This window comes from Nicotiana sylvestris, chromosome 8 (assembly GCF_000393655.2).
Source record: "Nicotiana sylvestris chromosome 8, ASM39365v2, whole genome shotgun sequence".
Lineage (NCBI taxonomy): Eukaryota > Viridiplantae > Streptophyta > Magnoliopsida > Solanales > Solanaceae > Nicotiana > Nicotiana sylvestris.
Window position 1 is genome coordinate 215,077,537 of NC_091064.1, and position 144,179 is coordinate 215,221,715.

At 38.8% G+C, this 144,179-nt stretch overlaps 5 protein-coding genes, 1 long non-coding RNA gene and 2 other non-coding genes across 17 annotated transcripts; 4 read left to right on the forward strand and 4 right to left on the reverse strand.

Moving 5' to 3' along the window:
* Positions 1–48,211: 48,211 nt before the first annotated feature.
* Positions 48,212–51,868, forward strand: LOC104249905 (protein neprosin-like). The gene is made up of 7 exons (XM_009806429.2): positions 48,212–48,373; positions 48,805–48,897; positions 48,990–49,184; positions 50,277–50,432; positions 51,077–51,130; positions 51,253–51,393; positions 51,482–51,868. The coding sequence occupies exons 1-7, from the start codon at positions 48,212–48,214 to the stop codon at positions 51,851–51,853; spliced, it is 1,173 nt and encodes a 390-aa protein (XP_009804731.2). The 3' UTR covers positions 51,854–51,868.
* A 3,312-nt stretch (positions 51,869–55,180) lies between these two features.
* Positions 55,181–57,870, reverse strand: LOC104249902 (uncharacterized). Its single transcript, XM_009806417.2, has 4 exons — positions 57,808–57,870; positions 56,314–56,489; positions 56,110–56,228; positions 55,181–56,039 (listed from the first exon to the last, which is right to left on the reverse strand). Exons 3-4 carry the CDS (start codon positions 56,206–56,208, stop codon positions 55,749–55,751), a joined length of 390 nt encoding a protein of 129 aa, XP_009804719.1. The 5' UTR covers positions 56,209–56,228; positions 56,314–56,489; positions 57,808–57,870; the 3' UTR covers positions 55,181–55,748.
* Positions 57,871–60,687: 2,817 nt separating this feature from the next.
* On the reverse strand, positions 60,688–61,497 carry LOC138876335 (uncharacterized). The gene is made up of 2 exons (XM_070155247.1): positions 60,928–61,497; positions 60,688–60,840 (listed from the first exon to the last, which is right to left on the reverse strand). The coding sequence occupies exons 1-2, from the start codon at positions 61,495–61,497 to the stop codon at positions 60,688–60,690; spliced, it is 723 nt and encodes a 240-aa protein (XP_070011348.1).
* An 8,669-nt stretch (positions 61,498–70,166) lies between these two features.
* LOC138876700 (small nucleolar RNA snoR114) lies at positions 70,167–70,253 on the reverse strand. Its single transcript, XR_011402039.1, has one exon. It is a non-coding gene; the product is annotated as a small nucleolar RNA snoR114 (small nucleolar RNA).
* A 5-nt stretch (positions 70,254–70,258) lies between these two features.
* Positions 70,259–70,329, reverse strand: TRNAG-GCC (transfer RNA glycine (anticodon GCC)). The gene has a single exon. It is a non-coding gene; the product is annotated as a tRNA-Gly (tRNA).
* Positions 70,330–74,879: 4,550 nt separating this feature from the next.
* LOC104249906 (probable xyloglucan galactosyltransferase GT20) lies at positions 74,880–76,967 on the forward strand. Its single transcript, XM_009806430.1, has one exon. It carries the CDS (start codon positions 74,880–74,882, stop codon positions 76,965–76,967), a length of 2,088 nt encoding a protein of 695 aa, XP_009804732.1.
* A 2,016-nt stretch (positions 76,968–78,983) lies between these two features.
* On the forward strand, positions 78,984–94,017 carry LOC104249903 (importin subunit alpha-1-like). 10 transcript variants are annotated; one of them, XM_009806421.2, is made up of 12 exons: positions 78,984–79,087; positions 79,461–79,564; positions 79,660–79,752; positions 80,006–80,100; positions 80,212–80,306; positions 80,406–80,537; positions 80,625–80,735; positions 80,820–81,049; positions 81,142–81,223; positions 82,030–82,167; positions 93,182–93,367; positions 93,462–94,017. In XM_009806421.2, exons 4-11 carry the CDS (start codon positions 80,028–80,030, stop codon positions 93,242–93,244), a joined length of 924 nt encoding a protein of 307 aa, XP_009804723.1. In that variant the 5' UTR covers positions 78,984–79,087; positions 79,461–79,564; positions 79,660–79,752; positions 80,006–80,027; the 3' UTR covers positions 93,245–93,367; positions 93,462–94,017. The 10 variants fall into 10 exon arrangements, with proteins under 10 accessions (XP_009804723.1, XP_009804726.1, XP_009804725.1 ...); XM_009806424.2 differs by lacking the exon at positions 79,660–79,752 and having other exon boundaries at positions 93,462–93,738; positions 93,812–94,017; XM_009806423.2 differs by having other exon boundaries at positions 79,461–79,549.
* Positions 94,018–99,178: 5,161 nt separating this feature from the next.
* On the forward strand, positions 99,179–101,709 carry LOC138874554 (uncharacterized). Its single transcript, XR_011401555.1, has 2 exons — positions 99,179–99,767; positions 101,424–101,709. It is a non-coding gene; the product is annotated as an uncharacterized lncRNA (long non-coding RNA).
* Positions 101,710–144,179: the final 42,470 nt, after the last annotated feature.

Here is a 144,179-nt window from a genome sequence, read left to right on the forward strand (position 1 = left end):
CTGCTCCTATTCCAACCCCTTTTGCGTTTGCAGCTCCATCGAAGAAAAGCTTCCAACCCGGTTCCTCGGGTAATTCCAACTCATTCGTATGCATCACCTCTTCGTCAGGAAAATACGTTCTTAAGGGCTCGTATTTTTCATCAACGGGATTCTCTGCCAAATGGTCTGCCAGTGCCTGGGCTTTCATGGCCGTCCTCGTTACGTAGATGATATCAAACTCTGTGAGCAGAATTTGCCACTTTGCCAACCTTCCCGTGGGCATAGGTTTCTGAAAGATATACTTCAATGGGTCCAAGCGGGATATGAGATAAGTAGTATATGAAGACAGGTAGTGCTTCAACTTCTGAGCTACCCAAGTTAGGGCGCAGCATGTTTTCTCGAGTTGAGTGTACTTGACCTCATGCACTGTGAATTTCTTGCTAAGATAGTAGATGGCCTGCTCCTTCCTTCCTGTGTCATCATGTTGCCCCAGTACACAACCAAATGAATTTTCCAAGACCGTCAGGTAAAGGATTAGGGGTTTCCCGGGCTTAGGCGGGACCAATACGGGTGGATTAGACAGATACCCTTTGATTTGGTCGAAAGCCTCCTGACACTCTGCCGTCCAACCTACTGCCGCATCCTTTTTCAGCAGCCGAAATATGGGTTCACAAGTCGCTGTGAGTTGAGCGATGAACCTGCTGATGTAATTGAGTCTACCCAGCAAACTCATTACCTCTGTTTTGTTCCTTGGCGGTGGCAAATCTCGGATGGATTCAATTTTGGATGGGTCTAACTCAATCCCCCGTCGACTGACGATGAATCCTAGCAACTTTCCTGATGGAACCCCGAATGCGCATTTGGCCGGGTTAAGCTTGATATCATACCTCCGGAGTCTTTGGAAAAATCTCCTTAGGTCTGCTACATGGTCCTCCTGACGCCAAGATTTGATGATCACATCATCGACGTACACCTCGATTTCCTTGTGTATCATGTCATGAAACACAGCAGTCATTGCTCGCATGTACGTCGCCCCGGCGTTCTTTAACCCGAATGGCATTACCCGATAGCAGTAGGTTCCCCATGGCGTAATAAACGCTGTCTTCTCAGCATCCTCCTCGTCCATTAGGATCTGATGATAACCCGCATAGCAATCCACAAAGGATCCGATCTCGCGCCCAGCGCAATTATCGATCAGGATATGAATGTTGGGTAGCGGAAAATTGTCCTTGGGACTTGCTTTGTTGAGGTTGCGGTAGTCAACGCACACCCTGATTTTTCCATCCTTCTTTGGGACTGGTACCACATTGGCCAACCACTCGGGATATCGAGTGACCCGAATGACCTTCGATTGCAACTGCTTAATCACTTCTTCTTTGATCTTTACACTCATTTCTGTTTTAAATTTCCTTAGTTTTTGCTTGACCGGAGGGTATGCCGGGTCAGTGGGCAATTTGTGAACCACTAAATTGGTGCTTAATCCAGGCATATCATCATATGACCAGGCAAAAACATCTTTGAATTCCCTGAGAGTTTTGATCAATTCTGTTCTGACATTCGGCTCAATGTGGATGCTAATTTTGGTCTCTTGGACGTTATCAGCGTCTCCTAGATTCACAGCCTCGGTGTCATTTAAGTTAGGCTTGGGTTTCTCTTCAAATTGGCACAGTTCTCTGTTTATTTCTTCGAAGGCTTCACCTTCGTCACATTCAGATTCATCGTCATAAACGACCTTTTGCATCATTGAGTCGGTTTCAGATTGATTTATTAGACTAGGTCGAAGATCCGCTGTGCATGCCATGTCATTAGAACCAGTAAAAAGAGAACTGTTCAGAAAGAAAAAGAACAAAACAAAAAATTAAAATGGGACAAAAGAAAAGAACTTTATTAAATTTGCGGGATAAAAGGGTTCACACTTTTACAAAACGAAAGTAAAATTTGGATTACACCCTTGAATAATCCGATCAAACAAACAAACAAAACATTAATCAAAGCCTACTACCAAGACTCCCCTCGGACAGGAAGAGGAGTAACCGTCCAATTGTTGGTCTTGGCCTCAGGCCCCACAAATTGTATCTCTGCTCTGCTGGAACCTTCTCCAGCTTCCACCATACTGACATCCGCGAATAGCCTCTCAAAACTCTGATTCAGGTCTTCATTTATACCGATCAAAGGTCCTCGAATCTTTGGGATCGCTGACCCCTTGGCACTTGCTTTAACAAAAGACCTTGAGAGGCGTGGCACTGGTTTAGGCAGAAACCAGACCCTCTTCTTCATTTTTCGCGCTTGCTTCCTGTCTGCTGCGGTTGGTTTGAACCCCAACCCGAAAGTTTCCAGATTCTTAGGAAGGGAGACAGGTTGGACTATCCCTTGAAGTTCAACTCCCAGGCCTTTTCCCGGCACAAACCCATTACCCAGCATTTCTGATACCATCATGACTGTTGCGGCAGCCACCCTAGGGTGCGGGATGATTTCTCCTTCAGAAATTTTGTTGGCCGACCCTGTATCGAGAATCTGGTAGACCCAGGGACCCTTGTCATCAGTGGTCTCTATGAAAGGCACAATGGTTCCGCCCATGGTGCATGTTGTATCCTCGCCGTGCAACACGACCTCTTGTCTTTCCCACTCGAACTTCACTGTCTGATGTAGGGTGGAAGGCACCGCTTTAGCTGCATGAATCCAGGGTCGTCCTAACAGCAGGTTATAAGAAACTGTGGCATCTAACACCTGGAATTCCATGGTAAATAGGACTGGCCCAATGGTCAGTTCAAGTACAACATCCCCCACAGTGGCTGTTCCGTTTCCGTCAAACCCCCGGACACAGATGCTATTCTCCCGGATTCTTCCACGGTCAATCTTTAACTGGTCCAGGGTGGATAATGGACAAATATTGGCGCTTGAGCCGTTATCCACCAATACTCGGGTTACCACCGAGTCTTCACATTTGACAGCTAGGTATAGAGCTTTATTGTGCTCCGTTCCTTCCACCGGCAGGTCATCATCTGAGAATGTCACTCTGTTCACCTCGAAAATCTTGCTGGCAATGGTTTCCAGGTGGTTTACAGAAATCTCACTGGGTACATGGGCCTCGTTCAATATCTTTAACAGGGCCCGACGATGTTCCTCGGAATGGAGGAGTAATGACAATAGTGAGATCTGGGCAGGTGTTTTTCTCAGCTGCTCAACCACAGAATAGTCTTGTACTTTCATCTTCCTCAGGAATTCTTCAGCCTCTTCTTCTGACACTGGCTTCTTGGTTGCCACTGGGTTGGTTTTTCTTAACTCCACCGGAGCAAAACATCGACCTGATCGAGTCAGCCCTTGCGCTTCACAACTGACTTCTTCCACCTGTTTTCCTTGGTACGTCACCACTGCCTTTTCATATTTCCAGGGCACAGCCCTGCTGTCAATCATCGGCAGTTGGACCACCGGCTTTATGGTCACCCGTTCTCTACATACCCCTTTCAACATGACTGCCGGTGTGGGCAGGATCCCTGGTATTACCAACTTGCTTGGCTCGAGTTTGCTTGCTATGATGGACGGGCTCTTCCCCAATATCACTACCGGCTTGACGCCTTCTCCCTGCGACTGTACACTCGTTCCTCCACTGGTTAAGACTTCTTTCGGGGCGGCTTGGATCATCATCACTGTTTGTGAGGGTTTTCTTAATTCTCCTCCCTCACACACCAACTCAATCATGTGAGTTTCGTGGTGCGCTGGCAGTGGGTTTTGGTTGATGTTAGGAGCCTCCGGTGTCTGGACCTCGATCTTATTGGTGTCAATAAGATCCTGTATGGCATGCCTTAACTTCCAGCACTTCTCGGTATCGTGCCCGAGCATCCCTGAACAGTATTCACAACTGATTGATCGATCTACATTCTGAGGTGGGGGATTTGGTTCTCGAGTCTGGACAGGACTAACCAAACCCAATTGCCGCAGCTTGTGGAACAAAGCGGTGTAGGTTTCTCCCAGCTCCGTGAAGGTTCTTTGCTTCTGCAACCTGTCATTCCTAGCATCTGGATTTCCCCGGAAACCTGCCCCTGAAGGGTTTCTATATGCCCTTGGTGGAGGGTAGGTGTTTTGTGGTGGTGCATATATGTTCTGGGGAGCCGGTGCGCGCCATTGTGGGCGAACCGGAGGCTGAGTGTATACCTGGGCTTGGTGTACGGAACAATGTGGTTCTCGAGGTGGATAGAAATTTTGTGGTGGGTTGTATGGGTAATTTGACCTGTGAGGCCTGGGTTGGTTGTAGTGCGGCCTGCCAGCCCTGGACCAACTGCCTGCCTCGATCGTGGCAACCTCTTCTTTCTTTCTTCTCAGCGCACCTCCCGTGCCGTTTTGAATAGCCTGGGTTGTGGCCTTGAGTGCCGAATAGTTCAAGATCTTGTCCGACCTCAAACCCTCTTCTATCATGACCCCTATTTTGACCACCTCGTTGAAAGATTTTCCAACCGTTGTCACCAAGTGACCAAAGTAGGTTGGATCCAATGTCTGCAAAAAATAGTCCACCATCTCTCCCTCTCTCATGGGAGGATCGACTCTAGCTGCTTGTTCTCTCCAGCGGAACCCGAACTCGCGAAAACTTTCCCCGGGTTTCTTCCCAGTTCTCAATAACGTGAGACGGTCAGGGACTATCTCTAGATTGTACTGGAAATGACCTGCAAAAGCCTGCGCCAGATCATCCCACGTGTACCACCTGCTGAAATCCTGCCTGGTATACCATTCCAGTGCAGATCCGCTCAGACTTTGGCCGAAATAAGCTATCAAAAGCTCATCCTTGCCTCCTGCCCCTCTCATTTTGCTACAGAATCCCCGCAAATGTGCCATGGGATCACCGTGCCCTTCATATAAATCAAACTTGGGCATCTTGAACCCAGCCGGGAGTTGGACGTCTGGGAAAGGGCACAGATCTTTGTATGCCACGCTGACTTGATTGCCCAGCCCGTGCAAGTTCCTGAAGGATTGCTCCAGGCTTTTGAACTTTCTCAACACTTCATCCTGTTCAGGGGCCTTAACCGGCTTCTCAATCTCTGCCGGTACTTCCAAACGGGGATTGTAAGCTTGTGGTTCGGGTGCATGGAATGTAGGCTCAGGGGGATAGTATTGGGTATCGTGAGCCTGAAACAATGGCTCACTGGTCGTTCTCTGCAAAGGGGCTGATGTAGGTCCCACAAAAATGGGAATGTTGGGTGTTGGGAGAGGTTGATGGGGTGGTGGAGCTTGTGAATCATGAGGGCTTCTTTCTTGATGATAGAGGGGATTTGGGCGGCTTGTGGAAGGGCCAGAGTGAGGGTACTCCGGCATGTGTCCCAGTGTTTCAGGACTCTTTTGTGTTTTGGCTAGGGCTAGTTGCATTGCATTCATTTCTAGTCCCATCCTTTCAATCTTTTCCATCGCTTCTTTTAACAACTGGCTCATCGGCCTTTCTTCTTCATTGCTATTCTCCGAAGTAGTCATGCTTGATGCTATCGGTCCTTTGGATCTGGTTTGGTATGAATGTGTTGCCAGAATTCTTTAACAACTAACTGTCTGGTATCAGACAACAACAAACTTTGTTAGCGTTAGAGCTTAACAGATTTGATCATAACACATAGAGGATGCAATGCACCTAGGCAGTTAACCGTTTCTACATGCTTTGCTTCAAACAACATGCGTCATCCCGGTTTGCTCATTCGTCTCTTTAAAGTATTTTGCGAAACCCTGCGTTTTATTTTATTTACATTTTCTTTTCTTTATTTATTAAAAGCGGTCGAATCTTATGGGGATTGCCTACGTATCACGTCCCCGCGTGAATCAGACCAGGCGTAGTTCTGCCTTAAAGTAAAGAAACACACAATTCTTGTGAAATCATTAAATTCATTCTCAAAATTTTGCTATTACAAATTACTTCAAGCAAGGAATAGCAACAGTACAGACTCCAGGGTTTTAAACTTGGTTTGAGGAAAAGAAAACAACATTGGGGAAACAACAAACAAAACAACCAGGACTCGATCAACAACTAATTTTCCAACTTAGGGACCCACGAGGCATCTTTCGGCCCTTTCGCGGCCCTAGGTGTAAGGTCTCTTTGCAAGCTCTTCAACTCGTTCATAATCCGATGGACGCAGCCCATGATGGAAGCAATGAGGGTTTCCCGAGGTGTCTGCTCGCATGCCAAACATTTTAGGTAGATGTAATGCCCGACTTCGTCAATTCTTGCTCGAATGTTGTCCCTTTCTGCGAACAATTGCCTTATCTGTCGGCTCTTTAATCCTAGCGTTTGTGCATTGGCGGCGAGCTGATCCTGGAATATATCCATTTGCCTTTCCATCCTTGTCATTGCATTGTAATAGCGTCTCCGGTCGGCCTGGGCATCTTGTGTTTGCTTGAAGATCCGCTCTTGCAAAGCGGAATTTGTTTCCTTTGCTGCTTTGACGCTCAGTTCACAATTCCTCATGACTTGCTGTAGGCGCTTTCTCCGGGCCATTGTACCTTCTGCCCATTTGACCCTCAAACTTGCTATGCAAGCCTCTGATTGGTCTAATTCTACTTGGCTCTGGATGACCTGATTTCTCAAACTGGCTATCAATCTTTCGTCGGAGCAGCGCCTCTGTCGGTCGATGTTATTCTTACTGGCTTGGCGAAGGCGGGCCCTCAGGGTTTGGTTCTCTTGGGCTAACTTGTCTTTTTCAGCCTGCTCTTGGGCGACTTGTACGTTGTTTTCGAATACCATCCTTTCAATTTGTCGCTTCAGCTTCCTAATTTCAACCAGGTAACCTTCCTCTTTTGCGAGCCAGTCCCATTGTTCTTGCGATGACTCAACAAAATTTCGGAGGTGAGGCCGTTTGGTTGGCCGTTTTACGATGTTCTTCTTGTTCTGCCAAGTGAGATAGGCCGGCGAGACTTCACCCCTAGACACATCATTTACCCGGGTATTTGCCGTTAAGTACTGGCATTCACTCCATATGCAACGAACTGTCTTTTCAGGAAATTGGCCGTCACTGCTGACCTCGACTGCATAAGTGCTGAGATCTTCGTCCGGGTGTAGTACTTGACATCTTCCCAACTGTCTCATTACCCTGTAAGGGGCATAAGGTTGAATACCCCTGAGTCCCATCAAGAGGAAGTGAGGACCAGTGGCGGGCATGTATATGATTTCTTCCACAGAAAGCCAACCCAAAGTCCAGTTTATTTGGTCTGCGGTGATGATCCGGAGATAGGATATCCATTCTTCAAACCCTCCCGGTGATCGGAAACCTGAAACCCTTAGGCTATAACCCTCGATGCAGCCCCCATTTGTAGACATGTAGCGCATATACTGAGGGTGGTGACACAAGTGTTCGATCATCCACATCTGTAACAACAAGTTGCACCCTTCGAAGAAGTCTGCTCCAGCCTTACAAGCCGTGAGGGCTCGGTATATTTCTGACATTATCATGGGAGCAAGGATGCTTTTATCGTTGGTAATCAGGATTTTGACGATTCCAGCCACCTTTAGGTCGATATTTCTATCTTTTCGGGGAAACACCACAAGGCCCAAAAACGCCACCATAAAAGCGAACCGCCTATGCTCATTCCATTTTACCAGATTTCCCCTGCTGCAAATACCACTTTCTGGGTCATTAAATCCTCCTTTGCTCCCGTACCTCTGGTATATGAATTGTGGGGTAGAAAAACCTCTATCCAGTTCAGCGTATGGGACTCCTTTGCTTATCTTCAACAGATCCATGAATTTGTGTGAATTCACAGCCCTTGGAGCGATCATGTATTTGTGTCTCAAACCTTCAGTGACGTCCATGTAACCCGCCATTTCTTCTAAGGTTGGGGTGAGTTCAAAATCTGAGAAACGGAACACGTTGTGGGCTGGATCCCAAAATGTAACCAAAGCCTTTATGATGTCGCACCGAGGCCTGACTTTCAACAAATCAACCAAACCTCCCAGGTGCAGTTTGACCTTGTCTTGCTCTGACTTTTCCAAATCCTCCCACCATAATCGCACTTCCAGGGAGATTTTGCTTCTAACTGTTACCGGCAAACCTGGACTCATGCTCATTCTGCATGTTTATTGGGGTGATTAAGCAAAGATCCAGACTCATTAGACTCAAATACACAAATTGACACACTATTTTTCTAGAAAAACAAAATTTTGGTTGTTTCTGAAAAGTACGATGTTACCTTAAAACTTTCGTTATTTGGTTTGTACCTATATTTTGAAAAACAAGTTGAGCCCGATGGGGGTTTCCTACGTATCTTGCACCCTGCGAGAATCGAACTGACGTAGTTCGGGCATAAGCCGAAATTTGAAGACACACTATTTTTCTCTTAGAGATGAATCAAAGACCCTTACTAAAACAAATTAATAAGACACACATTTTCTCTTCTTTTTTTTTTCTTCTTCTTTTTTTTTTCAAAATTCTGGCAGAGTTTTAACCATTTTCTGGGTATTGATCTTTCAAAAATAATTATCTCCTTATCCGTTATTCCGAAACCGGTCAGCATGCAAGCCTTGAAACAAGTAAATGCATAAAGCAAGCAGGATGCAGCAGGATGGTCTTTTCATATCAGGTTGCTAGTCCTAGACGGACCCAACCCCTGTGTTGAGTCCCCTAAGTCAAATGCACATGATGCAAATAAACGTTCCACTAGGGATCCGGCATGTGGCTTCGTTATACTAAGTTCAGAACCTGGGTGTTTGTTCTAGACCTGGCTTACCCGAGCGGACAACTCGAGCCAAGGATGGGAGCTGTGTACCGGTAACCAAAAGGCCATCCGATTTTGCAACTCCTCCGAATCCTCGTTCTATTTTGGCATATGACACTAACAGAAAGAAGTCACGACCAGCGTGCACTCCTCAAGAGAGAAGAGAGAGGGGTTTCGGCACAGTTTATATATACAGTCCAAACAATATCAAAGCAGTAAAAGCAGCACTTAGCATATTAGGCTCAAAACATGTAATAGAATCAGATGATAAATAAAGCCAAATAATAACAATTACACTAAGCTCGAATTCTTAACCCTGAACCAATGGTTCTGGGTTTACTGATCCCCAGCAGAGTCGCCAGAGCTGTCACACCTCCTTTTTCCGCGCCCGGGGGGCGCAGGGGAGTTTTTCCAATTAAAGGACAATTGAAACGGGATTTATTTTTTTATTTCAGAGTCGCCACTTGGGAGATTTAGGGTGTCCCAAGTCACCAGTTTTAATCCCGAATCGAGGAAAATAATGACTCTATATTACAGTCTGCGTACCAGAAATCTAGATAAGGAATTCTGTTAACCCGGGAGAAGGTGTTAGGCACTCCCGAGTTCTGTGGTTCTAGCACGGTCGCTCAACTGTTATATTTGGCTTATTTATCTGATTTTAAATACAATATGAACTTAATACCCTACTTGTCAGCCCATTTAAACTAATCCTTTCTGTCTTTTTCAACACCCCAGAATACCCCTGCTTAACCTTGATTATTACTGCCCTGCCTATTGCATCATCAGGGTATTTTGAACTGATGAAAGTTCAAATTCAGGACTGCCCTGGACTGACCTTTTCAGTCATCTTTACAATGCAGACAAACTCATTTCAAACAATGCTGGGGCAATTCAGTCAGTGGCAAGGTTCAATTAGTCATGCGACATTATTAGCTCATTCGATTCATTAGTTATAGAAAACTAATCGACGACATTTATCGAGTCGACTATACTAATTATAACAGGTAATAACCAGTCGCTCATATAAACAATACGTTCAGGGACCTAAAGGGTATCAGACAACTTTTGTTAAATTACTGGGCCTATATGAATTAATTCATTTGACGACTAATCTAACTGACGATCATGTTTATCACAGAGTGTATTCAGAACACAAACAGAAGACAATCGACCAAATAAAAGGCCTTTAACAGAGATGGAAGAGATCTGAGTAAAAAAATAACAAAATAACAAACAAACACAACGAAACATGCTGACAACTTAATTAGGACTAAAACAAAAGAAAGGAAAACTTACCAAAAGAGTTTGAAGTCAAAATGACCCAAATCTGACTCAACTTCGAACTCTTGAGGCCGAACAAACTTTAATCAGGGTGTTCTCACATGAGAACACCTTGATTAAGGTCTATTAGACCTCAAACCCTTGTCAAGACCGGCCGGATTCCCCAGGTGCATGTGTTTCAAGTTCTGGATTTTCAGATCTGGATTTTTAGGAGTTGTGGGTAGATTCGGACCAAACCAAGCTTGGTTTGGTCACGAGGAAGGTCAGGGGAGTGTCTGGTATGAAGATGGGGTGGTTTGGCATAGTTCCGGGTTCGACTCAAATCTTCAAATGAAGATTGGAGACGAACGAGAGTGATTCGAGGCAAATGGATAGTAGATCCATGTTCAGGAGAGTGCGGTGGTCCTAGGGTGTTCAGGAGGTGGCCACCGGCGTTCGTGCTGCCGGCTTTAATGGCGAGGGAGACTAGGGCGGCTTGCTAGGGTTTGGGGTTTCAGGCTTGATCTTGGGGACAAAGGGATGGGGTGCTGGTATAGGGGGCGTGGGGTGTAAGGGAAGGTTTATATATGGTCTATGGGATTGGATCTGAGCCGTTAGATCAGATGATCTCAACGGCTTGGATCTGAGGGTGAGAGATGAGACGGGGTCGTTTGATAGTTAAACGGGGTCGTTTGGTTTAAATGAGGGGTTGGGTCATGGGTGCCTGTGTGGACCGTTGGATCAAGAGGCTCAGACGTCTCAGATCATTTCGCCTGAAACGGCGTTGTTGAGGTGAGTTGAACAGCCTGATCTGGACCGTTCCTTTGAATCAGATCAACGGCTTCAAATGGGGACGCCGATAAGACGTCGTTTGAGTCCGTGCTTGGGCAGGTTGGATTTGGACTGGGTCTGAGTGCCATTTTTGGGCCCTTTTTTGTTTCAATTTCTGGGCCCAAATCGATTTTAATCCCTCACTCTTTTGCTTTCTCTTTTTTTTTCTTTTAAACAAAATAAAATAATGAAATTAACATCAACAATAATGTAACATTCCCACACAATTACCATGAAAATATTTAAGTAAGTTAAATCACAACCTAGAACGAACGACGCACATATATTTATATTTTTGAATTTTCTTTTAACGACACATATATTTTTTGTATTTTTGTTTGATAATGACTAGATGCAAAATGGACAGACTCACAAACGACTAACAACACATGTCACGGAAAGATCGAAAAATTGTACAGCGAAGCCATTTGCCACTATTTTTATTTTCTTTTGGAGCGATTGTCCGTGAAGCAAAAATCACGTGCTTACAATCGCATCTCGTGTTTTTTCATCCGTGTGAATGCTTATTTTGGTCTCTCAGATTTCTTCAGGAGTTCCCAAATTAACCGGTTCGGTGTCATTCAGATTCGGCTTAGGTTTATTCTCAAAGTGTTCCAATTCTCGATTTATTTCCCTAAAAGCCTCTTCTTCGTCATATTCCGGTTCTTGGTTCATTATTTCACAATTAAACAGCTTGTTGTGATCTGGGCGTGAAGTCCGCAAGCATGTCATATTATTTAAAGCCGCATTATTATAATCGGACTTCTGCCTAGTTGGGAATGGCGTGGCCTCCCAGTTTCGAAGCTTGGCATTTGGCCCCACATATAGAATCTCAGCGGTGCTTGTGCCTTCTCCTGGTTGAACCATGTGAGCTTCGTAGAGCATTCCTCTTATTGCCTCACATATCTCCTCGATTTCTTCGGCTGTGAAAACCTCATCGTCTTCTTCTTCGATGTATTTCGGCCCGACGAAAGTCTCGTATAAATCTGGCAATGGCCGAGGCAGTTTCCAACCCTCATTTTTCCTCTTCCTTGTCCACTCTTCATCTTTTGGGGTGGGTTGAAAACCTATCCCAAAAAGTTTCTTGGTGGAAGGCAAGGTGATGGGTTCCGTTATTCCTTGCAGTGCTCGTCCAAGCCCTTTCCCTGGCCTGAATCCATGTTGGATCATTTCCTTAGCCACCATGATTGAGGTGTTGGACAAGAAAGGTTGGGGGCAAGGTCTTCCTTCTTCATACCGCTCCGCTAGCACAACTTCGAAAGCCTGATAAACCGCGTGCTCGCTCCCTTCCCTTGCTTCAAGATACGGGATGGATGGGTCCCGATAAATAGATTGTTCGTCTTCTCCGTGGACCACAATTTCTTGATCTTCGTATTCAAACTTTACCATCTGGTGAAGAGTGGAAGGCACAGCCCCTGCCGCATGAATCCAAGGTCTGCCGAGGAGAAAATTGTAAGACGTATCCATGTCAAGCACCTGGAAAGTTATTTCAAACTCCACTGGTCCTATAGTCAACACCAAGTCTATTTCCACGAGGGTGTCCCTCTTGACGCCATCAAAAGCCCTTACACAGACATTATTGGGACGGATTCTTCCGGCCCCAATTTCCATTCACTGCAGCGTGGAGAGCGGACAAATATCAACACCTGAACCTCCATCCAACATAACCCGCTTGACGTAGTAGTCTTCGCATTTGACCGTCAGGTGTAAGGCTTTGTTGTGAGCTGCTCCCTCTAAAGGTAAGTCGTTCTTGCTGAAAGAAACCTGGTTAACGGCGAAGAACCTCTCCGTCATTCGTTCCAGTTGTTCGACTGAGGTTTCAACTGGTATGTACGCCTCGTTCAGGGACTTGAGCAAGATCTTTTGGTGTTCGGCTGACCTCATCAGCAGAGATAGCATGGACACTTGCTCGGGGCACTTGCGTAGTTGATCCACCACTTTATAGTCTGGCATTTTCATCTTTTGGAAGAAAGCTTTCGCTTCCTCAATGCTTACAGGTTCCTTGGGTGGGAAGCTTTTCCGTGTGGCATTGTTTAACTCTTGAGTGTTCGAATACCTTCCAGCGAAAGTACTCTCCGGAAGTTCTCCCGTGACTTCTCTGCCTTTGTACGTAACCAACGTTCTTTGATAGTTCCACGGTACTGTGGACGGGTCTGTCATTGACTTTTGTGGTATGCGTCCGATAACCATTGGCTCGTTCAGCCGAGATGGTTGAATCGTCCCCTGGACCACATAGGCCCCTTTTGGTACGTACATCGGTTTTGCCCTTTTCACTTCGAACCTCTGTGGCTTCTCTACTTGACCTCGTGGAACGTAAAGAACTTCATTCCTCACAGGCACCATCGTTACTGTCTTTTTATCAACCTTCTCTTCGGGCTCAACCTTGACAGTACTGGCCTTCTTTTCCCCTTTCTCTAGCTTCGGGGTGGTTTTAGGCTTTTTACCTACATCGACGATGGCGATTATAGCTTTTAAAGCAGGATCAAATTCTTTGTCCTCACAAATCATTCCAATCAACGGCCTGTTATTGTGAGCGGGCAACGGATTGTTGGTCACATTTGGGACCTCCTCGTCCCTTAGTACTATCTTCCCCTGCTCTATTAAGTTCTCAACTACCCTTCTCAAAGCCCAACAATCATTTGTATCATGCCCTTCTGCTCCTGAATGATAAGCGCACCTAAAACCGGCTTTGTAAGCAGGTGATGCCGGATTGTGCCTTGTCTGAGGGACTGGATGCAGGAAACCCATCTGGACTAGCTTTGGGAACAAGGTAGAATATGGTTCACCGATGGGTGTGAAAGTCCGTCTTCTAGGTGGTTCCTGAGGGCGGAAGTTATTTTGAGGGGGCTATGGATTATAGTGGTTCCGGTATGGAGGCTGATTTCTGGGAGGTGGAGCTTGGCCTCGATTGGCTTGCTGTGGCGGATGGACATAGGGCTGGGTATTCATGACCATGTAGGGTTGAGGAGAATATGTCACATTTTGGTGGGGGTAGTAATGTTGTAGGGTTCTTTCTGGAAAACGGGGCATGGGATTACGATATTCCCTCACTTCTGTGGCTTCCATGGATGTTTCTTCCTTTTTCTTTCCTCTTTCCATCCCTCCTGATCCGCTTTGGACGGCTTGGGAGGTCGCCCTTATGGCTTCTTGACTTAAGATTCTACCCGTTTTCAAACCATTCTCTACCATCTCCCCGATCTTGATTGCTTCTGCGAAAGGCTTTCCCATGGCTGACATCATATTCTGGAAATAGTCTGTTTCTTGAGCTTGGAGAAATCTAGTGACCATTTTTATCTCGTCCATGGGAGGTTTTACCCTCGATGCCTGCTCGCGCCATTTAATAGCATATTCTCTGAAGCTTTCTGAAGGTTTCTTCTTCAAGTTTGACAGAGAATTTCTGTCTGGTGCAATGTCGATGTTATACTGGAATTGTCTCACAAAATCTCTGGCGAGATCATCCCATACATGCCATCGAGATATGTCTTGGTCCATATACCACTCTGAAGCCATTCCTATCAGACTTTCTCCGAAGTATGTCATCAACAATTCTTCTTTGCCGCCAGCTCCCCGCAACTGGTTGCAATACTTCTTGAGATGAGCAATAGGGTCGCCGTGCCCGTCATACTTCTCAAACTTTGGGGTTTTAAAACCCACGGGTAGGTGCACGTGAGGGAACATGCATAGATCGGTATATGAGACACTCTTCTGTCCGCTTAAACCTTGCATGTTTTTCAAACTTTGCTCGAGGCTCCTCATCCTTTTCGCCATCTCATCTTGTTCAGTAGCTTTGGGGTTTTGATCCTGCCCAGGTGCAAACTCGTATTGAGGTTGTTGAGGATGAGTGCTGGTGGTGAACCGAGTTGGTTCCAGTGAGAAGGATAGTGCTTGGAATGTGAATGAGGATGAGTCAAAATTTGGCTTGTGTGTAGCAGGTTGTGCCACGATTGGACAAGGAGGTGCAGTGAATATGTTCGTAGCTACGTCCATTGTTGACATCCGGGGATAAGAATCAGAGGGCAATCCAGTAGAGAGGGCTGAAATGGGTGGGTACCCGAATGGGGTAGCTGGATAGCTTATGGGGACGTTGGAAGTCCCACTTGTCCTGGAGAACAATTCAGGGAACCCAGGGATTACACTCGGTGGCTCTTTTCCGTTATTCCAGTCATCCAACATTTCCAACATACGGAGCCGCAGGATTCTGTTTTCCTCAGCAGTTGCTGACTCGGGTGTCAGGACGGCCGAGATTTAACTCTCCTCGGAAACAGGAACTGTCGGCAAAGGAATTTCTGAAGACATTTCTATGCTTCCCTTTGATCTTGTGAAGTAAGTGTGAATACTCCCTCTCAACTTAACAACGGGTAGCTGAACACTTCCTTTCGACCTCGTGAAGTATGAATGTGAGGCCAGACCTCCACCGAACCAAACCACCTTTTCTAAAAACCTGAATTAACTCAGCAACAAGCAAACGATTAGTTTGAAACAAATAACAGATAGGTAATCGCACGTTGGGGCGTGATGCACCTATACAGTTAAGTGAATTTCTACATGTTTGCAACGAAGACATGCGTCATTTCGGCTTTCCTTTATCTATTATTATTTTTTTTATTTTATTATTTCCTATTATCGTTTTCATTATTTGCAGTTAAAAATGTGACCGGATCCGATGAGGATTGCCTACGTATCACGATGCCACGTGAATCAGATCATTACGTAGTTCAAAACAGATGAGTGTAAAAGAAGCACACACTTTATTACTGAAACAATCTATTACAACTAACATTTTGAAAAAAAAAGGGAAATAACAAACCTTGAAAATAAGTACAGACTCAAACGGACTAATGCACCCTGATGCGAAAAGACGGACAGAAGATGCTAAGATACAGACTCGGCCTATGAACACATTAAGGTTTCGAGAATTGGTGCCCGCGGGGCATCGTTCGGCCTCGCCGCGGTCCTAGGTGTGAGATCTGTTTCAAGTTGTTCCAGCTCATGCATGGTCTGTTTAACATAAACCATCACTGCCGAGAGAACGGTAATGCTAGTCATGTTTTCACACCGTAGACACCTTCTGATGATGGCATGGGCAATGGTCCTAATCTTGTCCCTGGTTTGCCTCTTTTCTTTGAGTAGGTGCTCTATCTGATCGTTACGGGCTGTCATAATCCGAGAATCCCGGAGGCATTGATTTTGCCACTGCTGAATTTCTACTTCCATTTGGGCTAAGAGCTTGTGGCAATGTCTATTTTGAGCTCCAAGGGTTCGGGTTAGCTCAACCGCTCTGTCCACCCTTTCCTTCAGATTGGCAATGGTTTGCTCGTGATCCCTTTCCAACTGTCGCAGGTGCCGGTTACGTTTTTCTATCCTTCTTGCCCAGTGTGCTTCGAGCCCTGTTATGGTATTTTCTGACTCACTCCGGCACTCCCCAATTTCTATCCTTAAATCTTTTATCAATCGTTCATCTGACCGGCTCTTTTGCTGGTTATCAGCATCTATCCTCATCTGTTTGATCTGGGCCCTGAGCATCTCGTTTTCCTAGGTCAACCTATTCTTTTCTCCCAGATCGGTAGCAACTTGCACGTTGTGCTCATATTTTAGACCTTCAGCTTGTTGCTTCAACTTGCTGATTTCGGCTCGAAAGCCTCTTTCTTTTGCTAACCAATCCCACTACTTTTGCGACGACTCGGCGAAATTCAGGATGTGAGGTCTTTTAGCCGGCCTTTCGTGTTCAAGTTCGCTTCTGTACCATGCAAGGTAACCTGGTGCCATTTCACTTTTGGCCCGATCCTGCGCACAAGTATCCGCTTTCAAATATTGACATTCATTCCAGATCTGGCGGATTTTTGCTTCAGAAAATTGTCCATCAGGGCTAATCTCAATTGTTTGAGCACTAAGATCTTCCTCGTGTGGCACCATCTGGCATCTCCCGAGTTGTCTCAAGACTTGGCAGGGCGCGTAAGGTTGAATGCTCTTAAGTACCATCAGTAGAAAGTGAGTTCTAGATGCTGGCATATACATGACCTCATCGACAGGCAACCATCCCAGTGTCCATTGTATTTATCTGGCAGTGAGAGCCTGAAATAATGAAGTCCATGCCATAACTCCTTTGGGCAGACTGATCTTTTTGGTTCTTGTGTAAAACTCTTCTATGCAAGTTTTCTTCAAGGAACCATGGCTCAAAAACTAGGAACAATGGCAGAGATGTTCAGTCATCCATATTTGCAGCAGCAAGTTACACCCATCGAAGAAATTCCCCCCGGTTTTGCAGGCTGTGAGAGCTCGAAAGATATCAGATACCACCATAGGCACGAGAGTACTATCACTCTATGTGAGCAAAGTACTGACGACCCCGAATATTTTTAGATCAATATTTCCGTATTTCCTTGGAAATACCAGAAGGCCCAAAAATGTTATCATGAAAGCCACCCGTCTGTGCTTATCCCACTTCTGACGACTACCTTTGCTGCATAGCTTGTTAATCGGATTGTTGAATCCTCCTACATGACCATACCTGTCGTATATAAAGCATGGATTACAAAAACCGGCGGTCAAATCTGGGTTATGGGCCGTCCTGGGTATTTTTAGTGAGTCTAGAAATCGATGCACCGTGACAGCTCTTGGGGCAACCAGGTATTTTTGCCTTAATGGAAGTTCAGCATTTCCGATGTACCCAGCCATTTCCTCCAGAGTCGGGGTGAGTTCAAAATTGGAGAAGTGGAAAACATTGTGCGCTGGGTCCCAGTATGTGACCAAAGCTCTTATGATATCTCCCCGAGGCTGGATTTCCAATAAACCCGTGAGACCTTTTAGATATTTCCTGACCTCATCTTTCCCTTCAGCACCTAGATCATTCCACCATAGCCGTAACTTGACAGGGATTTTAGTCATTATCGAAAAGTGTTCATTTTGCATTGTGCTCATCCTGCACATTTATTAAGGTGACTTTAAGCAAAATGTTTTGACTCAAAAATATTTTGACTATAAAAAGAAGATCCGATTTTCGAACACGGCCTTTCAATACTTCGGGGATGAAGATTTTAAGGCTGTGAGGGTCAACCGATCAAAAACTCTAAAAGATGATCGAAAGTGGCCGTTTATGCAAAATCAGCCTTCCGCCGTCCCTTTAGGGAACATTTAGCTATTTTGACAAAAAAAATCACTCGATTTATTTATGACTCTTTTTTTTAGTAATGAACCAACATGGGGAACACGGCCTCACAGAGCCTTGGGGACGAGTATCTTGAGGCTGTTGGGCAATTTGGTCAGAAAAAATAAAAATGACCAATAATGTCGTTTGTGCAAAGTCAGCCTTCCGGCATCCCTTTCGGAAACATTCAGCTATCCTTGACAAAACGGCATTACCCGACTCATAAATTGCTATTTCTGAAAAAGTGGAGGTTGGACCCGATGAGGGTTGCCTACGTATCTCACACCCTATGAGAATCAAACCGGCGTAGTTCGGCCTGATCAGAAGTAGGGGAAACAAACTAAATCCCCCTTCTTCTTTTTTCTTTTTTTTTTTTGAATAAAATCTTTTAAAGAAAAGGAAGAAAACTATTTTTCTGGAATTTTATATATATATTTTTTATTTTTTTATTTTTTGAAAAGAAACTACGGAAATATTTATGAATTTTAAACTTCTTTTCACTTCTTTTTTTTTTGAAATTTCGAAAATATTTTAAAGAGATACTACAAATGAAACAACATTTTTGAATTTTGAATTTTCCCCTTTTTCCTTTTTTAAACTTTTTAAATAAATACATATATATTTTTTGGATTTTGGAAAGTGATTAAAGGGAATTTTTATTATATATATATTTTTCTTTTATAAATCAAACTTAAAAGACAAACTTTGTTTTCATTTTTTCTTTTTCTTTTTTCTTTTCTCTTTTTTTTTAAAAAAATTTTTTGAAATTGGTCAGCATGCAGATCCGAAGCAAATAAATGCGCAAAATAAACGGGATGCAGCAGGATGGTCTTTTCATTTCAGGTTGCCTGTCCTAGACGGACCCAACCCCTATGTTGAGTCCCCTATGTCAAATGCAACATGATGCAAATAAGCGTTCCTACTAGGGATCTGGCATGAGGTCTCGTTATACTAGGTTTATAACCTGGGTATATGTTCTAGACTGTGTACCCGAGCGGACAACTCGAGTCGAGGAGGGGGCTACGTACCGGGGACCCGCGAGATCGTCCGGCTTTGTAACTTGTCCGACCTCTTTCTTATTTCAGGTATTGACACTAACAGAATAGGGAGTCTCGACCAGCGAGCTTCTCCCCGGAGGTAAGAAGAGAAGGGTTTCGGCACAGTTTATATACAGTTCAGATAATATCAAAGCGGTAAAAGACAGCATTTAGCACATTATGCAAAAACATGTAATAAAGATCAGATAATAAAGCCAAATATAACAATTATTCTAAGCTCGAATTCTTGAACCCTGAACCAGTGGTTCTGGGTCCATTAGTCCCCAGCAGAGTCGCCAGAGCTGTCACACCTCCTTTTTGCGCGCCTACCCCGAAGGATAAATGCGCGAGGGAGTTTTACCAATTTAAGTGACAATATTCAAAATGGGATTATTTATTTAATTCAGAGTCGCCACTTGGGAAAGGTTTGGCTTTTGGTGTCCCAAGTCACCGGTTTATCTTGAATCCCAAATCGAGGAAATTTTCGACTTTCCAAATGAAGTCTGCGAACCAGAAATTCTAAGTAAGGAATTCTGTTGACCCGAGGGAAGGTGTTAGGCACCCTCGAATCCCGTGGTTCTAGCACGGTCGCTTAAATTGTTATAATGGCTAAATATCTGATTTAAATACATGTTATGACTTATGTGCTTTTATTAAGTTTAAACCGCTTTTATTATTATCATTTATTTTTTATAGAATTGCAACGTCGTGAAAATGCATCTCGAACCACGTCACAATCAATGCACCCGTAGTTGTTAACACATTTCGACTCCGTTGAGATTTGAATTTGGGTCACATAAATGCGCACCCGAATTTAAGAATGTAATTTAATTAAGTCGCGCCTAAAAAGTCTAACGCGTTATTATCTTTGGGGAAGGCAGTGGAATTCACTAAACAGTCCATCCCAAATTCTAAGTATTTATTATGACCAATTATTGAGGGCCCCGCAATTTGCCTTTTTATTCGGCGAGGCTCGTCTCATTATTTTAGAAGGGTACCCTACAATGACTACGTCTTTACTACATTTATCTTTAAAGAAAAGGATGATGCCGAATTTTGCTGGTTTGGACAAATACGGACTGAATCCTTATTATGTTTGCCGAACCTAAACTTGTTTGATTACCTGATTGATTGTTCATGAGGTGAGGGTTACCGCATGCTTTGTCTTCAACAAGTGAATATGCTTATTAATTCGCTAAGTGAGATTGCAAACAAACTAACAACATATATTGAGTTATGTTTAACGACCTCCAAGTTCTATTCTTAACACTCTAACCTATTTAAACTAGGTTAATGGAATTAACTACTAGAGGACGCTACTAATGAGATTCGAACATTATTCTACAAACTACCTAATGGAATCCAATTTTTTGACAGAGTTAAATCAAATGATTAAAAGATGTATTGCGTTTGGCAGTGTTAGTAGCAATCTACCTTATACGCACAGAATATAACTAAAATGAAGTCCAGTTATCGACATACTAACTACTCGTGCGTTCCACGAATTACATAATTACATCATACGTACAACTAAACAAGCTAAACAATTGTAAATCACAATACTTAAACAAACTAAGTTTTCAATTAAATATGAAACTACCTGCTGTATTTTCCTATTGAATTACAACCTAAAGAATTGCACAAATCTGCTAACACTTTATAAGACTATAGATACAGCACCAAATGACTGAAAAATTCTTCGCGTCTTTCATTTCATACTCATTGTTACTGTTACATCAGTGTGAGATTCAAAATGTGTACCTAAATTGGAGAATGAGAAGAAGAGGAAGATCAGTAGAAGCAGCAGTAGTATAGTGACAGACAGGTTCAGCAACACAGTGAAATCTCTAAATCAATCGAGATTAATGACAGAAATTCCAAGCAACAGAGGCAAACCAAACCAAATTTCAGAATGGTTTTGAGAACCAAATAGAGTTACAGAGACGACTCCAATTGACCAAATATGTTCACACAATGAATCCAACACCTCCCAAGCCAAACCCCAAATGAATCAGAACAAACGGAATGACTTGCTACTGGGGTTCGAATGAGTCGAAAGACTCCAAAATTCTAGTACTGGACAAGGTTTCTTCCTTGAAAACCAAAGAAGACTATGTTTTGGTTTTTTTATTTAAAAAAAGGGTATGGGAGCTAAACTTCCAATGGGGAATGGAAGACCAATTCAAAGAAAAGAAGCAGTCCAGCAGTATATTTTTTCTCCAGAAGCTCTCCTGTTTTTTTTCTTTCTTTTTTTTCCTCTTCTTTCTGATTTCCTATCTCTTTATACAAGTCTGCCCCTTTTCAAACTTAGTGCATGCCCGACCCCTCTTTTTTGAAAAAATCAGAAATTTCCATTAAATCTGCCACTAAGATTGCCTTTTCCAATTAATCAGCCCCCATTTACTTTTGTTCCCCAGTAATGTATTAATTAACACCTCCATTATCAAAGCACTAACACTAAAATACTATCCTAACTATTTCATTCCCAAGTTGCCCCTAAAAACCCTTAATATTACTGCCCTAAACCAAAACCCTTAAGTGCTGGATACAGACTTTGATCAATGACCTATTCAAACCTACTCATTCACTAAACTGAAACCAACTAGTTACAACAGCTACAATCAATTCAAATCAACTAGTAATTCAAAAATACTAAATCAGATGGCATTTAGAATGAAACCTAAGAGTTCAGGGCAACATATATTGAACTAGCTATAAATGGGAAAACAAACATATTTAAACTTAGCAAGACAAGATGGACTGAGAGCATCTTGACCAGCACATGCCCTAAACAGATTTGGAGTACAAAAGTAGGGAACAAACAGCAGAGTTCCACAAAGGGGGGGTTCACTAAATTAGGCTGAACAAAACAAATCATAAGTTAAGCTCAATGAACTGAAAATGACCACAGGCTCAAATCTGGACTCAAATATTACCCAGGAAAACATGTTAACACATCATTCAGAACACAAACGAAGCATGAGGGGTCACAGCCAAGAATGAATTAAACATCAGACTAATTCTCATGCTACTCTAGCATTCAAACACATCAGACTAATCGATAACACATTACAGCGTACAACAAATGACAATAAACAGAAAAATGATAATAAAATTGTATCCAATAAAAAGGTCTGACGGGGCACAATGGGATCAATCAAACGAGGCTAAATTATAACCATCTAAACAACAATTAGACATAACACTAAGAACAAGAGAGGAGGAAAGGAGTACCTTAAACAAATACAAGACTAGACGAAACCAGGTTGAATACTTGACTCGACTCTTTTGAGGTCGAAGGGACCTTAATCGAGTGTTCTCGACTGAGAACACATCGACTAAGGTCCATTAGACACCCAAATTTCTCCCCTTCGAACTGGTTCCAGCTTTGGTTTTCCAAGGTTCTTGGTTTGATTTGAGGGTTCGAATGGTTCCAACCAAGTTCGAAAGGAAACTAGTGTGTCTTAGGTATAAGAGAGGTCAGGGGATGCCAGGGTGTGAGTTTAGGGTGGATTGGGGTATGTCCGGGCTTTGCTCGAACCTTCAAACGAAGATTCGAGAAGCTCGAAGATGATTCGATGCAAGCGGGTACTGGCGTTGGATTGGGGGTGGTTAGATGATCTAAGGGTGTTAATTTGGGGGGCGTCAGGTGAACTAAGGTCTTTGACTGGTTTTCGATCTGATATTCGAGACATACTACTGCGATTCGAGGACAATAGAAGGTAGATTCAGAAAGAGGAGGGTGATAGGGTTCTATGGTGTGAAGATGGGGTTATTTGGACCACCGGAACCGCCGTGAGGCGATTTCCGGTGGGTGGTGCATGGTGGTTGAAGGCGGAGGGTTTGTTTGGTCTCCGAGGTTTGGAGACGAAGGTAAAAGGGGGTTCGGTTTAGGGGGCGTGGGGTGCGTTGGAAAGTATATATATGTTAGGGGTGAATGAATCCTAGCCGTTTGATCTAATGAGATCAACGGTTTGGATCACTTTACTTATATAATATGGGGTCGTTTTGTGGGGACTGGGTCGAGGATGATGTTGGGTCGGGTTGGCTGAGATGGGTTAGGGTTGTGGGACTAGAGCCGTTGGATTGATCCAGATTGAGTGGTCGTGATTTTTGACGGTGAAACGACGCAGTTTCAATATTATACTACGTTGTTTTGCCTGTCTTCGAGACCGGCTTGACTAGACCGGGTGGGGTGAGATTTGGGCCTGATTTTTGGGCCTGGTCAGATTCTGATTTCATCTAATTTTACTCATTTCTTTTTCTTCTTTTAATTTTTAATTTAAATCAAATTCCTAACTAAATTGTAAAATCAAAAAATAAAACCATACAAATATTGATTAATACTTAAACAACAATTATCACTCACATTAAAATAAAATCACTCAATGACAACTAATAGAATAAAAGATGCATATTTTTTGTGATTTTTCCTTTTAAAACCAAATTATGGTTTGATTAATTCCTAATAGTAGAACGATATCTTAAACTCACATGCGACATATATATATATTTTTTATTTTTGTTCGACAAAACTAAACAATCCCAAACAAAACTACAAATAACTGCCACGTAAACTCCAAAAATTGTACAACAAAACCATTTATTTTATTTTTTGATTTCTTTTGGAGTAATTATCGTGTAAACAAAAATTACGTGCTCACAAACTCAGTCATGGACCAGGTCCATCTTGTGAAGCACAGTCATGATCAATCTATGCATGTGAGATGCACATGAAGGAGATAAGTCTTACTGATCAAGCAGCAATATCTCTTGATCTGATCGAAAAGGTTGCATATTAGATATGGGGAGAAAGTCTCCTTATATGAAAAGAACACGATCCAGGATAAAGATACTGTTAGAGTTTCAGATCATCATGAACTCTTCTACGATAGAAGTTCAGCAATTGAATCGTGATCAAACTCTGATTACTAACCTATTAAATGACAGTGATTGTTCTCTTTTACAGGTATTGAACATACGCAGAAGTGAAACTAAATTGAGAGTAAAAAGCAAGGCGATTTTGCAAGCAATTTATGTGTGATTTGAGTGTGTACTCCTGAAGCTACTTGAACGAGATAGAAGAACCAGTTCCATTGTATTTATCTTTTACTCTAGTTCAATTGTAGTAGGTAGTTTAAAGTTGTACCTTCTAGCTTTCATAGAAGCAATTGTATTAGGTACCTAGAGTGTTCAAGTTATAACTAACTTGAAGGTGTCGCAACAGTTGAGGTTGTGTGCCACAACGGTATTAGAGTTAATCCTTAGGTTTACAAAGAATTTGTAAATGCTGTTTTGGCTCAGTGATTTTAGTGGAAGTTTGAGAAAATCCTACTGAATAGTAGGTCGTGGTTTTTTCACCTTTTGAGCCAGGTATTTTTCACGTAAAAATCTTTGTGTTCTTTATTTTATGTACTTATTATTCCGCAAACAGTAGTAGTTAGAACGCCTAGAAGAACCAGGTTCTTCTATAGCAAAAATTGGGTACCACACAAATCACCCCCCCCCTCTTGTGTGGTATTGACGCTTAAAACATCAATTCACATAAGGAGATACACACCGAGCTAGATTGCTCATTATATAAAAATGCCAAATATCGGTCACAAGCACGCTGGGTGCATAATACCATTCCCTGTGTAGACATATAGCGCTATAAGCTAAGACCTCAAGCACAACTGGGGCGCAATATACGATCAGAATCTCAAGAGCCATTCTGCTCATATAACATCATCTCTACGCGGGACCTCAACATATAAGAAATTCACCAAGCTGTCTCATAACCCATACGGAGCGATATATCATTACATGAAATAGCTGACGACAAAATATTACCCCGACTACTCTCAATAAGGAGCACATTGCTGAAATGAACACATGTGGACGGATATAGAGCCCATATTCACATTTAGATCCATCCACAGACCTCAAGCTGATTTCGATCACACTGAACTAGGCGAATAATGTCACGACCCAAACTGGAGGGCCATGACTAGCACCCGACCATACTTGCTGAGCACCAACGTACATTTTATCTAACCTTCTTTATTATCTTTTACGGCTGACGAGATCAATATAAATGGTAGACATGGATCATGGACAACCAACAATAAAAACTGATGGCATGAACATATATAATATGGGATGACCAGACAATCAAGAAACTATATATAAGGTATGAGCTACCACGCTACCATGAAAGACTATACAACAAAAACTAGCCGACAAGGCATACCAAACTATACATGAGTCGACACCTGTCTATGAGCCTCTAAAGGAACATAAGTGCTGCAACATAGCCGGAACAGGGCCCCGACATACCCATAATGTCTATAACAAAAATGCATACCAAGACCAAGGCAAGTCCGGAGAAGGGATCTCACTAATCACCGCTGAACTAGACAGCCTACTGTGGTGGGGATTTGCACCTGCCTGTCTATCAAGACCTGCAGCACGACATGCAGCGTCCACAAATAAAAGGACGTCAGTACGAATAAAGTACTGAGTATGTAAGGCAGGGAACCATAAATACGATCAGTAATGTAAGCAAGGATAGAGAATATACAACCTGTAACATCTTAGTACCTCTGAGGGCTACTGACATGAAATGCATGATACATATGTATAAATACATAAACCTTTAAAACATTCGCCTCTGTGGGCATCATCATCATCATATCGTACTCGACCATAGTAGGCTCGATAAAAAATGTACCCGGCCATCATAAGGCTCGGTAGAATCGTACCCGGCCACGTGGAGCTCGGTAAAACCCAACTGATCAGTGGTTGCACAATAGGTGCCGTACCCGGCCAACTATAGCGTGGCTCGGTAGAGTAAAATAGATACATATATATAATGCATGCTCGACTCATGGAATCACATTCTAAACCTTTCGGAGTGACGTAAGGTCGGTATCCTCTATACACGTTATTAGGACTAACTCTTCACTATGAACCTTATAAGAATCAGGAAGTACCAACAACATTGATAACATAAGAATAAGAGAAGCAACATTAACATCAATCGTTCCATAAGAGGGAAAACAATGTAAGTACTGCTAGCTTCTAAGAGTAGAGTATCTTTGGAAGCTCGTTCATTACATTATGTACAATCGGAGTCGTGCAAAAGAAGGAAAGGGATAGCCTCACATACCTTGTATATACTGCCCCAATCTCAAGCTATGCAATTGTCAAAACTCCTTAGTCTACAATAAGAGAAACGATACTATCGTTATCATTTAAGCGTCATAACTATTATGTATCGACCACAACCTATTTTACGATGAAACGGACAGCACCTCCCCTATATATATGACTTCACACCATTCAAAACAATCACCAAACAGCCCAAACAACATCAATAATAAACATATTGAGCCTCCCAAAATAGTCCACGCACAGCCTAATCACTTCATACATACGACGACCACCGTAGTCGTGTCAAACGACCCGAAGATGTTACTAATAACTATCAGCCCACAACCCTACATATATATGGTGTTTCTCCACACCCTTACTCCTCCAAAACTCCATAAAACAGTAGTAAAATACGCATCCCAACAACAACGCAAAACAGTCCACAAAACAATAACATTACTACCAAGCCTTTCGATATATATTTCACAAGTTCTAGCTTCAATGGCTTAGCCGCAACTTGGATAATCTTAAATATATATATAGAGTAAGAGCTTACTTACCTTTATACATAAAGAAAAACTCCAATTTGACCTTAAATTTCCATGAAATATCCCTCCAATGCTGCCACAACAACAAGAAAGCGAAACTAGCAATCAATTAGTGTTTTTCGGCACTAGAATCACTTTAGAAGGCTTGAAATCACCTAGGATTGATATTAAGAACATGAGGGAGTATTTAAAGAACATAAACCCTTTAAAACAACCTCCCACACGAGCTGGAACGACACAAAAATGAGCAACAACAAGAAGAACAAGAGACTTACTAGCGCCACGGAATTCCCGACACTTGATTTGTGTTGTTTGCCCTTTTTGGGTCTTGAATCTTGAGAGAACCTTGAGAGGATGTTACTAGGGTTCTAAGGTCTGAAAATAGTGAAAAGAAATGACTTAAAATGGGTTGGAGGCATCCTATATAGGTCCAAATATCTTAAACTGCCTTAGTGGGCCCCATAGAGAGGTGCTCGGCGCAGTCTTGCGAAAACGCGAATATATCTCTACTCCGAGATCGTATCGATGAACGGTTTAATGAGTTAGAAACTAGACTCATTGATACTTAATTTGGTTGGTAGATCACCCCGTAATTCCTTGTAAATTAGGAGAAAAGATTAGAAACATTTGACCTAATGTTTAAGTAAAATTATGAACCTAAGTTGCGACAACTTTTGTCGACTTTTGTTTCATAACTCGTTTGACTTCAAGACTTATGATACGGATATTATATGATTAAAATAACTTAATAAATGACCTCTTGAGTGTATTAAGCACCGCTAGATTACCTGAAAATACGAGTTACAACATCCTTGATTCGTTTAACTTCTAATACTGGTTAATCACCCTTATACACTCTTGTATCACTTAAGACCAATATGATTAACTTCTTATCATCTCAAAGATAATTCCTTCTTGGATTTATGTTAACTAATATATGGTATAAACAAACACATGTATATATGGGTTGTAACACCCTCCCCCCCCCCTTAGGAACATTCGTCCTCGAATGTAAGGGTTCATGGGGAGTTTAAATCATCGTGGATTCCAATGGAAATTTCCGATCAATTTTCCCCTATAAAATGGTCACTAGCAAAACTTGCAAGCAATTAAGCCCAACATATGGCTTCACAAGGCTACACAAAGCATTATGCATATTTACATTATCTACATATCACCATTTTGTATTAAGGAGGAGTATTCTCAAATTATTGCTTACCTCATAGAGCCGTTTCACCTTCCAATGTATCCTGTCTTCCACCAGCATCCTTGTTATCTTCATTCTGGAATAAGTAAGGGTATTTAGACTTCATCTCCTCTTCTGCTTCCCATGTCATTTCTTCCATATTTTTGTTCCTCCACAATACTTTGACGGAAGCTACATCTTTTGTTCTCAGCTTGCGGACTTGCCGATCTAATATCGCCACTGGCACTTCTTCATATGATAGGTCCTCTGTAACTTGTACATCTTTGATAGGGACGACTCGAGAAGGGTCTCCAATACATTTTCTCAACATAGATACATGGAATACCGGGTGGACAAATTCCAATTCGGATGGCAATTCTAACTCATAAGCAACCTGTCCAATTCGTCGAAGAATTTTATACGGCCCGATATACCTTGGACTCAGCTTACCTTTCTTCCCAAAATGCATAACACCCTTCATTGGTGAGATCCTCAGGAAAACCCAATCACCAAGCTCAAACTCCAGATCACGACGCCAGACATCGGAATAAGATTTTTGCCTGCTTTGTGCTGTCCTCAATCGCTCTTGTATCACTCTCACCTTCTCAATGGCTTGGTGAATCAAATCTGGCCCATATAATTCTGTTTCACCGACTTCGAACCATCCAACTGGTGATCTACATCTCCTCTTGTATAGTGCCTCGTATGGGTCCATTTTAATACTGGAATGGTAGCTATTATTGTAGGCGAATTCTATGAGTGGAAGATGGTCATCCAAATTCCCCTTAAAATCTAGAACACATGCTCGTAGCATATCTTCCAATGTTTGAATGGTACGTTCTGCCTGTCCGTCAGTCTGCGGATGAAATGCAGTGCTGAGATTCACTTGTGTGCCTAAACCCTTCTGAAAAGACCTCCAAAAGTTAGCTGTAAATTGAGCTCCTTGGTCTGATATAATAGATACCGGCACACCATGAAGCCTAACAATCTCCTTGATATACAACTTCGCATAATCTTCAGCTGTGTAAGTTATCTTAACTGGCAGAAAATGGGCACATTTTGTAAGTCGATCAATTATCACCCAGATGGAGTCAAACTTATGATAAGAGCGAGGTAATCCAATAATGAAGTCCATATTAATCACCTCCCATTTCCAGGTCGGAATCTCTATATTCTGAAGCAATCCACCGGGTTTCTGATGTTCTATCTTTACTTGTTGACAATTGGGACACTGGGCTACAAATTCTGCAATAGACTTCTTCATGTTATCCCACCAATACTGCTCCTTGACATCATGATACATCTTTGTCGAGCCGGGATGGATGGAATATCGGGATTGATGAATCTCATTCATAATCTTCTCTCGCAACCCTGCCACATTAGGCACACACAATCGGCTCTGGTATCTCAGTGCCCCATCTTTTCCGATCCCAAAAGCCATACTTTTACACTGTTGAATGCTTTCTCTTAATCGTACTAAGATAGGATCTTCATATTGTCGTGCTTTTACCTCGGCTACCAAAGATGATTCTGATGTATTCTGTACAGTAACACCTCCGTCATCAGAGTCTAACAATCTGATTCTCATATTGGCTAGCTGATGAAGCTCTTTAGTCAACCCCCATCTACCTGCCTCAATATGTACTAAGCTTCCCATTGATTTACGGCTGAGAGCATCTGCCACAATATTGGCTTTACCGGGATGATACAATATCTCGACGTCGTAGTCTTTCAGTAATTCAAGCCACCTACGCTGCCTCAAATTCAACTCTTTCTGCTTGAAGATGTATTGTAAACTCTTGTGATCTGTGTAGATGTCAACATGGACGCCGTATAAGTAGTTCCGCCATATCTTCAAAGCATATATTACTGCAGCCAATTCCAAATCATGGGTTGGATAATTCTTTTCATGCTTCTTCAATTGTCTTGATGCATAAGCAATCACCTTCCCACGTTGCATCAATACGCACCCCAAACCTATACTTGAGGTATCACAATATACCACATAACCTTCTGTTCCTTCAGGGAGAGTGAGCACTGGTGCAGATGTCAATCGATTCTTCAACTCCTGAAAACTATGTTCACAAGTATCAGACCATTGGAACTTGGTAGCTTTCTGTGTTAACTTAGTCAATGGTGATGATATAGAGGAAAACCCTTCTACAAACCGCCTATAATATCCTGCTAGCGTCAGGAAGCTGCGGACTTCTGATGGTGTTGTAGGTCTCGGCCAATTCTTTACTGCATCGATCTTCTGAGTGTCGACACTAATACCCTCATCAAATATCACATGGCCAAGGAATGCTACTGAGTTCAGCCAGAATTCACATTTGGAGAGCTTAGCATATAACTTACGATCCTGAAGCATCTGTAATACTACCCGCAAGTGGCCCGCATGTTCCGCCTCTAAACGAGAATACACTAGAATGTCATCAATGAATACAATCACGAACACATCAAGATAGGGCCTGAATATAGTATTCATGAGATCCATAAAAGCTGTTGGGGCATTTGTTAGCCCGAACGACATCACCAAGAACTCAAAGTGCCCATATCTTGTCCGGAAGGCCGTCTTTGGAATATCCTTCTCCTTAACCCTCACCTGATGATACCCTGAACGTAAATCAATCTTGGAGAAATACTTGGCACCCTGGAGTTGGTCAAACAGGTCATCAATTCTTGGAAGTGGATACTTGTTCTTTATAGTAAACTTATTCAACTGTCGATAGTCGATACACATCCGTAACGACCCATCTTTCTTCCGCACGAATAGGACTGGCGCACTCCAAGGTGAAGTGCTAGGCCTAATGAAGCCCTTATCCAGCAAGTCCTTCAACTGCACCTTCAACTCTCGCAACTCTGCCGGGGCCATTCTGTATGGAGGGATAGAGATCGGTTGAGTGTCAGGCAACACATCAATGCTAAACTCAATCTCCCTTTCAGGAGGAAGGCCTGGGAGTTCATCTGGGAAAACATCTGGGAATTCGTTGACCACGGGGATTGATTGTAAAGTAGGCGGTTTTGCCTCCGCATCCCTAACGCGAACGAGATGATAAATGTAACCTTTTGAGATCATTTTCCTTGCCTTAAGATAGGAAATAAACCTACCTTTCGGTGTAGCAATGTTCCCTTTCCATTCAATGATGGGTTCACCCGGAAATTGGAACCTAACCATCTTCGTACGACAGTCAACATTTGCATAGCATGAGGCCAACCAGTCCATTCCCATTATCACATCAAAATCAACCATTTCTAACTCAAATAAATTTGCCGAGGTTTGACGACTACAAATCATCACAGTGCAACCTCTATATACCCTTCTAGCAATCACAGAATCTCCTATCGGAGTAGATACCGCAAGGGGTTTACTTATCAATTCAGGTTCAATGCCAAACTTATTAGCCACAAAGGGTGTAACATATGATAATGTAGATCCCGGATCAATCAGCGCATATACATCATAAGAAAACACAGATATAATACCTGTAACAACATCTGGAGACGACTCGAGATCCTGTCGACCTACTAGAGCATAGGTTCGATTTTGAGCACCACTCGAACTCGGCACTGCACCTCTACCCCTACCACGACCTGTCGACTGCTGAAAACCCCGTGCTGGAGGTCGAACTGATGAGGAAGAACCAGACACAGATCCAGTCGGCTGAGCCATACCATCACCTCCTCTATTAGGACAATCCCGCATCATATGGCCAGGCTGCCCGCACGAATAGCATGCATCAGAACCTCGACGACACAGTCCAAAGTGGGCCTTGCCGCACTGATCACAATGTGGTGTTGGGGGTCTCATCTGACTAGTATCCCTGTGATGTTGCGAGCCAGATGCCCGCGAACTCTGACCTGGACCAGAATAGGATCGATCATATCGAGGCCTCTGAAACTGTGGAGGAGCACTAGCTACAGGTGGCGCCGAACTCCTCAAAAACTGTGGCCTGACGCTGCCTCTGAAGTCATCAGAATACCCTGCAAATCTTGCCCTCTTATGCTGGCCCCTATCCTGCTCCCTAATTGCCCTCTGCTGGCGCTTACGATCCTCTAGGGTCTGGGCATAAGCTTGAATACGGGAAATATCCATGCCCTCCACCAAGGAGGCTATCGTACACTCATTTATCAGATGTGGTCCCAACCCATTCACGAACATATGCACCCTATCACTCATCTCGGCCACCATATGGGGAGCATACCTTGCCAAAGAATCAAACTGCATACTGTACTCTCGCACACTCATATTACCTTGTCTAAGGTTCAAGAACTTATCAGCTCTAGCTCGTCGTATCTCAACTGGCAAGTAGTGACGAAGAAAGGCCTCAGAAAATTCCTTCCACACAGCTGGAGGAGGGTTCGGACCCCTGGATCTCTCCCAACTATCATACCAGAGAACCGCTAAATCCCGTAGCCGATAAGAAGCCAACTCTACTGCCTCTGTATCACTAACATGCATAACCCGAAGTGTACGATGAACCTGGTCAATAAAAGTCTGTGGGTCCTCCTTGGGGTCTGATCCGGTAAACACTGGAGGGTCTAAATTAATAAAATCACGAACTCTTGTACTAACTGGTTTCTCAGCAGCACCTGTATTCTGCCTCTGAGCCTGAGCAGCTACCAAGCTAGTCAATAACTGCAAAGCACTCCGCATATCCTGGTCTGGAGTGCCAGACGGAGGAACTGGAGGCGCTGGGTGCCTTCTAATATCCTCTGGAGGAGATGGAGTAGATGAGGTATGAGAGGGCATCTCACTTTGAGCCTCACTTTGTCCTGCTCTGGCTTGGGGCACCTGACTGGTACCCTCTCCCGCTGTTGTATCAAGCCGTCTACTAATTGTTTACTTCCTAGTCGAAGGCATCACTGAAAGAAAACAAGGTGAATATTAGAGACAAACACTTACGACTCTACTCTACGCACGATCTAGATTCAGGAAGAAGGTAACAACCCTAGATGTCATGTAGCTTCCTGATTATAAATGTGGCGCGCTACACATCCATAATCAAGACTCTACTAGACACGGCTCATAGACAACTCCTAGGACAGACTTGCTCTGATACCAAGTTTGTCACGACCCAAACGGGGGGGCCATGACTAGCACCCGACCATACTTGCCGAGCACCAACGTACATTTTATCTAACCTTCATTATTATCTTTTACGGCTGACGAGATCAATATAAATGGTAGACATAGATCATGGACAACCAACAATAAAAACTGATGGCATAAACATATATAATATGGGATGACCAGACAATCAAGAAACTATATATAAGGTATGAGCTACCACGCTACCATGAAAGACTATACAACAAAAACTAGCCGACAAGGCATACCAAACTATACATGAGTCGACACCTGTCTATGAGCCTCTAAAGGAACATAAGTGCTGCAACATAGCCGGAACAGGGCCCCGACATACCCATAATGTCTATAACAAAAATGCATACCAAGACCAAGGCAAGTCCGGAGAAGGGATCTCGCCAATCACCGCTGAACTGGACAGCCTACTGTGGTGGGGGAGCTGCACCTGCCTGTCTATCAGGACCTGCAGCACGACATGCAGCATCCACAAATAAAAGGACGTCAGTACGAATAAAGTACTGAGTATGTAAGGCAGGGAACCATAAATACGATCAGTAATGTAAGCAAGGATAGAGAATATACAACCTGTAACATCTTAGTACCTCTGAGGGCTACTTACATGAAATGCATGATACATATGTATAAATACATAAACCTTTAAAGCATTCGCCTCTGTGGGCATCATCATCATCATATCGTACCCGGCCATAATAGGCTCGGTAGAATCGTACCCGGCCACGTGGAGCTCGGTAAAACCCAACTGATCAGTGGTTGCACAATAGGTGCCGTACCCGGCCAACTATAGCGTGGCTCGGTAGAGTAAAATAGATACATATATATAATGCATGCTCGACTCATGGAATCACATTCTAAACCTTTCGGAGTGACGTAAGGTCGGTATCCTCTGTACACGTTATTAGGACTAACTCTTCACTACGAACCTTATAAGAATCAGGAAGTACCAACAACATTGATAACATAAGAATAAGAGAAGCAACATTAACATCAATCGTTCCATAAGAGGGAAAGCAATGTAAGTACTGCTAGCTTCTAAGAGTAGAGTATCTTTGGAAGCTCGTTCATTACATTATGTACAATCGGAGTCGTGCAAAAGAAGAAAAGGGATAGCCTCACATACCTTGTATATATTGCCCCAATCTCAAGCTATGCAATTGTCAAAACTCCTTAGTCTACAATAAGAGAAACGATACTATCGTTATCATTTAAGCGTCATAACTATTATGTATCGACCACAACCTATTTTACGATGAAACGGACAGCACCTCCCCTATATATATGACTTCACACCATTCAAAACAATCACCAAACAGCCCAAACAACATCAATAATAAACATATTGAGCCTCCCAAAATAGTCCACGCACAGCCTAATCACTCCATACATACGACGACCACCGTAGTCGTGTCAAACGACCCGGAAATATTACGAATAACTATCAGCCCACAACCCTACATATATATGGTGTTTCTCCACACCCTTACTCCTCCAAAACTCCACAAAACAGTAGTAAAATACGCAGCCCAACAGCAATGCAAAACAGTCCACAAAACAATAACATTACTACCAAGCCTTTCGATATATATTTCACAAGTTCTAGCTTCAATGGCTTAGCCGCAACTTGGATAATCTTAAATACATATAGAGTAAGAGGTTTCTTACCTTTATACAGAAAGAACAACTCCAATTTGACCTTAAATTTCCATGAAATATCCCTCCAATGCTGCCACAACAACAAGAAAGCGAAACTAGCGATCAATTAGTGTTTTTCGGCACTAGAATCACTTTAGAAGGCTTGAAATCACCTAGGATTGATATTAAGAACATGAGGGAGTATTTAAAGAACATAAACCCTTTAAAACAACCTCCCACACGAGCTGGAACAACACAAAAATGAGCAACAACAAGAAGAACAAGAGACTTACTAGCGCCACGGAATTCCCGACACTTGATTTGTGTTGTTTGCCCTTTTTTGGGTCTTGAATCTTGAGAGAACCTTGAGAGGATGTTCCTAGGGTTCTAAGGTCTGAAAATAGTGAGAAGAAATGACTTAAAACGGGTTGGAGGCATCCTATATAGGTCCAAATATCTTAAACCGCCTTAGTGGGCCCCATAGAGAGGTGCTCGGCGCAGTCTTGCGAAAACGCGAATATATCTCTACTCCGAGATCGTATCGATGAACGGTTTAATGCGTTAGAAACTAGACTCATTGATACTTAATTTGGTTAGTAGATCACCCCGTAATTCCTTGTAAATTAGGAGAAAAGATTAGAAACATTTGACCTAATGTTTAAGTAAAATTATGAACCTAAGTTGCGACAACTTTTGTCGACTTTTGTTTCATAACTCGATTGACTTCAAGACTTATTATATGGATATTATATGATTAAAATACCTTAATACATGACCTCTTGAGTGTATTAAGAACCGCTAGATTTACCTGAAATTATGAGTTACAACATCCTTGATTCGTTTAACTTCTAATACTTGTTAATCACCCTTATACACTCTTGTATCACTTAAGACCAATATGATTAACTTCTTATCATCTCAAAGATAATTCCTTCTTGGATTTATATTAACTAATATATGGCATGAACTAACACATGTAGATATGGGTTGTAACAAATAACCTTTCGAAGGTTCATAATAAATACCTTTTTCTCATAACACACGAGAACTACCATCATAACCGGGGAAATACTCCACGGTCCACAACCCAATAAGTCGAGTGCCCTCCAGGCATAAATTCTCAAATTAGTGATATTACCACGATCTTCACACTTGGTTTAAATCTTTAATCAATCAAGTGACTACATGTCACACTTATACAATCTTCCCGTGTGATACGCTCCCACGACCTTCCGCACTAGATGAAAAGTCTGCACATCTATACCACCGATCACACTAATGTTGTAAAGCATATCAAGAATCCGTAACCAAGATGCAAAGCCTCCAACATAAAATGCCGATCTTAGGTGACGCTGAGACAATAACAACTTACTCCAAATATCCAATTCTCCTTCTTGCTCATCCGAGCTCGTGACATCCTCCTCAAACACCGAACCGCAACCTTGATCCTCACTTTCAAATTTCATACCACTCACTGCACCTAACAAGCCAATATGCGATAGTACAAAAATTTCATTATAACTCCTGAACCACTATTAGGATAAACACTTCATCACATAGAAACTTTTTACTTAACTCATTCCAAGAGAACTATAGCTACATGCGAGTGAATTCTCATAACCGTAGAACATTCAAATCCTCAAGTAGTGGTCTAAACCACCATGACCCTTCCGAGATCCGCCTACACATAACAAGGCCATAATACTTGAATACTTCCAAATAAAATCAATTACCGCGGTCGTCAAGCCTCGCACGTACCGCCACAAATCACATGCATAACTTAATCACGCTGAAGGAACTGATCACTGCCACCATTATGCTAATTCAACCATGGCTAAATAATCTAACTTCTTCTAATTCATCCTTAACTTGCCTTAGAGATAATAATAGCTCCAAACCTTACATCACCAACCTAAATCCGCACTCATCTTGAGTAACCCCATTCCACGAGACCATATTGTCTTCAAACCCATGAACCGTTAACACCCTCCTTACACGCACATTCGCATTTTCAACTGATACACACATTCTGATAATTCCTCTACGAATCCGAAGTCTTTTTCTCATTTTCCTCCAAATGTTACACTGCAAGTTGAAAATATCATAGAACATTTCGAGCCTCTTATCATAATCTTCTATAAAAGCTCAATTCTTAACAATAATTATGGACTCGAAATCCTTAGGCACCACACTTTAACCTTTGAATCCACTAGGACCGTTATTCACATGAACACCCATCTCCACGAAGAACCCAAATGAATCACTTCCCTTGTAAATCACCTCTGTATGAAGCATAAATCCCGAATCTTCCCAAAGCCCGAACATGAGCCAATAAGGCCAACTATAGCACACATTTAACAATTCCTTCACTCAAATTACTACTTATGTTCTTTCCCTTAGCTGAAATAACTCACCAATATGCTGGTAATCTTAAACCTTACAAATAGACGACCATGCAATCCAACCGTAGGTTGTGGGACTCTCCCACTTAGCTTGAAGCCACTATTACACATCTCTGAAACCAACCAAGATTCTTTATTTCTTACTGTCATGACCTTACGAAATTATACCGCTAGATTCCTCGAAATCCTTCCATTAGCACTTCATGAACACCCTGAATTTCCATCAATATTCACATATTCGACCTCTTACCGGAATGGCCAGTAAAATCCTCCGCAAAATCTTCACCAACCATGCGACCGATAGCCTGCTCATAGGGAATAACCCACCTATGGAAATCACTTTCCGACATCTTACAACGTTGTTGCACGGGGTACAATCACTACGACATCAATAACACATCCTGAGTCTGATCTCACTCTCTAGTTGCACAAGTACATTCACCCCTCGTGGACATCAATTAGATGTGCGACAAGATCCTTCCAATTCAAAGTTATGTCGTATCCTTCTTCATTTCAAGCAGCTCATTTTCGTTATATCAAATCTCCTGCCGCATAATAGCACACGCTCCAAATTAAATTTGTAGGCCCCAATCACCAATCTCTTAAGTTCCCAAATCATTCCAAACTCTCCTCAAGGTGCGTGGCCATCCTACTACCAAGCCCCTACGCAACTCCGCCACTCTCTCACTTTAGCGGAACTCACCCCTTTAATCGATTACTCGACCTTTTATACTTGGACTGCTAGAAATTTTAACCATTGTCTGACACTCCCACATGTCCTTCCTCATCCTTTGCCGCTCAGTTGTTGCCTTAAATAAAATCTATCTTCGTAACACTTGAACCTACAAATCACTACTAACTTTAAACCTCTCCGAAGATCATTTTTCTCGAGCCGTTAGCATTAGAAACACCGATTCAATCCAGAACCACTGTACCCAGCGATATCTAACAGTCATTTCTCCAATATTATTTCACAATATCTTACCCCAAAGGAGAATTGCAGAATACCATAACACTGGTGAACTTAACGCATTCAATCACGGACGACGACACCACATCGTAGATGAAAATCCCATCACGCTTGAAATCACCAAGTCTTGTTACTCCATCACTCCAAATCTGGACGTCCCTAGGCTAATTGCTTTTCCTCTACCGGAAATGAAATATTAGATCTCTGAATTGTGCACTGAGTAGAGGCTTCCTTTCAAATCATTCACTACCCCAACACATAGGCAAGTATCCTACTATCAAGTCATTATTGTGCGATAACCAATCGTGAGCATCATAGCAACCTGTGCATGGCCTCTAAGCTATTAGAAGCACAACTACCGAGCCGAAATGATAGAAATATCCTTCCGCAAAGTGACAACAATAGCCCAATCATCTATACCGGGAGAAACATCTCGCACCACGTCCGTAGTACCATTACAATTCCTTAATTCTCGATTTTTAAAAAGCGATCCGCGTCGCGTAAGGTTGAGTAGGAAGGAAACAAGGGCATAAGCCCCAAGGAATCAACGCATGATAAGGAATCAAGAAGGGAAGTGCTCCTAACAGCCCTGTAGCCTCTCGAAGATAAGTACAGATGTCCCATATCGATCCATAAGACTCTACTAGACTCGCTCATGACTCGTGATACCTAAGGGAACCTAGTGCTCTAATACCATGTTGTCACGACCCAAAATCCACTAAGGATCGTGATGGCGCCAGAAACTGCTGTCAGGCAAGCCAACCAAAATACTTAATTAAATTCTCGTTTTAATAATTTTGAAAACTATGATTTTCCTTCAATTTTACCAGTAAAAGATAATCGTTTCAAATCAAATATGAATGTTAAGAAGTTAATACAAAATACCTCATAATCATCCCAGAACAAGGTGTCACAAGTGCATGAGCATTTACTAGGGAATGAAATAAAATACAGTAACTGTCCGGAATACAAAGTGGACAGAAATGAAAAGCATAGTAAAATACTCTGAAAGGGACTCTGCTGGCTACGGGTCGTCTCGATAAATGCAGCTCACCTAAGTCTCCGTATCAACCATGCCGCTATGTCACTAAGACACTAGCCACATATGAACCTGTGCAACAAAAATGCATAGCAAGTATAGTATGAGTACGAAAACAACGTGTACCCAATGAGTATCCCGTCTAATCTCGAAGAAGTAGAGACGAGAGGTCGACTTCGACACTTACTAATGGTCCAATGATAATATAGTAAAAGTGTGAGAAATTCATAGATTTCATAAAGCCAAAATTTAACTCATAAAACCGTAAAGCAGGTAAACAACTTCTCAAATAATAAGGATTTCGAAAGATTTACTTTTCATTATCTTTATCAATTTATCTCTGGCTAGGAAGGGCACTTATCAATATTTAAAATTCTCAGGCAAGCAATACAAGCATGCGCATATCATGCCGAGGTCGTACGGCCCGATCCAACATAAATATAAAATGTGCATTGCCGAGGGTCGAACGGTGCGAACCATAGATGCATCTATTACCCCGCTCGCGAATCATACATGTGATGCGGTCAACATAAATAAACAAACACCCTGCTCACGAATCATACATGCGACGCAGGTACACATAGAAATACATGCTCAAACAGCAAATTAAGAATTTATCGGCGAATGTCTATCCAAATAAAATTCAATTCTCTTTTAGCGATTTAAGAAAATGAAGTTTAATCCCTTTTATAAATTCATTTACTAATTCGATAAGATTTACCCAATTCAACTACCAACAAGATTACAGATATTCCAGGTATAGCATATTTTTGGGTCCTAGACTACCCGGACTTACACATAATAGTATCTACGCACGGACTCTCGTCACCTCGTACGTACATATCCCCCACAAATAGGATCACATAACCAATTATTTCACCTATGGGGACAATTCTCTCTTACAAGGTTAGAAAGGAGACTCACTTCGCTCTGAAGATCCATAACCGGCATTCCACGCTCTTCCGAAGAATCGAATCGATGCACAATGATCCAAACTATCCAATAATTATGCAAATCCATTGATACATATTCAATTACTCACTACAATCCAATTTTTAACAATTCCTAACCCCGATCGAAAAGTTGACAAAATTGCCCTCGGGCCCATGTGCCCGGATTTCGAAGTTTCTCGAAGATAAAGTTTACCCATGAACTCACGAACTCAAATATATGATTTTCTCTTAATTTCATACCCAAAATCGTGGTCAAAATCCAAAAATATCAATTTTCTAAGTCTTCCTCAAAAACCCCAAATTTTCATTAATTTCCATGTTAAAATCCATACACAATCAATGTATTTAACTCCTAATAAGTGGGGATAACTTACCTTGCCATTAAATGATGACACCCCCTCTTGAAATCTTCCAAGAATCGCCCAAGCCAAGAGAAAAATGAAAGAAATGGGCCAAATCCTGTCTTAAAACAAGTCACTGCCTAGCACTTGCCTTCTTCGCGAACGCGGAAATGCCCTCGCGTTTGTGAAGCACAACCTGCTTCAGCCCCAAAATTTCTTCATCGCGTTCGCGGCCCGACTCTCATGTTCGCAAAGGCCAGCTCCCCGGACCCTATGCGTTTGCGCTCCAGGCCTCGCGTTCGCATAGGCCAACGGCCTCAGGCTCCGCTCCCCCCTTTCCTTCTACGCGTTCGCGATCTCCCATACATGTTCGCGTAGTCAACTCAGCCCACCCCTTCGCGTTCACGATTTCCACTTCGCATTCGCAAAGGCCAAATCCAGCAGCCTCCCACTTTCCTCTTCGCGAACGCGGGACTCCCTTCGTGTTCGCAAAGAAGGAAACCAGATACCAGCAATCAGCAGCAGCTTTTTATCCAAATTCGATCCGAAACCACCCCGAAACACACCCGAGGCCCCCCTGACCCCGTCCAATCACAGAAACCAGTCCCATAACTTAACACGGACCTGCTCGAGGCCTCAAATCACATCAAACAATATCGAAATCATGAATCGCACCCCAATTCAAGCTTAATGAACTTTAGAACTTCAAACTTCTACATTCGATGTCAAAACCTATCAATTCACGTCCGATTGACCTCAAAACACAAGTCATATTTGACATTACGGACATATTCCAACTTCCAGAATTGGATTCCGACCCCGATATCAAAAAGTCCACTTCCGGTCAAACTTCTCAAAAACCTTCAAATTTCTATTTTTAGCCAAATGACTCCAAAATGACCTACGAACCTCCGAGTGCACTTCCGATCGCGCTCCCAACTCCAGAATCACCATACGAAGCTATTCTCATACTCGAAATCCCAAACGGATATCGATAACCCTGAAATGCACTTCAACCCAAACTTATGAAATTCCTCCAAAATGCTAACTTCCACAATAGGCGCCAGAACGTTCCTGGGTCTTCCAAAACCCGATCCGGACATACGCCCAAGTCCGAAATCATCATACGAACCTGCTGGAACCTTCGAAATCCGATTCCGAGGTCGTTTACTCAGAAATCCAATCTTAGTTAATTTTTTCAACTTAAAGCTTCCTAAATGAGAATTCTCTTTCCAAATCAACTCCGAACTTCCCGGAATTCAATTCCGACCGTGCGCACAAGTCATAATAATACCTGAAGTGAAGCTGCTCATGGTCTCAAACTGTTGAACGACGCGCTAGAGCTCAAAACGACCAGTCGGATCGTTACCAATTATATTTTCTTGATTTAAATTCTTAATATTATCTCATACCAAATTTTAAATATTAGATTATAACTATATTTTATCGAATAAAAATTCTTTTGTCAAATTGTAAGAAAATCAAATGAGTGGAAAATAGTTTTGTATATTTTAAAGTATTTTAGTATATAAAAGAGTTTCACCTAAATTAAAACATAAAAAAAGCTACTCCGTCATCTTCCAAGAACGTCATACTTCCTCTTTCTTTTTTATTGAATTCTTTTTATCTGTCCAAAGGGATAAACTTCTAAATACCAAGTGGTTACGTCCTATTTGGTTAGTATTTTTAATTCTTTCATTTTCTTGCCATTTATATATAATTTAAGTGTATAAATTTAAATAAAATAATATATTAATATTTTTGTATTTCTAAATATTAAATTATTCTGCATAATCCAAAAAAGGAAGAATGTAATATATAAAATTTAGTTGATTTTGTAGTCCTAAATATTAGAAAATAATTAAATGATATTCCTACATATAAGGAAAATAATTAAATGAGTATTCCTACATATTAGGAAATTAACTAAATTATTATTTTATCAAAGGTAAACTCTATTTTTAAAGGGGGAAAAAGTCAACGATATTTCGCTAAGAAGTTTCGTGCATACTATATTATAATTGATTGGACTTTATTTCTAATTTCTTTCATTATCGGTGGTCTTTTCTATTGAAATATATCTATTTAAACTAAAAAATTTGTCAACCTGATGATAGCTTTACTTGTATGATGAATTTGAAAAATAAAGAAATTAATTTTTTGTTTGCTAATTAGCTATTCCAAATACTTAATTATTTATTTTCAGCAAAAAAGATTTAAATTATATTTTACTGATTTAAATTATTAATATTATCTCATACCAAATTTTAAATATTAGATTATAACTATATTTTATCGAATAAAAATTCTTTTGTCAAATTGTAAGAAAATCAAATGAGTGAGAAATAGTTTTGTATATTTTAAAGTATTTTAGTATATAAAAGAGTTTCACCTAAATCAAAACATAAAAAAAAGCTACTCCGTCATCTTCCAAGAACGTCGTACGTCCTCTTTCTTTTTTATTGAATTCTTTGCATCTGTCAAAAGGGATAAACTTCTAAATACCAAGTGGATACCTCCTATTTGGTTAGTATTTTTAATTCTTTTATTTTCTTGACATTTATATATAATTTAAGTGTATAAATTTATATAAAATAAAATATTAATATTTTTATATTTTTAAATATTAAAATTTTCTACGTAATCCAAAAAAGGAAGAATGTAATACATAAAATTTAGTTGATTTTGTAGTCATAAATATTAGAAAAAGAATTAAATGAATATTCCTACATATAAGGAAAATAATTAAATGAGTATTCCTACATATTGGCAAAATAACTAAATTACTATTTTATCCAAGGTAAACTCTATTTTTAAAGGGTAAAAAAATCGGACGACATTTCACTAAGGGGCTTTGTGCATACTATATTACTAGTTTTTAGTGTACGTGCGTTGCACGTGTCTATCATGTTAATCAATAAAATATATACAAAAGGAACAAATTTATTCTGCATATACCCTATACACTCCTATAATTTAGGTAAACCGATCTGTATTTCAGTCATCTTCGTAGGTCGTCAGTCACACACTCTTAATTTAATCCCCTTTTTTGAGTCTTATGTTTCTTCTTATCTCAAAGATTTTTATTTAACTCTAACTTATGCACCACAGGAGAAAGTAGGAACACACCAAAAGAACTCATTCCACCCAATCCCTTCCTAAATAATTATATTTATGGATTACATAATTATATATATTCAAAGTAAATATATAACATTCAAAATTTAGCATGTAAATAGAAAAGTTTTTTTTTAAAAGGAATAAAGGATTCTACTTTTTGTTTGACAAAGTTGCCGAAAAATTGCTCAAAAAAAAAGTAGCTAAGAGTTTCCTTTTAATGTATTGTCCTATTCTATTTATGCATAGGAATAGAATTTAAAATAATTTGATTCCTTCTTGAAATATATATTTTCTTTTAATTAACTTAAGATTTTAGGAATCGAATATATTTTAATTCCTTCTCTAAAACGTACTTTTCTCATTTACTTATGGTAGGAATTTTAGGAATGTGTTTTTCACTTTTCTAAATCAAGGTCCTAAATAAGAAAGTAATTAAATGACTATTTTTAAATATTAGGAAAGTAAATTGAATAATTAATACTATATAAAGAAAATAATAAAATGACTATTTTGTCAAGTGTGAACTCTATTTTAGAGGGTAAATAAGACGAACGATATTTCGCTTAGGGCCTTCGTGCTTTTAATATAATATAGATAATTGATTTGACTTTATTTCTAATTTCTTTCATCATCGGTGGTCTTTTTTATTGAAATATATCTATTTAAACTAAAAAATTTGTCAACTTGAAATTTACTTGTTTATTCATGTTTATTTTTTTAAAATTGTGAAAATAAATAATTGGACTGTTTTACTTAGCTCGTCACTACTGCTCAGTTCCTTATTTATTTCTGTTACTACTGAGGTGGTTGTACTCATACTACACCCTACACTTTATGTGCAGATCCAGGTGAGTTAGAGTGCGGCGATCGTTGAGTTCAGGCCGGCTATTTGTGGAGATTGCAAGGTAGCTGCTAGTCTCCGCAGGACCTTGTTAGTCCTTTTGTCATTTCTTATTTTGGACAGTTAGACAGTTATATTTCTTAGTTCACAGTTTTAGACGCTCATGACTTAGTGACACCCCCATGTTTGGGACTCGTTTCCGTATTTTTCTATATTATATTTAGAGTTGATTTAACTTATGAAAAATTTAAATGTTGAAATATTTTATTAATTTCGTATAATCGATTTAGTAGTAATATTTTGGGAAGTAGGCTTGCCTTATAACACGATAGGCACCATCACGACCATGGTTAGATTTTGGGTCGAGACAGATGCACGACTCTAAACCCGAACCCGGTCGTGATGGCGCCTCTCGTGAAGACAAGGCCAACCAACTAGACCCAATTCACTTGTTAAAGCAGTTAAACAATATAAAAACAGTCTAAAACATGATTTTATTGATAATAAATAGCAGAAATACAATCCGACACAGCCCTAACTGGGGTGTCACAAGTTACGAGCATCTAACAATACTGAATCCTCAAATGTAACTACAGAGTTTTAAATACTGAACTAAGAACATAAAGGAAATAGATAGGGAGGAGCTCCAGGCTGCGAAAGCCAACAGCTACCTAAAGACTCCTCGAAAATCAGTTTGAAGCTGGAATGAATCAGCACTCGGGAGCGGGACCAGCTACGCCTGAATCTGCACACGGCGTGCAGGGAGTAAAGTGAGTACTCCAACTCAGTGAGTAACAAATGTAAATAATGACTGAAAGTAAGAAAACACGTAGGGCACAAGGCATTCTATAATGAAGCAGTAAAATTATTTAAAAACAGTAAACCAGTGAAAATCAAGTAAAAATCCTTTTTCAACAAGTAAACAAGTAATTGACAGGTAATTAATGTAAAGAAAACAAATAGAAGTTCGCCCCTCGGACACTGTATCAACAAATCCGCCCCTCGGACAACGTCTCAAAACAATACCACCTCCTCGGGCTCAATCTCACATCACAATGGGTACCCGTGCTCACTGGGGGTATGCAGACTCCTCGAGGGGCCCTTTACGGCCCGAGCGCAATAACAAGCCATCTCATGGCATCAAATCTAGGCCCTCGGCCTCATATCAATTAAGTCACCTCGTAGCGTACATATCTCAGGCCCTCGGCGTCAAATCAGTATCAGTGTTTCCTCACAATGTAGGCCTCCGGCCTTACTCAATCAAAAATCATCACAAGCCTCTCGGGTAATAGTAAAACAGTGTTTCTCAGCCCAAACATCATTTAAAATATCATTTAAGTCTTAAAACTGAGTAAACATGGTTGAGTAGAAAAACAGTGGACATTAACATGACTGAGTTCAAGTATAAAGTCAAAACAGTGAGGAAATAGTAATAAAAATCCCCGAAGGGTTCAAATAGTTGGCACGAAGCCCAAATATGATATTCAGCCCAAATAATGATGATAGCAATTAGTTTTCAGTCAAATACGCGGTAAAATCATCAAGCGAGACGTACCAAGTCACATCCTCAATAGTGCACGACCCCACGCTCGTCATCAAGTGTGTGCCTCGCCTCAACATAGCACTACGATGTGTAATTCGGGGTTTCAAACCCTCAGAGCATTATTTACAATTATTATTCACCTCGAACCGGCTAAATCTCTAGCTCGCGATGCCTTTTCCCCTCAAATCGGCCTCCACGCGTGTCGAATCTACCCAAAATCAGAACGAGAATGTCAAAATATGCTAAGGAAACGAAGCCCAAGCGAAAACAATCAATAAAAGGCACAAAATTCGAAATTATCAAAACCCGATCCCCGGGCCCACATCTCAAAATTCAGAAATTTTTACATCAATAGATTCTTCATCTCCCCACGAGTCTATACATATCAAGAACATTAAAATCGGAGTCCAAATGACCCCTCAAATCCTCCTTTAAAGGTCTCTTAAACTCAAGCCTTAATCCTCCATTTTTAGCCCTTTAACTCTTTTAATTACAGCCTTAACCCATGAAATACTACCATAAAAATGTGTTTTAGGTCCAAAATCTTTACCTTAACGAAGTCTCCTTGATTTCTCTCTACAAAATCGCCCAAAGCTCCCGAATCCGTGTTCAAAAATGGTGAAAACCTTCAAAAATCGCGAAGAAATCCTTATATACATTCTGCCCAGGGATACCCGCATCTGCGGTCCAAAATCCGCTTCAGCTGTACTGCATATGCGGTCAAATCCTCCGCTTCTGCGGAATTCACTTACGCAGCCTACATCGCATCTGCGACCCAACTTACGCATCTGCGTCTCTGCTCATCTGGTCCTTTTTCGCTTCTGCGATAGATCACCTGGGGACCGCACGTGCGAAAATACCAAAAGCAGCAAATTCAGCTGCTACAACAAAATTCCAACTTCTCCGTTAACCATCCGAAATTACCCCGAGCTCCCCGGGACCTCAACCAAAAGCACAAACATAAACCGAATACCTTATTCAAACTTGTTCCAATCATCAAATCAACCAAAACACCTCGGATTCAAGCTTAAATTTCTAAAATCCTCCAAATTCCGCTTTTGATCAAAAACCTAACCAAACCGCGTCCGAATGACCTGAAATTTTACACACACATCCCAAATGACACGACGGAGCTACTGCAACTCTCGGAATTCTATTCCGACCCCTATATCAAAATCTCGCCTATCAACCGGAATCGCCAAAATATCAACTTCGCTAATTCAAGCCTAAAACTACTCCAATCCTCCAAAACCCATTCTGATCACACTCCTAAGCCATAAATCACCTCCCGAAGCTAACCGAACCATCGGAACTCGCATCCGAGCCCTCTAACACATAAGTCAATATCCTGTTGACTTTTCCAAACTTCCTTAAAAGAGACTAGGTGTCTCAAACCTTACCAAAATCATTCCGGACTCGATCCGACCAATCCGATACCATAAAACACGGATAACGAAGCATAAAGAAGCAGAAATGGGGGAAACGGAACGATAACTCATGAGACGACTGGCCGGGTCGTCACAATAGAATAAAAATTCTTTTGTCATATTGTAAGAAAATCAAACGAGTGGGAAATAGTTTTGTATATTTAAAGTATTTTAGTATATAAAAGAGTTTCACTTAAATCTAAATATATAAAAAAAAAGCTACTCCGTCATCTTCCAAGAACGCCGTACGTCCTCTTTCTTTTTTATTGAATTCTTTGTATATGTCCAAAGGGATAAACTTCTAAATACCAAGTGGTTACGTCCTATTTGGTTAATATTTTTAATTCTTTCATTTTCTTGCCATTTATATATAATTTAAGTGTATAAATTTATATAAAATAAAATATTAATATTTTTGTATTTCTAAATATTAATTTTTTTTACCTAATCCAAAAAATGAACAATGTAATATATTAAATTTAGTTGATTTTGTAGTCCTAAATATTAGAAAAATAAATTAATAAGTATTCTTACATATTAAGGAAAATAATTAAATGAGTATTCCTATATAATTGGAAAAGAACTAAGTTACAGAAAATCTTTTTATGTGAGCCGTCAACATTGACTCACAGAAAATCTTTTTATGGATTCTGTTAATCCCGTTTTAGAAAATTACATTAGTGATAATAACCTTGGATAATTTTCCATTTTAAACTCGTTACTTCACTATATAAAACAATTTCATAATACTAGCAAAGTTGATATTTGCTCATATACTTCATCTCTCATACATCTAGTAAATCAAGTTAGTCCCAGGTTTAATGCTTTCATTTTATGTCGATTAATTTGGTTTCTTAAACAATAGTTTTACATGATTTTTTACTTTCATCCATATAAAAATGAAAACAAGTTAGCCCTCGGTTAAGTGATTTCATTTTATGTATGTAAATAAATTAATTTGGTAGCTTAAACATTAGTTTGGTATATAGATACATATACTTACACATTCCTACCTATAAAATGAATTTATGAATTCAGGCAATGTTGATGCATCAAAGAATTTTTGAACGATTTTTACTGGCGTTATATTTTCTTCTAAGTTACAATGGAATTCAAGGAGAAACAAAATTATCCCAATCAGAAGATCTAGAGATGGAGAAGCAACTTAAACTCTTGAACAAACCGGCGGTCAAAACAATTAAGGTATATCTTTGAAAATTCTTGTGCTTATAATTCTCTTGAGTGATTATTATATTTGTGTTGCAGGAAAAAGAGAATATCTTCCATTCGTTCATCTTTGTCTGTGAAGATAATTTCGGTAGATTAAATATATCTATGTAAATATTTTTTATATATTAAAATGCAACTGTATATTAATTAACTAGAATTTAGTAATAACCATATTTATGAATATATGTTTCATGTAATTTTTGGGTTAATGTAACCACCGATTGTGAATAAATATTTACCTTGAATTCAAATATGGATTAATCACGAGACAAATGGAGTATGTAATCGTTCTATCGCGATATCATTTTGCTAGGTGTTAAATTTGTATGTATTCAAAAGTTACAAATTAAATTGCAAGATATTGTGTAACCAGTATTACTTATTTATGAGTTTTTGGTTCACAGACTATATACGGTGATACATATGATTGTGTGGATTTTTATAAACAACCTGCATTTGATCATCCGTTATTGAAGAATCACAACTTTCATCCTCAGGCATGTCTCTTACCCGTCCGTCTTATATTGAGCTTTCTATTAGTGATACAATATTTGTGATGCATAATTCAAGTTTTATTTTGGATGGACAGATGAAACCTATTTTATCGAGGACAAAGCAAAATTTAGTTACATCATCAACTAATCAGTCGTCGAAATTATGGTTAAATGGAAAAGGTTGTACTTCTGGAACAGTCCCAATTAAAAGAATTACAAAAGATGATCTTATCAGACAAACACATATGCCACCGCCAGAGGATGTCACATTTGATGTTCAATTGGTTGCGGTAAGATAATGATACACCAATTTACTACTTTAGCTAGAATAACTCACTTCCAAAAAATAAAATCCATAATTCCATTTAAATAGAAGGAGTGTCTTGGCGTAACTGGTAAATTTATAGTCATATGACCAAAAGGTCATGAGTTCGAGCCGTGAAAGACATCTTCTTACCGCCATTTACATAGAATATAACAGGCTAAGAACTCAAATTTACAATAAGAAATATTGAAAAGTTCGTGTATAAAGAATAAACATGTTTAGTTTTTCATAATTTCGAAAATCTCATATCTATATATATTTATTGCCTCTGCACAGACTAATAACAATAGTGAGCCAAAAGGAATGTACGGATCTTCACAAGGATACAAGGTACACGAATATAAACATTCATCTTCTCATTTTCTAGATTGTTGTTTGTTTTGTCTTTTAATTGAATTTATTTTTGAAATAATACCCTAAAAGACTTTTTAATTATTAAATATTGAATTTTGCTTCGCAGGTTTTTCCTTTTGCCTTTTTTATATTTAGCTTTTACATGGCATAAAAACGGTTAAATATGCAAATTCCACAATTTGATTTTCTTATACTAGTAGGCAAATCCTTTTTCCACTTTTTCCGGGCAAGCCCTTAATATTTAGCGCTTTTAATATATTTAGCTGGTAAGTCGAAAATAATTAATACTGCTTGTCAATTATATAAATGTGTGTGTATATATATACACACACATACATTGATATAAAATGTGTATACTATATATTAATTTACAAAATATATATTTTTCGGATATTATTTCGGAGGCGGCTATACAATATAGATTTTACTATTATTTACTCAAAGATAAAATAAATAAAAACAAGGGATAGTTATATTTTTGGGCCGCACCCAATATAATAGTCGGCAATGTATAAATATTGTATATTTAGTATATAATATACATCTAACACACATCTATATATGACGGTATATATTTCGTATATATGGGTTACCGTTTCTAATTATTTTAGACCGTCGAAACAAATAAAAAAAAGCCAAAACTAATATACATGTTAGATATACTTTTGTCATGAGTTGACAAAATTTCATTTGCTACATACAGGTTGCTATAGTTCGGACTGAAAATAATCCAAATAATAAGTTTGCGGGAGCTCAAATGGCAGCTAGTATATGGAATCCTCTTGTTAAAGATCAACAACACAGTGCATGCCGATTGAAAATTCAAAAAGGATCAGATACTATGCAAGTTGGTTGGAGAGTAAGTTCAACAACTTGTTAATACAAAAAATAGTTAATGAATACTCCCTCTGGTCCATAATAAGTGACCAATTCGCTTTGGACATACCCATTAAGGAAATACTAAATTCTAGACGAAAATAGTTAGTGTGACTAAACTACCCTTCATTAAATGTTGCGCCGTAGTTATAGTAGTACTTACTTCTCTTCTCAAATGTGAGGAGTAAATGACTTTTTTAGGGATATGTACATAAGGGTAATTTTGAAAAAACAAATTAAATTTTTTCTTGATTATATAAATGGACACTTATTTTGAACCAAAATAAAAAAATAAATTAGTCATTTATTGTGAAGGGAGTATTTTCTTTTAGTTGCTAAAAGTGGGATAAGGGAAGAAATGGAATAAGGTGAAGGATAGGAAATAACTATATTGTACTCTGGATGCAAGTTGTTAAATCACACCAACAAGGATTAGTGATGAAATGGCACGTACTCTTTTATTAGAAAGCATTTTACTCCTTTATGAGACTTTAATTTTTGGTGTAAGTCTAAATTAAATCCGACCCCAATGTAGTTATCGGGCATCGTATGAGAAACGCCAAAAAGGTATTAAATCACTTTCAATAAGTTTCTCAATCATCACGATTTCTCTATTACATGCTACAGGTGGACCCAACACTGTATGGAGATAACAAAACTAGGCTCTTTATACATTTTCAAGTAAGTTATCTCAGTTACTTCGATGATTTATATTTTAATATTGTGTAACTAATAATCTTTCTGTTTATCTAATGCCTCAATTTGCATAGCATATATATGACACAATTTTGTATATTTTGTAGGGGGGTAACAAACACTGTTTCAATACACTATGTCCTGGTTTTGTTATAGTAAACACTGAGATACCGGTTGATATGGTATACGATCAAGTTTCACATCGTGGAGATAAAACTTCAATGGAAGACACAATGTCCATCGGTCGGGTACGTTTAATTATTCTTTTCTAGAATTAGTATTGAAATTTAAAAAAGAAAACTAATTTAGACATTTCTTTCTTCACAATAAAATTAGGATCTGGTGAATGGAAACTGGTGGCTTTTCCTTGAAGAAAATCATATTCAAATTGGTTTTTGGCCTCAAGGGATTTTCACTGACTTGACTAGCTTTGCTACTAATGTCGAATGGGGAGGAGTGGTATATAGTCCACCAGGTGTACCAGAACCTCCAATGGGCTCTAGCTTTTTTCCTGTTGAAGAGACTAGTTATGATGCTTATTGTAGAGGACTTGCAGTTTTAAATGATAATGGTGAAACTATTGATGTAGATAAAACAACTACACATGTCGATAATCCAAACTTATACAAGGTTGTTGACTTACCCCATGCGATACCGGGAAAGTTTCAGCATTTTGTACTCTATGGGGGACCTGGTGAGAATGCATAAATCTAGGTATTGTAAATTATTACCGTCATGGTATTTAATTCTGGTTATATATAAAATATTTCACATGCTATAAATACTATTTTCGATATATTTACTTTCATTTTCCAATTCTCAATGTTGGGTTCAATTGTGTGTGTAATATGATTTGGAGTCGACATGACATACTCACTTATAAATAGAATAAAAGTTGAGGCAAAGAGTGAATATATAGGATACCGACTTAGAACTAAGACTTATTTGTTATGAGATTGAGAAGGATCGCCCTAATATCTTTAGCATGATGTCTCAAATTCTCGAAGGTGAAAGATTGACAAACAACAAGAATACACTTGTCGTCATGACATCTGCATAGGAAAGAACTCTTTTGAAAAAAAACATCAGAGCATTATAAATGAAGAGATAAAATCTTACTTAAAAAATTCATTTGTAACAATAAGGATTAAAATGGGAATAGAAAACTGAGGAATTTTACTTAAATCACATTGGAAATGCGACATATAAACCACGTTCACCAAAGCGACTTAACTCGTAGCGACTTAAAAGTAGCATTTGCCAAATGCGACTTATAAATCGCATACAAGGAATGCGACTTATAAATCGCATACAAGGAATGCGACTTATATCTCGTTTTCAAACAAACCATAATCCTAATTAGGAGGCTTAAGTACCCAAATAATACAAATATAAAACAAATTAACAAAACTAATACACATCTTAAAAAGTAACCAAGATAGTGTAGACGCTAACACAACTAACGTTGACGCTTGTAATATGATCTATTAACATAACTAAATAGAAGTAGTATTATTTCTTGGAAATAAATATCAAAATTACAAACATATTTATTAGACTAAAGAAAAGTGCTGATTTTACTAATCAGTCAACCGTAGCATCGATGTCAGTTTCCTTCAACAAGTAGGGGCTGTTTCTTGAAGAAGTAAAAGCAAATCAAAACGAAATCGAAAGATTGGTGGAAAAATCTATAACCATGATCCTGAATCTTGAACTCACCTTTCAAGCCATCCACAAAAAACACGGGGACATCGCAAAGGATTGTTCACTGGAGTCGGTAGGAGTGGCAAACGGGGGTCGGGTCGGATATGGTTCGGGTCGAAAACGGGTAATAAAAAACGGATCAATTATTCGACCGACCCATATTTAATACGGATAAAAAACGGGTTAACCGGCGGATAATATGGGTAACCATATTATCCATGAATTCTTGCATATGATCACTTTTGGGAGAATTCTTATTCTCCCTATCTTGAGGAACCCCTAATTTGAGACTTTACAAATATAAAAGTTAGACTCATTGGTTACTCATTGGTTATTCATTGGTTACTCATTGGTTATCCATTTAGAAATATGGTTCTTATTCATATTTGACCCATTTTTAAAAAGTTTATTATCCAACCCATTTTTTAGTGGATAATATGGGTGGTTAACTGTTTTCTTTTAACCATTTTGTCACCCTTAGGAGTCAGGTTACATGTTGACTTCTGTTGTGGTAGTTACATGTAAGGTTGGTGGAAAAAAAACATTTGACTAAAGTTGATTGTAATCCCTTGAACTTTTATTACTTGGTAGTCAAGGATGCTCAGAAAATTTAGGTGAATGTCAACAGATTGAAAATGATGAGGTTAAATGTCATATTAATTATTGAACAGGCTTCATGGAACATATTGAAAATGAGCAAAAAAGGAGCTGAATTGCAGAAGAAAAAAGAGAGAGCTAACTTCACTGCTATCAAATGCACTAGCCGGGAATAAAATCCGAGTTTGTACCGTGGCAGGGTACTATTCTACCACTAGACCACTTATGCTTCTTATTGAAAATATATTTAAGACGACAATAAGCAAACAATTTGTTTAAGCATAAAGTCATCCACCCAGATTTTGATTAAGTTCATTTCTTTTTCTTTTTTTGGTAATTAGTTAGATTTTTATTACCAAAATTAGAGTTATGTACAATATACAAACACCGAATGTTTTGAATGAGCAATGAGTTTGATTCTAAGTATTCAAAGCAGAGGAAATAGAATATTACATAGCCTATAGCTATAGGGCTATGCTCCGCTCCTCGCTCGAGCTACCAACTTTCTTAGATTTCATTTCTATTGACTAATCCGAGTCCTTGAGAGCTTAAACGTCAGCGGGGAAGAACTCCGAAAGAATTTCATCGGCTCCTCCTCTCTTGCCCTCTTGATGGTATCCAATTGAAATGGTTGCTGGATTGCCCCTAGTTCAAGCTCTAAGTCAAGGACATCAAGTCCCAACCTTTAGTCTAAGCTTAGAAACTAAAATAGCAAAAAGATCATCTCAATACCAAAAGTAATTAGGCTTTGCAATCTTCACCTTCATTGAACCTCTAAAATGGATTTCTTGAACTACCTGTCTTGTCAGTACCTCAATACTCTACTGCTTGCCTTGAAACTGAACACTCTATAATTCCTTTCCATCCACACATGGTAAACAACAACTGCTAGTAGTATTTTGTATACCTCAGCTCTTGGACTGCTCTCACTAGCATATCGCCCGATGTAGTTCATCTTCCCAGACCATTGGATTTCTAGTGGCACCTATCCAGTTGAGCAGCTTCTTCCAGAGTTGTGTACTGGTCTCACAGGTAAAGAACAAATGGGCCAAGCTTTCATGGTCTTGCTCATATAAGGGACAAAATTGATCTTAAGTCACACCCCACTTGAATAATCTATCTCTTGTATACAATCTCCCAAGTGCAGCCAATCTCAACATGAGAATCCATTTGGGTAGACCTTGGTTGTTACACACAAGTTTTCTCCATGCTACTTTCTGGAATGTACCCCTTAACTTTAAGTAAAATTGCTTTGTAGAGAACTTCTCCGAGAACTAGCAATTTAGCTCCCCAGGCCCACTTGGTGTTTGAGCACCACCACCTTCAGCACACTACTAAAAAAAAGTAAAATTTCGTCCGCTATTTCCGACCAATTTTAATTGGTCGGGAAAACGATGGTTGCAAACGTGTATCGACCGAAATCGATCGGAAATTTCAAACCGATGACTGCCTGTCAAACTTTAATTTCCGACCGAAATCAGTCGGAAACTATTAAAAAAAAATTAATTTTCAAATTTCCGATCAAAATCGATCGGAAACTATTAATTTTTTTTTTAATTTTCAATTTCCGACCGAATTCGGTCGGAAATTTTTAAAAATAATAAATTTATTTAATTAAATAATTAGTTGTAAATTGTTAATTTATTTAAAAATAAATACAAATTCATAATTTCCAACCGAATTCGGTCGAAAACTATGGATTTCTGGGCAAAAAAATTAATTTCCGACCGAAATCGGTCGGAAATCTAGGTAAAAACTGGGCAGAAAATGCCTATTTTTGAGCTACACCACCTGCCAATTACAACCAATATCCATCCTATAATGACAGCATTACATTGTTGTCATTCAACCATAATTAATTAACAATGAATATACTAACCACAATAACAACAATAAACTAACAAAAACTATTAACTAACACTAACAACCATTATCTAACAACAACAACAATTAATAACAACCACAACAACTAATAACAACCACAAAAACAACTACTAAAATGTTCAATAACAAAATAACAATACAATCATCATTCAAAACTAGTTTCAACTAAATATTGACAAGTACAATACTTTGTTTAGCAATACACACCATTCAATGAGTGTTTTATCTAGCATCATCTCCATCTTCTCTCCTAGAACCTTCATCGTAGGCACATGGGGAAGGCTCACGAGACCGGGGAATGGGGAAAGCACCACTAGCAAGAAGATTGGCCAGCTGACTTTGAAGGAGATTAAATTGTGTGTCCCTCCTTTCTAGCTGAACTCGAAGGGTACCAAATTGTCCATCTCTCTTTTTATCTCTAGCCTGTCTCTTCAAGCTCTGCTGTCAGCTTTGCAATCTTCTGTTCCATAGACGATATAGTCGACTTATCAATCGCCTCGCCTCGGGCGGAAGTCCCTATACCTTGCAATCCAACCCTGTAGCACCGAAATGATTTATCTAGAAGGTCGTATGCTATCCCCTTTTTAGGACCAACAACAACACCCAACCATATCCTCTGCGCTTCTTCGTCTGAAATGGACGGTCGCTCGCCTTGCTCATTCGGTGGCAAGCTTTGAGTGTACTCCTCCACATTAATCTTGTAACGACCCTTTATTTAGAAGATAGAAAATTACTAACTATATAATATTATAACCATTTATAGTAGTTATGAAACTTACATGTGTAGTCTTCGCTCGGTCCTCGACCCATCTAGTTGGATCTGTCGGTGCCTTCTTCTTCCGAATGTGAGTCTCCGCGAAGAACTTATCATGACTCATCTTCCTCCCATATTTTTTTCCTACAAATATAATAAAACGTGTTAACGAATTAACATATATAAATATAGTTCGATAAAAATAGACCGAAATATTTTAAGGAATTACCAGGTGTTTCCTCGTATCCCCATGCTCCTTGAACCCAGACAGTGCAAGGAGCCACCCTTCTCAGAAGCTCGGGCCTTCTTTCCCAGTTCACTCTGCTTCTCGAATTTTTCGATTCTCCAATACCTCTGCAGATCCTCGCATAAATCCGGTAGAACCCATGAAGGCTTCTTCTTAACCTTTCGAGCGGAGGAGAAGGAATCAGAGAGTCTCTTACGGTATTTGTACTCCCAATTTGCACAAATTTAACGGTTATACCGGTCCTCCCAGACACACTTAGAGTGCATACTCCCTTGTTTTAGTGGACGACTAGCGGCATCTAACTAGTTGTTCATAAAAATATTTTGCTTCTTCATTAGGAGGTTGTTCAACACTTTCGTGGGTTTCAAAATCGAAGTACATCCCTAAGCATCCGCAACCATTTCATGGTATCTCGGATGTTGAACATTATTCCCCACCGACCTACTACTTTCACCACCAACTACGTTATGAAATACACCATCACTACCATCAATCTCTCCATGACAAGTCCACACAAAATAATTATCCATAAACCCTTTTTTATAAAGATGAGTCTTAACATCCTCCGATCCAAAAAAATGCAAACACTTGCACTTCACACAAGGACACCTAATCAACCCTCCAATCCGAAACGGTTCAAGTGACATTGCATGCGTAATAAATTCCTTAACTCCTTCTATAAATTCCTCCCTCAAAAACCGACGATTAGGATAATTCCTATTATACATCCAACTATGATATTCCATCTACATAAAGAACGAATAAATTACATGTTATATTGATTATAATTCAAATTAATTTATAGAATTAAGTTGCATAAGAAACTTCTATAAATTTGGACAAATTTTACAAACATATCTGCACAAATTTGATTTCTACAGAAGGCAGAACATATAACCTTCTTTACAAAATAACCAATAAATGTAATTTGTGCAGTAACCTTCCACTAAATGCATTTACAAGACATACTCAGAGAAAAGAAACGACATCAACTAATTCCAAGGTATGCATCAATTTATAACTAAATGCAATAATTCCACAAAGCAGGCACTCATGATTTATACAATCACAACCTTAAACTAAAATTATCATTCCCAGATGGGAAACATTCCTCTTTCTTTTGGTTGAGCAAAGTGAAGTATTTAGGAAATACTAGTAATTCAATTGAGTTGGTCATAAGTAATTAAGCTGAAGTGGCATGATTTTTATTTAAGATCATATACACATACTGCTATGGTCCTATACCTCTCAAGGATTTTTGCACAGATGTTAATAAGTCTAACATTGAGATTTACAAACAAAATTCACAGTTGACACTATTTCTTTCTAAATAAAACCACAGCTGGCCATTGCTCGAAAATCATCACACAAAATTAAGGAAACAGAATACCATTTAAGCTCATTCAACTGCTAAACAGATTCAACAAAGAAATTAAAGAAAGCGACCAAACGGGGAATAGATAAACAGAAGTGAACCTGAATAGACTTGCGAGAAAAGAAAAGAAAACAACTGCCGGAATCCGACAATCCACCGGAACGGCGACCTCGAACGGACCTCAAATCTACTGGGTTTGGATGGTGCTTTCAAGCTGTTTTTCGCGCTGGTTTTGGGTTGATTTCGGGTCTGTTTTTAGTGCATTTAGGGGCAGCTTTCAACTGGTTTTTGAGGAAGGTTCTGCTGCTCTATTGGGTAGGACAGAGCTGGTTTGTTGCTGCTGCTATATAGCAAAGAAAAGGATGAGTGAGGCGGACAAAGAGAAAGGAGTAAAAAAAGTTAGGAAAAGCTAATTGTAACTATTACACTTTTATACTTAATGTAATTATTAACGGCGAAATGTCTTTCTGGCCACTTAAACTTGTAGGGCTTTTGAAAATCGATATATAAACTTTTGTCTTTCCCATTTAAACACTCAAACTCCTGAAACCTATAACTAATAAACACAATTGACCGTTGATCAATCCCATGTGGCGTCAGTTGGTCCTAGTCAGCCCCTGCGTGATGTCACGACTTTTAGGAGCGTGAGAGACCCCCTTCCCAACGCCCAATGGTCAAAAATAGGGCCTATTTAAGTGGGGTCTTATTCTTTCAATTGGATACATATTATCCCTTTATTATATGCATTTGAAGCTTCATTTCGCCTATTTCTTAATATCTGAAGCTTTCTTTAATTTTTTTTTTCTTTTTCCAGATTGTGATAATGAATCAAAGTCATGTATTTTGTCATTGTGGAGTTGAAGCTCATATTTGCATCACTTGGAAGCCAACAAATCCAGGAAGGAGGTTTTATGGGTGCTCAAACTATGGTCGAGCCAATTCTTGTAATTTTTTTAGGTGGTTTGACCCACCTCTTCCAGATCACTATAAACAGGTGATTTCAGGGTTGTTATCAAGAATTAAAGAGAGAGAGAGATCGACTACAGCGTAGGAAGAGGGTGAAGATCATTGTAACTTTAGTTGTTGTAGTAGCACTAATAATTGTAATTTTCTTCTTAGTGTAGTTAGCACTAACTTCATAACCCTATGTACAATGATAATGATAGAATGAATGATGTATTTTTTTGTGGAATGAAAAGCAATTTTAACATAAACAAGCACACATATATAAACAACCAAGTTCGATCAGCCTTCTTGGTTGACAAAATTAGTACTGAACTGCTGTCTAGTAGCAAAAATAGTTTAAACATTGTTCCAAAGGAAAAGTCATAGTTAAACAGACTTAAGTTAACCTACAAATTAAGTTCTGCAACTAACAGACTTAAGTTACCACAAAAACAAACATTCAGTCAGCTTCAAGGTTGAGATTGGTTGATGTTTTGGTGAGATTGGCTCAAGTTTGGACATGGAGACTGGCTTGGATGAGATGAAGAATGGACTTGAGATTGGCCAAGGCTTGCTTGAGTTTGTCTTCTCCTCAACTGTTGTTGAAGTTGCCTTTGTGATATAGCATTTCTTCCTTACCACCTTAGTCCAGGTGCACTGTATCCAAGATCGATATTGGTCTGCCAAGCATCCACTACTTTTGTAGGAGCAGAATGTACCCTATCTCTTGCTCCACACTGCATAGGAAGCCAAATTAGTACCCAAACTACTAATATATAAATAAAAATTCAAATCCTTAATGATCTTACCCTTTCTATCACTATTCCTGTATCACTAAACAATATACTAAATCCAGTAGTTCTTGGTCTTCCTCGTAGTCCACTACCTCTTGGCCTTCCTCTAACACTAGCTATAATATCCTCAGAAGTTCTTGATCTCATACTTCCAGTATCCTGATGTAAGATAAAGTACTTTCTTGTAATTTAAAAATTTTGGTCCTAATACAGATTAACTAAATTAACTAAAATCAATACTTACAGATGTACTAGCAACAGCTGATGGTTGAGTATTTCTGTCCCTGTCAGTTCCAGAATCACTTGTAGGACCTGATTGTTGAGTTGTTGTTTGAGCAGCCTGTGATGGTTGAGTAGCACCAGCATTATTGGTTCCTGTTGTTCCAGATCCTTGTCCTTTCTGAAATTTCCAAAATAAAAATGAGATATAGAAACAACCAAAGTACAAGACACAATCAGACACAAATTGAATACATTACCAGGATAGGACACCCCTTCTTGTTATGGCCTACTGTATTACAATTAGAGCATGTCATTGGTGTCTCTTTCCTTGATCTCTTACCAGACTTCTTCTTAGGTTCAACTTGAGCTCTTTTTCTATTTTTCTTAGGTCTACCAGGCATCTTGGCAATCATAAGAGGCTCAACAGTTGGATTCTGTGTTGATGGCCACATCTCCATGTTGGTTACTGGCTGTATGTAACAACTAAAAGCCTTCAGGTATGTTTCTTTCTTGTACCGGTGGGTTACATAGTCAGCAGGCTCAAATCTCTTAAAAACATTGCACATATTGCATGGGAGCATGGTATTCCTTTGAGCTGCCATGATCTACATGTGCATGTATTGTTGGAGAAGTCAACAATATGTTTGTAAACCCCATGTTGTATCTCATACCTAGTATCCCCATTCCATTTAAATTCATGCTTAACAGCATATTGAGATTGTTCCTCTATGTACCCCATTGCCATAGGAGATACATTATAAATCCACCTTGTTGCAAATTCTCTCATGGTAGTCATCATCTCCATCACCTTCACTCTAATCTCTTCTTACATGGTTATGATAGACTTGTGCCTAGCAGACAAGATCCAACTGTTAAAGGTCTCACACATGTTGTTCTTTACAGAATCACATTTACTCCAATCTTTGAAGAGTGCTCTACACCAACATTGTTTTGGGTATCTCAACAAGTCCTCAATGATCTTACTATCACCTAATTCTGCTAGCTCATCTATCTTAGCCTTCAAATATGCTTCAAATAAGCCCTTGCACTGGCCCAAAACTTCTTCCTTCTTTCCTCTTCTTTCCACTTTTGTTTCCAGTTACTCCATATGTGTCTTGCACACATTCTGTGCTCAGCATTTGGTAACAACTCAGAAACAGATGCAACAAGTCCCTTAAGCAACAAAAAAATAATTAGAATATCATAAACATATATAAAGTATCGAAGTAATTAAAGGAAGAACATGGGTGTAGTATATACCTTCTGCATATCTGAAATGATGGTCAGCCCCTCACCTTGGAATTCAGTGAGCTGCAGATCATGCATCAGGCACCTAAAAAACCATGACCATGTGTGCTTTGTCTCCTTTTCCACCACTGCCCAAGCAATAGGGTACATTTGGTTGTTACCATCTTTACCAATGCATGATAGTAGCTCACCCTTACACACACCCTTCAGAAATGCTCCATCAAAGCCAATAATATTTTTACACCCTTCCAACCAACTAACTTTGCAAGAATGTAGACAAATATAGATACCCACAAACACCTCCTTACCAGGTATTGTCTCATTGGAGGTCTTCATAACAACAGTGCTGCCAGGATTTGTAGACCTCAACATGTCAGCATAATCATATATTCTAGCAAACTCCTTCTTGTAATCACCAAGATATTGACCCATGATCTGATGTTTAGCCCTAGCACATATAGATTTTCCCACATACACACCATACTTTATCCTAATCAAATCCTGCAACTTCCTAAGCTTAATGTCAGGTTGGTTGATAATCTTGTCCTTGAAATGTTTAGCTACCCATGCTGTATTAGCCATCTTGTTTCTAGTTGCTCTAAAACACTTATGAGCAGGGTAGTAGCTCTTGACAATGAAATTCCCTGCCCAAAATATGTCATCTACATCTTGTTGAGTTCACACATTTTGCCCTAACCCTATGTTGTTCATTAGGCCTCAACTTAATTTGAACTCTTCTTTGTACAGCATAATCTTGCAAAGCAGATCTGAACTGTTTCACATTTTCAAACACCATTTCCAACTGGAAATAAATTTTCTTACAAGCAGGATCAAAGTATACCCTACTATTGTATCTTCTTGGTTGAGGGTTATGCACCTCATCTTCTTCATCTACTTCATCATCTGTATCCTCACTACTTGGATCTGAACTGTCCAGATATTGCTCATCCCCTCCCAACTTTCTAGCATATATGGATCTCTTATCTTTATACATGTCTTCAAAACCAGGGTCTATACCTACAGGTCCACTAGGTATCTCATCAGTATTAACTTCAAAAGATCTTAATTTACTACTCTTTGCATTCACTTTAGCCTGTCTAGCAACAACAACTTCAGGTTCTAGGTCACTTGTCTCTCCAACAATATCCTCATCAGAACCATATAATGACTCATCTGTATCATCATCATCATCTTCAGAAATAGCCTCATAATCTTTATCACTCTCAGTACTTAGCTCATCACCCTCAACATCACCCTCAGAATCAGTTGCTAAATGAAAGGTATAAAAGTCATTTTCATCTTCACTGGACTCTTCTGTTTTAGAAGAACTTTCAGCAGCCCTCTTTTTACCCTTTCCATGAGTGTTATCACCCTATTTATATCATTGTTAGGTGAGTGTGTTTCCCTAGCATTAACATCACTTCTTTGCCCATGTGGCATTTCATTAAAGCCAAATGGCTAAATATTAGTGGGGTCCACATTTAAACCACCACTACTTAACATTTCATCTAGGTCCAAATCAATACATGGTGTATTAATTATATGACATATATACACATAAATAAAATCCTCATCCTTAAGGTCGTGACAGAAAGCTAACACATCAGCATCATATTTCAGAAATCTAAATTCTCCTTTTTGGTTAATTTTACATGTTGTTAAGTACCCCATATCCTTAGCCCAATCATGTAATTGAATTATATGTTATTCATCAATATCAGCTTGAAGAACAACTAGCCAAGTTTGACCATTTACATACCTCATAATTAGGTCAGTCACTAACCACCCTAGATGATGAAACTGTAATTTCACAAAGACATCCATTGAAACCTATAACAAAAAGGGGACAAGTCAGATACTCTTTAACCCTAAAAAGCCATAAACTTTAACAAAATGGGAGACAAGAATATTTTGATATTCAAAAAAGACCTAATTTTTTAACCCTAAATGCCATATCACTCATGAGAAAGACAAACCCCTAAAATAAAGTGAACGTACGACTGTTTTCCCCAAAACCCTAATATAAAATCCCATAATATGTGCATGCAGACAAAAGCCCTAATTTTTTAACCCCAAATTCCAGATTAGTCATGAAAAAGACAAAAAAAACTAAAAGAGTGAATATTCAAGTGTTTCCCCAAATATAAAATCTCAAAAAGCGAAATAGCTTCCACTATATCAGATGAAAAATTATGCATGCAGACATACATAGCTTTCACATTATTTGAATCATATAAAAAATTATCCACATTATTTCACAAGAAATTAGAAGACAAAGATGAAAATGACATCAAAAGAAACAAACTAACCTTCAGAGACTAACGTGACTGAAATCGAAAGCTCAGACGAATCTCGATCAGCTTTTCATTAAAATAGGGGGGACCCCAATCGTTTGGTTTTGGAGTGATTAAGATTATTTTGGAAGGAGATGACCAGGTTTAAGCCATTGCTTAACCTAAGTTTAAGAGGGGAGGGATGGTTAGAGAGAGGAAAAGAGACGAAAAGTGGGGGAGGGTTTGTCGGTGTACTGATTAAAAGAGGGGGACCCCAATCGGTTGGGTTTCATTTTGCGCCATTGACGTGTACCAGTCTCATTGGTCATTTGCTGGCTGGATGGACACGTTAGCGAATGTGTAATATACGCGCCTAGGATCAAGGACAAATTGTGTTTATTAGTTATAGGTTTCAGGAGTTTGAGTGTTTAAATGGGAAAGACAAAAGTTTATGTATCGGCTTTTAAAAGCCCTACAAGTTTGAGTGGCTAGGAAGTCATTTCGCTTTAATGTATTAATTAATTGCCAAATAAATTATTAATATCAATTAACGATATTGCTAATATAGTTTTACTTACTTCAGTTGTCAATTTAAGATAATTAAACAATCACCAATCTTTGTCACGTCTACCTAGTATGTAATTGGTAACAAATTATCTAGTATGTAATTATTATATAAAATATCAAATTGACAATTTATTAAATTCTAGCTAGCAAATTACAATGAATCAATGAAAATCAAACTAACATTTTACAAAAACCTAACATATAATTCTTCTTACTGTATAATTTATGTGTAATATTATGTGTAATTATTCTAATATATCACTAATGCACTTCTACTTAGTGTAGTTATCATTTTATAAACTAATCAATGAGTAACATTTCTTAAGAATACTCCTAATTGTCACGACCCGAATTTTTCACCCTCGGGAGTCGTGATGGTGCCTATTCGTGAAAGCTAGGCAAGCCGAGCGTTATAAATTCATTACCTTTTTAATTAAGCATTTTCAACAGTTCAATATAATAGGTGATCAAACAGCGAAATAAATTAAATAACCAGAAATGCGGAAGACGAAAACTTAATAGTTTAACCAAACATTGTTACATGAATCCGAAATACAACACTACCCAAAATTTGGTGTCACAAAGTCATGGACTATCTACGAATACTACAAATAGAGGTCTGAAAGATAAATATAAAGTTGTCTCTGAAATACATAAAAGAAACAGAATGGAAAGATAAAAGGAGACGCCAAGGCCTACGGACGCCTGCAGGACTACCTCGGGTCGCCTGTTGGACAGAAGGCAGCAACCTCACTGTGGTCCAAAAGCTGCAGCACCAGGATCTGCACATTGTGCAGAGTGTAGTATCAACACAACTGACCCCATGTGCTAGTAAGTGTCTAGTCTAACCTCGGCGAAGTAGTGACGAGGCTAGGACTAGACTACCAAATAAACCTGTGCAGTTAAATCATATACAGCGGAAAAATAAAAGCAAATAATTACAGCTAAAGATGAGAGGGAAAAAATATGTTGCGGGGAGTATCAGATAACAACAGAATACCAAAAAAGAATGTAAAGAAACCAAAATTTAAATGCCAACAAGAATAAAGACAACAAACACAGTATTCACTTTCATTTTCTTTCATGTTGCAGGCGTGCAACCCGATCCCATTTCACATATCACCATGGCGGCTTGCCACCCGATCCCATTTCATATATCTTGTTGTAGGCGTGCAACCCGATCCCATTTCATATATCACCGTGGCGGCGTGCCACCGATCCCATTTCATATATCTTGTTGCAGGCGTGCAACCTGATCCCATTTCATATATCACCATGGCGGCATGCCACCCGATTCCATTTCATATATCTTGTTACAGACGTGCAACCCGATTCCATTTCATATATCACTGTTGCGGCGTGCCACCCGGTCCCATTTACAAATCAACATCAATCATAAAAGAATTCTGGCAAGGAAACAAGAGTATAACAACAACATCCCGACAAGGGAGACAATATCTTGAACAATAACATCCCGGAAAGGGAGACAATGTCATAACAATAATATCCCGGCAAGGGAGACAGTATCATAAACAATAACATTCCGGCAAGGAAAACAATATTATAAATAATAACATCCCGGTAAGAGAACCAACAATGATAATCAACATATTAAGCACGAAAAAATCACAACGGAGTCACAACAATTACCATACGAGACTCACGGGCATGCTTGACATCGACGTATAGATACTAATCACCATGCATATACGTCGTACTCCACAATTAACACATAGAAAATAAGACACAACTCATAATCCCTCAAACTAAGGTTAGACCAAACACTTACCTCGATGCCATGAACACAATTCAAGCCTCAACTACCACTTTACCTCTTGTTTCCACTATCAATTCACTTGTATCTAGCCACAATTTACTTAACAATATCAATAAATGCTAAATGAATCAATTCTAATGCATGAAAATAAGTTTTATAAAGTTTTCCCCAAAAAGTCAAAAATCGACCCCGGGCCCACATGGTAAAAACTCGAGGTTCGAACCAAAACTCGATTACCCATTCACCCACGAACTCAAATATATGATTTGTTTTGAAATTGAACCTCAAATCGAGGTCCAAATCCCCAAAATTCGAAAATCCTATGTTCTACCCAATAACACCCAAATTTCCCCCATGAAAACCCTTGATTTTGAGTTGAAATCATGTGAAAAAATGTTAAAGATTAAAGAAAATGAGTTAGAAATGACATACAATCGATTTGGAAGAGTAGTTGCCTTTGAAAAATTGCCCAAAGATGTTTAGGTTTTGAGAAAGTTTGAGAAATGAGAGATTTTCGGCTAAGTTTTATTTTACACAGGTGCAGATATCGCATTTGCGAAGTCAGGTTCGCAAATGCGGCCCAGGCTTCGCAAGTGCGAAGGTAGGCCAAATCCTGCTTTATTCGCAATAGCGAACAGTTGTTCGCATTTGCAGTCCCTGTTGAGGTCGCATTTGCGACATAAGCCTCACAAATGCGAAGGTTCCTGCCCCAGCCCATCATTGCAAATGCGATTGGTCTTCGCAAATGCGAGTTCGCAATTGTGAAGCCTGCAAACCTGCAACACACAGCAGTTTTTCCTAAGTTCAAAACACTCCGTGACATTTTAAAACTCACCCGAGCCCTCGGGGCTCCAAACCAAACATGCACACAAGTCCAAAAACATTATACAGACTTGCTCGTATGATCAAATCATCAAAATAACATCAATAACTATGAATTTAGCATCAAAATCAAAGAAAATTTCAAGAACTTTCAAAGTTTCAAAATTTTCAACTAAGGATCCGAATCACGTCATATGACCTCCGTTTCTTACCAAATTTTGCAAGCTCAACTTAAATGCCATAAAAGACCTGTACCAGGATCTAGAACCAAAATATGGACCCGATACCATCATATTCAAATACATTCAAATTTCTAAAAACTCTTATAATTTCAGTTAAACAATTTTCTTCAAAAATTCATTTCTCAGGTTTGGGGCCTCGGAATTCAATTTCGGGCATATGTCCAAGTCCCATATTTTCCTACGGACCCTCCGGGACCGTCAAATTACGGGTCCGGATCCGTTTACCTAAAATATTGACCGAGATCAACTCAAATTCATTTTAAAAGCAAAATTTATTATTTTTCACAGATTTTCACATAATGGCTTTCCGGATACACGTCCAAACTGCGTAGATAAATCGAGGTAAGACAAAAAAGAGGTTTTTAAGGCCTGGGAACACATAATCGACTTGTAAAACAAGTGATGACCGTCATCACACTAATATACACTTCTACTTAGTAGATTTTTCAGTGTATAGGCTAATCAATCACTAATTTTTCTTGCTGGTATTACTAATACACTTCTACTTAGTGTAATTCTCAATGTATAAGCTAATCAATAAGTAATAGTTCTTAAGAATACTATTAATACACTTCTACTTAATTAGTCTAATTATTAATACATTGGCTAATCAATCATTAATATTACTTAAGAATATCACTAATACACATCTACTTTCTGTAATTATCCATTTATAAGCTAATCAATCGCTAATATTTCTTACTGATATCGCTAATACACTTCTGCTTAGTGTAATTCTCAGGTATAAGCTAATCAATTAGTAATAGTTCTTAAGACTACTACTGATAAACTTTTAGTTCATCAGTGTAATTACTAATAGATAAGCTAATCAATCATTAATATTACTTAAGCATACCACTAATATGCATCTGCTTTATGTAATTATCAATTTATAAGCTAATCAATCGCTAACATTTCTTACTTATATTACTAATACACTTCTACTTAGTGCAATTCTTAATGCATAAGCTAATGAATCAGTAATAGTTTTTAAGACTATACTAATCCATACTTAATTAGTATGATTATCAATGTATAGGCTAATGAATCACTAGCATTACTTTAGGATACCACTAATATTACTTAACGATACCACTAATAAACCTCCACTTACTTTAATTATCAAACTAAAGATAAACAATCACAAATATTTCTCACAAATATCATTAATACACTTTCATTTAGTGTATAATTATCAATGTATTGGCTAATTAATCACTAACGTTACTTATATAAGGATACCACTAGTTCACTAATTGTTAACGTTACTTAAGGACACCGTTAATACACTTCTACTTACCGTAATTATCAATTTATAAGATAAACCATCGCTAATATTTCTTACGGAAATGACTAATACACTTCTTCTTAGTGTGTAATATTAATGTATAGGTTAATATATGTAATTAAGAATACTACAAATTCACTTTTAGTTTATGTAATTATAAATTACTAAGCTAATTACCACTAATATATTTTTAAGTAGTGTATTACCTTCCCTTAGTGTAAATTTCAATAAATAGGCTAATCAACCACTAAGATAATTAAGTAAATACTTACCGATGGACTTACCGACAGCTTCTTTAGTATTGTGTAATAAAAAATACAAAATAATTATCTATAAGATTATATATTTCAATTACCGACGAAAGTCCATCGGTACTGTAAGAACAAAATTCAAATTATTATGTAAACTTTATTTTCTTTTTCATTTTTTTTTATATATTTATACACACAGACGTACATAGATATAGGACATAGTGTCCATATAAAATTAATTTTAAAACACACACACACACAAATATATATATATATATATATATATATATATATATATATATATATATATATATATATAAAAGCTATATTCGATATCGAATATAATACTATATTAAGATGTGTGTGTATATATATATAAGTATTAAATATTATTTATTAAAAACCTCTTTATTATTCACACACAAAAAAAATTATTAAATTTATATTTTAATTTGTACAAAAGCGTTTTTCCGATCGAATTCGGTCGGAAATATTGAATTATAATCATTTCGGTTGGTTAATTAAATATATATAATTTTTGTTTTGGGCGGGAAACAAAAAATTCAAACTTTCCTACCGAATTCGGACAGAAATTTGGAAATTTTTTTAATAAATAATTATTTTTGTACATTATATACAAATATGACCAAATATTTGACCAATTTTCGACCGAATTTGGTCGGAAATTTGGTCAATTTTTAATAAATAATTACTTTTGTACATACAAATATTTGACCAATTTCCGACCGAAATCGTTCGGATTTTTTTTTTGCTGATATAAGTATTATATAGTATTATTTATTTAAAACATCTTTATTATTTACACGCATAAATATTATTAAATTTATATTTTAATTTTTATAAAAGCGTTTTTCGACCGAATTCGGTCGAAAATTTGGAATTTTTTAATAAATAATTATTTTTGTACATTATATACAAGTATGACCAAATATTTGACCAATTTCCAACCAAATTCGGTCGAAAATTTGATAAATTTTTAATAAATAATTATTTTTGTACATAATATACAAGTATGACCAAATACTTGACCAATTTCCGACTGAAATCTGGAAATTTTATTTTTTGGATGTCAGACAATTTTTGTTGGCTTTTACGATCAAATAGTCTTATTTCCGACCGATTTCGGTCGGAAAGCCTTGGACGGAATTTCTAGTAGTGGCACCTCATTCAATATATAGCCTGCTTCATTAAAGTACTTTGTGGTTTTCAAAATCTTCTGATCGATCCAAGATGCTTGCTTCGGGGCATCTTCAAACATACTCATGTTCCTCCCATAGTAACAATGAATCCACTTCGCCCACTTCCTACAAAAAAAAAAGAACCCGTTTTCTTTTTCCTTGTTTTACTTTTGACTATTTAACATTTGAATGATCTGTGCTTTTTAGCAAACATGACTGAAAAGTATTCTGTTGTTCTAGTTACGTGACATTTTCCGTTTCTCGAGATTTAATCTATGTGAAATGTGATAATATTTTAAAAATATTTTTTTCATTATATAAGTTGACATGATAAAAATTGCAATTATAATACTTCTCGTATAGTTATTGAATATCTAAATTTTAAACTTAAAATATTAAATTAATCTAATTGAATTTAGCTTAAATAATTAGTCAAACTAACTTTCGAAAAGCAAAAAGTGCCACATAAATTGAAACTAAATATGTGTTTTAATAGTACATCTAACTTTTGTAGTTGACTCTAGTGGTGGGATGAATGGTTGCTTTTGAAGAAGTAAAGGCAAACCAAGAACAAAGCATAAGATGGGGAAAGAATAAATTAGCATGGACCCAAGTCTTGAATCAATCTTTCTTGCAATTGTCCAAAAACAAAGAGACACTACAAAGGATTGTGTGTGGAGTCTGGCTACATCCTGACTTCTGTTCAAGATGTTATATGTAAACTTGTTCAACAATTCCAAAGGAAACAGTTGACTGATGTTGGCTGTAAGCTTGAACTCCTATTACTTGCAGACTGAAAATGAGGGGAAAAAAAGAAAAGAAAAAAAAAAGAGAGCTCGGATGCACATTTTTTTCATCTTAAGTCAGACGTATGTGACGACCCATCGTTCACAATTAGTGCAAGGTAACTTCATTGCCCTCAAATGCACCAGCCGGGAATCGAACCCGGGTCTGTACCGTGGCAGAGTACTATTCTACCACTAGACCACTGGTGCTTCTTGTTAGAGTTTTAGTTAAAACAAGAATATCGGCTTAGCTTTTAAGCATGAAGTCATCCACCCAGATTTTGGTTAAAGTTTATTTCACATAGACCCATTTTCTTTTTCCTTGTTTTACTTTTAAGTATTTAACATTTGAATGATCTGTGTTTTTTTAGCAAACATGGATGAAAAGTGTTCTGTCTGTCCTTACCTATCGAACTCAGGATGAATTACATTAGAGGTCATATGTGACTAGCTGGTTTCGAACTCAGGACCATGTGGAAAATTTAAACCCTCTTTACCAACAGGCTAGGCATTTTACTTGTTTTAAGTGGGTTCAAAATTATATTTATACCTTTACTTGTCTGAAAACAGCAAAAATATACCTATATATACAGTGTTATTTTTCGATGAAGCGGGTTCATATGAACCCACTTGACTCCGCGTGGGTCCGCCCCTGCCTATCAGTTCCAAACAAGTTGGGAACCGGTTATATAAATCCTCACTAACCATGATTCAAAATGGATATTCATATGATATTGGTAAATCCCAATGCTTATATTTACACCAATTAGCAATGTCATTGTAATGCTGTAAATGCATAGCTCTTAAATTTGGCAATAATTCCTAGACAATTTCATCTTCAAGCACAACCTTGTTTATTTTTGATGCATTCCAGGAGAATTTTCTAGCTCAATTTGATCATTGGGCTCCAAGCAGTTCCCCTGAAGGTTATGCTTGACTATGTCAGTTCTGTTCTCACATTTTCACGGATTTTATATGTGAGAATTTTGAGTAGGTTTTCTGGTTTTTGTGAACTTCAGTTTGTACCTTTTCCATTGCATCAATATATGTGTCGTTGGATCTTAATTCTATACTGCTCGGACTCTCCGAAAATGTGGCCGATCTTCCAAAAGTAGTGCATTTTTGAAGGATCCAATACGGGTGCGGCTACATTTTGGAGAGTCCGCGCAACATAGTCTTAAAGCGCTTATTGTAGTCTATAGCATATTTTTGTTAGGTGTGTAATCTGTAATATTGAAGACGGCATATTTTCAGATATTTTCTTACTGAGAAGTTGGTCTGGAGGATTTATCTGACCTCATTTGAAACCAAACTGCTTCTTACCATGTACACGGGTAAAACCGAGGCTAATGAGTACCCCGATTTTTCGGTGAGGCAAACGAAGCAAGGACATGATTGCAAGGAATCGAAATCGAAGCCAGGAGCCTCTCGCATCAAGGCCCGAGCAAAACACCTATCCTCGGAGCCATCGAGACCGCGCCCCCGGGTCCGGTTCGAGTTCCAAGACCTCGGAAAACATTACCAAACGACCATGCATGATTAACAAAGGAGCTGGAAGGAAAAAGCGAGAGCTCGGATGCACAATCTTTTCATCTTAAGTCAGATGTGTGTGACGACCCATCGTTCACAATTAGTGCGAAGTAACTTCATTGCCCTCAAATACACCAGCCGGGAATCGAACCTGGGTCTGTACTGTGGCAGGGTACTACTCTACCACTAGACCACTGGTGCTTCTTGATAAGTTTTATTTAAGATACTTATAGCAACTGAACTTCTTAAAGCATGAAGTCATCCACCCAGATTTTGGTTAAGTTTATTTCACGTAGACCCATTTTCTTTTTCCTTGTTTTACTTTTAAGTATTTAATTTGAATGATCTGTGTTTTTTTAGCAAATATGGCTGAAAAGTATTCTGTCCGTTTATCTTGTCCCGGTTGTCCCGCGAGTTTTTATGGTATATTTGTAGAATTTCTGTTATATTTGGTTAGTATAAAACAAATCCAACTTATGCACCGGCCATTGATGAAATGATTGCAAAATTTAAAAAGTATTTTTCTCTATTCCCCAAGTTTATTTAATTTCTACAATACTTAATCCATATTTAAAATTAAGAGGTGCAAAGAGACTTGTTCGTAAAATTTATCAAAATTTAGCAATTCAAGAATATGAACAACCATCTCTCGAAGACTTCCAAGCTAACATATATTCTTATGTTAGAATCTAGATCAATGTTTGATAAATATAAATCTATAGAAACAACAAGTGGTGAAACTGCTCCTTCTACTTCTAAGTCTAGAGTAGAAATTCTTATGGGAAGATATTGATGATATAACATGTTTTGATTCCTCTATTGATGATGAACTTGATTATTAGCACCGGAGAATGCTTTTAGCGCAACAATATTTCAAATCGGAGATCATAGACATTCATTAGCAGAGGACAACCTAGAGATTTCCGTATTATTCAGAGATTGGATTGATGCAGAAAGAAGAAATCTTGGTTTTGAAAAATTAACACTAGCGAAGAAGAAAAATACAATGAGATACTTAGCACTGGGATCGATGACGGCATGGAGCTCATAGAACATCAATCAACATTCTAACACTGCCAATTCCAGAACAATGTCCGAGAGATATTATTGATAAGTTACAAAGAAGCTATATAAGAGCTTACAAATATTAGTATGATAATTTGTAATTGGCTACTAAGAGGTCTAGTTCAAACAGAACCCTTCCTAGAAGGTGGCTGCGTAGATTAGGTGCTATTCAAAAGAATTATATTTGTATTTGAGATTTGAAAGTTCTATTAATAAAATAAAAGGCTTTAAGCGTTGAATTGTTTTTATGAATTGTCTTAGTTACTTAATAGTTAATACTTTGAAATTATATTAAATAAATTATAACTCTATTATAAATTTACAGTTACTAGAATATTTCATTACAAGTCTTTTGTTTTAATATTTTATAATTCTTTACTTAGTTTTCTAATTTTCGTTTTAACATAATAACATTTAAATTTATTAAATAAGTCAAAAATCTAGCCGTTGCAAACTTTAAAAACATAGTAATTTTCAAAAACCTAGACGTTTTAAAAAAAATACACTTAAGGCCCACGAACCCGTCCAGTCCCGTTCCGTCCTGTCTCGTCCCGTCTCGTCCCATCCAGTTTCGTCCCGTCTCGTCCCGTTTGTTAGCGGGACGGGATGGGACGATCGTTTCGTCCCGTTTGTCCCGTCCCGTCCCGTTGGACAGTCATAGTTCCAAACAAGTTGAGACCGGCTATATGAATCTTTCACTAATTATGATTCAAAATGGATATTATGATATTGGTACATCCCAATGCTTATGTTTACACCAATTAGCAATGTCATTGTAAAGAGACCAATCATCATAATATACACCAAATACATCATTGGGAGAAGCTCAGCTAGGCACGCGTCACATCAGCTTCTGATCCCAACTTGAATTTGGGATTGAGGCGTAGTTGTCATTATTGTTGATTATTGTTTTCTTTACATGTTTCTAATAGGATTGTGGAATTATCACTACCGGCCTAGGTATCCTCCTCACATGAACATAAAATTATCACTAGCTGAACCACCCTGATGAGCTAGATGAAGATTGAAGAGTATGACATATTTCCAACCAACCTTATATGATAGGCTAAGGAATATGGCTGGTCGCTTTCGCAACTCAAGGGGAGCCATTTCAGTCGCTGGTTAGTTGGCATGACCCCGGTGCCATGGCTATCTTCATTACATAATTCGAGTAGAAAAACAATGAGTTCAGTTGAACCCGTAGAACCTATAATTTAATGCCCATCAATTTCCTCCGCCGGCTGCCTGCTAGAACGGATAGTATGTTGTGAGTTGGTGGATGACTAGGTCTTAGTTTACTTGTTCCTTCTTTTGCTCCTTGTGTATTTAGCTCCGGCATTGGATGTTAGTTACTAACAAAATATTGATCAGGACAATTAACAAATCCTCATGGCCAGTCTACATCTTTAAGTATAATGGACTCTAATCTTAATATCTATTTCTTTAATCAACTTTTTTAATCAGCACCTCCAACACTAATTTCATGGAACTTATATTTAGGTTTGGCTAGTGGTTAATGTTGTGTTCACACTATTCTTCTGTTTTCCATAGTATAGGGCCTTATTTACTTGTTATTGTTACCGCTTTCCATCTATTTTCGGGTTCTTATGTCGTTATTATTTCTATGTTTTCTGTTGATGGTACTGATGTATTTGTTTCTTTTCGTCTTCTTGAGCCGAGGGTCTTTCAGAAACAAACTTTCTACTCCCTGGGGATAGGTGTAAGGTCTGCGTACTCGCTACCCTCCCAGACGCCACTTATGGGATCTTTCACTGGGCTGTTTGTTGTTGTTGTTGTTGTTGTTGTTGGTGGTGGTGTTGTTGTTATGTTTAGATTTGCTAAAAAATGTTCTGTAACCACTAGTAATGGTGGCATTATATATATATATATATACCATGTTCTTGACTCTTTATGATTTGGTAGCATGCAAAATATTAGTATATAAAAAGGGAATATTGACCTTTTCTTTGTTAATTCTCTCTGCTGTATAAGTGCATTGGAACATATAAACGTGCCTGCATATATTGGGATTTTTCATGTTTGTACGTGCTGCCATGTTAAGACAATTTCTTTGGAAAAAAAATCAAACAAATAATACCCAATCTTAGTAGAAAAGAAGAGCTGAAAAGAGAAAGATCAAGAAAATTTTATTGTTAGCTAGTGAGATGGCAATTTCTGTTTCAAAGAAGAAAGCTAAGAGTTACAAAAGAGTTGAACCTAAAGAACTTAGCTTCATTTTTTCTTCTTTCTTAGCTAAACTTCTTTTTAGAATACCAACTATAGTCCTCATCTTGATTCTCATCTTCTTATGGTCTTCTTCTACCACCATTATTTCTGGTAAAGTTGTACATGTCTGCGTCTCATCGCGCAAACTGAACAATCTTTATTGCATTTCTGCTGGCACTGAACCTAATATTGACACCGCGATTTCTCCTATCAATGGTACTTCTCCTTCCATTTTAGCTGATACGAAGGATACAGCATCAAATGTTGTCGATGTTCTGCTAAAAGAATCTAGTCCTCTTGACATTCCATCGCTAATGGTCAATGGAAGTTCCACATCTACTGATAATGTTGTCGATGTTTTGATACAAAAATCTAGTCCTCTTGACGTTCCAACGCCAATGGTCAATGGAAGTTCCACATCCACAAATAATGTTGTCGATGTTCTGCTAAAAGAATCTAGTCGTCTTGACATTCCAACGCCAATGGTCAATGAAAGTTCCACATCCACTAATAATGTTGTCGATGTTCTGCTAAAAGAATCTAGTCGTCTTGACATTCCAACGCCAATGGTCAATGAAAGTTCCACATATACTGATAATGTTGTTGATGTTTTGATACAAAAATCTAGTTCTCTTGACATCCCAATTTCGCGTGTCAATGAGAGTTCCACATTCAATCCTAGTGAGAAACAAACAAGTACAAGTGTATCTGTTAATTCTATTGCAGGAAATCAAATTCTTGCTTTCAGAAACAACATGGTTAAAAGTGGTGATGAGGAACTAGAGATGGCTTACAATGATGTGGAGGATCAATTGCAGGTGCATCGTTCGTGGGTTGCAACGAGCAAAAATCATACAACATGTGATGGCAGGGGAATTTATGTGTATGAATTACCAACAAAGTTCAACAAAGACTTGGTAGCTCAATGTGCAGATATGATTCCTTGGGTCAATCTCTGCAAGTACTTCAGCAATGATGCAATGGGCGAATCGATACAGAAACTTGGCAAAGGGTGGTACCAAACACATCAGTATTCGTTGGAGCTGATATTTCATTCGCGCGTTATGAATCATCCTTGTAGAGTATACAATGCAGATGAAGCAAAGCTATTTTATGTGCCTTTCTATGGTGGATTGGATATCTTGAGATGGCATTTCAAGAATGTCTCGAACGATGTCAAGGACACGTTGGGACTAGACCTTGTAAGATGGCTAGAGTCACAAAAGCATTGGTTTCAAAAATCAGGTAATGATCATGTCTTTGTTTTAGGAAAAATTTCATGGGATTTCAGAAGATCCAGTGACACAAAATGGGGGAGTAGGTTCTTGGAACTAGACGAAATGCAGAATCCGGTTAAGCTCTTGATTGAACGACAACCATGGCATGTTAACGACATAGGAATACCTCATCCTACTTATTTCCATCCACAATCGGACGATGATATAATAACGTGGCAGCTCAAGATCATCAAGTCAAATCGGAAAAGCCTCGTGTCCTTTGCTGGTGCAGCTAGGCCTGGTGCACCAGAGAACATAAGATCAATGTTGATCAACCAATGCACTTCAACTAAAGATGAAGAATGCAAATTCTTGAATTGTAACTCAGGTAAATGTGACCAGCCCGAGTCGATAATTGAGCTATTCATGGAATCTGAATTCTGTTTACAGCCTCCAGGTGATAGTCCAACACGAAAATCAGTTTTCGATTCGTTAATATCAGGTTGTATTCCAGTGATCTTTGATCCCTTTACCGCGTACTATCAATATTCATGGCATTTACCAGAAGATCATAGAAAATACTCAGTTTTCATAGATCAAGAAGATGTGAGAAATATGAAAGTCAATGTAGTAGAGAGGCTTATGCAAATTCCTGCTAAAGAAAGAGAGAACATGAGAAGGTACATTATTTATGAGTTGTTACCTGGATTAGTGTACGGAGATCCAAAGTCTAAGCTGGAGAAATTCCAAGATGCATTCTCTATAACTATAAATAATCTGTTTGAAAGATTGAATAAATTAGAATTATGACAGAATGCAGTATAGATATGTGGCATGTAGACTGTCAATTTTTGTTATTTCTATTTATTTATTTATTTATTTATTTTTGAGAATTAATAAATCTTAATTCTGTTTATTTTTTCTAGTTTCCCGAAATTTTTTCCCTTCCGATGTAAAATGACTTCCATCATACCAAACTACTGAAAATAACTTTCTCATGAAGAGCATTTTCTTAAGAAAAAGCGTCCATCATTAAAAACACACACGCACCACTATAAAGGAAATTGAATGTGATAAGACAGAACACATTTATTTGAATTTCAAATTTTAATATAAATTTTTTTACGGACGAGCTACAACAATTGCGCTTATTAAAGCAATTAAAAGAATTATTAAATCCGTTTAAATGAAAAACAAAATCAGTTTGATAAATGAATTTTAATTTGTTGACTACTACTTATAAAATCTTTCTCTATAATCTAGTTTGATTTTGTTGTACAAATAATTATGTATCATGACGCATATGAAACAGTAGTAATTAGTGAAATAAAAAGGCTTATGCAATCCATCGAAGTAAATCCATCTCCTACGCTCCAAAATGAAAATTTGAACATCACAGCAAAGATGATTAAAATTTATAGCTCCTATGTAAAATAAGTAGCTGCGCAATAGCTACAAAATAGGAGTTAAATAGAATATAAAATATGGACAAACACAAGAACCAATCCCAAGAAAGACGCAGAATAAATTGGATCGGTACTAAGATTTTCGGAGGTACGAGGAAGGATGTGAAATAGAATAATATCGATTCGTATAGGAGAAAGGATTCTCTATTTATACCTAACTTATGGGATAGGCAAAATACATAAGTTGGCACCCGAACAATGGACCAAATCCCTGTTACACACTTTCTGTGGACACAAATAATATTACACACTCAACCTTTTAAAAGTTTGTCTAATACACCCCACTTTTTTCTTGACCACTTTACCTAATTATGAGTAATGTCACGCACCAATAAGGTCGTGACACATGTCATTAACATAAATAAATAAAACAAAAAATATAAAATTACACATATACCATCATCTTCTCCAACCCCATCTCTTCCACCTCCATCTCCTCCTCCACGGACCACCCAAAAAATTAGAACACACAATTCAATCCAAAAATTAGGAGCCCAAGTGATTTAATCCCAGAAAGAAATAAAAACATCAAAAACCAATAAGCCATGGCTCACACCACCGTATCATCACCACAACAAGGTCATTGTTAAAAAAAAATGCAACAATGGCAAAGGTAGATCGAAAATTACAACTGCTTGGGTACCATATCTATTGAAGCTTATCTACATCAACAAAGACATAAACGGACTATTTTCATTTATAGCTCTCTTCCAAAATTTTGTTTGTCATTTCCATGGCTGTCATCGCTACCACCAACTTTCAGAATAAAAAATTCAGCCTCCTCTTCAAAATAGATTGGAAGCTTGAGATTAATGCAAAATATGTATATTTAAGAGAAAATCAGAAAGAAAAAGAAAAAGAAGGGATTTGGTGGGGGGAGGTGTTGGCTGGCGGAAGAGAGAGATAGAGGAAGGGTGGGGAAGATGAGGAGATTGCAGACACATGACATAAAATAAATAATTAGACAGTATTTTTATTAGTAGACACGCTTCTATCGTGGTGTTTTACACATGCTGAGTCCTGGTCAAAAGCGGTGTGTATTAGACACACTTTTAAAAGGTTGAGTGTGTAATATTATTTATGTTCACAGAAAGTGTATAACAAGGATTTGGTGTATTGTTCCGGTGACAACTTATGTATTTTGCGTACGGGATACGAATGAGGAAGGGGAAATCTTTTTTCTTTCTCCCAAACTTTTAAAAAAAGAATGTATTTGTCCCGGAAAAATAAATTTTTGGAAATTCTTTTTCCAACTCACAAAACTGTGATTTTTTTTAAAAATAAAATATATGTTCAAATATAATTTCAAATTTCATACAATTTTTTCAAACTTAACTCAAAAACTATTTTTTTTTAAATAAAATAAAAATCATCCAAACGCCTGCTACTTTGGGAGTTTTTTCTTTCGCTGCTGCTTTCAAAGGGGTTTTCAGATCTTCTTTCTTCTTCAACGCTAAGTTCCAGGTATGATCTTCTTCTTCTTCTTCCCTTTCTTCTCTGCTCTTCTGCTCTGAATCGCTGCCTTAACAGTCGAAGGACCCGTGCCTTAACAGTTTTCCCCTGAGTAAACGTCAAACGTCGATTTGCCGTAAGAATTTTAATACTAGTATAATTCATCGTTGCATGTCCTTTTGGTGTTAATGTTGTGTTTATTGTTGTTTTTTTGACATATTAATCAGTCCATCCCTGCCATTGGTGTTAGTATTGTGTTTGTAGCTATTTGCTCTGTTTTAGGTATTTTCCGGTACTACTGTTAACTCTTGCTTCTATCTTTCAATTTTAGGGTTACATTGATTCAATTCCCTTCCCGTAATACTACCTATTTTCCTTCTTGCAGTTTTCAATTTTTAAAGGATTTTTACTAAGATGCCTATGGTAACACGTGGTGCTGCGAAGCGTCTTCGGAAACTGCCTAAGGATCCCGAGGTGAATTACGATGAGGTGGTTTTTTTTTAAAAATATTGTGATTTTTCTTCTTATTATATCAGTACATTGTGCATGCCCATTTATCTTGTTGATTGGTAAACCTTGAATAGTGGAGCACCCAAGGTTGTGGCGTAGTGGTCAATAAAGTGGGTGAGAACCATGAGGTCTCAGGTTCAAATCCTAGAGAAGGCGAATAACACTAGGTAATTTCTTCCCGTCTATCCAAGCCTAAGCCTTGGTGGATAGAGTTACCTTGAATACTGGAGCTACTTGTTAGTCTTTTGTGTTCTTAGAAACTAGGTAGATTGACCCTAAGAGGTCGGATACGGTGTGTTTTAGACCCCTTATGTTGTATAGACTGAAGGTCTGTTGATTAGCAAGCTGATTGTATTTTGTTTCCAACGATAGTCTGAATGTGATTTTGTTTGAATGGTAATTGATTTGTTGGTTTTACAGTTGGATGTTCCATCAATAGTTGATGTTCTTAAGTGGTGATTGTGATTTGATGAAGTTGTTGGTGATCAAACAACTCCAAAAATTGTTCCATTACGGTATGACTATGACTGCTCCAGCTTCGTTTCTACTGATTTTCTTGAACTGCTCCAGCTTCGTTTCTACTGATTTTCTTGAACTGCTCCAGCTTCGCAAATTTTAATTCACAGGTATGATCGCTGCACTAGAAGATGCTCGAGACTCTGGTGAACTTGTTCCTCTACTTAATGAAATTCTAGGGAGAGAGGATTCATCAGCGCTCAAGGTAGATAGTGATGTGTTGATCACCTTTTTGTGCCTCTTCTTTAGTGTCTTGTGGTTGTAGCTTCACACTTGCTTTATTCTTATGGTTTTGTGGTCACAGTCTGAAGCTGCTAAGGCTGTCATAGACAGTATTCCTGAATTGTTGGAGCTAACTGATTTGGTGATTAAGAATAAGCTGGTGGAAACTCTTCTAAAGCTTTTGCATTTTCCAGATGGTAATGTTTATCAGCAGGTATGTTTTAAAATTGCAGACCCCTATGCTGTATAGACTGAAGCTATGTTTATTAGCAGACTGATTGTTTTTTCCTTCCAAATATAGGCGGTGGAGAAACTGGGAAAGGTTGCTCAATCCGTTGTAGGTCGTGATTATGCTCTAATTGAGTGTGGGGCTATAGATGATTTGCTGGAAATTTTGAACAGCACTAACGAGGTCGGTTAATTACTGTTGATTTTTTTTTTTTTGCATCTGCAACTATTTGATGCTAAACATTACTGATTACAATTCAATTGTCAGGTGAAACCAGCATTCCCAACTCTTCGTAACCTTCTTACTTCAAATGTTGATGAAGAGGTGCTGAAAAATGCATGCTGGGCACTTTATTACCTTTCTGCTGGTGTAGATCTGACCTCCAATGGATATTGTACTAGATTAACATTCATTCCTCATCCTGTTGTGAGCGATAGTGATATGATTAAGGCCTTCTTTCAAGCTGATGTTCTTCCGGTGCTACTTAATCTCTTCAAGTGAGTGAATTGTTTTTATTTTTCTCATTTAACCTACTTTTTCCTATCTAACGTACGATTGTATCTGATATATACGTCAATTGATGTTTCAGAGATGACGTACGTTCCGTAATCCGCCCTGCCATCAATACAGTTGTATGTATTAGTGTGCTGGGAGACCAGCACCAGAAAGAGGTACGCGGGTATAAGGAGCTTTAGTGGTTGAACCAAAACACTTTGATGAACTAACCAATGAAAAAAGGAACAAACTAAAATAAATTAAGTGATTGAAAGGTAGAAACATCTTAAACAGCATGTATTGAGATTATAATTTAGCATGTTCCTGATTCAACGTCAAATTTGATGTGTTTACAGCCTAATTTCTAATAGCCTCCGAAGAACCCACCCATTTGGTAAAGCTGTCCAGCACAATATTTTAAAAAAGTCTTCTTACAGTAAGATCGTTCGACTGAAGGTGTAAAAATAGGTTCTTTGTCATCTTCAAGTCATGGGCAAGTCCACCTCCCAGCTCCAGCGCAGCCATCTAGGCTGCATTCTTTTTATTTGCCTACATTGTTTTTTAGTTTTTTATAACCGGTATTCACTAACTTGGCCTTTTTAGATCTTGGGACAAAATTTCTATGTATGTAAGCTGGTAATAAGAAACTTGTCCTTGATTAAAAGAAGAAAAACTTGGAATTGTCTAGATTAAGGTTGAAAAGCATCTTCAACGCTAAAAAATTGTGCTTGTAAACTTCAAAATGGGCCCTTACTTTCCTAGATATCTTTTGGCATTGTTCATTTTGAGCCCAAAATGATGAAAAACATATCCCACAATTGAGCAGTAATTTTTCAATGTAGAAATAAGCGGTTTGTGTCCTCGGGTTGCTCTTCACATAGTGAGCATTTGCTCTCAATAGGCATTCCTCTTATTTGCAAATTAGACTATGTGGGACATGTATTTTTTCCTACTAACCAAGTGAAGATCTGAATTTTGTAAGATGCTGATCGATAGCTGGAGCATTGCTAAACGTAACGTCCTTGATTGCCTGTTGGGCTTGCTAAAGAGTGGAATAGAGGAGGAGATGGTCTGCATGTTTATAGCATACATTACTATTGGGAGCATGCATCGGGCAAAGGTATGTCGTCTGGATTTAAAAGGACAGCTAAATATATTCAGCTCTTGCATACTTTTTCTACATGTCTTCTAAGGTGCAAATTTTACAAATGTTAGGTGGTCAAATGGGGAGTTCTTTGCTTTTTATACCCTTAACCTATCCGTTACTTTTTGTTTCACACCTAATCTTTTTTTATTTTACGATTTACCCCTTAATGCATTCATATATTTGCAAAGTTGTGAAAGAGTTCAGTTTTCAAGGTGCAAAATAGGAACTATTTTTTGTTAATTATAAAATAAAGGAAGAGAAAGAAAGAAGTTGCCAGAGGAATGAAAGAGAAATTTTAACCTTAAATTGGAACTGTGGATGAATGTGTTAAAACTGAAATCACGAATCCTTGTGGTTGGTGTTGGAATTTCTGAACTTTGCGATACCAGTGACAAAGTAATGGATCACTTATTCAATCAAATTTTATTTATCCTTAAGCTTTATAATACCAACTGCTGTTGAGATGTTCCAAGGGATAATCGCAATAACATTTGAGATGTTTTCCTACCTTCTTCAAGCTTCACTCTACAGGGTCGTTTGGTACAATGGTGGGATATCCGATGGGATTGGCTAATCCCACCTTTTTAGTGTAAAATTTATCCCCTTATTAGATAATCCCTACAATCAAACGTGGGTCAAATTTAGTCCCAATTTATATCCCACCTTATCATATGAACCAAACTACCTCTAAAATCTATTCTATCTTCATTAAAAAACTGCTTTTTAAAATAAAAATTATTTAATTTCTATTTTGCCCTTGCAAAATATGATCTTTCATGATTTTAAAAAGAAGGGGAAATAGCAGTTTTTGTCAGTGTTGTTGCCTAATTTCAGATTGGTTGTACATAGCAAATTATTTTGTTATAAAAGTGTACAGATTCACGTGGCAAGCAAGATGATCAAGTTAATTTCACAATAAAACACCACTTTCCTTTTGCTGATCTTAGAAGAGTGTGCCCTCTCTCGCTCTAGATCTATCTTTCTCGCTCTTCGAATCTGTTAGTTTGTATGAGTCCACCAAACTGTAGAGTACCTGGTCCTCTATGAGATAATGCTGAGAATGCTAATAAAACTAAAAGTAAAGAAGACAAGGGATTTTTACGTGGAAAAATCTCACATAAGGGGATCAAAAAACCACGACCTACACTTGTAGGCTTTTAACTTCACTAACTTGCAATTTCACTATTACAAGTCACTTTGCAATAACCCTATTACAAAGACTTCAGCTAACTTGTGATGCTCTCACCACAAGCCACTTTATAACTCTCCTAGTTACAAAGGCTTTAAACTTATGACTAATCCTAGTCACAACATAAACTCGGAAGTTTACGGATTTTTGGTTTCTCCTGAGACAAAGCTTCTAAGAAAGCAAAATAGGAAATACAATGAAGAACAAATAACAAGATTACAACTCAACTACGGATATACATAAGCTCGTTGTGAAACTGATCCTTAGTGGAGTTGTCTTCTTATTCTTGACACACCAGTGACTTCAATGCCGGATGAACACTGTTATGCTTGAGAGAATATCATTGAATGCACAAAAGATGTTGTGCCTTGCACTAGGTTGTTATATCACAAAAGACATCACAATAGATAGTGATGTCAATTCTTGGTACACGCTTCTTCCCAATGAGAAGTGACTGCTGCACTGTCTGCATAGTCACTTCTGTGCAGTTGACTTGTACTTCTATCAGAGAACCCTAAGGGATCAGGTCCCTGTTGTGTTCCTCTTTATAATGATTGCGGACAGTCACTGACTTGTACTTCTGTCGGAGAACCCTAAGGGACCAGATCACCAGGTCCCTGTTGTGTTCCTCCTTGTGGTTCATTCATTTGCTGGAGACCAGACTGGACGTTATTCATTTGAAATGTATACCACGTGGTCAGGTTCTCTATCTGGTTCTTCAATAAGTTTGTTAGATCATCAAAAACATAAGAAGCATAAGGCAAAGATATTGAAAACCCATCAATTTCCCCCTTTTTGATGATGACAAACTTAGGCATTGATAGTATTTGTTTAGAACGGAAATAGCCAGATAGGGTTTCAGAAATTCCAGAAACCTTTTGCTTTTGATTCCCCCTTAATCAGATCCCTCATATTGGCAATAAGCAACAAGTTTCTACACAAGTTCCCTGACCCTTTCTACACAATTCCCCCAGTCTCCCTGACCTTTTGCTTTTAATTCCCCCTTAATCAGATCCCTCATATTGGCAATAAGCAACAAGTTTCTACACAAGTTCCTTGACCCTTTCTACACAATTCCCCCTGTCTCCCTGACCTTTTCCCCTTTTGGCATCATTAAAAAGAAACACAAGCAGGCAATCAGCATAAAGAAGTCTAACACAACCAACTCATGTCACATATGTGCACACAACATGATAGAAAAAAGAAACCAGAGGGAAACAACATGTACATGCAAAAAGAGAAGTTGTGTCATTAATATTAACACTAGACTGAGCAAAACAAGAGCAATAGTGGTGAAATCCAGCATGCCTATCACAAAAACGAGGCAAACAAAAGAGAAACAACAGCCACAAAACATTAGAGCCAGAAATTAGTTGGTCACTAAGAGAATCCTAGGGGGCACTAAGAGAGGGAGACTTGGAAGAGGAGGCAATAATGTTTTTGAGAACCAGGTCTAGTCGAGCATTTGCAGACAGTTGTTCTTCAAGTAATTGTGCCCGAAGTTTATCATTTTCCTTTGTTAGTCGGGTAACTTCTTCATTAACAGAATCAGGTCCTTTAACTGCTTGACTGAGCTGAGTTTCCAGTATGGCATTTTGAGCCTTCAACCTTCTGATCTCTTTAGAAGCTACATTTTGAGCGTTGATCAGCTGAGAAATGGTCGAGATGCTTCCACCAACTCTTTCTACACATTCACATTCTTCTAAAGTGGTTTTAGAGAAGGTTTGCTTGCGTGTGCCCACTCTGGGATTCCCCAAGGGGACCTTGTAGAATCTGAACACCTGAGTGAGGAGAAAGCCATATGGTAGCCCATGATTCCCACCTTTAAAGTTTGTCACCTTTTGCATATGATCTATCATGATTGCTGGCAGATTGATTGGGACAAACTCATCAAACGCTTCCATTAAGACCATATCGGATTTTGTAGCAATAGACCGCCTCTCAAAACGAGGTAAGAGCACCTTATTCACCAGTTCAAAGAGAAGTTAATACTTAGGAAGCAATACCTTCTTATGCACCTGTTTCCCCCTGCTGAATAGCTTGCTCTTTCATGATGGCTCTCCTGAAGCTTACACCACAGACACCCTTGACTGAGGACATCCCTTCACATGGAATTTTGAGAACCTTTCCCAATGTTGAAGCGTCGAGTACAATGTCTACTCCATTTACTAGTGCACAAATGTGATCCCCCTCAACAGTGAAGAGAGATGCGTAAAAAGTTTGTACCGCATATTCGTACACCAGAGGCATGCTCCCTTCAAACAAGTGTTCCCATTGTTGAAATTCCACAATCTCCAGAATTTGTCTCATACCGGCCATCTCCGAAATTGATGGGTCAAATGTACGACCCCACAAGACTTTCTGAGTTCTTAATCTCTGCTGCCAAAGACCACTATCACTGGGCATGGTCCTCAGAGCACCAGGTTCTTTAACAGTTTCCCGTTTTCGTTTGCTAGACCCTTCAACAGACTTTCCTTTCCAGCTTACTAACCCCACAGTATCATCTTTAGACATGGCTTGCTCAACTTGACTCTTTTTAGACTTGCCGCTGCCCTTCACGGATACACTATTTTGTTTCTCAATGGTTTCATCGGAAGCTCTATCCACAGACTTTTGAGCTTTCATAGATTGTTGCACTAAGGAACCAGGTTCTTTTGGAGCATTTTTGTCAATCCCACTTTCTGGAACACTTTTGTCAGTAACAAATTCCCTCACATTCATCAACCTCCTTTTCCTTGTCTTGACACTCCTGCTTTTCTGCAATGTAAACTTAAAACTCTCTTGCTGATGTGACCTGATAATGGGTGACTTGGAGGAGGACTCTAAGAGCTTAGAATAATCAACAAGTGCAGGAGTGGGCTTGCAGGGAAAAGAATCAGGTTCTTCAGAAGGTTTTTCTGAGAACGTCTCATGAGCCAAAGACTCGAGGAGTACTGTGGTTCTTACATCTCCTAGGAATGGAGTTTCTTCCCCTTGATACTCAGATCTCCTTCATTCATCAGGCTCTCAGCAGCGATAACCATGATGTTCTACGCTGCTTCCTTTTCTGGTGACTCTGAGAGAGTCACTAAGTCCAGAATGGAGGAGTTCAGATATTGGTCAGGATCATCTTCAGAGACTTCTGACACTTGAGAAGTAAAACCTCCTGAGTGTTCTTTGATGAGATCAGAGGAATAACGAGACATAGGGTTTTCAAAATATGGAGGGAAAACAGGGTTTGTCGGAAAAGGGAAAACTGTAGGAAAGGAGGAGGAACTAGGTTGGGATACAGTAGTATTGGAGGGAGTGGAATAGTGAATCTCTGGAAATGATTTGAAGGATGATATGGAAGTGGGAGTGGTGTAAATGGTGGGAGAAGAAGGCGTTCGATTTCCATTATAGGAGCATTTGGTAGGCAAGTAGAGTGAGAGAGAGATGAAGAGAGAATCACAGATATACAGAAGAGATGAAGGTTCATGACTTGCTGTGTGGGAGAAAGACAGTTTTATTGGAAGAAGGGCTAATGATGAGAAGAGATAGAAACAGGGTATGAATAGTTCTGAAAATGGCGGTAGGTTTGTGAGAAAACGTTACCGTGCAGAGGGGATGAAGGAATTTGAAAGACAAGACATGACATGCAGACTTTGAAAAGTCGGATGATGTGGCAGTTGAGTTAATTTTGTTAACATTTTTTGAGAAGGCATGCGGAAGCACATTACTATTAACCTGGGGTACAAGGACCTGATGCCAGAACAATTTTTTGAAAAAGGTTTTAGCAGTTCCTCTTTCGTAGTTCATAAACTGTACCTTTAGCTTCTATAATCGTCATGCGTGTTTACCTGTAACGGTATCGATGTGAGTTAGGCTTGGCCAGAAAACACTTTAGCTAATTTTACCTGAAGGTGTTTTTCATAGCCATCTAATGGAGAATCAGGTTCTTCATTAGATTTCAATAACTCCAGCTTCACCTTGTTTCTTCCAAAATGTTCCCTCGTCAAGGCTTTGTTGAGGATATCTGGAATTTGGTCTACTTATGCCGCATGACTTTCAGCAGATCAACCCTTTCTCCACATTAATCCTCAGAAGACAATGCTTCACCCCGATGTGATTGGTCCTCTTGTCTTGAACTGGATAGAGAAGGTATATCATTAGAAGACACCCCAAAATCTTCCAGTTACTGCTTAACTCATAGGGTTTTAGCATATCAGGATGCTGCCGCTATACATTCTGCTTCAGTTGTTGACGAAACTATTGAATTTTGCTTCCTTGTGCCCTAGGAGATGAATTATGATCATGGCAAGTGAGCCATTCCAGAAGTGTTTTTCCTGTCCACAAGACAACTTGCATCGTTAACATCAGCATACCTAACAAGATAAGAACTGTCACTTGAGGGGTAATGCAGGACCAGGTCCTGAGTTCTTTTAAGGTATCTCAAACTTCTTTTGGAGGCCCTCAAGTAGGATTCCTGAGGACTTGACTTTGGATTCTATTCTGGAGTGGAGATACAAAAGGGACCAAAAATTTTTGTTTTTTTTTTAAATTTTCAATACTTGTCTAACTCTAAAAAAAGGAGTAATTAGGTTATCAAATAGATGGGAGCTTTTGTGTTTCCAGTTTGGGACTGAGGCTTGATTGGTAGGGAACTTGAGAGGTTAATTTGATTTCCCTACACTCTTTGTTCTGTTAATTTTGGAGCACCATGAACTGCATCTCCACTCTTTCTTCAGTTTCAGTGGTAGTAAGTGAGGTACCAGGTTCCTTGTGATAAGTGGAAGATGATGTTGCATTGTCTTTCACCTGTCTCCTTCATCTTACTCATCATATCTGCCTCCCTATTTGAAACCTCAGATATTTCCCGGGGCACAAAGATGGTTCATTATATTGATCATCACTGTTTCTTCCTTGGTTAGAGGAAGGTGTCTTGTTGAATACCCTATGAGCACTTCCTTCCACTTAATGTGCCCTTTGCTGTAGACTTTGTGACCTTTGCTTTGTGGAGAGTATCCTAGAAGGATTCCTTCATTGCCTTTGAATTAAACTTCCCAAGCTGGTCCTTCCTTTTGTCGAGAACATGGCATTTTCAGTCAAGAAGGTTCTCAGATGAGTTGTCTTTGGCTTTCTTCCATTTGGCAGCTCATAGTGGGTTTTGATTCAGAAGGGACCTAATCATACACCTGTTCACCAAGTAGAAAGTAGTATTTACTGCTTTTGCCCAGACACTCTTGGCGATTCCATTGTCGATGAGCATTGTCCATGCCATATCTTCCACTTCTGTTCTTTCTTTCAGCAATACCATATTGCTATGGAGTCCTTGGTGCTGAGAAGTTGTGTGTGATTCCAATTTTTTGTTACAAGCTCTTCCAATTTGGCGTTGTCGCATTCTGTCCTGTGGTCAGATCTGCTGCATACTACCTTCAATTTTATCTTCACTTGAATCTTCTTGACAAAGGCCTTAAACACTTCGACAGTCTCATCCTTTGTTCTAGGAACCAATGTCCAGGTGAATTTTGACAGACCACGAATCAGGTCCTTCTCTAGCATCTCATATCACCAGCTTGTTAAAGATTCAAAGTTAACAGCGTAGATGTTCTTGTTTCTTTTGGCCGCTGAGACCACTTTCCCAGTCACCAGATTGGTAACTGTGCACTCTTTTGACAAGAACTCTACTTTGTTCCCTTTAACGCAGTTTTTGAGAGACACTCAAGACACTGTACTTCAGGCCATCCGCATAGTACATGTTCTCAATTTAGTGACAGAGAGATTTTCAACTTTTCCGGCACTGAGAATGTACCCTTTCCCTTTTTCAATGGATGCATTCCTTTCCTGCAGGGCTTTCAGTGAGAAGAAATCTATGGTGCTTCCAGTCACGTGCTTTGAGCATTCACTGTCCTTGGTTCATTGCAGTCCGCTTCCTCTCACTGTTCCCTGCACATGCAAATCAGGATTAGATTTAGGAACCCAAACCAGTTTGGGTCCCTTGTTATGATAAAAGGGATGGATAATGGCTTTTCTAGTCCATGCAGGCAATATTCGTTTCTTGCGACCGGTACTTGGTCCCTTGTTAGTAGTCACTTTGTCAGTAAGCACTTTGTTTTTCTGAACAGATTGAACCCTGGCCTGACAATTTTCTTTAAAGTGCCCATTGTTCCCACAGTGGGTGCACATCCAGTTATCAGGAACAGTGACGTACTTGCTGTGAGGGTTGTAAGGAGTTTTCTCCCTTTGGAACCCGATTCCCTACTTGTTTCCACTGTTATTCAAGTACATGACAGTCACAGCATCTGAGGACCAGGTCCACTTCAGAGATTTCCCAAGATCACTTTTGACTTTCTCTAATTCAGCTTGAATTTGCCGATTTTTCTCATATTCACCACATAGACTGGTTTTCACATCGTTTAATTCATGTTCAAGCTTGATGTGTGTCTCACTAGCTACTTCTTTCCCTTTCCCAAGGCTCACAGTCCTGTGTTATCTATTGAGCCCTTCAATGGTTTCCTCTAGGACAATGATTATCATTAAAAAATCATTTCTCTCTTGCTTAGTAGCTAATTTGTTTTCTTCTAGAGTGTGTTTCTCATTACTGAGACCTTCTACTGTTTCCTTCAAATCAACCACCACTACCATCAGGTCATCTCTCTCATTTTCTACACTAGTTATCTTTTCATTTAGAGCTTCCTTTTCTTTTTCAAGATTAGCTATGGTCTCATTTAGGTCCACTACACAAACAACCAGATCATCTCTAGATTGTTCAGCTTCTCCTAGTTCTAAGGTCAGGATCTCCTTATCATTATCAAGGCTATAATAAGCATCAATTAAAACATTAGCTAATGACCTTAACTTCTTAGAAGAGTAGGACTTCAGATTTCTCTGAACATCCCTGAAATTTATCTCATCATCTTCATCCTCATCAAACTGAGCCATCAGCGCGAACAATGAGTCATACTTCGTTGCTTCAGTTTCCACTGCCATCATAGAATTGTTTTCTACATCTGGTTCCCTTTCTGATTCACTGGAGGAGTCTCCCCCAGCAGCAAGTGTCTGCTTCACAATATTGTTAGCTGCACTTTTCGATTGAATCGTTTGTTTGGAACCAGGTTCCTTTTTGCTGCTTTGTCAGGATTTTGCTTGTATTGCTCCTGTTTCGCGAGTGGGCAGTCTTTGATGAAATGCCTTGGCTTTCTGCACCTGTGACAGAGATCATCATAGAATTGCTTTCTGCACTTGAACTGCCCCTCTTTGGTATACCCCCATTTCTTCGAACCATCTTTTGAAATCTTTTAGTAAGATAGGCCATGTCACTATCTTCATTACTGGAGTCACTGCTTTCAGCTTTGAGTACCAGGTTCTTTTCCTTTTTAGGCTCTCTCCTTTCACTGTCTTTCTTTTTTTTCATCTCGTATGTCTTCAGATTACCAATCAACTCATCCATGGTTAGAGTTTGTAGATCTTTAGCTTCAGTGATGGCATTTACCTTACTTTCCCAAGAACCAGGTAGAACACTGAGGATTTTCCTTGGAATGACATCTCCAAGTGAATGAAGCTCATTTATGATGGAGGTGAATCTGGTGTACATATCTTGTATAGACTCATCATCCTTCATCCTAAAGAGCTCATACTTTGTGGTGAGCATGTCAATCTTGGACTGTTTAACCTGAGTAGTTCCTTCGTGTGCGGTTTGCAACGCCTCCCATATTTATTTGACAGTATCACACGCTGAGACTCTGTTGAACTTATCAGGTCCTATGTCACATACCAAGATTTTCTTGGCACGATAGTTCTTTTCTACGGCTTTTTTGTCAATGTCGCTGTACTCTTTTCTGTCTTTCGGCACCATTGGTCCAGTTTCTTCAAGCTTCTTCATAGGAACACGTGGACCATCACAAATGATGTCCCATAGTTCTGAATCTTCGGCCATTATAAAGTCATGCATGCGAGTCTTCCACCAGCCATAGTATTGATCGTTGAATCTAGGAGGTTTGTAGGTTGATTGTCCTTCCTCAAAGTTGGGTGGAGCAACCATTGAGATCCTTTCTAGGTGTTAACCTTTTAGAAAGAACCTGCTCTGATACCAATTGTTAGTTTGTATGAGTCCACCAAACTGTAGAGTATCTGGTCCTCTATGAGATAATGCGGAGAATGCTAATAAAACTGAAAGTAAAGAAGACAAGGGATTTTTACGTGGAGAAATCCCACACAAGGGGATCAAAAAAACCACGACCTACACTTGTAGGCTTTTAACTTCACTAACTTGCAATCTCGCTATTACAAGCCACTTTGCAATAACCCTATTACAAAGACTTCAACTAACTTGTGATGCTCTCACCACAAGCCACTTTATAACTCTCCTAGTTACAAAGACTTTAAACTTATGACTAATCCTAGTCACAACATAAACTCGGAAGTTTACGGATTTTTGGTTTTTCCCAAGACAGTTTCTAAGAAAGCAAAATGGGAAATACAATGAAGAACAAATAACAAGATTACAACTCAACTACGGATATACATAAGCTCGTTGTGAAACTGATCCTTAGTGGAGTTATCTTCTTGTTCTTGACACACCAGTGATTTCAATGCCGGATGAACACTGTTATGCTTGAGAGAATATCACTGAATGCACAAAAGATGTGCTTTGCACCAGGTTGGTATATCACAAAAGACATCACAATAGATAGTGATGTCAATTCTTGGTACACGCTTCTTCCCAATGAGAAGTGACTGATGCACTGTCTGCACAGTCACTTCTGTGCAGTTGCATTCCAGCTGTACAGTTGACTTGTACTTCTGTCAGAGAACCCTAAGGGACCAGGTCCCTGTTGTGTTCCTTTTTATAATGATTGCGGCCGGTCACTGACTTGTACTTCTGTCGGAGAACCCTAAGGGACAAGATCACCAGGTCCCCGTTGTGTTCCTCCTTGTGGTTCATTCATTTGCTGGAGACCAGACTGGACGTTATTCATTTGAAATGTATACCGCGTGGTCAGGTTCTCTATCTGGTTCTTCAATAAGTTTGTTAGATCATCAAAACATAAGAAGCATAAGGCAAAGATATTGAAAACCCATTAGAATCAAATGCAGCTAATCCAATGAAATCTCAAGAGGAAAGTTAAGCATGTTTTTGAATTGGTTGTCCTTGAATTTGGCTATTCATTGTTTTTAAATTGCTTTAATTTTGGGGTTATACCTATCTGCCCTGTGGGTAATTTGTTTCTTTAGAATCTTCACTAACTGATTGTTTAATTGCTGCTGAAGTTCATTGCCTGTTCGTGTCAGTGTTCTACAAGTTTTCATTTTTTAAGTGTTCTTTTCCAGGCTTTGCTATTTTTTTTGGTTATAAAGATTGATTATTTATATACTGAAAGATTTGTTTTTTTCGTTAGAACTCTTTCTTTTTCTGCTCTAGTTTGGATTAGTCAAGGCATTGTCTAGTGATACTCTTTAGCCATAAAACTTTTCCATTTTAAACTGCTGAGTGGATGTCATTGAGCTGATACAGTGAATGAATACTGCTTAGCTAGAAGAAAGAACTAGTAGAGTTAAGCATGGCGTTAAGAAACAATCATCGACGGATCAGAATTAACTCGCATCGTAATGGAAGAAGAGAGGAGGGCTGGTATATGGTTGTGAGGGAAGATAACCATGGAAAGAGTTCTAATTGTTTATAATTAGGTCTTTTTTAAAGTGTTCTAGCTGTAATATCCAAACTGCCCTTCCTGGTTGGACTGTTGGTCACTGTTAGTAAATATAAGCAGTCATTTTGTTTACTTAAATGTTAAATGTGCTACCCCAAATAACAGGGAGAAAAACTGCTATTCCTCCCAGTGTTGTGAAAAGCACTCGCTTCAGCATTTAAAGCACGAAGCGAGACCTCGGGCGCTTCTGTGATGTGAAGCGTAGCAAGTTGAATAAAGCGAGAGCTTCGGCGTGCTTCTGCAAAAAAATGGGTATTGCTGCTGCTGCTGCAATTTTAATTGCTATTATCGGTACCAGTGACATTGCTTACACCAAGTATGTAACCTCTTTTTCTCGGTAAATCATCTCTCTTATATACTGATTATTTTACTAACTCTGATGTTTTCTTTCCTCGTGATTTTGGCTTTAGAGACTTGGTGGATTGCTGCATAGATCCTCTGTGTGATTATCTTGGCTTCTCTGGGGGTACAGCAGCTTGTATCATCAGTCTAAAAGCAGTAGAAAGTATATTGAAGTTTGGAAAGCGTATTGAAGAGGAAGATGGCGGCGGCACTGGTGGTTATACTAAGCGGATCGAAGAGGCTGGGGGTTTGGAAAAGCTTGAATACCTGTCTACTACTGAAATTGAATATGAGGCTGTTCCAATATTGGGTACATATTGGCCGTCACTAGGATGTTATGCTGAGGTGACTTTGACATACTTTTCATCTTCATATGACTTTACCTTTTCTTGACATACTTTCCATCTTCATATGACAGCTATCGCATATAATGCGTATAACGAAATATTGGAGCTCTAACAACGAAAAACGGAAGGACCCAATGTATTAGTGATGTCTTAAGGGATTAACCTGTTCTTGACATATTTTCCATCTTTATATGACAGAGATGGCGTAAAATGGAAAGGGATAACTTTTTGACAAATTTCTCTATTATTATATTTATACATTTCTACTTCTGCCTTCTTATTAATGAAAACTGGTCACCTCACGATAAACATGCTTACCAGCTTCAAGGGTACCATTGGAATTTAAATTGTTTGTTTTGTGCTCCAAGGATTCGTATTGTTGCAGCATTCATGTGTGTACTTTGGCTTGAATGGACGAAAAAGTCACTTTATTTGCATTTAATGCCTTTCGTCTTCCAGCCTTGGGGTCTGTTTTTGTGCTACTTTTATCTTTGTATTGTTATAGTTTCTTCCTCTTAGTTAAGAATTATCCCAAATAGGCGCTTATCCAACTACTTAAATTAAAAATAGCCGATAAAGGTATAGTATATGCATACTTTATATATTATATATGTATAATTATATATAATCCATGTATAAATTATATGTATGGTTAGAAAAAGTAAATAATGAATATGAACGACTATTTATGTAAAAATCCCTTTTCCTTAGTCTGTTGAGCCCGTTTTGGTAAATCTCCTTGTGGCACGTACTACAGTGCCACAGACACCAAGGCATGCTTGCCTTGTGCTGTTATGATTAGTTAATCTGCTAACCGCTCTGTTTTAATTTATGTGACAATTTGAATCTGAATGGAGTAAGAAAAACATGAAGACTGGTAAAACTTGTGGCTTTAAACATGTCATTTATGTGGTTATCATAGCTTTTCGTTGTGAGAAAAATGAAAAGTATAAAATTAATTATTTTTAAATTTAGAAGAGTATGGAATGAGCTAAAAAGAAATATCACATAAATCGGGAAGAAGGGATTGCTTTTGGACCATTAAAAGAAAAAAAAAGACTTTTCTATTAATTGCAAGGAAATTTAGCTGTGTTCCAGGGATATTGTAGTTTTACCATAACTTGGCTTTTTCTTTTTTATGTAAGCATATTTTGAACTGGTTATGACACATAGTGTAGTGTAATAGGAAAGTTTGAGTAGGATGCTATTTATCTTTTTTTACTTTTCCCCGTAATTTATTTTCATTTAAAACTTAGTAAATGATTAAAAGTTTAAAAGTCACGTCTAATTAAAACCTAACATTACGGCCGTTCCCCTAATTTGGAAAACCCAAATGGCTCATTGACTTCGCCGTTCTCTAGCCAATGTTGCTATAATGGTTGAAATTATGTGCTCATTTTGCTTAGTTTTATAATTTGTGTCACACCTTCTTTTTTTCGAGTGATAGGGGAGTTTTTTCAATTAAAGTGATATTATCTGAAATGAGATTATTTGTTTAATTAGAGTCGCCACTTGAAATATTTGTTATGGTGTCCCAATTCACCGGTTTATTTTAAAATCCCATATCGAGGAAATTGACTTTATTTATGATCCGCAAACACAGAAGACCGGGTAAGGAATTCTGTTAACTCGGAAGAAGGTGTGAGGCACTCCCGAGTACCGTGATTTTAGCACGGTTGCTTAACAATTAATACATGGCTTAAATATCTGAATTATTATATGTTTTAGAACCTTTTATGCGTTACCGCTTCTATACCGCTTTATTATTTTAAACAATTATGAAATTATTTAAACAAGTCGCGATATCGCGCACTTATTATTTTTGTACACATGCCATGTGAAACGTACCCGTGATTCACAACATGTTTAATTTTTTTAATTATTTGAAGTTGGGGCCAAGTCGCGTGAAGCGCGCACTTGAGTTGGGATTTACGTATCGTGATTATGCAACCCACAATCACGATGATTTATTATTAATCACGCCTGAAGCAAGCTACGATGTTCGTTTATTTAAGATTGTTGTACGGTCATGCTTTATGTAGGGAGTAAATAGGCTAGTTAACACGATCTATTTAATTTGTCTCAAATCAATCGGAGCCTCAAATTAAACTATTTAAGTTTAGTGACCATGCATACGGTCCAAGTACCTTCTTTATTATACTATCTTTGCCTATTCCCAAAACTATACATATCTCAAAGAATTATTGAGGTCAATTGCATATGATACAATAAAAGGTCAAAACCAGCAAATATCTACAAGAAAGCTAAAGAAATAAACTGGCACAACAATTAATTAAAAGAACACATCTAAGACATATGTAATATTAAAATAATTGAAAACTAAATGGACCATTCATAACTTTACTGTAACGACCCGACTGGTCGTTTTGAGCTCTAGAGCGTCGTTCGGCAATTCGAGGCCAGGAACAGCTTCACTTCAGGTATTAAGATTTGTACGCATGATCGAAATTGAATTCCGGGAAGTTCGAAGTTGATTTGGGAAGAGAATTCTCATTTCGGAAGCTTTAAGTTGAAATAATTGACTAAGATTGGATTTATGAGTAAACGACCTCGGAATTGGGATTCAAAGGTTCTTGCAAATTTGTATAATAATTTCGGACTTGGACGTATATCCGATTGGGTTTGGAAAGACCCGAGAACGTTTCGGCACCTATTGTGGAAGTTAGCATTTTTTGAAGAATTTCATAAGTTTGGGTTGAGGTGCATTTCAGTATTATCAATGTCCGTTTGGGATTTCGATTATGGGAATAGCTCCGTATGGTGATTCTGGTGTTACGATCGGAAGTGAATTCAGAGGTCTGTGGGTCATATTGGAGTCATTTGGCTAAAGTTAGAAATTTGAAGGTTTTTGAGAAGTTTGGCCGGAAGTGGACTTTTAGATATCGGGGTCGAAATCCGATTTCAAAAGTTGGAATAGGTCCGTAATGTCGAACATGGCTTGTGTACAAAAATTAAGGTCAATCGAATGTGATTTGCCAGGTTTCAGCATCGAATGAAGAAGTTCGAAGTTCTAAAGTTCATCAAGTTTGAAATGGAGCGCGATTCATAGTTTTAGCGTTGTTTGATGTGATTTGAGGCCTCGAACAGGTTCGTGTGATGTTATGGAACTAGTTTGTGCGATTGGACGGGTCCCGGGGGGGGGGGGGGGGCTCGGGTGTGTTTTGAGGTGGTTTCGGATCATTTCAGGCTGTGTTGTTGCTGCAGATTTCTGTTTCTGGTTTCCTTCTTCGCGATCGCCAAGGGGGTTCCGCGTTCGCGAAGAAGAAGGTGGGAGGCGGCTGGATTTGGCCTTCGCGAACGCGAAGTGGAGGTCGCGAATGCGAAGGGGTGGGTTGAGTTGGCTACGTGAACGCGTAGAAGGAAAGAGGGGAGCTGGGCCTGAGGTCGTTGGCCTACGCGAACGCGAGGCCTGAACCGCGAACGAGTAGGGTTAGGGTGGCTGGCATTCGCGAACGCGATCACTGGGCCGCGAACGCGATGAGGAGAATTTGGGGCTGAAGCAGGTTGTGCTTCGCGAACGCGAGGGCATTTCCGCGTTCACGAAGAAGGGCAGTGCTGGCCAGTGAGTTGTTTTAAGACGGGATTTGGCCCATTTTCTTTCATTTTCTCTTGGCTTGAGCGATTCTTTGAGGGTTTCAAGAGGGGTTTTTTTTATCATCAATGGCAAGTTAAGTTATTCCCACTTATTATGAGTTAAATACATTGATTATGTATAGATTTTAACATGAAAATTAGTAGAAATTTGGGGTTTTGAGGAAGACCTAGAAATTTGGTATTCTTAGATTTTGACCACGATTTGGGTACGAAATTGGCAGTAAATTATATATTTGAGTTCGTGAGGTTATGGGTAAACTTTATCTTCAAAAATCATGTGGGTCCAAGGGCAATTTTGTCAATTTTTCGATCGGGGATAGGAATTGTTATAAATTTGATTATTAAGAGTAATTGAGCATAAATTAATGGGTTTGCATAATTATTGGCTAGTTTTGAAGCGTTGTGCATCGGTTTGAGTCGTCAGAAGAGCTTGGAAGCCGGTTATGGAACTTCGGAGCGAGGTAAGTCTCTTTTCTAACCTTGTAAGAGGGAATTAACCCCATAGGTGAACTAAATTAATATGTGCCTCTATTTGTGGGTGATACGTACGCACGAGGTGACGAGAGTCCGTACGTAGCTACTAGTTATGCCTATGTCTGAGTAGTTTTAGGTTTATACCATGCCTTGTTAATAATGTTGTTGATTTATGTTTATTGTTTGCCTTGAGAAGAAGCGAGATTGAGCTTGCTAAGTAAATGTCTTGAAAAGAGTTGAAATTGAGGAATTTGAGATCTTAAAAGTTTTTATTTGAATTTCATATTTTTGAAAAGGATTGAAGGAATATTATAATAGCTTAAGAAATCTATGTGCAACTGCATCACATGTATGTTTCGCGAACGGGGTAATTTCCTTAGAAAGCTACAAGTTGAATTTTCCTTATTTTGAAAAGAATCAAGAAAGAGATATGATTTCAATGTTAAATTTATATTTGACCGCGTCGCAAGTATGATTCGTGAGCGGGGTGATTCCTTAAATTTATATTTTACCGCGTCGCATGTATGATTCGCGAGCAGGGTATTCCCTTCTACTACTCTTATGGGATAGGGCCGTTTGCCTCGACAGGATTTATGTACCACACTCTCATGGGAGCGGGTCGTTCGCCTCGGCAGGTTAATAATGCATCTATGGTTCGCGCCGTTCGACCCTCGGCAGTGCACATTTTACTTTTATGTTGGATCGAGCCGTACGCCTTGGCATTTCCTATATATATATATATACACACACATGTTGACATGTGATTTTTGTCCCTCCCCAAATTTTTTCACATTTTTAGCACATAAATATTTATTTTAGCCTTAATGTAGCTATTTCAGCTTATTTTGACTCTTTTACTTTATTTTCGTCACAAAAACGAAAATTGCAAAAAATATACATAAATTTTAGTTTATTTATTTCTCATAAACTTTAAAAAATACAAAAATAATACTTTATATTTTTATCTTTATATATATATATAAAAAAAAACTAAAATTATTTTGTCAGTCTTATTTTTATAAAAAATATAAAAATAGTTTCGTTTTAATTGCCAGTCTTATTTTTATAGTTATTTTGCTTATGTAAGATTAATTAAATAAATTCATGTTTTCATTCTCGGTTCCGGGCAAAGAATAATATTCGGGTTCAAACGACCCATTTTTAGGCCTAATTTTCGAACCTAGCCCGTAACAATCCGAGCCCAACACACGTGGGGGACATAGACAAAACACAAGAACATGAGCACATGGACAAAGTAACATGGGAAGGCTTTTAAAATTGGACCACTTAGATTTAAAAAAGAGAGAAAAAAGCATATAAAAATACCCTACATTTACATATACACAGATGGAGCACATGGGAGGAGGACTTAGACATTTTTTGAAAAAAGAAAGAAAGAGACCACCACTGTTGGTCTTCTTCTCCATTTTTGGAGAAGAAGAAAAACCATACACACCTGGAGACCGCCCCCCTCCTCTCTTCATCTTGTTCAAAACACCCTACCACTGCCCAGCTCCATTGCCAAAGAACACCCCCTCCCAGAAACGCGGACAGAGTATACATTCGATATACACTCGATATACCGCGGATATACACGGGCAGAACACCCCCTCCCCAACGTATCTCCTTCTTCTTTCTCCTCACGACCAGCTGAAAACGACCCCCTGAACGACGTTTCCCAAACGACCTCCATAGCCTGAACCTTCCAACTCCGACCACTGCCCGTCCTCAATGACCCTACCAGCACCCCCCACGCCTGAGCTCCACCAGTCCCTCACCACTCCTTCGAGACGTTGTGCTGCCCGACAGTGAAAAAAAAATACAGCAAAAATGGTGATAGGGACGTGAGAGGTTTTCAGTTCAATTCCGTTCGAGGTTCCGTCATGGTCGTGTCGTTCGTGTTGTAATTCGTGACTGTTGATTCATTTTGCTGTCGAGGTATGTTTGCGGTTCCTTTCATTTCTTAAATAAAAAGGACTATTGTTGGATGTTCAAAGTACTACAATATCTTTGTTATTCTGTCCTACATTTAAGTTCTAATGCAGTGTATTTTAATCTCGTTTTGAAAAAGATCCAAAGCCCCGTTGTTCGAGCTTTCGTATGTTTGTTTCAGTTATGGCTTCTGCGTTTTGTTATGCTTATGCTTCAAGCTAATGACAGTGATGAATATTAAATCATATGTTATGTTACACTGTTATAGGGCTTCACCTGTGGGTTGATAACTTTTAATGTTTGTTTGTTCATTTGGTTTTATTATAATTACTCTAGGAAATAATTTAATATGCTATTTTGTTTTGTACTTTGAGTCGATCGGTTTAGATTAATGGAGTTAAACTAACAGATAAAGAAGAGTAGGCTTAAAATTCGGACTGATATTTTCCTATAACGTTTGGTTACTGTAGTAGTAACATAAGAATGAATTTTATATTAAAATTATTACATTAGTTGAATTTTCCATGGCCCTCGCAAAGTAGAAAATTGCAGTTGTCTTAGGTTTACCTTTTAAATAATAAAATGAGACGAGCCTCGCCAAATAAAACGCACAAACTCCGGGGCCCTCATAAATGTATATATTAAAAATACTTAAAATTTGGGATGGGCCGTTTAAGCGAATTTCACGGCCTTCCTCAAAGATAATAACGTGTTAGTCTCTTTAGGCACGTTTTTAATAATATTACTTTTCCTAAATCAGGGTGCACATTTATGTGACCCAAATCCAAATCCCAACGAAGTCGAAATATGTTGACAACCACGGGTGCATTGATTGTAACGTGGTTCGGGACACGTTTTCACGACGTTGCATTTCTATTAAAAAATAATAATAAAAGCGGATTAAACTTAATAAAAGCACACAAGTCATAACATGTATTAAAATCAGATATTTAGCCATTATAACAATTTAAGCGACCGTGCTAGAACCACGGGATTCGGGGGTGCCTAACACCTTCCCTCGGGTCAACAGAATTCCTTACTTAGAATTTCTGGTTCGCAGACTTCATTTGGAAAGTCGAATATTTTCCTCGAATTGGGATTCAAGATAAACCGGTGACTTGGGACACCAAAAGCCAAACCTTTCCCAAGTGGCGACTCTGAATTAAATAAATAATCTCATTTCGAATATTGTCACTTAAATTGGAAAAACTCCCTCGCGCATTTACCCTTCGGGGCGGGCGCGCAAAAAGGAGGTGTGACAACACACACACACACACACCACTCTTATGGAACTCGTGCATAACATTTGGCTAGAAGCCAGGGTATCTAAGGATCTTTCCCTGAATTGAATTATGACAACCATTTTATGATAGTTAGTATACCTTTATATATGCCCCGGTTATGGAGGGAACATGCTAGTTGAGAGCTTTAGTGTAATTGCAAAGAAGAGAATTGTACCACGTATTTTATACATGTTTATTTTCATATGCTTACTCTGTTTCATATTTATTCACTTCTTTCCTGCATTTGAAATCATTGGACCACTAATAAGAATCGAAGTCGACCTCTCATCACTACTTCTTCGAGATTAGATGGGATACTTACTGGGTACACGTTATTTTTGTACTCATACTACACTTGTTGTGCATTTTTGTTGCACAGGCACATGTATGACCATTGGCCTAGTCAGGCGCAACGACATGTTTGATACGGAGACTTAGATGAGCTGCACCTCTTGAGGCAACCCGCAACCAGCAAAGTCTCCTTCAGAGTACTGTATTGTATTTTCTTTTCTGTCCAATTTATATTCCGGATAGTTATTGTATTACATTGTTTCCTAGAAATTGCTCATTTACTTGTGACACCGGGTTCTGGGATGTCAACGGGATTATTCAGTGTCAAAATTTGTTAAAGACTTCATTATTTATTTAGTGGAATTCTTTATTAATTGTTTAATATTTTAAAAAGGAATAATTTAAAAATATTAAAACGAGAAATTTTTAGCTATTTAGTGTTGGCTCGCCTGACAGTGCTGTCCGGCGCCATCACGACCCTTAGTGAATTTTGGGTCGTGACAATACATAACAAAAGCAAACAATACACATTCAGAGGTATTTAATGAGCTGAAAGCATTTCATATTATTTAACAAGCTAACAAAGAGCAAGCAGGAATGAAAAGAGATCGAGAAACGGACCTCTGTGAACTCAGAAATTCTTAAAAATGAAGTTCGATAACGGAAATCCAAACAGAAACTCGCCCGGACCCCTCGACAACCTTGACAGACTGAGCTCAACTTAAGAGAACAACAATAGTTAATGAAGGTGAAACTGCTACATTTTATAGTGAAAGAGAGCTGGTCGGAGATGGTGAAACGCCGGCGAAACACTGACAAGGCAGTGACCTAGCGGAAATGATTTTACATGGCTTCATAATAGATTTTAGGAGTGGAACAGAGAAGCCCAACTGTTGGGGTTTGCTAGATCTTTTGCTGCGTTTTCTGCTGTGTTTGGATAGCTTTATTAGGTGATTTTGCAGGGTTTCATGGTTGATTTTCGTGGCTTTTGGGGTTGAAGTTTGTGTTGTAATGGAGTGTTTATGGCTGGACTTTGGATAAGGATACTGTGTTTTTTCTATCCGTTCCTTTTACAAATCTCTCTTCTCTCATTTTTTGTTTCTTCTACAAATCCCCCTTTTATTCTCTCGTGTTCTCTGCTTTTGTTTCCTTCCAGCTCCCCCTATTTTGTTATGTGTGTGACCCCCTTAACTGTGTGAATGAGTGGAAGATATATAGGCATAGGTATAGGAATTAATTGATAGCAAGAAAATAAGAGTGTGTATGTGCTTGTGAGTATTGAGTGAGAGCATGTGTGTTTGTTACAAAATATTTGAAAAAATCTTGCTAGGTGACATTTTTGCATTGTGAGCACGTGATTTTTGCCTTACGAAAAACTACTCCAAAATAAAATCAAAAAAATAAAATAAATCTCTTTTACTGTGTAATTTTTGAATTTGCGTGGTGTTAAATATTTGTGTTATGACCATAAATGTTTACTTTGTCATAAATAAAATGAAAAATAAAATAAAATACATGTTGCATGCATATAGGATTTAACTATGTATTTAAAAGATAATTTAAATAAAATCACAAAAATATGCAATAGTTCTATTTTTAAATATTTCAGTGTGTGATTAATGTTTTGTCTATGTATTAATAGGAAATTTATCTTTGTAAGGGTAATTTTGTTTTTATTATTTTTATTAAGAATTTAATAATTAGGAATTTAATTAGGAAATTAAAAGAAGTAGAAATTAAGTGGGTAAAACGGATCTAGGCCAAATCTTAAACAAAACAATCAGGCCCAAAACATTTTAACCCACCCCCACAGCCCAATCCAAAACAGCCCAGGTACCGGTCCAATTCAGCTACGCCAAACGACGTCGTTTGGTGATCATTCATCAAGGGCCGTTAGATTAGATCAATTCAACGGCTGAGATACACTACCCTTACCCGGAACCCTCTACCCGACCCATCGCCCCAACTCAGCCCGACCCTGGCATTAAACCAAACGACATCATTTGGTTTAATGAACAAATCCTGGCCACTCATTCTGATTGATCTAACAGTCAAGATCAATCCACCCCTCCCCTATATAAGTTCCAGACCCCTACCCCGGCCCCCTAACTAAACCCCCTCTCTACTGTTCATCGTCACCTTCCTCAGACCCCCCCCTTAACCCTAGCCACCCTAAGACCCCAAATCCTGAAACCCGGCGGCATCAACGCCGCCGGTCACCACCTTAACAACCTAGAACCCCCTGAACATCCTCTATCCAGTTATGCTAGCCACTTGGCTCGAATCTGCTTGAAGGTTCTCGAATCTTCATTTGAAGATTCGAGCCGAGTTTAGATCTAAACCTAACAGCCCCAAATCGACACCATAGCTTCCCCTAACCACCCTGAGTATGGATCTATTGTTTGTTTGGCTCGAATCAGTTCCAAGCTTCTCGAATCTTCTTTTGAAGATTCGGACCAAACAAGAACAAACTCAGATCTGTTTTAAGCTGACACCAAATGACCCCTAGGCTACCCTCACCCTTGTATCATGTTTGGTTCTCCTCGAATCTGACCAGAAATGGTTAAATCCCAAATCGAACTTTCAAGAACCCTAAAAATACCAAACTTTTGGATTCCGTTCAGATTGAATAAAGATTGAGGTTTAATCGACCTTAGTCGAAGTATTTTCAGTGGAAAATACTTCGACTAAGGTCTGTTTGATTTCAAACAAAATCCGAAGCCGAGTTGAGTTCGAGTCTGATTAAAATTCAGAGGTACTTTTCTATTTCTGTTTGCATATTCTGTATGTATTTTTGTTTGTTTTAATAACTTGTTAATTTTTTTTATATTTTTTGTTTTGATTAATTCTGTCATTTTGTCTCATGCCCGTCTATATGATCAAAATATGAAACTGTTTCTGTTGGTTGTGATTGTTCATAATGTAAGTAATCGACTCGATTAAGTTCGTCGATTAGTTATATTATGAATTCTCATTTATGATAATGCTAATAAAAACAGTCTGCTTCTATTGTTTTAGACTGATTATGGACAAATGTTGTAAATAGTCTACTGATTAATACTTGTCAATTAAATCATGTTTGTTTGCAAATCAGTAATTTCAAATGTATGATGTGTATATATTGTTTTCTGAACAGGGCATTGTCAGTATATTGACAATGCTCCTGTGTTTGTTTGATTTATTGTTCAAAGTTAAAGCTCAGTTACTGAACTCAGTGTAATATGTTGCTATGATGATTGGTTCTGAATTCAGTATGATTCTACCAATGTTTGATTGAATGTAATTGTGTTAGGAGTTACATTTTTAATCAGAATTCAGTCCAAACTTTAGGATTGGTTATAGCTGCTTAAACAGATTTTAAAATCTGTATTGTGAAATTCTGAATTTAAGACAGTAATAACATTAATTACAGTAGAAAATATGGGATATTTTTGGACAGAATAGTGAGGGTAATATGATATAAAAGTGAGCTGATAGTGGAGTGATAATGGCTATTAGTTAATGAGTAATAATGGGGAACAAAGGGTAATGGGCTGATTAAAATCAGGATAGGATCATTTAATGTATTAAAAAGTAGTTTGTAATGGAACTTTCTATTTTAAAAGAAGAAAGGGGTCCAAGAAGCACTTAAAAAAGCATAGGACCAGCCCTGTATAAATACAGGAGCTGGACAGCTTAATGAAAAAAAAAACTTGAAGAGAGTTTGAGAGATTTTAGGAGATTTTGGAAGAAGAAAAATCTGATTGAGAGTTTTCAGTTAGACAGAGAAGAGAGTTTAGAGAGACTTCATAACATATTTTGAAAGAGAATTTAAGAAAAATACACCTAGAGTGAGATAAAAGAGAAAAACCCAGCAGAAAAATCAGATTCTTCTTGGAATCTGAAGAGGAAGAGGAAAAAGAAAAACAGAAACAGATATAGAAACAGAAAAGAAAATCAGAAACATACTTTTCTTTGGATCTGTCCGGGTCTATTTGTTTGATATTACTTGGATTAAATCTGAAAGTTTTTTTTCCCAAAAATCCTGTTACTGTGCATCTGGGCTCCTCGGATCCTATTCTTGTTCAGACTTGCTGTGTTATCGGTACATTCTACTGATTTTGTTATTGCTGCTACTGCTGAAATTTACTCCTTCTACCTTCATTTTCAGGTACATGTCTTTTAAATTTTAAGTTGGAAAGAGATTCAACATGACTCATCAATGAAGCTTGAATTGAAATTCTGTTTTCCATTTGTCCAAGTTCATCAGTTTAAATTTCATTTTTTGTTTCATGTTAGTTAATTAGTAGTGAATTCAATTTGATAGCTATGAGCTAATTGTCTTACTTTGAAAGTTCGTATAAAGCTTTGTAATAATGCTAGCCCTTCATCTCATTAGTTTAATCATATTTGAACTGTCAAGGTAGGAAACATGACATAAAGATTGGCCATTAACTAGGCCTTGTGGCGTTGTTAGAATAGAGTGAAAATATCAAAACCATATTGCTAGTTTATTCTTATACTTGATTTAGTTATGGATGGAATGATATAAGTTGTACGTTCTTATGTGGTATGATAACAGGTATTTATAGAACCATTAGTGGATGGTGAGTTGAGTTGTTATGGCTCATTATGATGTTAAAGTGCTACGAATGTTTCAAGACATACAAATACGTTGCATGTAAGGCAATGTTGTCAATCAATTTGTATAATAATTCTTTTCTTATCAACTTGATGCCTATTCACCCTCATAAATAAATTAACCAAACAATTAGGCCAATTAGATCAAAAGCAAGTATATGAGAATAAAATGAGGTGTACAAGCATAAATTGCAATACTTATATCAATGGTAAGTAGAAATAGAATTTGCACTAAATAAGAAATAAATAAAAATTGTTCAAAAATACTTCTTCCCTTCATAAATCATTTTGTGAGTTTCATATGTCCCTCATTCTTTGGTATATGTATATATGTTGTATTTGTGAAGAATAGTATTAATCATGTTCTTATTCTTTATTTTGAATTTGAATAGTCTTGGATGAACATAAATTATACGCGGAAATTCTAATCGACGGGCAACATTTAATAGATTGCGAATTCTTTTCAAAGAATTTATAGGCCTCTAAAATGGGAGTTTCTCATGATTTTCACATAAAAGAAATATATGAATATAATAAACAATTTGTGGAAAATCCCTAAACCATTACAAATATTTTGCGCAATTAGGGATACGTTCGCGTACCCTGATTATATTTTTAAAAAGCAAAAATTCGGATTATGCGTACGCGCAATTTCGAGCGAATATTTAATAAAAGGATTTTTTCAAAGGCGTTAAATTAATTTCATAAAAACCCGCGATGTGCGGTTCAATATTTAAGAAAAACAAATATTCTTGATTCAACACAATCTCGAAAAATGATTGCTTAATAAATATATTATCAAAAGTTATTGTGTACACGTACGCGTGACACAATTCCGCATTTTTTTTGATTTATAACACGAATATATGTACACGTAATTCGATTCAAAGAAGGGTCCTTAATCACAATAAGTATAAGCGGTAGTTAAAATTACGTAATAAAAATATATTTAATAAAAATCAAGATAATTAAGCCAATAATAAAAACAGTTAAGCGACCGTGCTAGAACCACGGAATTCGGAAATGCCTAACACCTTCTTCCGGATTAATAGAATTCCTTATTCAGGATTTCTGGTTCGCAGAATAATAAACAGAGTCATATTCTCCTCGATTCAGGGATTAAAATTGGTGACTTGGGACGCCTAAAATTCCCAGGTGGCGACTCTGAAATAATTAAATAAATTCCGTTTCGACTGTCATTCAATTGGAGAAAACTCCCCACGCGCCCCGCGGGTGCGGAAAAAAGGAGGTGCGACAGCTCTGGCGACTCTGCTGGGTACTTAAGTGGTTTCTATCTTCCACTGTAACCCAGAACCACTGGTTCAGGGTTTAAAGAATTCGAGCTTAAAATAACTGCATTAATTGGCTTTATTTACTATATGATTTTCAACTGTTTATATGCTTAACATGCTAAATGTTTTTTTACTGCTTTAATATTATTTGAATTGTGAATATATACAACTGCTACGAAACCCCTTTCTTTCTGAGTCTTCTGAATTTATGGTGTACACGTGCGCGTGACCCACCTTTCTGTTAAAGTCATACCAAATAAGACGGAGTTGGGACAAGTAACTAGGCCGGGCAGACTTTCGTGCTCCCGGTACGTTGCCCCCGCTTCGGCTCAAACTGTCCGTTTGGGTAAGCCAGGTTTAGAACAATCAACCTAAGGTTTTACACTTAGAATAACTCAGCCATGTACCGGATCCCTAGTAGGAACGAATATTTGCATCATATGCATTTGGCCTTGGAGACTCAACACAGGGGTTGGGTCTGTCTAGGACAGGTGAACCCAAAATAAAAAGACCATCATGATGCATCCTACTTGTTACTTGTGCATTCATTTGCCTCGAACATGCTTGTTGACCAGCTTAAATAAAATCATGGTGAGAAGAAAGGAATAAAATAGGTTGTTTTAAAAATTTCGAAAAAAAAATAGTTTTAAATTTTGAAATAAAGGTATTTAATAAAAAAAAATTTCGAAAATGATTTTTTTTTAGTATAAATTTTCAAAATGAATTTTAACTTTATCAAAATTAAATTTCAGATACAAAATGAGCACCACACAAAGCCCCTCATCCACAAGTACGGAAGAATTTCTATGTCAGCTTCAAATGTGGTGGTATGATTTAGGCGAAGACGGTCAAAAATGGGTCGTCAAGCATTTGGGAAATCTCACGGACATTATGAAAGTTAAACCCCGTGATGATCTGATTGCGGCGTTAGTAACTTTCTGGGATCCTGTTCACAATGTTTTTCGTTTCTCTGACTTCGAGCTTACTCCTACATTAGAGGAGATAGCTGGCTATGTTGGTTTTGACGGAAGTTTAAGAAATCAAAGCTTGATATTCACAAAGGCTCCTTCGGTACATCGATTCTTCGGTCTTCTGAACATCAGCAGTCAAATCAGGAAAAGCAATGTCATCAATGGATGTTGTTCCTTCAACTTTTTGTATTCAAGGTTCGGAAAGTCAGATGGGTTCGAAATTCATGAGAAAGGCCTTACCAATAAGCAAAACAAAGACACTTGGCAGATTCACCGTCGCTTTGCTTTCATGGTGGCTTTTCTAGGAGTCATGGTCTTTCCAAACAAAGAGCGAACAATTGATATTCGCACCGCGAAAGTTGTGCAAATCCTCACGACCAAAGAAAATCACACCCTTGTCCCCATCATTCTATCAGATATTTATCGGGCTTTAACTTTATGTAAATCAGGAGCAAAGGTCTTCGAAGGATGCAAAATTTTGTTGCAAATGTGGGTGATGGAGCATCTCCAACAACAGCCCAAGATCATACAGTATGGGTCAAACAATGATAATTGCATCGAGAGCTATGAGGAAAGAACAAAAAATTATCAGGCTCCAGAAGGGATAGAAGCATGGGTATCTCATCTAAAGGCTTTAACGGCAAATCAAATTGAATGGACTCTGGGATGGCTCCCGATGAGGGAAGTAATACACATGTCAGCCTCAAATAGTTATCTACTACTATTGGGATTGAGAAGCATTCAGCCGTATGCACCACTGAGAGTCCTAAGGCAATTAGGGAGATATCAAATAGTTCCTGATGATGAAGATTTGAGTGTGCAAGTAATCGAATTACACCCAGAAGCCACTATTCCCGAGGCTCTACTTCAGCAGATGTGGAATGGGTGCCGATACTTGAAAAGTGATACTCAAGTCCCAGACGCTACAAAGGGTGAGATAAATCCTGGATATGCAAGGTGGTTTGAAAAACGGTCTCGCGTAGATGATGTACCAGAACCTGAGCTAAAAAGGCCAACAAAAAGACCCCATGTTCAAAACTTCAATGATAAAATCCAAGAGCGGTTGATCTGGGGAGAAAAAGAAAAAGGGTACAAAGCAACTATCCATGCCCTAAAAGAAAATCTAAGAAGCCTCAGTTTGGAGAAAGATTTGCAAGAACAAGAAGCCGAAGGCGAGAAAAAGAGTCTAGCTTGTGAGAATGAAAATCTTCATGCTCGATTCCAAAAAATGAAAAGAGTTTCTGAAACGCCAAAGAGGAGCTGGAAGGATCAAAAAACCATCGCCAATCTCTTTGAAAAAATGCAAGATTATGATTCCATTCTTGCGGAAAACGAAAGGGCATTGAGCAAAGCAAAAGAAAGGATCCAACAATTAAACGAAGAAGCCAGATCTAACAAAGAACGCCAAGATAGGCAATCCGAAAAAGACAAGGCACAACTCAAGAAGGAAAAAGACTATTGGATGCGATCAGAAGACCAGCTTCGTGCACAACTAGAAGAGGCAAGAAGATGCAACAGAGAATATCAACAAGCAGACCTCGACAAGGAAAGATCGCAAGCAAGATTAGAGCAGGCCATACTCTGAGCTCTATTAGAATCAGCTCTAGATCGTGAAAACCGTGTCAGAGATATAGCCACCACTCGTCAGCAGCAATTGCAAGACCAAGACCAACGTCTCCAAGGTTTCAGGGCACAAATCCACGACCTGGCAGTCTTCACATCTCAAAGTTATGTAAACTGCCAAGGAATGGATTATGAAAGGTTTACAGAGCATGCGCCCACTTTTGCTCATCATCTAGCAATAGAGTTGGAAAGGATGTATCGAACGCTGGGAGGCCATCCGGGTCAAGCCCCACATTGAGCAGATAATCCAATATTTGACAACAAAAGTGGAAAGTGGGGCACGTTGTGAGATGTTAAGAATTGTATCTTTTATTTTGATTTAAGTGTGTGTTTTCAAGCCATTTTCTTAAAGTTTTCAAATGTAATTCCATCTTTGTGTAATGAATAAAAGTGATTGCCTTTGGTCCGAACTACGCAAGGTCTGATTCATGTAAGGCATGATACGTAGGCAATATCTCAGATTTGACCACCACGATAAAAGATATATATAATAAATAAAAATGAATAACAATAAAAATTTCAAGAAGGCTGGGACGACACAAGCAGCCGAGCAAATGCATAATAGAAAGGGATTATTTGTCTAGGAGCATTGCATCTCAACGTGTGATTATATATGTGTTAAACTCTCAAAGCTAACAAGATTGTTCATTTTCAGAATTCAAGCAGTTAGTTTCTCTAAAGAGTATACTGGCATATTATCACTATCACACAAGATCAAAAGGACCAATACCCGAAAGTATGTCTATCCCAGATGTTGACACAGGTATGGAGATAGAGGAGATGGATGTCGGGAAAATGAAAGAAGAGATGTTTAAGCTCAAGCAGCAAATGGCTGAGATGTACCAAGCCTGGTCTACAGGACAGTTACCCCCATCTTACCCAAATAACCCTGCTCCATCAATGACCCAAACTCAGGATAATATCACCACTGAATTGTCCCCAAACTTCCCCATTTACCAGCACTACCGAGGCACCACCTCTCAGACACCGCAGCCTCCACCTCCGAAACCCGTTCCATATTTTCCCCCACCTATGACTCCTGTTTTCGTAGCACCTCCCCTTGCTACATTCCACAAATCTCCTAGTGAGCCTACATTCCAGGCCCAAGACAACCAATATTACCCCCCGGAGCCCACCCTCAAAGCCTCCGAAATTAATTCAACTGCTCCTCGTTTTGATCTCCCAACCGAAATTGACAAGCCAACTAAAAATGTTGAACAAGAAGAGATGTTCAGGAAGGTCAAGAGTCTAGAGCAATCGTTCAGAGACATGCGAGGATTAGGCGGGCAAGTCAGTGTAGCATACAAAGATTTATGCTTATTCCCCAATGTACAATTGCCAGTTGGCTTCAAGATGCCCAAATTTGACCTATACAGCGGGCACGGCGACCCAGTAGCTCACTTAAGGGGTTTCTGTAGCAAGATGCGAGGAGCTGGGGGAAAGGATGAATTATTGATGGCTTACTTCAGTCAAAGTCTAAGCGGATCAGCTTTGGAGTGGTATACACGCCAGGACCATGGAAGATGGTACACCTGGGATGACCTGGCACAGGCATTCGCATACCATTTCCAATACAATCTGGAAATCATCCCAGATCGATTATCTTTGACCAAATTTGAGAAGAAACACAATGAAAGTTTCAGAGAGTATGGTTTTCGGTGGAGAGAACAGGCAGCAAGAGTGGATCCTCCTATGAAGGAGAGTGAAATGGTAGACTACTTCCTCCAAGCCTTGGAACCGACTTACTATGCCCACTTGGTTTCAGCGGTTGGGAAATCATTCAACGAAGTAGTGAAGATGGGAGGTATGGTGGAAGAAGGCCTCAAGACAAATAAAATCATGAGCTATTCAGCAATTAAGGCAACTACTCAAGCTATTCAAGGCGGGGTAGGAGGAATCGGAAGAAAGAAGAGGGAGGAAGCAGCAGTAGTTGATTCAGGAATTTGGCCGGGACCCAGAGGTTCACCGCTTTACTATAATCAACAACGACCTCGCCAATCAGCTTACCACCATGATTCATCCCAACACTACTATCACCCTTCAGAGCCTCATTTTTCCATTAACCATGCTCAAGCATACAATCAGCCACCTGTTCACACCAATTGGCGTGCTCCTGTCACACCAAATACTTACCCACGAGCCTATCCCGGACCAGGTTTCAGGCCTAGGCCAGCATTCAGGGGAGAAAGGGAACAGAAAAAGAAAACTTACACTCCATTGGGAGAGTCTTACACTAGTCTGTTCCACAGGCTGAGACAGCTAGACATGCTGAGACCAATACAATCCAAGCTACCCAATCCTCCTCCAAAGAATCTGGATTACACCATTAGCTGTGAATATTGCTCCGGTGCACCAGGCCATGATACGGAGAAATGCTGGCATTTGAAAAATGCAATACAAGAGCTGATTGATACTAATAAAATCGAGGTTCAAACCCCCGAAGCCCCAAATATCAATAGAAATCCAATGCCAGCCCATCAAGAGGCTAATATGATAGAAATCATACAAACTGATGGGGAGACAAAGAAGCCGTCACAAACTATCATGATGATCAAGTCTCATGAAGCCAAGCCAGATAAGCAGTTAATAGAGGAGAAGCCGGTGTCTAAGCAGAATAAAAATGTTGATGAACCATCTATAATAGTCGATGAGGGATCATCGAGCAAATTTGCTGCAAAACAAGAAAGGCCGAAAGTGATAGTACCCGGGGTTGTTAACAAACCCATTGTATTCGTGGAAGGAGCCCGTACAGATCGGGTTATTATTGCACCTGTAATCCAGCTACCGGTCATCAACAACAAAGCCATCCCATGGAGCTATGAACGGGTGACTGTAATGTATAAAGGCAAAGAAATCAAGGAAGAAGTGTGTGAGGTGCAAGGCTTGACTCGTTCGGGAAGATGTTTTACTCCCGAAGAGCTGAGAAAAACTAAAAACAATCCAATGCCAACAAAGAGAGCTGTGACGGAAGAAGAGGCGGAGGAGTTTTTAAGAAAAATGAAACTCCATGATTATTCTATTGTGGATCAATTAAAGAAGACCCCCGCTCAAATTTCACTGTTGTCATTACTGATCCATTCAGAGGAACACCGTTTGGCATTGATGAAAATCCTTAATGAAGCTCATGTTCCTGAAAAGATCTCTGTAAATCATTTGGGAAAAATAGCCAACAGAATCTTTGAGACAAACAGAATTACATTTGCTGATGATGAATTACCTGTGGAAGGTACCGAGCACAACAGAGCTCTTTACCTCACCGTGAAATGTGAAAACTCCATAGTAACCCGGGTATTGGTTGACAATGGGTCAAGTGCAAACATATGCCCTCTCTCCACTTTAAACAAATTAAAAATTAAAGAGGAGAGGATCCAGAAGAATAGTATCTGCGTACGGGGGTTTGACGGTGGAAGCAGAGATTCATTTGGCGACATAGTATTGGAACTAACAATAGGGCCAGTTGAATTCACAATGGAATTCCAAGTGTTGGACATAACTGTTTCTTACAACTTGTTGTTGGGTCGACCATGGATCCATGCTGCTAAAGCAGTCCCGTCAACACTACATCAGGCTGTCAAGTTTGAATGGGATCATCAAGAAGTAGTCGTGTATGGAGAAGAAAGTTTAAATGCTCACAGCAGTACCATTGTACCGGTCGAGGGAACAGAAAATGACCAGGGACCATGGGTATACCAAGTAACCGACACAAATTCCAGAGGGGAAATACCTTCCAAATCCAAAGATATCCTCTGCATCAGTCATGGTAGCTTATGAAATGTTAAAGAATGGCTTTATACCCGGCAAAGGTCTGGGTTTATCTTTGCAAGGAATTATACAACCAGTATCTCTCCCCGAGAACTGGGGAACATTCGGTTTGGGGTTCATACCCACTGCCAATGACGTGATAAGGGCTAGGAAGCTGAAACACCAAGCATGGGTTCTTCCAAAACCAGTCCCACATCTGTCAAAGTCTTTTGTCAAGACCGGTGCTAAAAATCGCCCGATAACAACAATTCCTAAATCCCGGGTCAATCCTGAGAAGGAATTAATTGAAAGGTTCGAGAAATTGTTTAGTGATGTGAATATGTTGGAAAGCGGAGAAGGGTGTAGCAACGCAGAAGTTCAATTCGTTGGACCGGAAACAAAGCTCAATAATTGGAAAGCCACTCCTCTCCCAATTCGAAAGGAGTCTTGGTAGTTTATTTTGATTTTCTTTCAGTTTGTTTGGGTTATTTCAAGGTTGTAATCCCAAAGTTTATCTTACAGTTGGTGTGCAAAACCTTGTTATCTTTCATCATCCAATAAAAAGCAGTTTCCTTTTTATTATCATTCCTGATAGTTTTCTTTTCTTTTTCTTCTTTCCTATACAGTTCCTTTTACGCTGGCTCTAGTGATATGGCATGCATGAGGAATCATCAGCCCAGTCTTAAAAATCAATCTGGTTCCGAAGTAATAATTCAAGAAATATATTGTGATTATGAATCAGAATATGAGGAAGATGAGGTTTTTGAAGAGATTAGTAAAGAGTTAATTCACTTTGAGGAAAAAAATCAAACCTAACTTGAGTGATACCGAGGACGTCAATATAGGGGACACGAGTAATGTCCGGGAAACTAAAATAAGTGTCCATCTCGAACCAAAGATCCGAGAGGAGTTAATTAAAGCACTCATAGAATTCAAAGATGTTTTTGCATGGTCGTATGACGACATGCCGGGCTTGAGCACTGATTTAGTGGTCCACAAATTGCCCACCGATCCAACGGTGCCTCCTGTCAAGCAGAGGCTGAGAAAATTCAAGCCTGATATGAGTGTGAGAATTAAGGAAGAAATCACCAAACAATTGGAAGCAAAGGTCATTCGAGTCACTCGATATCCTGTTTGGTTAGCTAATGTCGTTCCTGTGCCAAAGAAAGACGGCAAAATTAGAGTATGCGTCGACTATCGCAATCTCAACAAAGCAAGTCCAAAGGATAATTTCCCATTACCCAATATCCATATTTTGATCGACAATTGTGCCAAGCATGATATAGGGTCTTTCGTGGATTGTTATGCCGGGTATCATCAAATTCTAATGGATGAAGAAGATGCAGAAAAGACGGCATTCATCACACCATGGGGAACTTATTGCTACCGGGTAATGCCATTCGGTTTAAAGAACGCCGGAGCAACCTATATGAGAGCAATGACCACAGTGTTTCATGATATGATACACAAGGAAATTGAGGTATACGTGGACGATGTGATCATAAAATCAAAGCATCAGGCCGACCACGTTGGGGATTTGAGGAAGTTCTTCTTAAGACTTCGCAGGTACAACCTCAAGCTTAACCCTGCCAAATGCGCATTTGGAGTTCCATCCGGAAAGTTGCTGGGATTCATAGTCAGTCGACGAGGCATCGAGCTAGACCCATCAAAAATTAAAGCCATCCAAGAATTGCCACCTCCCAGGAACAAAACTGAAGTAATGAGTTTGTTGGGAAGGTTAAATTACATCAGCAGGTTTATTGCTCAGCTCACAACAACCTGTGAGCCAATTTTCAAATTGTTAAAAAAGGATGCTGCGATCAAATGGACCGATGAGTGTCAAGAAGCGTTCGATAAAATAAAAGGGTACTTGTCGAACCCACCCGTGTTGGTCCCGCCAGAGCCAGGAAGACCTTTGATTCTTTACTTAACGGTTTTGGAAAATTCATTTGGTTGCGTATTGGGGCAACATGACCTCACTGGCAGAAAAGAACAGGCCATCTACTACCTTAGCAAGAAGTTCACAGCTTATGAGGTTAAGTATACTCATCTGGAAAAGACATGTTGCGCCCTAACATGGGTAGCTCAAAAATTGAAACACTATTTGTCATCCTACACTACTTACCTCATTTCTCGGTTGGATCCATTGAAATACATTTTTCAAAAGCCTATGCCAATGAGAAGACTTGCAAAATGGCAGATATTGCTCACAGAATTTGACATCATCTATGTGACTCGAACTGCAATGAAGGCTCAAGCACTGGCCGATCATTTAGTCGAAAACCCGGTCGATAAGGAATATGAGCCATTGAAGACTTATTTTCCTGATGAAGAAACAATGCATATCGACGAGGTGGAGCGAATTGAAAAGCCTGGCTGGAAACTTTTCTTTGATGGAGCCGCTAACATGAAAGGAGTTGGGATAGGAGCTGTAATCATTTCTGAAACAGGGCATCACTATCCTGTTACGGCTCAATTGCGATTTTATTGCACCAATAATATGGCTGAATATGAAGCTTGCATTTTGGGGTTAAGGCTAGCTGCAGACATGGGTATCCGAGAAATCTTAGTCATGGGAGATTCAGATCTTTTGGTACATCAAATTCAAGGAGAATGGGAAACCCGAGACTTGAAGCTCATCCCATACCGACAATGTCTACATGATTTTTGTCAGCGGTTTCAATCAGTGGAATTCCAACATATTCCAAGAATCCATAATGAGGTTGTCGATGCATTGGCTACCCTAGCATCAATGTTGCACCATCCGGACAAAGCTTATGTAGATCCAATACATATTCAAGTCCACGATCAGCACACTTATTGCAATATGGTTGAAGAAGAATTTGATGGTGAACCATGGTTCCACGACATCAAGGAGTATATCAGGATGGGGATATATCCTGCACAAGCCACAGGAGATCAAAAGAGGACCATTAGGCGATTGGCAAATGGATTCTTCTTAAGCGGAGGAGTTTTGTATAAAAGAACACCAGATCTTGGATTATTGAGATGCATAGATGCCAGACAAGCTGCAGCTGCCATGTCTGAAGTACATTCAGGAGTTTGCGGACCCCACATGAGTGGATATGTGTTGGCAAAGAAAATCCTCCGAGCTGGTTACTATTGGCTTACCATGGAGCGAGATTGTATCAGTTTTGTGCGCAAGTGTCATCAATGCCAAATACACGGAGATTTGATTCATTCTCCACCATCCGAGTTGCACACAATGTCGGCACCATGGCCCTTCGTTGCCTGGGGCATGGATGTGATTGGACCAATTGAGCCGGCAGCATCCAATGGACACAGGTTCATTCTGGTAGCTATTGATTATTTTACCAAATGGGTTGAGGCCAAGACATTCAAATCAGTGACCAAGAAAGCTGTGGTCGATTTTGTCCACTCAAATATCATATGTCGATTCGGAATCCCGAAGGTGATCATCACAGATAACGGTGCTAATCTTAACAGCAACTTAATGAAGGAAGTATGTCAACAGTTTAAGATTACACATCGTAACTCTACCCCATATCGGCCCAAGGCGAATGGAGCAGTAGAAGCAGCCAACAAAAACATAAAGAAGATACTTCGGAAAATGGTAGAAGGTTCAAAACAATGGCATGAAAAATTACCATTTGCATTATTGGGATACCGCACTACTGTTCGCACTTCAGTAGGAGCCACTCCTTATTTGTTGGTATATGGCACTGAAGCAGTAATTCCTGCAGAAGTTGAGATTCCTTCCCTTCGGATCATCGCCGAAGCAAAGATTGATGATGATGAATGGGTCAAAACCCGTCTAGAACAGTTAAACTTGATTGATGAAAAACGATTGACCGCAGTATGCCATGGTCAATTATATCAAAGAAGAATAGAAAGAGCATACAACAAAAAGGTACGTCCCCGGAAGTTTGAAGTAGGTCAGCATGTGCTGAAACGTATTCTTCCACATCAGGTTGAAGCAAAAGGCAAATTTGCCCCGAATTGGCAAGGACCATTCATTGTGACCAGAGTATTATCGAATGGTGCACTATGCTTAACAGACCTTGAAGGCAAGTGCATAGACATCGCGATCAATTCTGACGCGGTAAAGAGATATTATGCATGAATTTTTGAATGATTGTATTTAGCATTATTTCGAAGATTGGAATGACAAAGACAATTTATTCTGCTATCTGAAACACTATACCCTTTGTTTCCCCGTTGAGCCATACTTTTTTCTTTCCTACCCTCTTTTGGAATCAATGAAAATCAAGTATGAAATAAAAAAAAACATCACTATTATTTAGTGAACTACGTTTGACCTGATTCCTCAAAGAAGGATACGTAGGCGCCTCACGGCTCGGTCATAGGGTGCACAATATACATAAAAAGTGCACAAAAAGAAACATCAAGCGACCCCAATCAAGGAACTGGGGCAAGAATTGTATTGTAAATAAGAAAAAGATTCCAAGAGTTGTAATTTTAAACACATACCAAAACTGTTTAGCTTTTAATACCTTTTCCATTTCTAACCCCATACCAAAAAGACCTTTCGACCAATCTTAGAAAAATGCTGAGTCAAGCAAATGAAGATGGTTCATAATACTCTGGTACAAACCAGAAAAGAAAGTAAAAACGAGAGAGTCTTATAGGTGAAAACCCACACGGGCACCATAAGGCGACGAAAGTTGAGAGAAAAGTAAAATGAGAGAGTCTTATTGGTGAAAACCTTCGTGGGCACCATAAGACGAAAAGGAAGTGAAAAAATGAACAAATGAGGAAAGTTTATCAATGAAAACTCTTTAAGACATGCAAGTCCAACAGGTCTGTGAAATGAAAAATGAGGTTGGATTATGGAAATTTTGGCAAAAACAAAAATGAGACAATTGAAAGGAGATTGATTAAAGACTGGGTTGATTAATCCGAAATGTATACCCTGATCATTGGTGCCAGTAACTCCAATCAGATAAGTTTTTATTCTTTCTCCAACAGTCATCCAAAATTGGATTTTTCTTTTCATTCTATAATTGTCGAAATCAACGTGTTTCGTCACTAATAATCTTACTTTTCTAAAAGCTTTGAGATAAGTTTTATTCCAAACAAATAAGAAGGAATGTCAAGGTTACAAAATACAGCCACGAAAGGTGGGAGATAAAAGATATGGGTGTAAGAAAGGTGAAATTAAAAAATGGATCAGCAAAGTCAGAAGGGACATATGATTACAGTTAAAAGGGTTTGAAGGAAAACATATAGAGGGGAATCCTATAGTCAAGGATCAATTACAAGGACAAAACAGTCTTTTCAACCATTCCAAGGCAACAAAGAGAAACGAAGAGAAGCATCACCATCGGCAAGAATACCCCAGTCAACCACCCTGCTTTAAACTAACGAAGTTTTCTTTGATTTAAAACAGGGGCAAATACAATATCAGGCGTCCACCTGGAGAATGAGGATGAAGAATTAAAGAAGTCAGGCGTCCACCTGGAGAATGAGGATGAGAATTGAAGAAGTCAGGCGTCCACCTGGAGAATGAGGATGAGAATTAAAGAAGTCAGGCGTCCACCTGGAGAATGAGGATGAGAAAAAGAAGAAGTCAGGCGTCCACCTGGAGAATGAGGATGAAGAATTAAAGAAGTCAGGCGTCCACCTGGAGAATGAGGATGAGAATTGAAGAAGTCAGGCGTCCACCTGGAGAATGAGGATGAGAATTGAAGAAGTCAGGCGTCCACCTGGAGAATGAGGACAAAGAAAAGAAGAAGTCAGGCGTCCACCTGGAGAATGAGGATGAGAATTAAAGAAGTCAGGCGTCCACCTGGAGAATGAGGATGAGAAAAGAAGAAGTCAGGCGTCCACCTGGAGAATGAGGATGAAGAAGTTAAAAAGAAGTCAGGCGTCCACCTGGAGAATGAGGATGAGAATTAAAGAAGTCAGGCGTCCACCTGGAGAATGAGGATGAGAAAAGAAGAAGTCAGGCGTCCACCTGGAGAATGAGGATGAGAATTGAAGAAGTCAGGCGTCCACCTGGAGAATGAGGATGAAGAAGTTAAAAAGAAGTCAGGCGTCCACCTGGAGAATGAGGATGAGAATTGAAGAAGTCAGGCGTCCACCTGGAGAATGAGGATGAGAATTAAAGAAGTCAGGCGTCCACCTGGAGAATGAGGATGAGAAAAGAAGAAGTCAGGCGTCCACCTGGAGAATGAGGATGAAGAAGTTAAAAAGAAGTCAGGCGTCCACCTGGAGAATGAGGATGAAGAATTGAAGAAGTCAGGCGTCCACCTGGAGAATGAGGATGAAGAATTGAAGAAGTCAGGCGTCCACCTGGAGAATGAGGATGAGAATTAAAGAAGTCAGGCGTCCACCTGGAGAATGAGGATGAAGAAGTTAAAAAGAAGTCAGGCGTCCACCTGGAGAATGAGGATGAGAATTAAAGAACTCAGGCGTCCACCTAGAGAATGAGGATGAGAATTAAAGAAGTCAGGCGTCCACCTGGAGAATGAGGATGAAGAAGTTAAAAAGAAGTCAGGCGTCCACCTGGAGAATGAGGATGAGAATTGAAGAAGTCAGGCGTCCACCTGGAGAATGAGGATGAAGAATTGGAGAAGTCAGGCGTCCACCTGGAGAATGAGGATGAAAAAATTGAAGAAGTCAGGCGTCCACCTGGAGAATGAGGATGAGAATTAAAGAAGTCAGGCGTCCACCTGGAGAATGAGGATGAGAATTAAAGAAGTCAGGCGTCCACCTGGAGAATGAGGATGAAGAATTAAAGAAGTCAGGCGTCCACCTGGAGAATGAGGATGAAGAAGTTAAAAAGAAGTCAGGCGTCCACCTGGATAATGAGGATGAGAAAGAAAAGAAGCAGTCAAGGCACCCACCTGAAGAACGAGGGAATGCAATTGAAGTGTTGAAATCAAAAGCCCGCTCATATGAGAAAGGAGCACACTTAGAATCAATAAAGCAGAGGAGTCCAACAAAATCCCCAGCAAGAAACAACAAGAGTTCCAAAAGGAATACGGAATAAGCCAAATGCCCAAGAGTCACCAAGATATCAAGACAACAAGAAACGCAAGGGCATGATCTAGATAAGATTTTTATAATTCATGTACCATAGTCTAGTTTAGCTTTTTGTATTTCCTTTAAAGTAAGGTGTAATAAGGAGGTCAGCAAGCAGTAAAAACAGCACGAAGCAGCAGTAACATCACAGTCCCACGGTAGTCCCAGCTACCCAAAATTCCCGAACTACATTGACCTGATTCCTTTATAGCCAAGGATATGTAGGAAACCTTTGAAGCAGAGGTTCGGTCAAATCTTTCTAAAAATGCTTCCCACGGAGTATTCGAACGGGCAAAAATCGCTCGTATCCGCTCACTTTATCTTTGCACGAAAACTCTTCGAGTTTCCGCACAAAGAGGGGCAGCTGTGAGCACGTGATTTTTGCCTTACGAAAAACTACTCCAAAATAAATCAAAAAATAAAATAAATTTCTTTTACTGTGTAATTTTTGAATTTGCGTGGTGTTAAATATTTGTGTTATGACCATAAATGTTTACTTTGTCATAAATAAAATGAAAAATAAAATAAAATACATGTTGCATGCATATAGGATTTAACTATGTATTTAAAAGATAATTTAAATAAAATCACAAAAATATGCAATAGTTCTATTTTTAAATATTTCACTGTGTGATTAATGTTTTGTCTATGTATTAATAGGAAATTTATCTTTGTAAGGGTAATTTTGTTTTTATTATTTTTATTAAGAATTTAATAATTAGGAATTTAATTAGGAAATTAAAAGAAGTAGAAATTAAGTGGGTAAAACGGATCTGGGCCAAATCTTAAACAAAACAATCAGGCCCAAAACATTTTAACCCACCCCCACAGCCCAATCCAAAACAGCCCAGGTACCGGTCCAATTCAGCTACGCCAAACGACGTCGTTTGGTGATCATTCATCAAGGGCCATTAGATTAGATCAATTCAACGGCTGAGATACACTACCCTTACCCGGAACCCTCTACCCGACCCATCGCCCCGACTCAGCCCGACCCTGGCATTAAACCAAACGACATCGTTTGGTTTAATGAAAAAATCCTGGCCACTCATTCTGATTGATCTAACGGTCAAGATCAATCCACCCCTCCCCTATATAAGTTCCAGACCCCTACCCCGGCCCCCTAACTAAACCCCCCCTCTCTACTGTTCATCATCACCTTCCTCAGACCCCCCCTCCTAACCCTAGCCGCCCTAAGACCCCAAAGCCTGAAACCCGGCGGCATCAACGCCGCCGGTCACCACCTTAACAACCTAGAACCCCCTGAACATCCTCTATCCAGTTATGCTAGCCACTTGGCTCGAATCTGCTTGAAGGTTCTCGAATCTTCATTTGAAGATTCGAGCCGAGTTTAGATCTAAACCTAACAGCCCCAAATCGACACCATAGCTTCCCCTAACCACCCTGAGTATGGATCTATTGTTTGTTTGGCTCGAATCAGTTCCAAGCTTCTCGAATCTTCTTTTGAAGATTCGGACCAAACAAGAACAAACTCAGATCTGTTTTAAGCTGACACCAAATGACCCCTAGGCTACCCTCACCCTTGTATCATGTTTGGTTCTCCTCGAATCTGACCAGAAATGGTTAAATCCCAAATCGAACTTTCAAGAACCCTAAAAATACCAAACTTTTGGATTCCGTTCAGATTGAATAAAGATTGAGGTTTAATCGACCTTAGTCGAAGTATTTTCAGTGGAAAATACTTCGACTAAGGTCTGTTTGATTTCAAACAAAATCCGAAGCCGAGTTGAGTTCGAGTCTGATTAAAATTCAGAGGTACTTTTCTATTTCTGTTTGCATATTCTGTATGTATTTTTGTTTGTTTTAATAACTTGTTAATTTTTTTTATATTTTTTGTTTTGATTAATTCTGTCATTTTGTCTCATGCCCGTCTATATGATCAAAATATGAAACTGTTTCTGTTGGTTGTGATTGTTCATAATGTAAGTAATCAACTCGATTAAGTTCGTCGATTAGTTATATTATGAATTCTCATTTATGATAATGCTAATAAAAACAGTCTGCTTCTATTGTTTTAGACTGATTATGGACAAATGTTGTAAATAGTCTACTGATTAATACTTGTCAATTAAATCATGTTTGTTTGCAAATCAGTAATTTCAAATGTATGATGTGTATATATTGTTTTCTGAACAGGGCATTGTCAGTATATTGACAATGCTCCTGTGTTTGTTTGATTTATTGTTCAAAGTTAAAGCTCAGTTACTGAACTCAGTGTAATATGTTGCTATGATGATTGGTTCTGAATTCAGTATGATTCTACCAATGTTTGATTGGATGTAATTGTGTTAGGAGTTACATTTTTAATCAGAATTCAGTCCAAACTTTAGGATTGGTTATAGCTGCTTAAACAGATTTTAAAATCTGTATTGTGAAATTCTGAATTTAAGACAGTAATAACATTAATTACAGTAGAACATCTGGGACATTTTTGGACAGAATAGTGAGGGTAATATGATATAAAAGTGAGCTGATAGTGGAGTGATAATGGCTATTAGTTAATGAGTAATAATGGGGAACAAAGGGTAATAGGCTGCTTAAAATCAGGATAGGATCATTTAATGTATTAAAAAGTAGTTTGTAATGGAACTTTCTGTTTTAAAAGAAGAAAGGGGTCCAAGAAGCACTTAAAAAAGCATAGGACCAGCCCTGTATAAATACAGGAGCTGGACAGCTTAATGAAAAAAAAAACTTGAAGAGAGTTTGAGAGATTTTAGGAGATTTTGGAAGAAGAAAAATCTGATTGAGAGTTTTCAGTTAGACAGAAGAGAGTTTAGAGAGACTTCATAACAGATTTTGAAAGAGAATTTAAGAAAAATACACCTAGAGTGAGATAAAAGAGAAAAACCCAGCAGAAAAATCAGATTCTTCTTGGAATCTGAAGAGGAAGAGGAAAAAGAAAAACAGAAACAGATATAGAAACAGAAAAGAAAATCAGAAACATACTTTTCTTTGGATCTGTCCGGGTCTATTTGTTTGATATTACTTGGATTAAATCTGAAAGTTTTTTTTCCCAAAAATCCTGTTACTGTGCATCTGGGCTCCTCGGATCCTATTCTTGTTCAGACTTGCTGTGTTATCGGTACATTCTACTGATTTTGTTATTGCTGCTACTGCTGAAATTTACTCCTTCTACCTTCATTTTCAGGTACATGTCTTTTAAATTTTAAGTTGGAAAGAGATTCAACATGACTCATCAATGAAGCTTGAATTGAAATTCTGTTTTCCATTTGTCCAAGTTCATCAGTTTAAATTTCATTTTTTGTTTCATGTTAGTTAATTAGTAGTGAATTCAATTTGATAGCTATGAGCTAATTGTCTTACTTTGAAAGTTCGTATAAAGCTTTGTAATAATGCTAGCCCTTCATCTCATTAGTTTAATCATATTTGAACTGTCAAGGTAGGAAACATGACATAAAGATTGGCCATTAACTAGGCCTTGTGGCGTTGTTAGAATAGAGTGAAAATATCAAAACCATATTGCTAGTTTATTCTTATACTTGATTTAGTTATGGATGGAATGATATAAGTTATACGTTCTTATGTGGTATGATAACAGGTATCTATAGAACCATTAGTGGATGGTGAGTTGAGTTGTTATGGCTCATTATGATGTTAAAATGCTATGAATGTTTCAAGACATACAAATACGTTGCATGTAAGGCAATGTTGTCAATCAATTTGTATAATAATTCTTTTCTTATCAACTTGATGCCTATTCACCCTCATAAATAAATTAACCAAACAATTAGGCCAATTAGATCAAAAGCAAGTATATGAGAATAAAATGAGGTGTACAAGCATAAATTGCAATACTTATATCAATGGTAAGTAGAAATAGAATTTGCACTAAATAAGAAATAAATAAAAATTGTTCAAAAATACTTCTTCCCTTCATAAATCATTTTGTGAGTTTCATATGTCCCTCATTCTTTGGTATATGTATATATGTTGTATTTGTGAAGAATAATATTAATCATGTTCTTATTCTTTATTTTGAATTTGAATAGTCTTGGATGAATATAACTTATATTCGGAAATCATAATAGACGAGCAACCTTTAATAGATTGCGAATTCTTTTCAAAGAATTTATAGGCCTCTAAAATGGGAGTTTCTCATGATTTTCACATAAAAGAAATATATGAATATAATAAACAATTTGTGGAAAATCCCTAAACCATTACAAATATTTTGCGCAATTAGGGATACGTTCGCGTACCCTGATTATATTTTTAAAAAAGCAAAATTCGAATTATGCGTACGCGCAATTTCGAGCGAATATTTAATAAAAGGATTTTTTCAAAGGCGTTAAATTAATTTCATAAAAACCCGCGATGTGCGGTTCAATATTTAAGAAAAACAAATATTCTTGATTCAACACAATCTCGAAAAATGATTGCTTAATAAATATATTATCAAAAGTTATTGTGTACACGTACGCGTGACACAATTCCGCATTTTTTTTGATTTATAACACGAATATACGTACGCGTAATTCGATTCAAAGAAGGGTCCTTAATCACAATAAGTATAAGCGGTAGTTAAAATTACGTAATAAAAATATATTTAATAAAAATCAAGATAATTAAGCCAATAATAAAAACAGTTAAGCGACCGTGCTAGAACCACGAAATTCGGAAATGCCTAACACCTTCGGAAATGCCTAACACCTTCTTCCGGATTAATAGAATTCCTTATTCAGGATTTCTGGTTCGCAGAATAATAAACAGAGTCATATTCTCCTCGATTCAGGGATTAAAATTGGTGACTTGGGACGCCTAAAATTCCCAGGTGGCGACTCTGAAATAATTAAATAAATCCCGTTTCGACTGTCCTTCAATTGGAGAAAACTCCCCACGCGCCCCGCGGGTGCGGAAAAAAGGAGGTGCGACAGCTCTGGCGACTCTGCAGGGGACTTAAGTGGTTTCTATCTTCCACTGTAACCCAGAACCACTGGTTCAGGGTTTAAAGAATTCGAGCTTAAAATAACTGCATTAATTGGCTTTATTTACTATATGATTTTCAACTGTTTATATGCTTAACATGCTAAATGTTTTTTTTACTGCTTTAATATTATTTGAATTGTGAATATATACAACTGCTACGAAACCCCTTTCTTTCTGAGTCTTCTGAATTTATGGTGTACACGTGCGCGTGACCCACCTTTCTGTTAAAGTCATACCAAATAAGATGGAGTTGGGACAAGTAACTAGGCCGGGCAGACTTTCGTGCTCCCGGTACGTTGCCCCCGCTTCGGCTCAAACTGTCCGTTTGGGTAAGCCAGGTTTAGAACAATCAACCTAAGGTTTTACACTTAGAATAACTCAGCCATGTACCGGATCCCTAGTAGGAACGAATATTTGCATCATATGCATTTGGCCTTGGAGACTCAACACAGGGGTTGGGTCTGTCTAGGACAGGTGAACCCAAAATAAAAAGACCATCATGATGCATCCTACTTGTTACTTGTGCATTCATTTGCCTCGAACATGCTTGTTGACCAGCTTAAATAAAATCATGGTGAGAAGAAAGGAATAAAATAGGTTGTTTTAAAAATTTCGAAAAAAAAATAGTTTTAAATTTTGAAATAAAGGTATTTAATAAAAAAAAATTCGAAAATGATTTTTTTTTAGTATAAATTTTCAAAATGAATTTTAACTTTATCAAAATTAAATTTCAGATACAAAATGAGCACCACACAAAGCCCCTCATCCACAAGTACGGAAGAATTTCTATGTCAGCTTCAAATGTGGTGGTATGATTTAGGCGAAGACGGTCAAAAATGGGTCGTCAAGCATTTGGGAAATCTCACGGACATTATGAAAGTTAAACCCCGTGATGATCTGATTGCGGCGTTAGTAACTTTCTGGGATCCTGTTCACAATGTTTTTCGTTTCTCTGACTTCGAGCTTACTCCTACATTAGAGGAGATAGCTGGCTATGTTGGTTTTGACGGAAGTTTAAGAAATCAAAGCTTGATATTCACAAAGGCTCCTTCGGTACATCGATTCTTCGGTCTTCTGAACATCAGCAGTCAAATCAGGAAAAGCAATGTCATCAATGGATGTTGTTCCTTCAACTTTTTGTATTCAAGGTTCGGAAAGTCAGATGGGTTCGAAATTCATGAGAAAGGCCTTACCAATAAGCAAAACAAAGACACTTGGCAGATTCACCGTCGCTTTGCTTTCATGGTGGCTTTTCTAGGAGTCATGGTCTTTCCAAACAAAGAGCGAACAATTGATATTCGCACCGCGAAAGTTGTGCAAATCCTCACGACCAAAGAAAATCACACCCTTGTCCCCATCATTCTATCAGATATTTATCGGGCTTTAACTTTATGTAAATCAGGAGCAAAGGTCTTCGAAGGATGCAAAATTTTGTTGCAAATGTGGGTGATGGAGCATCTCCAACAACAGCCCAAGATCATACAGTATGGGTCAAACAATGATAATTGCATCGAGAGCTATGAGGAAAGAACAAAAAATTATCAGGCTCCAGAAGGGATAGAAGCATGGGTATCTCATCTAAAGGCTTTAACGGCAAATCAAATTGAATGGACTCTGGGATGGCTCCCGATGAGGGAAGTAATACACATGTCAGCCTCAAATAGTTATCTACTACTATTGGGATTGAGAAGCATTCAGCCGTATGCACCACTGAGAGTCCTAAGGCAATTAGGGAGATATCAAATAGTTCCTGATGATGAAGATTTGAGTGTGCAAGTAATCGAATTACACCCAGAAGCCACTATTCCCGAGGCTCTACTTCAGCAGATGTGGAATGGGTGCCGATACTTGAAAAGTGATACTCAAGTCCCAGACGCTACAAAGGGTGAGATAAATCCTGGATATGCAAGGTGGTTTGAAAAACGGTCTCGCGTGGATGATGTACCAGAGCCTGAGCTAAGAAGGCCAACAAAAAGACCCCATGTTCAAAACTTCAATGATAAAATCCAAGAACGGTTGATCTGGGGAGAAAAGGAAAAAGGGTACAAAGCAACTATCCATGCCCTAAAAGAAAATCTAAGAAGCCTCAGTTTGGAGAAAGATTTGCAAGAACAAGAAGCCGAAGGCGAGAAAAAGAGTCTAGCTTGTGAGAATGAAAATCTTCATGCTCGATTCCAAAAAATGAAAAGAGTTTCTGAAACGCCAAAGAGGAGCTGGAAGGATCAAAAAACCATCGCCAATCTCTTTGAAAAAATGCAAGATTATGATTCCATTCTTGCGGAAAACGAAAGGGCATTGAGCAAAGCAAAAGAAAGGATCCAACAATTAAACGAAGAAGCCAGATCTAACAAAGAACGCCAAGATAGGCAATCCGAAAAAGACAAGGCACAACTCAAGAAGGAAAAAGACTATTGGATGCGATCAGAAGACCAGCTTCGTGCACAACTAGAAGAGGCAAGAAGATGCAACAGAGAATATCAACAAGCAGACCTCGACAAGGAAAGATCGCAAGCAAGATTAGAGCAGGCCAGACTCCGAGCTCTATTAGAATCAGCTCTAGATCGTGAAAACCGTGTCAGAGATATAGCCACCACTCGTCAGCAGCAATTGCAAGACCAAGACCAACGTCTCCAAGGTTTCAGGGCACAAATCCACGACCTGGCAGTCTTCACATCTCAAAGTTATGTAAACTGCCAAGGAATGGATTATGAAAGGTTTACAGAGCATGCGCCCACTTTTGCTCGTCATCTAGAAATAGAGTTGGAAAGGATGTATCGAACGCTGGGAGGCCATCCGGGTCAAGCCCCACATTGAGCAGATAATCCAATATTTGACAACAAAAGTGGAAAGTGGGGCACGTTGTGAGATGTTAAGAATTGTATCTTTTATTTTGATTTAAGTGTGTGTTTTCAAGCCATTTTCTTAAAGTTTTCAAATGTAATTCCATCTTTGTGTAATGAATAAAAGTGATTGCCTTTGGTCCGAACTACGCAAGGTCTGATTCATGTAAGGGCATGATACGTAGGCAATATCTCAGATTCGACCACCACGATAAAAGATATATATAATAAATAAAAATGAATAACAATAAAAATTTCAAGAAGGCTGGGACGACACAAGCAGCCGAGCAAATGCATAATAGAAAGGGATTATTTGTCTAGGAGCATTGCATCTCAACGTGTGATTATATATGTGTTAAACTCTCAAAGCTAACAAGATTGTTCATTTCCAGAATTCAAGCAGTTAGTTTCTCTAAAGAGTATACTGGCATATTATCACTATCACACAAGATCAAAAGGACCAATACCCGAAAGTATGTCTATCCCAGATGTTGACACAGGTATGGAGATAGAGGAGATGGATGTCGGGAAAATGAAAGAAGAGATGTTTAAGCTCAAGCAGCAAATGGCTGAGATGTACCAAGCCTGGTCTACAGGACAGTTACCCCCATCTTACCCAAATAACCCTGCTCCATCAATGACCCAAACTCAGGATAATATCACCACTGAATTGTCCCCAAACTTCCCCATTTACCAGCACTACCGAGGCACCACCTCTCAGACACCGCAGCCTCCGCCTCCGAAACCCGTTCCATATTTTCCCCCACCTATGACTCCTGTTTTCGTAGCACCTCCCCTTGCTACATTCCACAAATCTCCTAGTGAGCCTACATTCCAGGCCCAAGACAACCAATATTACCCCCCGGAGCCCACCCTCAAAGCCTCCGAAATTAATTCAACTGCTCCTCGTTTTGATCTCCCAACCGAAATTGACAAGCCAACTAAAAATGTTGAACAAGAAGAGATGTTCAGGAAGGTCAAGAGTCTAGAGCAGTCGTTCAGAGACATGCGAGGATTAGGCGGGCAAGTCAGTGTAGCATACAAAGATTTATGCTTATTCCCCAATGTACAATTGCCAGTTGGCTTCAAGATGCCCAAATTTGACCTATACAGCGGGCACGGCGACCCAGTAGCCCACTTAAGGGGTTTCTGTAGCAAGATGCGAGGAGCTGGGGGAAAGGATGAATTATTGATGGCTTACTTCAGTCAAAGTCTAAGCGGATCAGCTTTGGAGTGGTATACACGCCAGGACCATGGAAGATGGTACACCTGGGATGACCTGGCACAGGCATTCGCATACCATTTCCAATACAATCTGGAAATCATCCCAGATCGATTATCTTTGACCAAATTTGAGAAGAAACACAATGAAAGTTTCAGAGAGTATGGTTTTCGGTGGAGAGAACAGGCAGCAAGAGTGGATCCTCCTATGAAGGAGAGTGAAATGGTAGACTACTTCCTCCAAGCCTTGGAACCGACTTACTATGCCCACTTGGTTTCAGCGGTTGGGAAATCATTCAACGAAGTAGTGAAGATGGGAGGTATGGTGGAAGAAGGCCTCAAGACAAATAAAATCATGAGCTATTCAGCAATTAAGGCAACTACTCAAGCTATTCAAGGCGGGGTAGGAGGAATCGGAAGAAAGAAGAGGGAGGAAGCAGCAGTAGTTGATTCAGGAATTTGGCCGGGACCCAGAGGTTCACCGCTTTACTATAATCAACAACGACCTCGCCAATCAGCTTACCACCATGATTCATCCCAACACTACTATCACCCTTCAGAGCCTCATTTTTCCATTAACCATGCTCAAGCATACAATCAACCACCTGTTCACACCAATTGGCGTGCTCCTGTCACACCAAATACTTACCCACGAGCCTATCCCGGACCAGGTTTTAGGCCTAGGCCAGCATTCAGGGGAGAAAGGGAACAGAAAAAGAAAACTTACACTCCATTGGGAGAGTCTTACACTAGTCTGTTCCACAGGCTGAGACAGCTAGACATGCTGAGACCAATACAATCCAAGCTACCCAATCCTCCTCCAAAGAATCTGGATTACACCATTAGCTGTGAATATTGCTCCGGTGCACCAGGCCATGATACGGAGAAATGCTGGCATTTGAAAAATGCAATACAAGAGCTGATTGATACTAATAAAATCGAGGTTCAAACCCCCGAAGCCCCAAATATCAATAGAAATCCAATGCCAGCCCATCAAGAGGCTAATATGATAGAAATCATACAAACTGATGGGGAGACAAAGAAGCCGTCACAAACTATCATGATGATCAAGTCTCATGAAGCCAAGCCAGATAAGCAGTTAATAGAGGAGAAGCCGGTGTCTAAGCAGAATAAAAATGGTGATGAACCATCTATAATAGTCGATGAGGGATCATCGAGCAAATTTGCTGCAAAACAAGAAAGGCCGAAAGTGATAGTACCTGGGGTTGTTAACAAACCCATTGTATTCGTGGAAGGAGCTCGTACAGATCGGGTTATTATTGCACCTGTAATCCAGCTACCGGTTATCAACAACAAAGCCATCCCATGGAGCTATGAACGGGTGACTGTAATATATAAAGGCAAAGAAATCAAGGAAGAAGTGTGTGAGGTGCAAGGCTTGACTCGTTCGGGAAGATGTTTTACTCCCGAAGAGCTGAGAAAAACTAAAAACAATCCAATGCCAACAAAGAGAGCTGTGACGGAAGAAGAGGCGGAGGAGTTTTTAAGAAAAATGAAACTCCATGATTATTCTATTGTGGATCAATTAAAGAAGACCCCCGCTCAAATTTCACTGTTGTCATTACTGATCCATTCAGAGGAACACCGTTTGGCGTTGATGAAAATCCTGAATGAAGCTCATGTTCCTGAAAAGATCTCTTTAAATCATTTGGGAAAAATAGCCAACAGAATCTTTGAGACAAACAGAATTGACGGTGGAAGCAGAGATTCATTTGGCGACATAGTGTTGGAACTAACAATAGGGCCAGTTGAATTCACAATGGAATTCCAAGTGTTGGACATAACTGTTTCTTACAACTTGTTGTTGGGTCGACCATGGATCCATGCTGCTAAAGCAGTCCCGTCAACACTACATCAGGCTGTCAAGTTTGAATGGGATCATCAAGAAGTAGTCGTGTATGGAGAAGAAAGTTTAAATGCTCACAGCAGTACCATTGTACCGGTCGAGGGAACAGAAAATGACCAGGGACCATGGGTATACCAAGTAACCGACACAGGGTCGATAGAGAAAATTCCAGAGGGGAAATATCTTCCAAATCCAAAGATATCCTCTGCATCAGTCATGGTAGCTTATGAAATGTTAAAGAATGGCTTTATACCCGGCAAAGGTCTGGGTTTATCTTTGCAAGGAATTATACAACCAGTATCTCTCCCCGAGAACTGGGGAACATTCGGTTTGGGGTTCATACCCACTGCCAATGACGTGATAAGGGCTAGGAAGCTGAAACACCAAGCATGGGTTCTTCCAAAACCAGTCCCACATCTGTCAAAGTCTTTTGTCAAGACCGGTGCTAAAAATCGCCCGATAACAACAATTCCTAAATCCCGGGTCAATCCTGAGAAGGAATTAATTGAAAGGTTCGAGAAATTGTTTAGTGATGTGAATATGTTGGAAAGCGGAGAAGGGTGTAGCAACGCAGAAGTTCAATTCGTTGGACCGGAAACAAAGCTCAATAATTGGAAAGCCACTCCTCTCCCAATTCGAAAGGAGTCTTGGTAGTTTATTTTGATTTTCTTTCAGTTTGTTTGGGTTATTTCAAGGTTGTAATCCCAAAGTTTATCTTACAGTTGGTGTGCAAAACCTTGTTATCTTTCATCATCCAATAAAAAGCAGTTTCCTTTTTATTATCATTCCTGATAGTTTTCTTTTCTTTTTCTTCTTTCCTATACAGTTCCTTTTACGCTGGCTCTAGTGATATGGCATGCATGAGGAATCATCAGCCCAGTCTTAAAAATCAATCTGGTTCCGAAGTAATAATTCAAGAAATATATTGTGATTATGAATCAGAATATGATGAAGATGAGGTTTTTGAAGAGATTAGTAAAGAGTTAATTCACTTTGAGGAAAAAATCAAACCTAACTTGAGTGATACCGAGGACGTCAATATAGGGGACACGAGTAATGTCCGGGAAACTAAAATAAGTGTCCATCTCGAACCAAAGATCCGAGAGGAGTTAATTAAAGCACTCATAGAATTCAAAGATGTTTTTGCATGGTCGTATGACGACATGCCGGGCTTGAGCACTGATTTAGTGGTCCACAAATTGCCCACCGATCCAACGGTGCCTCCTGTCAAGCAGAGGCTGAGAAAATTCAAGCCTGATATGAGTGTGAGAATTAAGGAAGAAATCACCAAACAATTGGAAGCAAAGGTCATTCGAGTCACTCGATATCCTGTTTGGTTAGCTAATGTCGTTCCTGTGCCAAAGAAAGACGGCAAAATTAGAGTATGCGTCGACTATCGCAATCTCAACAAAGCAAGTCCAAAGGATAATTTCCCATTACCCAATATCCATATTTTGATCGACAATTGTGCCAAGCATGATATAGGGTCTTTCGTGGATTGTTATGCCGGGTATCATCAAATTCTAATGGATGAAGAAGATGCAGAAAAGACGGCATTCATCACACCATGGGGAACTTATTGCTACCGGGTAATGCCATTCGGTTTAAAGAACGCCGGAGCAACCTATATGAGAGCAATGACCACAGTGTTTCATGATATGATACACAAGGAAATTGAGGTATACGTGGACGATGTGATCATAAAATCAAAGCATCAGGCCGACCACGTTGGGGATTTGAGGAAGTTCTTCTTAAGACTTCGCAGGTACAACCTCAAGCTTAACCCTGCCAAATGCGCATTTGGAGTTCCATCCGGAAAGTTGCTGGGATTCATAGTCAGTCGACGAGGCATCGAGCTAGACCCATCAAAAATTAAAGCCATCCAAGAATTGCCACCTCCCAGGAACAAAACTGAAGTAATGAGTTTGTTGGGAAGGTTAAATTACATCAGCAGGTTTATTGCTCAGCTCACAACAACCTGTGAGCCAATTTTCAAATTGTTAAAAAAGGATGCTGCGATCAAATGGACCGATGAGTGTCAAGAAGCGTTCGATAAAATAAAAGGGTACTTGTCGAACCCACCCGTGTTGGTCCCGCCAGAGCCAGGAAGACCTTTGATTCTTTACTTAACGGTTTTGGAAAATTCATTTGGTTGTGTATTGGGGCAACATGACCTCACTGGCAGAAAAGAACAGGCCATCTACTACCTTAGCAAGAAGTTCACAGCTTATGAGGTTAAGTATACTCATCTGGAAAAGACATGTTGCGCCCTAACATGGGTAGCTCAAAAATTGAAACACTATTTGTCATCCTACACTACTTACCTCATTTCTCGGTTGGATCCATTGAAATACATTTTTCAAAAGCCTATGCCAACGGGAAGACTTGCAAAATGGCAGATATTGCTCACAGAATTTGACATCATCTATGTGACTCGAACTGCAATGAAGGCTCAAGCACTGGCCGATCATTTAGCCGAAAACCCGGTCGATGAGGAATATGAGCCATTGAAGACTTATTTTCCTGATGAAGAAACAATGCATATCGACGAGGTGGAGCGAATTGAAAAGCCTGGCTGGAAACTTTTCTTTGATGGAGCCGCTAACATGAAAGGAGTTGGGATAGGAGCTGTAATCATTTCTGAAACAGGGCATCACTATCCTGTTACGGCTCAATTGCGATTTTATTGCACCAATAATATGGCTGAATATGAAGCTTGCATTTTGGGGTTAAGGCTAGCTGCAGACATGGGTATCCGAGAAATCTTAGTCATGGGAGATTCAGATCTTTTGGTACATCAAATTCAAGGAGAATGGGAAACCCGAGACTTGAAGCTCATCCCATACCGACAATGTCTATATGATCTTTGTCAGCGGTTTCAATCAGTGGAATTCCAACATATTCCAAGAATCCATAATGAGGTTGCCGATGCATTGGCTACCCTAGCATCAATGTTGCACCATACGGACAAAGCTTATGTAGATCCAATACATATTCAAGTCCACGATCAGCACGCTTATTGCAATATGGTTGAAGAAGAATTTGATGGTGAACCATGGTTCCACGATATCAAGGAGTATATCAGGATGGGGATATATCCCGCACAAGCCACAGGAGATCAAAAGAGGACCATTAGGCGATTGGCAAATGGATTCTTCTTAAGCGGAGGAGTTTTGTATAAAAGAACACCAGATCTTGGATTATTGAGATGCATAGATGCCAGACAAGCTGCAGCTGCCATGTCTGAAGTACATTCAGGAGTTTGCGGACCCCACATGAGTGGATATGTGTTGGCAAAGAAAATCCTCCGAGCTGGTTACTATTGGCTTACCATGGAGCGAGATTGTATCAGTTTTGTGCGCAAGTGTCATCAATGCCAAATACACGGAGATTTGATTCATTCTCCACCATCCGAGTTGCACACAATGTCGGCACCATGGCCCTTCGTTGCCTGGGGCATGGATGTGATTGGACCAATTGAGCCGGCAGCATCCAATGGGCACAGGTTCATTCTGGTAGCTATTGATTATTTTACCAAATGGGTTGAGGCCAAGACATTCAAATCAGTGACCAAGAAAGCTGTGGTCGATTTTGTCCACTCAAATATCATATGTCGATTCGGAATCCCGAAGGTGATCATCACAGATAACGGTGCTAATCTTAACAGCAACTTAATGAAGGAAGTATGTCAACAGTTTAAGATTACACATCGTAACTCTACCCCATATCGGCCCAAGGCGAATGGAGCAGTAGAAGCAGCCAACAAAAACATAAAGAAGATACTTCGGAAAATGGTAGAAGGTTCAAAACAATGGCATGAAAAATTACCATTTGCATTATTGGGATACCGCACTACTGTTCGCACTTCAGTAGGAGCCACTCCTTATTTGTTGGTATATGGCACTGAAGCAGTAATTCCTGCAGAAGTTGAGATTCCTTCCCTTCGGATCATCGCCGAAGCAAAGATTGATGATGATGAATGGGTCAAAACCCGTCTAGAACAGTTAAACTTGATTGATGAAAAACGATTGACCGCAGTATGCCATGGTCAATTATATCAAAGAAGAATAGAAAGAGCATACAACAAAAAGGTACGTCCCCGGAAGTTTGAAGTAGGTCAGCATGTGCTGAAACGTATTCTTCCACATCAGGTTGAAGCAAAAGGCAAATTTGCCCCGAATTGGCAAGGACCATTCATTGTGACCAGAGTATTATCGAATGGTGCACTATGCTTAATAGACCTTGAAGGCAAGTGCATAGACATCGCAATCAATTCTGACGCGGTAAAGAGATATTATGCATGAATTTTTGAATGTTTGTATTTAGCATTATTTCGAAGATTGGAATGACAAAGACAATTTATTCTGCTATCTGAAACACTATACCCTTTGTTTCCCCGTTGAGCCATACTTGTTTCTTTCCTACCCTCTTTTGGAATCAATGAAAATCAAGTATGAAATAAAAAAAACATCACTATTATTTAGTGAACTACGTTTGACCTGATTCCTCAAAGAAGGATACGTAGGCGCCTCACGGCTCGGTCATAGGGTGCACAATATACATAAAAAGTGCACAAAAAGAAACATCAAGTGACCCCAATCAAGGAACTGGGGCAAGAATTTTATTGGAAATAAGAAAAAGATTCCAAGAGTTGTAATTTTAAACACATACCAAAACTGTTTAGCTTTTAATACCTTTTCCATTTCTAACCCCATACCAGAAAGACCTTTCGACCAATCTTAGAAAAATGCTGAGTCAAGCAAATGAAGATGGTTCATAATACTCTGGTACAAACAAGAAAAGAAAGTAAAAATGAGAGAGTCTTATAGGTGAAAACCCACACGGGCACCATAAGGCGACGGAAGTTGAGAGAAAAGTAAAATGAGAGAGTCTTATTGGTGAAAACCTTCGTGGGCACCATAAGGCGAAAAGGAAGTGAAAAAATGAACAAATGAGGAAAGTTTATCAATGAAAACTCTTTAAGACATTGCAAGTCCAACAGGTCTGTGAAATGAAAAATGAGGTTGGATTATGGAAATTTTGGCAAAAACAAAAATGAGACAATTGAAAGGAGATTGATTAAAGACTGGGTTGATTAATCCGAAATGCATACCTTGATCATTGGTGCCAGTAACTCCAATCAGATAAGTTTTTATTCTTTCTCCAACAGTCATCCAAAATTGGATTTTTCTTTTCATTCTATAATTGTCGAAATCAACGTGTTTCGTCACTAATAATCTTACTTTTCTAAAAGCTTTGAGATAAGTTTTATTCCAAACAAATAAGAAGGAATGTCAAGGTATACTACCGAGATTCAAGGTTACAAAATACAGCCACGAAAGGTGGGAGATAAAAGATATGGGTGTAAGAAAGGTGAAATTAAAAAATGGATCAGCAAAGTCAGAAGGGACATATGATTACAGTTAAAAGGGTTTGAAGGAAAACATACAGAGGGGAATCCTATAGTCAAGGATCAATTACAAGGACAAAACAGTCTTTTCAACCATTCCAAGGCAACAAAGAGAAACGAAGAGAAGCATCACCATCGGCAAGAATACCCCAGTCAACCACCCTGCTTTAAACTAACGAAGTTTTCTTTGATTTAAAACAGGGGCAAATACAACACCTGGAGAATGAGGATGAAGAATTAAAGAAGTCAGGCGTCCACCTGGAGAATGAGGATGAGAATTAAAGAAGTCAGGCGTCCACCTGGAGAATGAGGATGAGAAAAAGAAGAAGTCAGGCGTCCACCTGGAGAATGAGGATGAAGAATTAAAGAAGTCAGGCGTCCACCTGGAGAATGAGGATGAGAATTGAAGAAGTCAGGCGTCCACCTGGAGAATGAGGACAAAGAAAAGAAGAAGTCAGGCGTCCACCTGGAGAATGAGGATGAGAATTAAAGAAGTCAGGCATCCACCTGGAGAATGAGGATGAGAAAAGAAGAAGTCAGGCGTCCACCTGGAGAATGAGGATGAAGAAGTTAAAAAGAAGTCAGGCGTCCACCTGGAGAATGAGGATGAGAATTAAAGAAGTCAGGCGTCCACCTGGAGAATGAGGATGAGAAAAGAAGAAGTCAGGCGTCCACCTGGAGAATGAGGATGAGAATTAAAGAAGTCAGGCGTCCACCTGGAGAATGAGGATGAGAAAAGAAGAAGTCAGGCGTCCACCTGGAGAATGAGGATGAGAATTGAAGAAGTCAGGCGTCCACCTGGAGAATGAGGATGAAGAATTAAAGAAGTCAGGCGTCCACCTGGAGAATGAGGATGAGAAAAGAAGAAGTCAGGCGTCCACCTGGAGAATGAGGATGAAGAAGTTAAAAAGAAGTCAGGCGTCCACCTGGAGAATGAGGATGAGAATTAAAGAAGTCAGGCGTCCACCTGGAGAATGAGGATGAAGAATTGAAGAAGTCAGGCGTCCACCTGGAGAATGAGGATGAGAATTGAAGAAGTCAGGCGTCCACCTGGAGAATGAGGATGAAGAAGTTAAAAAGAAGTCAGGCGTCCACCTGGAGAATGAGGATAAGAATTGAAGAAGTCAGGCGTCCACCTGGAGAATGAGGATGAGAATTAAAGAAGTCAGGCGTCCACCTGGAGAATGAGGATGAGAAAAGAAGAAGTCAGGCGTCCACCTGGAGAATGAGGATGAAGAAGTTAAAAAGAAGTCAGGCGTCCACCTGGAGAATGAGGATGAGAATTGAAGAAGTCAGGCGTCCACCTAAAGAATGAGGATGAAGAATTGAAGAAGTCAGGCGTCCACCTGGAGAATGAGGATGAGAATTGAAGAAGTCAGGCGTCCACCTGGAGAATGAGGATGAGAATTAAAGAAGTCAGGCGTCCACCTGGAGAATGAGGATGAGAATTAAAGAAGTCAGGCGTCCACCTGGAGAATGAGGATGAAGAATTAAAGAAGTCAGGCGTCCACCTGGAGAATGAGGATGAAGAAGTTAAAAAGAAGTCAGGCGTCCACCTGGATAATGAGGATGAGAAAGAAAAGAAGCAGTCAAGGCACCCACCTGAAGAACGGGGGAATGCAATTGAAGTGTTGAAATCAAAAGCCCGCTCATATGAGAAAGGAGCACACTTAGAATCAATAAAGCAGAGGAGTCCAACAAAATCCCCAGCAAGAAACAACAAGAGTTCCAAAAGGAATACGGAATAAACCAAATGCCCAAGAGTCACCAAGATATCAAGACAACAAGAAACGCAAGGGCATGATCTAGATAAGATTTTTATAATTCATGTACCATAGTCTAGTTTAGCTTTTTGTATTACCTTTGAAGTAAGGTGTAATAAGGAGGTCAGCAAGCAGTAAAAACAGCATAAAGCAGCAGTAACATCACAGTCCCACGGTAGTCCCAGCTACCCAAAATTCCCGAACTACATTGACCTGATTCCTTTATAGCCAAGGATATGTAGGAAACCTTTGAAGCAGAGGTTCGGTCAAATCTTTCTAAAAATGCTTCCCACGGAGTATTCGAACGGGCAAAAATCGCTCGTATCCGCTCACTTTATCTTTGCACGAAAACTCTTCGAGTTTCCGCACAAAGAGGGGCAGCTGTGAGCACGTGATTTTTGCCTTACGAAAAACTACTCCAAAATAAATCAAAAAATAAAATAAATTTCTTTTACTGTGTAATTTTTGAATTTGCGTGGTGTTAAATATTTGTGTTATGACCATAAATGTTTACTTTGTCATAAATAAAATGAAAAATAAAATAAAATACATGTTGCATGCATATAGGATTTAATTATGTATTTAAAAGATAATTTAAATAAAATCACAAAAATATGCAATAGTTCTATTTTAAATATTTCACTGTGTGATTAATGTTTTGTCTATGTATTAATAGGAAATTTATCTTTGTAAGGGTAATTTTGTTTTTATTATTTTTATTAAGAATTTAATAATTAGGAATTTAATTAGAAAATTAAAAGAAGTAGAAATTAAGTGGGTAAAACGGATCTGGGCCAAATCTTAAACAAAACAATCAGGCCCAAAACATTTTAACCCACCCCCACAGCCCAATCCAAAACAGCCCAGGTACCGGTCCAATTCAGCTACGCCAAACGACGTCGTTTGGTGATCATTCATCAAGGGGCATTAGATTAGATCAATTCAACGGCTGAGATACACTACCCTTACCCGGAACCCTCTACCCGACCCATCGCCCCGACTCAGCCCGACCCTGGCATTAAACCAAACGACATCGTTTGGTTTAATGAACAAATCCTGGCCACTCATTCTGATTGATCTAACGGTCAAGATCAATCCACCCCTCCCCTATATAAGTTCCAGACCCCTACCCCGGCCCCCCTAACTAAACCCCCCCTCTCTACTGTTCATCGTCACCTTCCTCAGACCCCCCCCCCCCTTAACCCTAGCCGCCCTAAGACCCCAAAGCCTGAAACCCGGCGGCATCAACGCCGCCGGTCACCACCTTAACAACCTAGAACCCCCTGAACATCCTCTATCCAGTTATGCTAGCCACTTGGCTCGAATCTGCTTGAAGGTTCTCGAATCTTCATTTGAAGATTCGAGCCGAGTTTAGATCTAAACCTAACAGCCCCAAATCGACACCATAGCTTCCCCTAACCACCCTGAGTATGGATCTATTGTTTGTTTGGCTCGAATCAGTTCCAAGCTTCTCGAATCTTCTTTTGAAGATTCGGACCAAACAAGAACAAACTCAGATCTGTTTTAAGCTGACACCAAATGACCCCTAGGCTACCCTCACCCTTGTATCATGTTTGGTTCTCCTCGAATCTGACCAGAAATGGTTAAATCCCAAATCGAACTTTCAAGAACCCTAAAAATACCAAACTTTTGGATTCCGTTCAGATTGAATAAAGATTGAGGTTTAATCGACCTTAGTCGAAGTATTTTCAGTGGAAAATACTTCGACTAAGGTCTGTTTGATTTCAAACAAAATCCGAAGCCGAGTTGAGTTCGAGTCTGATTAAAATTCAGAGGTACTTTTCTATTTCTGTTTGCATATTCTGTATGTATTTTTGTTTGTTTTAATAACTTGTTAATTTTTTTTATATTTTTTGTTTTGATTAATTCTGTCATTTTGTCTCATGCCCGTCTATATGATCAAAATATGAAACTGTTTCTGTTGGTTGTGATTGTTCATAATGTAAGTAATCGACTCGATTAAGTTCGTCGATTAGTTATATTATGAATTCTCATTTATGATAATGCTAATAAAAACAGTCTGCTTCTATTGTTTTAGACTGATTATGGACAAATGTTGTAAATAGTCTACTGATTAATACTTGTCAATTAAATCATGTTTGTTTGCAAATCAGTAATTTCTAATGTATGATGTGTATATATTATTTTCTGAACAGGGCATTGTCAGTATATTGACAATGCTCCTGTGTTTGTTTGATTTATTGTTCAAAGTTAAAGCTCAGTTACTGAACTCAGTGTAATATGTTGCTATGATGATTGGTTCTGAATTCAGTATGATTCTACCAATGTTTGATTGAATGTAATTAGGTTAGGAGTTACATTTTTAATCAGAATTCAGTCCAAACTTTAGGATTGGTTATAGCTGCTTAAACAGATTTTAAAATCTGTATTGTGAAATTCTGAATTTAAGACAGTAATAACATTAATTACAGTAGAAAATCTGGGACATTTTTGGACAGAATAGTGAGGGTAATATGATATAAAAGTGAGCTGATAGTGGAGTGATAATGGCTATTAGTTAATGAGTAATAATGGGGAACAAAGGGTAATGGGCTGCTTAAAATCAGGATAGGATCATTTAATGTATTAAAAAGTAGTTTGTAATGGAACTTTCTGTTTTAAAAGAAGAAAGGGGTCCAAGAAGCACTTAAAAAAGCATAGGACCAGCCCTGTATAAATACAGGAGCTGGACAGCTTAATGAAAAAAAAAACTTGAAGAGAGTTTGAGAGATTTTAGGAGATTTTGGAAGAAGAAAAATCTGATTGAGAGTTTTCAGTTAGACAGAGAAGAGAGTTTAGAGAGACTTCATAACAGATTTTGAAAGAGAATTTAAGAAAAATACACCTAGAGTGAGATAAAAAAGAAAAATCCAGCAGAAAAATCAGATTCTTCTTGGAATCTGAAGAGGAAGAGGAAAAAGAAAAACAGAAACAGATATAGAAATAGAAAAGAAAATCAGAAACATATTTTTCTTTGGATCTGTCCGGGTCTATTTGTTTGATATTACTTGGATTAAATCTGAAAGTTTTTTTCCCCAAAAATCCTGTTACTGTGCATCTGGGCTCCTCGGATCCTATTCTTGTTCAGACTTGCTGTGTTATCGGTACATTCTACTGATTTTGTTATTGCTGCTACTGCTGAAATTTACTCCTTCTACCTTCATTTTCAGGTACATGTCTTTTAAATTTTAAGTTGGAAAGAGATTCAACATGACTCATCAATGAAGCTTGAATTGAAATTCTGTTTTCCATTTGTCCAAGTTCATCAGTTTAAATTTCATTTTTTGTTTCATGTTAGTTAATTAGTAGTGAATTCAATTTGATAGCTATGAGCTAATTGTCTTACTTTGAAAGTTCGTATAAAGTTTTGTAATAATGCTAGCCCTTCATCTCATTAGTTTAATCATATTTGAACTGTCAAGGTAGGAAACATGACATAAAGATTGGCCATTAACTAGGCCTTGTGGCGTTAATGTTTCAACATAACTGTTTTTTTCTGTTTACTTGGCCATCATAGTACACAATATTCTCCTCTAACCTTACTTGTAAAATTATACTGAGTTCTTATTGTGCACCTAAGCTAGTCCGAACATTACCATCGCAGAAACAAAAACTAATAAGAAACTTATGGAATCTCAAATGAAATTAAATCAGCCTTCCAGGATCAGATGACGGCAGAAGAAATGGTTCAACAATCCAAAACGGCAGGATCAGATGACGGCAGGATCAAATAATTATTTTATAATGGGTATTAGAATTTCTTTTTAAAATTAATTTGGAAAATCTATGTGTCTCTTTTCTACTAATAAATTCAACTTTGTATCAATATTAGTCCATTGGTGAGGATCATATATGTTTCTAGGAATGCAATTATTTGGTTCATTTTAAAATTCTTGGTTTTCTTGAGGATTGATGTCAGATTTCTCACTAATTCCCTCTTCTTCTTCTTGGATGGTGTTATCATCTAACTCAACTTGGTTAGTGATTTGCTCATGTCTAGAATATTCTGCTATAATTTCCGATCGAGTTTTTTTATTACTAATTAAAAATTATCAATAGCTCATTTTTGGAATCAACAATGATTCAACTTTTCTCTTTTTTTTTTTAAAGTTTTGAATAATTGAATTCATACTTTCTATTTGATATAGTATTTGAATTCTAATAATATTGAAAAGACACTATATACCTACGTAACAAAGATATCAGGAAAAAAAAAATAAGAAAGTATACTATGAAGTTGGAATAGAAGAACCTGATTCAATAACTTAAAATATTTGTTGCTTCAATAAACTTGTGTTCGTGCAATGCTTGATAGTTAATACCCCAAAAGTCGTATAATAATAAACTATAGCTTTTCTAGAATAATATTGTGAGAAGACGTTCTTGAAGGAACAAAGAAAAATATAATAGCAATATATTGTAGTGTAACTTTGTGAGGAAGGCATAAGAGAGAGAGAAGGAAGTGGAAAAGTCTAATTGTGAGAAACTAAAAGAGAATAATTGTGATGGTTTCTTCCAAAAAAAATACGCATTCTCAATGTATAGTAATATATCTTTCCTTAATTGATGATTTCACCATAATTGATACTCCCTCCGGTTTAAAATAAGTGATTTTTTGGTTGTTTTTACACATATTAAGAAATTCATCTTTTAACATTAATTAGCAATGAAATTGACTATATTAACCTTTACTATTTCTTCACATAAATACTTCTAACACATACTCCAACATTAGTTACTCCAAGAACAATGTAGGAAAAAATAATTAATTCATTCTTGAAATCTGAAAAAATCACTTATTTTGGACTTGAGAGAGTATTTGGGCTAATATTTTGGTAAAAGTAATGACTTTTTTCAAATGAAACCATATATTTTTCATTTTTAACTATTGCTATAGGTACAAGTGGAGCCCCCAAAAATTAGGGGCTTTAAGCCTAGGCTTTATTGGCTTTACCCAATAGCCGCCCGTGCGAATACCGAACATTAAGTCAGAAACGAAATATAACAAAGCAATATTTTAGTTAGAAATATTATTAAGATTACTTTCTTTTCATGTCGTACCCCTTAACCTAAATAAAATATTTTTCATGTTATAGATAGATTTATTTTTTGCATTTCAATAAATGAGTATTTTTTTTACATGATATAAAAAATATTTTTTTATTTCAACAAGAAAAATACTTTTTTTCATAGAAAAAGTATTTTCTTTTCATGATGTAATAATTTTTTTTTTCATTTCAACAAAATGAGTATTTTTTTATTTTAATAAAATGAGTACTTTATTTTCATGTTGTAGAAATAGTACTATCTTTTTCAACAAAAAAATGTATTTTCTTTTTAGTTATGAAGCACAAATTTTGGTGTTATTTTTGCGTAAAAAAGTAAGTAGCACATTAGTTCATTTGGATTTGTGTTAATTTTTAGAAGAATAATTAAATTCCTTGAAGAAAATAGAGTCATGAAAATGTTGGGTAGTTG

What these genes read in the sequence shown, in the direction of transcription:
- LOC104249905 (XM_009806429.2), top strand. Translation starts at nt 48,212, where the DNA reads ATGTTGATGCATCAAAGAATTTTTGAACGATTTTTACTGGCGTTATAT. An exon ending in CGGCGGTCAAAACAATTAAG is followed by an intron (nt 48,374 to 48,804) that starts GTATATCTTTGA and finishes TTTGGTTCACAG; the next exon opens with ACTATATACGGTGATACATA. An exon ending in GGCTCTTTATACATTTTCAA is followed by an intron (nt 51,131 to 51,252) that starts GTAAGTTATCTC and finishes TATATTTTGTAG; the next exon opens with GGGGGTAACAAACACTGTTT.
- LOC104249902 (XM_009806417.2), bottom strand. Translation starts at nt 56,208, where the DNA reads ATGAGTCATGATAAGTTCTTCGCGGAGACTCACATTCGGAAGAAGAAG. An exon ending in ACCGAGCGAAGACTACACAT is followed by an intron (nt 56,040 to 56,109) that starts GTAAGTTTCATA and finishes TTCTAAATAAAG; the next exon opens with GGTCGTTACAAGATTAATGT.
- LOC138876335 (XM_070155247.1), bottom strand. Translation starts at nt 61,497, where the DNA reads ATGGCTAATACAGCATGGGTAGCTAAACATTTCAAGGACAAGATTATC. An exon ending in TCATTTCAGATATGCAGAAG is followed by an intron (nt 60,841 to 60,927) that starts GTATATACTACA and finishes TTGTTGCTTAAG; the next exon opens with GGACTTGTTGCATCTGTTTC.
- LOC104249906 (XM_009806430.1), top strand. Translation starts at nt 74,880, where the DNA reads ATGGCAATTTCTGTTTCAAAGAAGAAAGCTAAGAGTTACAAAAGAGTT.
- LOC104249903 (XM_009806421.2), top strand. Translation starts at nt 80,028, where the DNA reads ATGTTCTTAAGTGGTGATTGTGATTTGATGAAGTTGTTGGTGATCAAA. An exon ending in AGGATTCATCAGCGCTCAAG is followed by an intron (nt 80,307 to 80,405) that starts GTAGATAGTGAT and finishes TTGTGGTCACAG; the next exon opens with TCTGAAGCTGCTAAGGCTGT. An exon ending in GAGACCAGCACCAGAAAGAG is followed by an intron (nt 81,224 to 82,029) that starts GTACGCGGGTAT and finishes GAATTTTGTAAG; the next exon opens with ATGCTGATCGATAGCTGGAG.